At 41.9% G+C, this 144,179-nt stretch overlaps 2 protein-coding genes and 1 pseudogene across 3 annotated transcripts; 2 read left to right on the plus strand and 1 right to left on the minus strand.

Moving 5' to 3' along the window:
- Positions 1 to 17,380: 17,380 nt before the first annotated feature.
- Positions 17,381 to 67,256, minus strand: POLR3A (RNA polymerase III subunit A). Its single transcript, XM_036736135.1, has 31 exons — positions 67,048 to 67,256; positions 64,848 to 64,983; positions 63,313 to 63,450; positions 62,894 to 63,065; positions 56,053 to 56,207; positions 52,922 to 53,161; positions 52,669 to 52,831; positions 51,473 to 51,609; positions 50,546 to 50,649; positions 49,849 to 49,990; positions 48,566 to 48,706; positions 45,662 to 45,731; positions 44,970 to 45,097; positions 44,632 to 44,770; positions 43,439 to 43,603; positions 42,935 to 43,107; positions 41,758 to 41,869; positions 40,659 to 40,777; positions 39,519 to 39,656; positions 37,783 to 37,953; positions 37,220 to 37,333; positions 33,708 to 33,794; positions 33,541 to 33,623; positions 29,307 to 29,477; positions 28,263 to 28,356; positions 27,985 to 28,077; positions 23,639 to 23,803; positions 23,301 to 23,465; positions 22,279 to 22,410; positions 21,324 to 21,456; positions 17,381 to 19,312 (listed from the first exon to the last, which is right to left on the minus strand). Exons 1-31 carry the CDS (start codon positions 67,089 to 67,091, stop codon positions 19,164 to 19,166), a joined length of 4,173 nt encoding a protein of 1,390 aa, XP_036592030.1. The 5' UTR covers positions 67,092 to 67,256; the 3' UTR covers positions 17,381 to 19,163.
- LOC118828356 lies at positions 53,409 to 53,728 on the plus strand (annotated as a pseudogene).
- A 4,309-nt stretch (positions 67,257 to 71,565) lies between the features above and the next one.
- Positions 71,566 to 77,718, plus strand: RPS24 (ribosomal protein S24). Of its 2 annotated transcripts, XM_036735838.1 has the most exons (6): positions 71,566 to 71,630; positions 73,399 to 73,464; positions 73,559 to 73,768; positions 74,853 to 74,963; positions 77,145 to 77,166; positions 77,636 to 77,718. In XM_036735838.1, exons 1-5 carry the CDS (start codon positions 71,628 to 71,630, stop codon positions 77,145 to 77,147), a joined length of 393 nt encoding a protein of 130 aa, XP_036591733.1. In that variant the 5' UTR covers positions 71,566 to 71,627; the 3' UTR covers positions 77,148 to 77,166; positions 77,636 to 77,718. The 2 variants fall into 2 exon arrangements, with proteins under 2 accessions (XP_036591733.1, XP_036591732.1); XM_036735837.1 differs by lacking the exon at positions 77,145 to 77,166 and having other exon boundaries at positions 71,568 to 71,630.
- The last annotated feature ends 66,461 nt before the right edge of the window (positions 77,719 to 144,179 follow it).

The following is a 144,179-nucleotide window of genomic DNA, read 5'->3' on the forward strand; positions in this document are numbered from 1 at the left end:
TGATGTTCTGTTGAGGAAAAGGTCCTTAGGCAACAAAGTAGAAAGAACACTGGCTTTGGAGTCAAGGGACCTGGGAGGTGAGAGGAAGAAATCTATTCAGTGTTGTAACTTGGAACTTCTGTGTTTGGGGCAAATTCACTTTGAAGGCATCATAGTAGCAGCGGCAACAGCAGCACAAATGATAGTCCAATAGTAGATGCAGTTGTGCTGGGGGAAAGGGAGGCTGTTTGGTGTTCATGCCTGAAGGTGTTGGGAGATGGACAGATTAATAGATCAAGAGACTGATCAATAGATGAGACAGAGAGAGACAGAGACAGAGAGAGAGCATTTATTACTATGTGCCAGGCACTATGCTGTCTTCCTTTACCTTCTTGCTGGCATTTTTTTTTAAACCGAGGCTTGAGAACAGGGAAGTCTTCAGTCAATTTCTTAGTAATTCAGTGATATGTGCAGCAGACATACAATGGTTATGAGTCATTTCCTCTCTTTAAATACCTCCTTAATGCTTCCTGTTCTCCCATTCTCCCCAGTTTTATCCCTGGCATCTCAGCATAAAGTACGTGGTCTGTGCCTGAGGTGACTGGCCATGTATCCAAAAGACAAGGTAGAGCGGAGAGGGAGGGAGAGAAATGCTTAAATGCAGAGAAAAAGCATTAAGATCCTGTGGGCTGTGCTGGCCTACTCTGATTTATGCCTTCATCTCTTTGACCTCATTGTATTTATTCCAGCATTTTATTCAATGAGCCCTGGAGGACAACATTTCATTTGTCGGAGAAGATTAAGGAGAGCAGGGAAAACAATCACCTGAATCTCTCTCTTAAAACCTCAGACACAAGACAGCACAACACACCAACACTTGACCTTGAGGGCTTGGGCAGTTGCCTAAGTGGTGGCACATTAGGGAGGCTGAGAAGGCTCCCCTAGCCAAAGAAAATCTCCCCAATACCCCCTCTCTTCTTTCCTTGGAAAAGCTGGGGATGATAGGTAAAGAAAATGATAGATAATAGCAATGCAATCTTTGGTCTTTATGCTGATTTTTTTTTAAGTTATAGGGAAGATATTGTGTGGGAATGGGGATAGTATATAAAGTAATGACTGTCAAAAAAAAAGAAATGTCAACAATTGACTTAAATTTGAAGTGGGGAGGAAGAGAAGGAAGGAAGGAAGGAAGGAGATGTAATAGTAATTAAGGTGGGACTTTTTGCTATTGACCTTTAATGATTCTGGCCTTCGTTTGAATGGGCCAGACAAAGTGGGATGTTTTTGTGTTTCTCAGCACTGAGACAATTGGGAGCCATTGATTTGTATCTGATGTGATATTGGGGGTGAGGTCAGGGCCCTCCTGCCCTGAATAGGATATATAAGTGCAAAGGTTAGCGTTCTCGCTCTGAGCTCTGAGCCACAGCAGGAGTGGTATGTGACTCTGGGTCAGCCGTTCTAATGAGCACCCCACCTGTACACCCAGATGTTGATAACTACGAATTGTATTTGGTCTGTAATTCAGGGTGCTGGCTTTTTCCCCTGAACTAGGTGGATGTTATTTGTATGCTGGATTAAAGTAAGATTGTTAACCCCTTAACATTGCTTTCCTTAAGTAAAGCAGATCAAAAGCACCTGTGTTGACAGCTTTCTGGGTGCTGGTTGTTGGTGGATCTTACACCCCCGCAGAAGCTGCTAGCTGGATTGTTGATACAGGAGGGAGGGAGGGAAAGAAGGAAGGAAGGAAGGAGAGGAAGGAAGGAAGGAAGGAAGGAAAGACTTTTTTCTATTGCCTTGATGGTCAAGAAATCATAGAAACCTCCCTCTGCCCCAGCCTGTCACAAGTGGGCAACGGTAGAGTGGTATGGTGGGAAGGGCATTGGTTCTGGACCCAGAGGACCTGGGTCCAAATCCTGTCACTGACACAGTCTGTGTAGTCTTAGACAACTCACTTTCCTCATCTCTAAAATAAGGAGGTTAGACTAGATGACCGCTGAGGTCTATGAACCTTTTCACTGTCCAAGGACAGGAAGCTCACTGCTTCTATGCCATTTGAGGCCACTTCAGTAGTGGCCAGGTTTGACATAAAGAGCCAGTAAAATGCAGCTTCAGAGAAGCCACATGGACTATAGAGGAGGCTTCATGGAGTCGGTACTCTCAAAATTTACTTTTCAGTTTGAGGACTGGCTCATTTCCATTCTATCTTATCACCCAGTGTTTTCACGTTGCCCACTGGGCATCCAGGGTCCCATCCTTCCCCCCACTGCAATGTCCTACCTTGGTCTAATTTGTCCATGGATCACCCTTGCTCTGGATTCTGGTTAACCACGCCTCCCTCACAAAGGCACAAAGATACACTTGTACCCCCACCCAACTATCCATTCACTGGCACATTCCAGTCTCTTTCATGTTTCCTATTCCTTGGTCCTCTCCATCTGGCCTCTCCCTCATCCATCATCGTTACTTATGAGCGCAGTGCCCAGAACAGTCTGTGCCTAGGTTAGGTGTCCTTGGTGGCTGACAGAATGACCAAGGAGACAGCAATTCTCTTGAGCAGCTTTTGTCTCTCCATTGGTAGCTGGGTAACTTCAATGACACTTTCAAAGGGACAGGAAGGCTGTGAAACACCTTTGTAAACTTCCATAAAGGCCCTTTTACTTAAAATTCTACATCCCAGTTTTCATTCCTGCTTGATTCCATAACAAAATCTAATTTTATCTTCTTGTTTAAATTGCCGACTAACTATATTAATTGTCTTACATATTTTAATATGTTTTTATTTCTATATTTTGGCTTTATGTCATCTAAATTCCCCCCTTTTCCTTACCTTATCCAGAGAGTTATCCTATACAACAAAGAATTTTTTTTAAAGATTAAAAAAGAGAAAAAATAGCAAGACCAATAGAAAAAAAATCTGAAAATATATATAATGTTCCATACCCATGGACCTCCCACCTCTTCAAAGCAGGCAGGGGAAGCATCATCTCATATGTCTTTTCTAAGGCCATGCTTATTATTCTTTGCAATTTGGCAACATTCACTTTCAATTTTTTTACATTAACATGTCCTTGTGTATATTGGGGTTTTTTTTTGACTCTGCTTTCTTTACTCTGCATCCATTCATGGAAGTCTTCTTTGTATTCATCATATTCAGTGTGTCTCACAGCACAGTAATGCTTTCTTCCATTCACATCCTGCAATTAATTTAGCCATTCCCCAATCTAAGGGCATCTACTTTGTTTCCAATTCTTTGCTATTACAAAAAGTGCTGCTACGCATATTTTGGTGAAAATGGAGCCCAGCTTCTTTTCAATGACCTCCATGTAGTATATGCCTACTAACAGAATCTCCAGGCCAAAGGGACAGTTTAGTAACTTCATTTGCGTAATTCCAAATTGCTTTCCCAAATGGCGGTAGGAATTCGCAGCTCAACCAACAATGCACCACTGTGCCTGTCTTCTTCTAACTCCTCTCACATTGGCTATTCCCATCTTTTGTCAACATTGCAAATTTGCTGGGGATGAGGTGAAACCTCAAGATTGTTTCAATTTTCATTTCTCTTATTATTGGTGTTCTGGAACATTCCTTCATGGGTAATAGCCCTCATATTTTTAATGGATCAATTATGATTGATTGATCACTCACCAATTATTCACAACCTGTTGTCAGAGGAAACACAGGCTAATGGATAACTGGGTTTAGAATGAGGAAAATCTGGGTTTGATTCCTGCCCAAGATTCAAATCGTGTGACCCTGGGGAAGTCATTTAATTTATCTAAATTTTCATTTCCTCATTTACAAAACAGGAATAATAATATTACTTCCCTCATGGGATTTCTGTGAGGGACAAATAAGATAATGCACGTAAGAATGTGCAAATCTTAAAGCTGTTATAGAAATGTCAGTTATTATTATTTCTCCCCCCCCCAAAAAAAATCTCTATATCCTTTTTATTTGAGGTAATTGGGGTTAAGTGCCATGCCCAGGGTCACATGGCTAGTAAGTATCTGAGGTCAGATTTGAACTCAGGTCCTTTTGACTCCAGGGCCAGTGCTCTGATGACATGTATGTAACCCTAGTCACAAAGGATATTGGTATCAGGCTCTCTCCTCCCTTGTTGGTTAAGATCGATGTGCTACACCTGCATGAGGGGTAGGGCAGAAAAAAGGAGATGGGGAGAGAGAAGAGATCTCCAGTCTCTTCATGCTCTAGAGTCTCTTCAGATCTCTTTGGGCTTCAGGTGCTTCTGGCTTCCACGATGAACAATTCCAACCTCACTTCAGGTTGCTGAAGGAAAAGACTGGGAAGAAGCTGAAATGAGAGGAGCTGGCAGCCTCCATTGTGTCTCTGTCCTCCCCTTGCTACACTAGAGACTTTGGGGATCTTCCCCTTGGGTAAGATCTGGGATTCTCTGTTGGTTGAGCTAAGTTAATTACCTCACTCCTAACAGAATAGCTCCTTCACTCTGTATTGTGTCTCATATGTATTCTCCAGTGCATACCTTCTCTGATTTCTGTTTCACTAGGATTGGGACAAATGGGTTTTCTTTGCTCTTTTCTACATTTGTTCATTGTGGACCTGGTATTTAGTGGGAAAGGAGACGGGCCTTGGATATAAAGCTTAGGGTCCTGCTCCCCTCAATTAATGAAACATAATCAGAAGTTAGATTGAACCTGAAAACCATAACCTCTAGACTAATCAGGGAACAGATAGATATAATCCTACCCCTGTAGTCCTTCTTTCTCAAGAAAGCAAATCCCTAAGCTTCTGGCCCCAATCTTCTGCTTCTCTCCTAAAAGAAAATAAAATCTCCTTGGAGAAGAGGAGGGGAAGAAGAGACTAAAGATATCTATTTTGCCTTCCTTCAATGATACCCAAAGGGTTCGTGTGGGGGATAGCCCTTGCTACCAAAATGTGTATATGTAAGGGCAAGCAAAGTGGGACTTTTTGTTGTCTTTTGTTTTGGAGTGCTTCTCAGCAGTGAGGCAATCAAGTGCCTTTGATTGAATCTTGCCTTTGTTTGTAGGAAGGCCCACACCCTTTTGCTAGCTAGGTCATGAGAGGTATGAAACCCTCAAGAGGTGTGAAGCACTCTGACCCTGAAGAAGTGTATATATATTCTGAGGTTAGCATTTTGTTTAGGGGTTCACTCATTGGAAGAGTGTTGGTGTGGAGATTCTGGGTAGTGATCAAAGAGTACCCCGCTCCCCTGGCTTTGAAAACCCAGATGTTGGTGCTTCTCTCTCTGGGAACCAGGTATATATAGCTTTGGTCAGACAGCTAGAGCCTGTCTGTTGATTTGTGTTATTTGCTCTGTTTATATTTTTTCTGCTTGTAATTTCAGTTTGCATTTTCTCTGAAGTTCAGGGTGCTGGATTTTTTCCCCTGAACTAAGTGAATGATATATGTATGTTTAATTAAAGTGAGATTATAAACCCCTTAAAGTTGCTTTCCTTAGAAAAGCAGATCAAAGAACCTATGCTAGCAGCCTTTCTGTGTTCTGGTGTTATTGGTCTTACCACAGTAGCGGCAAGTAGCATTGTTGTTAGAGTATATTATATTACATTGCCTATATTATAATAAATACAGATTGTGTGTACATGTGTGTGTACATGCATGTATGTGTGTGCATGTGAATATATGTAACCAATGGTTAACCTGTGGCTGACCAGCCATCACTCTCCTGTACCTAGTTATGGAGGTGCCTAGTTATGATGTGAAAGACACCACCCTGCCTATAACATGTCAGAATAGGGAAAAACGTGTGTATAAAGTGATGTTTTTTCATTAAAAGAAATCTCATCCCAGAACCTCCACACTCCAAGGTTCCTGCATGATTCCATTGCTTAGTGTTTGCTTCTGTTCCTCTCCTCCCATAAAATCACAGAATCCTAGAATTGAAAATGGCTTTTGAAGTCATTTAATCTAATTCTTCCCTATGTGCAAAAGCCTCCTTCTAAATCTCTACCAATTGATTACCCGTCCTCTTCTGGGGGAGAGGACTCCTCACTTTACCTCAACTCACTTGGAGAATTCTATGTTCATATCCTTTGGCTATGGATTTATTGGGCTTACATATTTATGGGCTTACATATTTATGTGAGTTGTCTATATGCTGGGGTGTCGTGAGGCTCAGATGAGAACCTTAAAGCACTAGAGAATAACAGTCATTAGTATTAGCTTACTGTCCCCAGGCCTTCGGTCTGGTGATGGCTTCATTCCCTGAACCCCCTCCTACATTCCCCTTAAGCTCAAGCCACATTTATACAATAATACAGGGATATGCTGCTAAAGGTTTAAAAAAAAGGATGCATGTACACTTTTAAGTGTAATCTGCATTATTAACACTTTCTTAAGTCTGGACAATTGATAAGGCAATAAATCTCTCCCTGGTTTGTAATGCATTTCTAATTCCTGAAGTGTAACTGCTCATACTGAAAATATAATGATTGGCTCTTGGTTAAAGTTGGCTCCAGCACACCTGTGTGTGTGTACACACACACACACACACACGCGCGCGCGCGCACACACACACACACTTATGTATGTGTATATATGCATGTATAAATCTCATACATTAGATCCTTGTCAGATATATTTGACACAACGATTTTTTTCCCAGTCAACTGCTTCCCTTCTTAGCCTAGATGTTTTAATGTTATTCATTATAGTTAAAATCTTCTGTGTAAGTTGTCTCCCCCATTAGAATGTGAAATGCTTCTGAATGGTGACTCTATCTGCTTTTCTATTTTCTTCTCTGTGGTTTATCGCAATACTTTGCATATAGTAAGTGCTTCATAAATGCTTTTCCATTCATTCATTCACTGTTTTCCTAAAAAGCATTCCTTGATCAGCAAGTCTCAACTCCTTAAAAATGTGCTTTCTATAGTTTTGGGGCAGCAATAACCTGATACTGAATTTCTTTCTTTTTTTTTAAAAAAAATATATATACATATATATATTTTATTAAATATTTCCAAATTACATGTAAATTTTTTAAAATCACTTAAAAAAATTTTTAGTTCCAGATTCTCTCCCTTCTTCCCTTCTTTCCTTGAGAAGGCAAGCAATTTGATATCAATCATACATGTGAAGTCAAGCAAAGTGTATTTCCATATTAGCCATGTTACAAAAGAAAACACAGACAAAAAAATAAAGCAAGAAAAAGAAAGTTTTAAAAAGTATGCTTCAATCTGCATTCAGAGTTCATCAGTTCTTTCTCCAGAGATAAATAACATTTTTCATTATGGGTCCTTTGGAATTGTCTTGGATCACTGTCTTCTTCAGAGTAGCTAAGGCATCCACAGTCGATCATCACACAGTGTTGCTGTTACTGGGTACAATGTTCTCTCCTTGTTCTGCTCACCTCACTTTGCATCAGTTCATTTAAGTCCTTCCAGGTTTTTCTGAAACCATCCTGCTCATTATCTGATCCTGAATTCCATGAATCCACCTGTTCTAGAAATATATCCACTTGGATCAATAATTTATTCTGTATTTTTTTGTTGACATACCATTGTTTGAGTATGCCAAACTGTTTCTCATGTAGTCAATCAATAAGCATTTATTAAGCACCTACTATGTTCCAGCATTACTGTATACTGAATAGATGCTTAAGAAGCATTTGTTGGCTAGTAGAGATAATGCTGAAATTACAGATTTTTACCTGTATTTACATTTCTTTATTGAAAAGCACTGAGCTGAGTTAAAAGAATTGCGTTTTAAATCTGGCTGTGCAACTAACTGCCAGTGTGACTTTGGTAAAGTCATTTAAACCTCTCTGGGCCTCAATTTTCTCCTTTGGAAAATGGGTGAGGGCTAGGAAGCCCAAACTCAACCTCCAGGGAGGGGCCCAAACTTGGGCTTCCCTTCCCCTCCCCCACTTCTCTTCTAGAAAGTTCAAAACTGGGAAAACATGGAAAGGGACTTTTTATTTTAGGAAATAAGCAGTGCCTTTGCACCTGTTGATTTACATTACTACTAGTAGGTGCATAATAAATGCTGAATGAATCCCTGTGTTGGAGTCTTTTGGCCACCTGGACTAGCCTGGCTCTTCAGAGCTGGTCCACCTCTTGATACAGTAGATAAGAGGACTGTAGAAATATCTTCTTATTTGATCCTTACAACAACCCTGGGAGGTAGGTGCTATGTTATTCCCATTTTACAGATGACTAAGGCAAAGGGAGGTTTAAGTGACTTGCCCAGTGTCACAGGGGATTTGAACTCAGGTCTTCCTGACTCCAGGCCCCATGCTCTAATCACTGAGCCACCTGACAGATTCAGGATCCAAGGAGATTCCAACAGACTATTAACTAGAAGACAAATGTAATCAGACAAAATTTGATAGAAATAAATGTAAATTCTTACACTTAGGTTAAAAAAAAAAGCAACATCCCAAGTACAAGCTAAGGAGGTGGGGTGGGCAATGTGGTAACTAGATAAAATTTCATCTGGAAAAAAAGAAATCATGATTTGGGAGTTTTAGCGGATTGCAAATTCGATGAGTCAATAGTGTAGGTGTTTTGTTTTATGATTTCGTCAGTGTGAGGGGACTCCCACATTGGAAATTCCTTCCACTGATTCAGAGGAGCAATTCTTAGGCAACTGATAGTATTAGAGAGGTAAGGGGAGGTAGGGGGAGAGGCACTGAGGAGTTGCTCAGTCTCTTCAGTGTTTTGAGGTTTTCTTGGCAGAGATACTGGAGTGATTTGTCATTTCCTTCTCCAACTACTTTCCAGATGAGGGAACTGAGGTAAACAGGCTTAAATGACATGTCCAGGGTCACACTGCTAGTAAGTGTCTGAGGTTGGATTTGAACTCACAAAGATGAGGCCCAGCACTCTATCTAATACTGCATATAGCTGCCCTTTGAAGGAAGGACTATCTTTTTTCTTTCTTTGTTTACCCAGAGCTTAGCACAGTGCCAAGAATACAGGAGGTGTCTAATAAATGTTTATTGACTGATTAGAAGTGGCAGTTTGATACAGAACCTAACTGAAGACCTACCTGTTCCCCTATAAGTCAAATGGACTCACTGGTGGAATAGAAGAGTAACAAGGGGTTTACCAAATTTGGCCTACACAGAGGTCAAAAGCAGACGTCACCTTCTGGTTATATGTGCTTTTATGACTATTAGTGTGAAAGGTCAGGGCTAATATCCATCTTATAGTTCAACTGCGTGATTCATATCGGTTGACTCCATCCATACAGTGGCCACACCTAGTGTGATCAGATCTTCTTAAGTCTCTCTTGTTTTCAGCTGCCCTTCATTTTTGCTCCTACATGTATAACTGTAAGAGATAACTTTTGCTGCATATAGAATTAAGAGGTCAGTCTCTGGCCAGGAAACTTACTAATGGTAAGCCCCCTAAACCTCGGCCACAAAATGCCTGGTAACCCCAGGCAGAAATGCAACCAATAAACTATGATTGTAGGACTAGGAGAGGAGGGTCAAAGAAAGAATTAACTGAAAATACAAATGGCTCAGTTCTATAGTGTCTACATTAAAGCTCACGTCCCACTGTTAGTGGTCTAGAGCATCTGGATCATAATCCAGGGCAAGGGCATTTACAGAAGGATTGTGTGTGGGTGTGGCAGCCCCTGTTACACAATCTCAGGGTTCTTAGACATTCTGTTGTCTAATCTCTGGTAATCAGAGCAACCCCTGATTTGCCGGACTGAGACACTTCCTATGGACCTGGATGTGTACTTTGGATGCTTACTGAGCAACATTTCTGGGATGGCACAGAAACTCCTGATTGGTCCCCAGTGACTGGGGTGGGGGTTGCAGGAAAGATGATTGGCAGCTGAGAACAAGATGGATTCTTGTGTTCTTATGTGCACCTTCAAGGAAAGTGTCTCAGTCTGGAAAAGCAGGGACTTCCATGATGCCCTCTGCTACAAAAAGAAAAATAAATCTGTATGGAGGCAAATTTCCTTCCCCATGCTCTGCCCCCCTAGAGTGGATCTGTGCGGAGGGCAGCAAGAGAGTCAGGTCAAAAAGAAGGGAAGGGTTTTGAAAGCTGGGGACAAAAGAGATGGAAGGATGGGGTGAATGAAGTAGACCAGAAAACAGTGCTGGGAAAATGAAACCCAGTGGTGGGAGCAGAAATGAGATGACATGATTTCACATGTATAATTGATATCACATTTCTTGCCTTCTCAATGGTTGGGGGAAGGGGTGGGTGTGAGGGAGAGGCTTTGGAACTCAAAAATTTTTTTAAAAGTATGTTAAAAATAAATAATAAATTTTAAAAAGAAAGAAATGAGATGACAAACACCAGACATGTTTCTGCAAAAGTGCTTTCTGCACTCTGAATAATAATAAAATAATAATATCTAGTGTTTATAGCACCTTAAGGTTTAAGGTTTCTTATTTTATCTTATTTTATCCTCATGATAAACCCTGGGATATTATTCCCCATTTTACAGATGAGGCCACTAGAAGTTAAATGATTTGCCCACGATGACATAGCTAGTTAAGTGTATGAGGCTGAATTTGAGCTTAGGTCTTCCTGACTCCAGGCCCAGCACTCTATCCACTGTGCCTTCTGCACACCAAAACCAAAAGTAATGTCAAGACACTATTAGAGCACTCCTTCAGCTGACAGCTCTAAAGCTAGGCCCTCTCTGTAGCCCAGAGGTCATCACCCACAACTCCCCATGGCCCAATCCCAGGCAAGAGAGCCTGGACAAGATCAGTGAGGACAGCTTTGGGTTCCAATGGCCTCAGTTCCTTATCTTCAAGAGCTCAGGGGTCCAAACGCCTCAAGCATCCTGGGAAAGAGACTTCTTGCAACAGCGGATTTTTAGAAGTAAGCCGGGAGCTGTGAGGTCACAGCTGAGCAGAGCTCAGAGCTGACAGTGATCCAAGACAGAGCACTGACTGTTTCTCTTTCTCCTGGGCTAACGAGCAAACGACCTTGCTGAGGCCTGTGGACCGTGACCCAGCTCAGAAGAGAACAGGCTGGGAAAGGGTTCTAAAAGGTGACTGAGGCTAATTCCCCTAGCCTAGATAATTGTTGAGTTTCTGCCCTGAGCTTAGCTCGTAGAGAGGCCTCCAGATTCCTTCAAGAGAGCATCCTCAAAGGGATGTTTGATAAAACTTACAGAACCTCAGAGAGAACTATATAGGGGGGACTGAGTGTGTATGATAACTCTTAAACAAAAACCAGTGATATGAAAGTCAGATCACCTAGCCCACGCACATCACTTCATAGGTAAATTGAGGCCAATAAAAGTTAACTGCCTTGCTTGAGGTCCCGTCAACCTCAGACCTCCAAACTTCTGAAGCCCCTCAACCTGTGGAGCTGATCTTGATTCTCCTCTGGCTCCTCCACCCTCCTGGTTTCCTTATTTCTTCTTTTCCCTCCCACATGCAGGAAGTTCAGCCACAGAGGCTTCAGGGGCCTCTCTTCCTATTCATCCTGCTCCTTCCCAAAATCTCAGCCTACCTGGAAATGATTTCCCAGACAGGGTTTCTAAGGCGTCTCCATGGTGATGCTTTACACTGTGGTCTCCATGGCAACATGGTAGGTCTCCACGGAGACCCAAGTGATTTTTTTTCAGAGACCCTTAAATAAATAAGTCACCCTGTGATAATATGTCCTACAGATACTTGGCTTCCCTGGTCTTGTATTCAGGAGGCTGGACTGAAGCCTGTGGTCCTGCTCTCCCTTTGGGAGGAAGAACTGGGAGGGAGAGGTAGACCGAGTGGTAATTTCAGTCTTGCCACCTCAATGTAGCTGTACCGAGAGGCCTTGTTTTGGGCAATGTCAGAATTGGGTCTTTTTTATTGTCCCAACTTGAGATTTCTTGGGTATAGGGGACTCTCATCAAGGAAACCTCTTCTGCCAATGTGGAGCAGCAGCTGTTTTGAAATTTATAGCTTTAGTTGCTTGGAAGACTGATGGCTTTGTGATTTCCCCAGGGTCATACAGCCAGTATGTCAGAGGTATGATTTGAACTCAGGTCTTCCTGGGTTCCTGACTCCAAGGCTAGCCCTCTAAACCACCAAACCACTTTCCTTTTTTATGAAGGGGAAGGGGTAGGGGAAACACTGTGCGACTGGATATTGGCCGACAAAGAGGAAATGGATGAACTGGGAAAAATCTGGTGCAACATAGTCCTGGATTTGAACCCTGAAGACTTCAGTTCGAGCTGACCTGCCACTTACTCACTTAGACCTCAGGCTTCTCTGTAAAATGTGGGCTGGAAAGTCTCTGAGCTCTAACATTCTGTGATTGTGGGTCATTGCCCTAATCCACCTGTAGATTTACCAGAGATGGCAGGAGTTTAGGATGCTGCGTAATCCAAGGCTCTCATTTCACAGATGAGAAAACCGAGGCTCAGAGGGATGATATAGTCTCTCCCACAATAGCTCAAACCAGGCCGCACAATGAGTTAGGGGCAGGGCAGGGACTAGAAGCCAGATTTATGAGTCCTAGGCAAGTGTAGTTCTCTCTGCTATGTTATTAAATACTAGCAGAGCTCTATGAAGCCGCAGGTACACTGTACTGGGTATGAAAGCCCATTATGGAACCTAGAGCTTCGAATGTCCTCTCTTGAAATGCATCCTCCCAGGGGGCAAAATGTCATTAGATTGTCGCAGCCATTAACACCCTAGAGTCGATGAATTTATCAGATACTTTCTCTTTAGTGTCGTGGTACTGAGAGGTGCACTGTGGAATGAGGGCTGTTAAGAACCATTCACCTGGGACCCTGGGGATTAAGAACCATTCACCTGTGCAGGGGATTAGGCTGCAGTCACAAAAGGACCCCCAGCTTTGATTTTCTGCATATGGACTTTTAAAACTAGCCTTACATTAAAAAGCTTCTCTGGGTGGTTTTCTTTCATCCAGGGTCCTACTTTAGGGAAGACAGATAAACTTGAATACCAGAGTAAGTAATGATGTATATAGCACCTACTGTGTGCCAGGCGCTATGTTAAGTACATTAAAAATATCTCATTTGATCATCACAACAACGCTGGGAGGTAGGCGCTATTATCATCCTCATTGTACAGTTGAGGAACCCGGGGCACAGAGATTAAGTGACTTGCCCATGGTCACACAGCTAGTTAATGTCTGAGGCAGGCTTTAAACTCAGGTCTTCCTGACTCCAGGCCTGATGCTCTGGCCACTGCATAACAAATTAAGAAGCTAAGTCTGCAAAAACTCCAAACCCAGCAAAGAGCATTCTTAACCATTATAATTCTAATAAATTAAAAAAAAATCTGTGGATTATCCAGGCCACCGGCCCCTTTCATTGGTGCAGATAATTCAGGAAATTCTCAGAGAAGGGAGACTAGTACTAGCAAAGGCATACTTCATCCTCTAAGAGTGTTAATGATCTTTAGAACAATTTGCTAACTAAGGGATTCTACTTACTCCTCCCCTGCTACACGCACAAAAACATACATCCAGAAGACAGGTGCAAAAGCACAGTTGGGGCCCACTGAAGATTCTCTGCCCGCCCCCCCCAAAGTGAAACCAGCAAGGTAAACAAACCTTCATCTTGCCATTCAAGACCCTCTACAATCTGGCTCCAGTTTCCACTCACTCGACCTTTATTTCCTTCTCTAACTCAAACGGTTTCAACCCATTCATTCAGTCTCCTCTTCTCACCAGCCTTTCTTTTCCTACCCATCCTACTTCCTTTCACCTTTCTCCTCCCCAATGCCTTAGCCCCTCCTCACTATCTATTCAAATCCCACCCACCCAATTCATCTCTGTGAAACCTAGGGTAAGGGACCTTCTCCCTTTTAAGGCCAAGTCCCGCTCTGAAACCCCGCCGACCAGCAGCATCATCAGTGATCTTGGAATTCCACATCTCATAACACTTGTATATAATTACACATGTATGAAAGGTTAGATGATATAGGAAATGTCTACTAGGCTTCAGTGCCAGATTGAATAGAGTCCAGGTGTGGGAACCCCAGTCTACCTCCTTGTATCTCCGAGCCACTAGGAAAGGCCTCGGCTCTTATCAAATACTCTAAGTAAATACTTCATGGTTTCATGGGGTCTTGCAGTCAGGCACCACCAATAAATGCTTACTATGAATTACAGAATTTACCTTAAGTAACAGATGTGGGGACACACAAGAGGACATTCCTTATCTCAGAATCTCTGGATTACTGTCCTTTACAACCCCTTTCTCCTGTTCTAAAACCCAGAGCAATCTGCTTCCTATCAAGGAATGAGACACGTCCAGTGCAGGACTTTATTTTTGCTTAGCTATGCATAGTCCTTACAAGGACTGTTCTCCCCCAATGTGGAGGTTGGAGGAGGGGAAAATCTATTTTTGTTAATTGAATATAAAAGGGCGGCCCATGATTGTTCTTCCCTTCGGTTTTTAGGAGTACTAAAGAGCTACCAAAAATGGGAGACACTCGTAAATAAAAGTGATCTTCATGAAATGCCAAGTTCAATCAGAAATGAATCAATGGAGACAAAGAAACAAACCCTGAAATAGAAGCGAAGGACTGTAATTTTAACTCTGACAATTTATATTCAAAGATTCTACATGATCCCTCCCCAGTCCCAACCCCCAAGAGCTTTATTAAGCAGTAGGGCATAACTGAAAACAAATAACTACTTTTAATTTCACTCGCACAAAAGGATACTGAAAGGGCAAAGGATTGAATAAAGAATCATTTCTCAAGGATAAATACGCTTTAATGGGTGAGATGGAATTTAGAAGCATTTTTTCCCTTCAAATAATTCCAGAAATTTTAAACTCACCATTTGGCCTCCAGTTTGGAATACATGAAATATAATATACATATTTAATTTTGACCTAAGGCTGCACAAAAGCAAATGTTCCAGTCGATTTCCACCAGTCACATCTGGGAGAAAACAAAAAACCTATGTACACATAGAAGCTCCCTTGTGGCACTTCGCAATTTGATCCACCTGTGATTTCAGGATAGGTAGACAGTGTTGTAAGGTTTTCTGGTGGCTGTTTTGGCCAGTAGTTTGGGACAATTTTAGATGAAGGAATCCAAGTATCTGCCCGTAATCTCTGAGCCTGTGTCCATTAGTTACTCAGAATTTTTGATACTCGCTTGACAGATGAGGAAAATTGAGGACTGCAGACTAAACTCAATGACCTTCCCAAGGCCACACATCTGGAGGCGGTGTGGGCAATGACTTTCACCCCTTTTCAAACCAGGGGTTTCAACTGTTAAATTCAGGGTGGTGCTCTGGGGCAAGAAAGGGAGAGGAAGTCAGGGCTAGCAACACTGTGGTAGCTGCCAGTATGGAGTCAGGTCCTGTCATATTCCCTAATTCCCAGTCTTCTGATCAGAGCTGATTAGAAGCTACCTGCCATTCTGTCCCTGCTTTCTAGTTCCTATTTTGTGTTCAAGCATGTAAATAAGAGTAATTTTCTGAATTCTGAGAGTTCCATATTATATATTGGTTTCTATCACTGTCTGAAGACTATATTAATTGATCACAATTCTAGTGGTCTTACAGCTTTCAATGCTGAGTACAGAATCTAAAATACCTACTTGATTTACACTGTAAAGTCACTTTATTATTCACAGCCAACACATCACTGGAAATATCTCATTCTACAGCAGAAACATGAAAAGAGGGGGTTGACTTTTCAGTCCCAGTGTTTACGTCCACCTTTTGCCACTTCTGTGGGTAACTGCAGTACCCTGGCCTTAAAGGTCTCCCACCAAAGAAGGGGAACAGGGATAGTTCATTCTGAGGGTGTCATTTTCGTTTCCATCATTAATCTTCATAGGAAGTATACATTTAACTTAGAAACTAGAAGCATTTTCTGCCCCAACTGGTTGACTCAGAGCATTGTCAGCAGAACAGATGATTCGGATCTTTACGGCTAGTTTTTGCCATCAAGAGGAACAAAATAATCGTTCCTCCACTTTTAAGTTGTAAGTCATAGAAATACAACTAATGGGCATGCTTTACTTTCTTGAGAACAGGGTTGCTCAACAGGTATGGGTCACTCCCAACCTTCACTTGGTTGATCTCTGAGTTGAACTAACACTTGGTTAATGTTGTCAGAATTCACAAGGCCAGCCGAGTTGAATGTAAAAAGAATTCACATTGGACCACCATCCCTTATGTTTCTTAGAAAGTTCAAAAGATTCAATGGCAGGTGTGGGAAAGCTATACTTTGTAGTACAAATTTTAATCTGACCATCACTTTGACAAGAAAAATCATCTCAACTCATGCCAGGATTTTATAATTAAATTTTTTTTAGCTGCATGTTGGAAGAGCTAGCTGGGCACGTTCAAGTTTAAAATAATTACATGAGTCCCAAGAACCAGCATGGTACAGTAGAAAGAACACCAGAGTTAAAGGGCCTGACTTTAGATCCTGGTGCAATCACTTACTTCCTGTGACCTTGTACCTGTTACGCAGCCTCTGTAGACCTCAGTTTCTCACTTGCAAAGTAAGGCTGGACTACAGGATTTCTACTATCTATTCCTTCCACCTATCAAATCTGCAATTCTATAATTCCTACTAAGCCCTCCTTAATGCTTCCCACGACACCCCCCACACAACACACTAAAGTTTGGGCATTGAATCTTACAATTCTGAGGGCCCTCCCTAGATATTCCCTCCACCTTCTGTCCTGCATTTTTTTTTTACCTAGCCACAACGAACATGACCTTTAAGTCCATAACACCTCACTTAACATCGAAATGAAGGAACAGGACAGTCCAAACCAGATCATTCCAGAAGCAGGTCTCAGCCCCTTCCCCCTCACATATGCCCTCTAGCACAGGCCAAAACTCTGGTTTGGATGTGGCTTCCAGGATGGTCCTGAGGCCCAGTCACTAGAAAGGCCTGGAGCCTTGGGGCCTATTTCTGGGGTATGGGACATAGCCCTTCAGGGATGAACAAAGGAGGGGCCCTGCACAGAAGGTTCCAGGGAGGGAGGGGCTGGGCTGCTGCTGTCTTTATTTTTCATTTCTTCTCTCTGGCTCTTGGCCAGTCTTAATGAGCAAATTCTGTACAAAGAACACATTGTCTCCTGGAGCAAAATCCAGGCTCCTCTCTTGATGGCGGGCTACTTACCCTTCTTTCATACATTGCACAAAACCCCTTCAAAAGCCCTGAAAACTCCACTAGCAATTACGCAGTTATTGTGCAGCAATCTGAGCAGATGATTAAGAATGGGTTTTCCTGCGGTACCCTGCTGCTTCATTTGTACAAAGACCTGACGTGTACTTCTTGTAACAGTACATTTACACATGCCCCCACCCCCTCTATGAGAAGCCTGATGCTGCCAAGAGTGGCGTGTCACCACCCCCTTCCCTCCCCTCTCTTGGTGTGCTCTTCCCCTTCCCACCCCCCCACCCCCCCCACCTCTCAAAGACAAGATCAGTTCTCTCACAAAAGATCACAGGATTCAGAGCTTAAATAAATATCTAGTTTAGTCCCTTGCTTTTAGAGGTGAGGAAACAAAGGCCGAAAGAAACGATGCGATTCACTCAAGGTTACGGAGGCAAAGCCAGAATTTGAAGCCAGATCTCGACTCCAAAGCCAAGGCTTTCCACCCCCCCCCCAACAAGGAGGCATATGTGTATGTAAGTGTGTACATCCATCCATCCAACCACTGCTTTTTGGTCATGCAGACTGGTGATTTTATCAGTGTGAGGAACTACTGACATGGCAGCTCCTTCTCCCAATGCAGATTTGGCAATTCTTTCATAATTTACAATCATAGCCAGTTGCCTGGGGACATTGGGAAGTTAAATGATACGTCCTTTGTCATAGGCAAGACTTAGATCCAGGTCTTTCTGACACCAAACATTCCTTGTTCCCACTAAGCAACACTGTTTATACATTCATGGGCCTATGTGTACATACATGCACATGTCTATCTCCATGGTGAGAAATACACATATGCACATACTTCACTATTTAAACACTTAATTTAATCTAGAATATTAGTAAGCTTGGTAAAACTAGCCATTTTTATAAGAAGAAATGAAATTTTCTTTCTAAGAAAAAGCCATTGTCTCCTCTCTGAGTTTCCCTCCTTCCCCATACCATTATCTTTGGGACAAACTTCCCAACTGCCAGCTGCAGGCCTTTCCTTTACAATGGCTCATCTTGGTTGGATTAAAGTCTTCCCTCTTGCCTTCCTGGCTTGTGAAAGGAAAGCTAGAACACAGCTCAGAAAGCAGGAAAGCCGGCAGTGGGACTGCTTCCCAATTGTGCTCTACCTTCCTCTGTCCTTGGTTCACAAAAGGTCCCAATAAAAGGTCTAGTCTCTATCTTCCCAGGCCCTGAATTCTGGAAGGACCTTGCTTAGAATCTGAAGAGCCATTAGGCTTCAAGGAGAGCACGAATGCTGCCACTTAAAATGCCTTGTGGCTGAGGCAAAGGAAAGTGAGAGTGGGGGGAAGAGAGGCCTAGGTTCTGTCGGGTGGCGAGAAGTTCCCAAGAGGGACCACAGGCTCCACAGAACCCAAGCTCTGTTACAAAGCCTCCACTGCAGCTTCTCTTTAACCAGTTTTTCCAGTGCTACTTCCATGCTGGTGTTGTAGTTCCTTGTGCTCAAAACCAAACAAAAACATCAAACCCTCTAAACCAAATAAATAACAGTACTCATTTTTACCCAAGTATATCGCAGCAGGAAATCCCTGCATCCAAAGACAAACAGAAGGCTGGAGATGGGTCCTTCCTACAGGGGCTGAATTGCTACCTGATACCGGTGGCACCAGCAGGAAGATACTTTAAGCCACCAAAGCAGATAAGAAAAAACTACTGATGTCATTAGGGCAGGGGTTGCCATGAAGAGACCCTAGCGGCATGTTTAACAGGAGTCCTCAAACAAGACTTTACAGATTTTATGACAAGTGTCTACTAGAATCAGGATGGGAAGGAGCTAGGTGTTGAGATGTCCGTGTAAAGAAGCCTCAAAATAGGACATTCTTCAGAGCAGCACATTTCTGGGTCATTAGTCCCGGAAAATGTTGGCATGTTTCACATCCCCCAGATGGTCTCCCGAAATCCAGTGTATCAGGTGCTGCTCCTCGGAGCATGCATCCTGTGAATGCCGGCACCAGGCAGCTCTTCGCTTGGCTCTGGGGAGGACAACAGCAACAGCCCCCAAGTCCCCTCCTTTCTAGATAGACTGGCATGGAAAGGTAGCTCCGGATCAGGACTGTCTCTGCTCCACTCTCCGACATGTGCTATGTGACAAGCGGAATGTGAAATTCATTTGTATCAAAGATGAGGGGCCTTTTGGGAGGGTGTGGGTCCCTGTCAGCTTTATGTAGCAGCTTGAAGAGACCGGTTCCAATGTTCATTGGGATTCCCATGATAATGCACTCAGAAACACCTGAAATAAGCAAGGGTGGAGGTTAAAAGCTTTTCGAAGATACGTTTTCAATTACGGATCTAACCCCTTATAGGTCATATCCTAGAAGGAATTTTGAAGTAAACTAAGCTCTATGAAAACAGCTTTTACCCAAAATCAGGATTCTAGTCACAAGAGGATGTTACATCTGGAAGGGGCCTCAGAAATCACCACATACAGCCCCTTTAGAAAGCTGAAGCCCAGAGTGTCCCAAGGTCACCCGACATGCCACTGATAGAGCTGGGACTAGGACAGACATCTTTTGTTCTCTGTCCAGTGCTCTCAAAAATGGAATGGAAGCAAGGACCAGTTTCATCTGTGACCCAGTGAGTAGTCACTGGGATGCTTTAACAGGGTTGAAAACCAAGGAAGAGAACCAAGAAGTGCTTCTTCTTTCCCCAAGCAGAATCAGTCTCTTGTAATGCCCCTTGGAGGGCATCCACACTGTGTTCCTGCTCTGGTATAGAAAAACTACACTTATTACATTCTTACTTCAAGATGTGCCTGGGCTGAAATGACTGTGGAAGGCTTTGGGGTCAGTCTGGTTCTGCCCCACAAACTTGGCTATTTGCTGGCAACTGAGAAAGACCAGAAAGTTCTGCTCTTCCGTCTGTGTCCAAATTAGATGGTACCTTGAGGGGCAGCCAGACCAATGGCAATCAGCGGGCTCTTGCCTTTGAGATCATTAAATTGAGTCAGTAAAAATATCTTATAAATGCTTTTGGAAGACAATGTGCTTATAGTACATTGCTGTTTTAACCAGGACCTTTTGATCGAAGTAAACACCCAGGGCTCTTGAAGCATATGGACTCTGGACCCACTGGGCCCTGCTTCTTAGTTAGTAAGTGCACAATGCCTTAGGACAAGCCCAATGGGCACTTTCCTAATTAAAGTTGTGCACAGGAACAGGCTCTGGTACCTGGGAGCCACGTGACCCTTGGCAAATCAGTTAATCTCTCTAAGACTGTAAATTGCAAAGCAACTGCCAATAAGCATTGATAAAGGCGTTCTTCATACACCAAAGAAATGACAAAGAAATGGCCCACAAAAAAATAAAGAGTTGGTTTATATGTTATCATTTTTAATACCAAATCCTCTACTTGGGGAAAATATTTGACCATTCTGTCTCAGTTCTGTCATTTTAAAACGGTGACTACTTGTTACTTAGCTATTTTACTGACAGCAATATTATTTAGACAAACAGCTATTACAAGGAAAGGAATATAATATTACTTTGACTTAATGCTTTTTGGTTTATTTAAAAAACAAACAAAAAACCAATTCCCCAAACCTCACTAGACAGATGTGCCAAAGGGTCCTCTCTTGGTCTCTCTCACTTTTCTTTTCCTCACAATTTCCTCCCAAAGTGATGTCTCTGAAGAGTCACACTGTTAGTCCAGTATGACTGTTCTGGGTCATAATTTTAAGTTATAAAAGTTTCTATAAATCTACTGCCTGATTTCTTCTCAGTCTGGCCTCATTCTTTTAAAGCACAGACTCTAAGAACTTTTCAATAAATAATTTTTTAATAGCTCTTCTTGTTCACCTTTCATGACCCAGAGGACCATAGCATACCAATACTGTCCATGGCGTTTTCTTAGCAAAGATGCTGGAGTGGCTGGCCATTTCATTCTCCAGTGGATTAAAGTAAACAGAGGTTTAACAGTTTTGTCCAGGGTCACATAGCAAGTAAGCGCCTGAGGCCGGATTTGAACTCAGGCCTTTCTTACTGCAAGCCCCAGCACTCTATCTGCTACATAAGCTAGCTGCCTCCTTCAAAAGCTCTACTTACCTTCAAAGACAAAAGCGTAGAGGTGAGGAACCAATTAGGCTTTGGGGGCCCAAAAGACTAACCAACTCTAATTTTATGGTCTGTGGCTCTGATCTTTTAACAATTTCTCCCCTGGGTTTATGAGGCAACTGAAAAGTACTGGTTGACGTGGAGAATATTAGAAAAGAAAGCACCTGACAGCAGCGCTTCTTAAACACCTACCACACACAGAATCCTTCTGCCCAAAGTAGGCCGCATCAAAGAGATGGTCGGCAGTCTTTTCAAAGGAAGCCAGCATCAGCACGCTTTCCTTCATTTTGGCCAGGCCAAACCTAGTAATGCCCAGAACTTCACCCTATAGGACAGGAGATGGGAATCAGAGCTCTAGGATTTTCAATCCACATACAAACACTTAATGACAAACCATCTCTTCATTACTTGCTCCAATAAAACAAGACAAAACTGGAGCAACTTGGAAACAAATTTACAGTTTGGCATAGGGTATCTTTTTCTACTAGATGTCAGTCTAAAGTTTCTAATGTGAACAGAAAAGTTTCTTAATGACAGAGACCAGTGGCTGGGAGCGTTCATTTGCCTAGCTGAAATGAAACACGGGCCAAGTTCTGCACACGGGCAGAGTCAGGATCAAATTTTCAAGGCAGAATCTTCTGCAAAGACCATGTTAAAGACCAGGCCTGCACCTCCCTGTGAAGCAGCCAGAGGGCATCTTGTTTTAAAGGTGAAAGGAAAAGTGTGACTATCAGTAAACCCTATAACCTCTACACCATTCATAAAACGCAGGGGGAGCCAGCGTTCCAGCATCATTTAAATCATCTTAGTTCAATATGAGCACATGATACACCCAAGGCCTCTGCTTGAGGCTCAGGATACAAAGGTGAAAAACAATCTGGTTTCTGTCCTCAAGATTATAGTAGACTATCAGAAAAAGCACGTTGTGTCCTACCATTTCTACAGCTCATTCTTCCTCTGGAGCAGTAAAACTGTATTAACATAAGGAAGAAACAAGACTTGAGATGTGCCAATGAAGGTGATCTTTGGTTTCCAGGTTGATGTGCCACCACATTCTCAACAGTGGTCCACAGGGTGATCTGTGAAACCCCTACAAGGCCTCTGTCAATTGGAGAAGGCAGCAGGCCAAAAGGACTTTCTTACAAACCTTGTATGTCATGAGATCTGAAAGCAGCATGACGTGTCTCCTGTCAATGCTCATGCCATGGTTGACCATGGTGTACTGGATCTCATTAATAATGGTGGACCGTGCAGCTTCGATGCCCAGGGTTTTCTCTACCTAAGAAAGGTCAAAGATGAAGAAAGTCGTGAGCCCATTTCTATATGACCGTACTTCTGAAACAGAATCTTGGAGCTGGGAGGGAGCTTAGCGGTCACCTAGTCCAACTCTTTCCAAAAGCATGCTTCACCTCGACAATGAGGATGACAAGCTCAGGGAAGAGGTTTTACCTAAATATTCGTCATGACAGGAACTCACACCCTCACACAGTCTTGCAGGTTCTACTGACTCAACACTAAGCAGAGGCCTGCCTTTCTGTCATTTCTGCTCATTCTGGGTCTGGCTCAGCCTTCTGAGGCCTAGCAGAAGTGTAACACCTCTTTCACATGACAACCATTCAAATACTTGAAGATGCCTTCTAATGCCTCCAGCTAAGGCTTTCATGTATCCTATAGCCAACTAGTCTCAATTTATTAAAATGATCTTCATGACTGGGCTTCTAATGCCTTGTACCACTGTTTGTCCTCCATGAACAAGTCTAGCTTGCCAATGCCCCTTCCTAAACATGAGCTCTAAATCCTAAGATTCTTTGTGGCAACCAGGCTAAATGATCTGGCCAAATTGTGGCCCAATTTAAAAATAAATACTGTGTCCTTTGATTGGTGGCCTAATTCCAGTAAGTATTAATCATCAGTGAAGACAGCACAGACACTAGCATGTGGAAGATTACAGACAAGGGCGACCATGAAGACGGGATATGAGTGGCTGGGGACAGCACCTACATGGCTGAGCTCACAGATGCTGCAAGGTACTGAAGAAGCACACATGGCAGAGCAAAGAAGGCTGAGATGAAGACTGGTGGGCTCCTGTGAATGGCATGTGCAGGGCACCCTCTGATGGAGGCTAGCGGGGCAGCTACTGCATGCTGAGGAGTCAGAAGCCGCATGTACCTCATATGTGTTATTGGAAGTCGTCTTGGTGCCCTGGACGCCGTGAGTCGCCATGACAGCCCTGAGGTTGTCGCCTTCCACCAGCAGCTTGTACTTCTCCTTTCCACTCTGCTCATCAATATGTATCACGGCTCTTGCCACCTCTGGGATACCTTGTACCACAACCTGCATGCAGACAGAACAGAGGGGCTGAGACCCTTTTCAGGCTTCCGGCTCTAAAATGTACCTTGCAGAGAGAACAATTTGGGCCCTTACCCAGGGAATCCTGTGTGCTCCTTCTACATAACAACAACTGGGACGCTGCAGGGCAGGGGAAGGGCTTGGTGCTGGGCTCTCACCTTTGGGAGGTCTTCTTTGAGAAACTGCAGCACATAGTACATGGAGCTCTTGCTGTTTTCTCGTGGGGTAACACAGAGCACGGCCTCCCCGTGAACAGCCACGTCTCCAGGCTTTACTCGAAGCTTTGAGGTGCAGATGGAGTAACGCACAGTTTCAGCATTCACCTAAGACACAAAGCACAAGAGCTCAATGACAACAGGGTTCTAACAGCATCCTGCACACACACCAGGAGGAGCAGCTGCAGCTTTGGCAAATGGGTCTATTGCTTCAGCTCATCCATCCTGTTCTAGTCAATAAAATGATCAGCGCTAATTGCTGGCCTAAGACTGAGAAATCCCCAAACCTCAAGAGGTCAACCTCTTCCCTCTCACGTGGCGTGCCTCAGAGCTGCCAAGCATCACACTGTCAAACTGGCCTTTACTTCCTCTCCCTACCCTGTCTGGTAAAAGAACCACAGGGCAAACAGAAAGAGAAATAAAGAAGCGAAGGACCTGGATAATTCACAGATTGGATAACTGGCTCCTGTAATGCTCAATAATCATTTATTAAACATCTGCTACCTAATGGGGTATGGCAGATTGAGGGATGGCCCCAAGCCAAGAAGTCTGGGGGCTTCAGGTCCCACTCAGATGCGAGGGCTGTGACCTTGGGCCGCCCTCTTTGCGCTCTGGGGAGCAGGGAGCCTTGCAGTAGCAAGAAGATGTCTCTCTTCGTACTGAAACCCAGGTCTAGTCTCTGTCCCTGTTCCTGGCAAGGCTCTATGTCATGTACTGGGAACAGGAAGACAAAAACAAGACTGTCTCTGGCCTCAAGAAGCTTATGTTCTCTGGCCAAGAGACAATATCTATGCAAGCAAGTGACACACCAGGATAATTAAGGAGGGAGACAGCATGAACACCTGGGGAGGTGACAAGTAAGCTGAGCCCAAAAGAAAAGAGACAAGGTTTTTGAGCCCAGAGCCCAGAGGCAGGAGATAGCTAGCAGTTTGCTGTGGCCCGAATACAGACTTGAAGGGGCGAAGGAGGAAATGAGGCTGCAGAATGCTTACATTTCAAGGCAAGGAGCTGGTACTTCATTCTACAGACAGTGGGGGCCTGCTCAGTTTCTGAGGAGGGGAGTCACAGGGCGAGCCTTGGTCTGAACCAGAAAAGGCAAAGACTAGAATGACAGCAATTCTGAGGCTACTGCAGCAGCTGAGGACCTGAGCTAAGGCTGTGGCTATCCAAGTGCAGAGAAGATGGATGGATATGGGAGATGCTTGGGAGGCAGAGGACTGACAGTGGAATGAGCAAGGCAAAGGACTGAAGGACAGCTGTAAGGTTGCAAACCTGGGTGATGGGGAGGATGGGATGATCTGAACAGAGAGAGGTGGAATGTACAGGAGATGGTTTATGAGAAAAGGTAAGTGCCCCAATTCTCTCTCTCCTCCAGGCCACCCTCTACACTGACCTTGAGGGCAGAGAGGATCCTAACAGTCTCCTACTCGACAGATGCCAGCAGCTCCCCATGGCCCCCAGGATAAACTCTGTACTCCTCTGTCAGGCCTTTCCAGCCTCAACAGACACTACACTGTCCCACCTGGCCCAGTTGGCCTTCTCCCTGCTCCTCACACCAGCACTAGCCTCCTGGCTGAATCCTCTACTCAGAATGGATCTATTCCTCACCTCAGCATCTCTTCCTTTCAGATGAAGCTCAGGCACCACGCTTCTTCCTCAACTCCCCACCTGTAGTGCCCTTCCTCCCTAACTTTGGTCTTTGTATCAGCACAATGCCTGGTTATTATCATTAATAAAAGCTTGTGGATTAATTTTAGACAAATTGAGTCTAAATGGCTATGGGACATGCAGGATAAGACAACACCAAGCAGCTGGTCTATGAAAGGAATTCTAGAGAGATATTAAGGCCAGAAGCCATCTGCATAGACATCACACCTGAATGAATCCAAGGGAATCAAGGAGATCTCCAAAAGAGGAGGTTATAAAGACAGAAAAGGCCCCAGATTGGAGCCCAGAGTCACACCCCCACAAAGGGAAGTAAATGAGGAGACGGTGATTTAACAAAGGATACTGAGAGGCAACATTCAGGAAGAGAGGTAGAGAAGTGGGAGAAGACAGTGTAATGGAAGCCAAGGAAAAAAAATGTCCAAGAAGACTGGCCAACAGAATCCGAAAGCAGCGAGATCAAGGAGGATGAGGACTGAAAAGAGGCCACCAGGATGGGCTGTTAAGAGACTGGTGGTAACCCTGGGCAGGAGAGGAGCAGTATGGGGAAGGGTGGGAAGGGAGGAAGGGAAGGCAGCAAGGACAGGTCCTTCCTTTCCAGTGGTTTTTCAGTGAAAAGGAAAATGTTAGATGAAAGCCTGAAGAGGTTGCAAGGCCAAGTGAAGATTTAAGGAGAGAGGAGACCTGAGTGTTTGTGAGTAGTAGGGAAAAGGCAAGAGTGGGAAATGGTGAGCAGGTCAAACTTCTGGAGAAGACAAGAGAGAGGAGCTGTAAGCAGTGGAAGGGAAGGAAAAGGAGCATTTCTTCTTTCCTCAGAGTCAGAAGCAAAGAAAGGGTGAGTAAAGATACAGAAGGATTTTTCAGAGTCTTCTTATGGAAGAAGACTTTTCTTTATTTTTTACAGTGAAGCAGGAAATCTGCTAAGAGAGGGAGGGTAAGGGAGGTATTGGGAGGTTCAGAAAAGGTATGGAACAGCTACTGAGGGAGGAGACAAAGTTAATCGATGAAAACTAGAAGTTTCCCACATGGCAGTGAGGGGTCATCTGAAATGAGATGACATGAATTTGTAATGTCAGCAGGGTGATGTGACCTCCTCCACTGGGGACTGGCAAACAGGGTGTGAAGAATGATAGGTCAAGCAGACAAATAGTTCAAGAGAAAAGAACTATACACAGGTGATCTGGAAAACTCTGGAGTCAAAATAGTGAAAAAAGGAAACAGGCTTGAGCAGAGCAGAAGTAAATACTGGGAGAACAGGAGGAGATGGAGAAACTGAGGTTGTAGCAAGGATCAGGTTTAGGAGCAAAGAGTCAGGAGGCAGGAGATAAAGGATATAATATCCCGATAAAGAACTGTTTTTGTTAAGTAAATCTTTCACACATAATTTAATATTGTTGAGAAAAAATACTGTTAAAATATCAATGTTCTCCCCAAATGGGATGGGAAAGTGGTACAGTGAGAAGAATCCTGGCATTAGGTCAAGGGACCTGGGTTTGAATGCCTCCCTTGACACTTACAACCTGTGTGACCTTAAGGTAGTCACCTCCTCTAAGTTTCTTCATTGTGAAATCTCCATTTTGTGTCAGAGTAGGTAACTTTTAAGGTCCCTCTTCTAGCTCTGATTCTATGAGATAAATCACAGAATGGAATTTCAGAGCTCAAAACTATGGCAGAGCAAAAATTAGTGGTGAAGGCCAAGACAGAAGCTATGACCAGTCCTGTGGGTGAATGAGTTAGAGGGATGTGCAGGTCACAATGAACAGGCTTGAAGCTAAAGTAAGAGGTTATCCTAAGAAAATAAAAAGCTCACAGGTACATAGTATGAGTCAGGCAGTCTAAGAAATATCATGTCTATTTCACAGATGAAGAAGCAAAAGCTCTGACTTGCCCTGGGACACATGACTAGAAAATCTAAGGGAGGGACGAGAAGGAGAGAGAAAGAAGAGGGAGGGAGGAAACAAGGACTTATTAGGTGCCTCCTACGTGCCAGGTACTATGCTTAGTGCTTTACAGATATTATCTCATTCGATCCTTGCAACAAGCCTGGGAGGTTGTGTTGTTATATGATTATCCCCTTTCACAGTGTAGGAAACTGAGGCAAACTGAGATTTAGTGGCTTGCCTGGAGTCACACAGGTATTAAGTGTGCAGACGCTAGCCTCAGGGCTAGATCTGAACTTAGGTCTTCCTGAGTCCAGACCCAGTGCTCTACCTACTGTGCCACCTAGCTGTCTCTCAGACAGGGCTTCAACTTGAGGGTCTTGATTCCGAGTCCAGGGTACTATCTTCTCATTCCCTTTCACCCACCTTCCCTTCTAGCCAATGTGGCCTATTCTTTGACTGCATTCTCAGTGCCCGAAGGCCCCCCAGGCCTAGAGCACATGCTCTCCTCCGCCTTGCCTCACAGAGCTTTGCTTCCTTAAGGGCTCACATCAGGGTGGCCTCCTTCGCCAGGTCGGGGCCCCCCAGTGCTGGCACTCTCTCCTTCCTGAAATGTATTGCACTTTCTTGAGCATAGGCTGTGAACAGAACCTCCTGAGGGACTGCCTGGTGTTTGCCCTAGAACCCCGATCCTTCCTGGGCAGGGAACCTTTTAACTCCTGAGTTCTGTGAGGAAAGGCTTACCTCTAGTCTCAGAAGTCTAATGCGTTCCAATGAGAGCTTGACGAGAATAAAACAATCATCAGGGAGAAAGACCTCTTCGATGTACTCAGAAATCTGCAGCACCAAAAGAGCGCAACGTTAGCACAGCCTGTCACTCCTCTACCTACAAGAGGTCATTTATAAGCCAGCTTTGCTGCTTTTTAAGGCAGCGCATGAGGGTGAGAGCACTAACTGCAGAGGCTCCCAGGCTCCCTGCTAACAGCAGAAATGCATCAGCACGACAGAGAATTTCTTCTTACCTCTCCCAAGAGAGTTTTCTCAATTCGCCCTTTCACGAGACGGGCATAGTCGGCGTCATCATCCTTGTCTAGCTGGGCCGTGATAATCGGAGTGCTATGGAAGTGCAGAAAAACATCATTTGATGTTAGGAGCGAGCTGGTTTTGTTTTCTACGCCTGCTATTTTAAAGGGCAGAGTGTGCCTGAGTCTCTGGAAGTCAAACTAGGTAAGGACAAATGGAAAGCTGTGAGCCCCCCTTCACAGCACAGAGGCCTAGTGCTCAGACAGGACTCCATCAGGAACTGCATGGTGCTGGGGTGAAGACACACAGGTGTCAGTCTCTGTGATTCTTTCCCACCTCTCACATGGCTGGAGGTCTTGGGGAATCCCTGTTCTGAGGCACAAGTGCCAGCATACAGTGCTCCCTTCTGCGGAATTTGCTCCCTTTTCACCAAGTGGGTGTTAGGTGAAGCAAAATCGAAAGGCTTGTTCTGGAAACAGAGGCCCCTTTGAGCAGCACTCCTTGGGTGGCTACCATGTTTTTTCTACTGTATTGTGACACCGCTGGCAACTGGCAGATGATCACAAGGTTACAGATTTAAAGAGGCCTTAGGGATGGTGGAGTGCAACCTGTTCATTTTACAGATGAAATAACTGAGGCCCATGAGGTTCAGTGACTTGACCAAGGTCACAGATGGCAAGTGTCTGAGGAAGGATTAGAAGCCAGACCTACTCCCAGACCACGAATGAAGGTGGCAGCCTGGACCCTGCTACGGTCAAGCCAGAAGACACATATTGGGAAGCTAGGTGTGTCTGCAAGGCCCGTGTGACATGCAGGCACTCCCTGGTGCCACCTCTAGTGGAAGACAGGCCTTCTGGGGGTCTGGCAGTCCCCTGACAGACCAGGAGAGGTGGTGATGTCCCCTCCAGAGGTATCATTTATTCACATTCTCTTGGTTTCTCGCGTATGTAGTTTTATGAAAACTGGGAATGAGGGCACATAAATTCATAATCTCCAGCTGAATAAGACTGTCTATGTGTGAAGAATAAAAGCAAGCGTAGCACCTGATGGCCTTGGAGGCATTGATAATTTCTTTGATGCGGGGCACACCCAGAGTGATGTTCATGGAAGCAACACCTGCAAAGTGGAAGGTCTTTAGCGTCATCTGTGTGCCAGGCTCGCCAATGCTCTGAGCACAGAGCGCACCCACTGCAGAACCAGGCTCCATCTGTGCCCTGAGGAAAAGAGGTGATTCAAAAACTGAAATGCCATTCCAGAAAAGAACAGGCAGCTCAAAGGCCTCCTGGGAGAGAGGCCCTGCTATATTCTAAGGATGCACAGATTTGTATCTAAGAGTCAGGAAGGAGATGGCACTGGGCCAGGGGTACTGCTGTGGAGGATGAGGCTGCACATATGTAGACTTATCATGTGAAGAGACACTGAAATAACAGAACAGCACACTGAGAGGCATCTTTCTTACACTGGTCCTGAAACTAAATCAGATGCACACCATAATCTATGGGACAATCTATGGGAACATGAGCCTAGGTCAAGGGCACTGTGGGAGTAGCTTCCAGTGCAAAAACATCCACTGATGACAAATCATTTTGGGAAAGTTTTTGTAGAGTAGAGCATGAGTCTATCTCTGTCTCTACAGTGTGGAAAGGAACCACAAACCACAAAAAGGGAGGTAGATATCTACCTACCTATTCCCTGGGGAATGGCTGAACAAACTGTGGTAAAGGAATGAAAGGAAATCATGAAATACTCTCATGCTATAAAAATTGGCAGACATGAGGAATTCTGAAAAAAAAAAAGGAAGTTATGTATGAACTGACACAAGGTGAAAAAATAAGAACCAGGAGAATGATATACACCATGAATATAATGATACAAATGAAAACCGAAAAATGATGCTCAACTTGAAGGAGATACAAGGACTAATCTTGGCTGCAGAGAATAGATGATGAAATATATTTCCATCCTCTCAGTTGAGCTATGGAGGTCTACAGGTACAGAATGATGTATGTGCTATTAGACATGATAACTTTCTTAGTCAGCTTTGCTTAACTTTTTTTTTGGGGGGTGGTGGTGGTGGTGGTGGTGTGCAAAGGCAGTCTGGCATGGGGAGGGAGGGAGTGGCATGTTAGAAAATGGCTGTGATGTTTAAAATAGGAATCATTAAACATTTTAAAGAGACCAAATCAAATGACACTAATCTTCATGATAACCTGATGTTTATTTTTTAAAATTCCAATTTGTAATCTGGTCCTCTGAAATTGTGGTTAGTCCTAAGAATCAGAGTTCTTAAGTCTTACAAGGTTGTTTGCCTTTACAGTATCACTGCTGATGTATAAATTATTCTTCTGGTTCTTCTCACTTTACTCTGCATCAGTTCATGTGTGGCTTCCAAAGTTTCTCCAAAACCATATTATTCTTAATTTCTTATAGCACAATAGCATTCCACTACATTCATATGGCATAATGTGTTCAGCTGTTTCCCAGTTGATGGGCAACTCCTTAGTTTCACAGAGATTACAAAAGGTTGTGATATAAATATTTTTGTGCACATAAAATATCCTTGATTTTTAAATAATTTCTATTGATACATTTTGTTTCGGCATGTCATAGGTATTGCCTGTGTACTACCACTAAATCACCTATTCCACAAAAGATACGAATTACATTATCTTTCACCTCTAAATATCCCACTTATGGAGAAGCCTAATGAAGCCTCAAGATTATGATTAAGATACTGGACAACAGTGTCAGAATTTAAAAAGACCCTGGGAAGTAAGGATGAAGGGCTCAACCTAATAATATGAAATTTAATAGGGAAAATTTTAAGTACTATGCTTGGGTTCAAATAATTAATTTCATAAGTACAAAATGGGATAGGCAATGATTAGATATCTCAACTGGAAATAAAAAAGATCTTGTGAGTTTTGTGGACTTAGAACTAGATGTAAATCAACGGTATTTTACAGCAGTCAAAAAAGTTAATGTGACTTAAGCTAATAGTCAGGGTACAAATGTCCAGAATGAGTGAGGTGACTCTGTTTCATTTTCTCTACCCTGCTCAGTCAGTCAATCAATCAATCAGGATGCATTTAGTAAAAATTTATTATGCCAGGCACTGTGTTAGGGCCTGGTGATATTAACATAAAGAATGAAAAATATCCCTACTTTTACACCCTAATAGAGGTGACAAGTACATATAGAAACATACTATATAAATATAAACACAAATACATGAAAAGCAGTTAAATTCCAAATAGTTTGGGAGGATATATGAGCTGCATCTTACAGGAAGAGAGAGAGAGATAAAGGGAGAATGAGGTCCACCCAGGGGGATGGCCAGGGCAAGGGTGTGGTCAGTACATGTAGTATCATGCATAAGGAAAAGAAAGGTGGCCAGTTTGGCTGGAATGAAGAATGCAGGAAAGGGAGTAAATGTCTAATGAAACTGAAAATACAGATAGGGGTCGTGTTGTATAGGGATTTAAAAGGTAAATAGAAAAATGGAGGCGGAGGGTGAATAGCTGCAGTTGGGAGGTATGGTTTAGATCAGAGGGGGCGAATATGCATCCTGAACTAGACTAAAATATAGTTCCTTCTAATTTTAATGTGTTGAACTGTTTTTTTTTAAAAGAAATATATAAACATGGATAGTTTTCCAAGTCCCTCTGCGGCCCACAGAGGTCCCTAGCTCCAGGGTAGCAGCTCCATTTCTAGCTGAGCTCAACATCCCTGGCCTAGATGGTGATCTAGCTGAAGGTAGGAAGGGAACCAGAAAAGAGGAGTGTCTTGCAAACCCAGGGAGGGAAGAGTACGTAGGTTGACAGGGTGGTCAGTAGTGTCCGATGCAACAGAGAGTGTGAGAAGGATGAGGACGGAGAAAAGACCACTGCCTTTGGCAATTAAGACATGAACGATAGCTCAGAGAAGGCACATTCAGATGAGCGGTGGAGTGGAAGCCAGATCCCATCTGGGCCATCACATTCAGTTCTTGCTGCAACCTTTGAGGAAAGACAATGCTAAGCTGAAGGGCACCCAAAGGAAGCTGATCAGGCTGGCAAAAGGAATGTTGATATTATCCCATATCTGGCAAATAATCAATCAGCAAAGTGCTGATTATTATGTGCTCACTAGGTGCCTGGCACTGCGCTGAGAACTGGGGATATTAAAAAAAACCCAAAAAACAATTTCTCCTGTAAAGAAGAAGACATTTATGTTAATGAGGGAGACAACATATACAGATCAGACGATCCGAGAGAAATGTGGTGGGGAGGGTGGTGGAGAAAGGGGAAGAGAAGTGGCTGAGTTTTAAAGGAAGCTAGAGATTCAAAGAGTTGGAGACTGGGAGGGCAAGCACTCAGACTTCAGGATGCCAGGAGGAGAGCCAGAAGGCCCACACTGCCAGGTTATAGCATGTGTGGAGGGGAGAATATAAGACTAGAACAGAGCAAGAACCAGGTTGTGAGCAGCTTAACTGGTTGAAGAGAGAAAGAGAGAGAGTGAGAACGTGCGCATGTGTGGTGACCCTAGAAAAGAGAGGTGGGGGGCGAGGAGGGGGTTTGCACACATGAGAGCTGTCTTCAGCACTTCAAAAGGCTGTCATGTGCAGGGCTCAGACCACTTGTTCTTTGCTGAACTCTGCACAATGTTGGGGAGTCCTGGGGGCTGACTTGGCTTCATGTACTGAAAAGCTTCTCAAGAGTTCCAGCTGCACAGGAGTGGAATGGGCTTCCTGGGGGGAAAAGTCTAGCCTTTAACCGGGGGGTCAACAGTTTTAATGTGTTGCTGCCTTCACTGAGTTACCAGTCATGTCTTAACTGCCAAAGGTGGTGGTCTTTTCTCTGTCCTCATCCTTCTCACTCTGTTCCATTGGGCACTGCTGATCACCCTCTCAACCTACATACTTCTTCCTCCCTGGGTTTTCAGGACACCCCTCTCTTCTGATTCCCTTCCTGCCTTTGGCTAGAAATGGGGGCTGCTACCCTGTACCTAGGGACCCCTGTGGGCTATACATGTTTATATATCACATACACATTTTATATATTTCTTTTTTTATTAATACATCAACACATCAAAATCTTACTGGAGACACTGCAGAATATTCTCAGCCAAGTACAACTGGACTAAATGGCCTCTGAGGTAGGGCCCTTCTCTCAACTCTGAGACTGTGTCGATCAACAGTGACAAAGCATTTCATATTGGCAAGAAAAACTTATCAATGGACATTAAGACGCTACTAAATTAATCCTCTCCAATGTCGCGACAGCCCCATCAGCCTACCTCATATACTTGTCCCGGCAGGTCTCAAGAAACTTCTCTATCTGGGTGGGAGTGACTCGATCCAGCTGGTACAGCACACGCGGCTGAGAGCACAAATGGAGAGAAGGGTTAGGAACAGGAGCAGCGCGCTTCACAGCGATCTACCGCGCTGCCTGACAGGGCATTACCTCTGTCGTTCCGTTGTCGTTGATGCCGTATTTATCTCTAGTTTTCTTGATCTTCTCAGAAACAACCTTGATAAATTTTTTTATTTCCTGAAAAATCAGAATAAAATGGTGTGAATAACACCTATCAATAACATGTTTTCCACCAATCTGGAAAACTTTTATTTCAATTTCACTCTGATTATGAGGGGCCACCCCAACCTAGTCCTTCTGCAGTTTTCTGTTGTGCAGAGGGGATCCTGGGGTCTCAGAGGGTACACTAGAGGAGCAACAGCTTTGTCAGGTGCCATCGAGGCAGAAAAGCTGCACAGACGGAGGACCAAATGACCTCAGCTTGGAAAGCCTCATCAGTACATAAACTACAAGGTGACTGAGGAGTTGTGATCTGCCCTGGTAGTAGGAGTGACCACAATTCACTTAAAAACCACAGATCCTTAAAGTAGGTCATGTTAATCAAAAAAATTTCTTTTTCTTTTTTTTAAAAGAAAATCAGGGCAGCTAGGTAGCACAGTGAGTGGAGAACTGGCCCTGGAATCAGAAGGACCTGAGTTCAAATTTGGCCTCAGACACTTGACACACTTACTAGCTGTGTGACATTGGGCAAGTCACTTAACCCCAATTGCCCTGCCTTCCCCCCTCCAAAAAACAAAAAAAACAAGAACAAAAAAAAAAAAAAAAAGAAAATCTATCAACTGAAAACCAGTACTGGACTGTTTTGTGAGCACAATGTCTCACACGGTGTAGGAGCTTAATAAGTGCTTGTTGAAATGACTGCCATGTTGCTTTAAACATGTATCTTCTAAGAACTACATCAACAACTTCTTCCATGTCATGATAGTAGAGACCACTATGGCTGTGCTGCTAGAAATGTCACTTTTCTTCAAAAAAAAAAAAAAAATTACACACACACACATTTTGTTAAATATTTCCCAATTCTATTTAAAATTTTTAAACATTTATTTTAAAAAATGTTGAGTTCTAAATTCTCTCCTTGCCTTCTGCCGTTCTTCTACCCCTTGAGAAGTATGATACTGATCAAGTGAAGTCACGCAAAACATAAGAGATGTCATTTTTCAGATAGTTTGGAAATCTGCCCTAGGAGAAAGAAGGTTAAAGCTCCACAACTGTCACCATCTTTTCTGCTTTCTTACAAGTGTAGTACGCAGGCTGGGTTCAGTAGGGGCAATGTTCTGAGCAGAAATTTAACTGCGTGGAAGAACAAACTAAACTATCTGTCCTGTTAACTTTAACATTCTAATATATCTTGTAAGATGAAAAATAGTAATTTCACATGATATCTATGATGGTTATTACCTCCTGCATTTGTCATTAGGGGCTGGCTTTATTAAAAGTCAATTTAAATGTCACAAACCTAAAGCGAGCCTCATACCAACTTCCTCTGCAGGGTTGCAATGCATAAGGTACGGCCCTACCTTTAAGAAAGGCATTATTTTCTTTGAACCCCATGCATCACTCAACTCCACAAACAACTCAGAACTGTAGAGAGGCTCCTATTAACTGACATTAAAGCAAACATCTTTAAAGTTAGTGCACTTGCTAACCAGAATAAAATTTCAGAAGGACAAAAAATATTTAAGCTTTTATTCTTGGACTAGGCTTAATTATTCTAACTGGACTACAAACTGGGATGAGGTAAACATCTGGCTTCTCTTCACATTCAACAGGCTTTTCTCCAGTGATGTCATCAGGAAGCTGTGTTACTGATGACCTTTCAACTGCCCCTCCCCCTGGGGTGACCCTTGCACCAAGTTCCTTTGTAAGATAGGAGGGGACTTTCCCACATCGGTATCCTGAAAGGCTCTCTAGGTTCCAAATGACAGCTGTGTGCCCATGGTTATTCTACCTGTTGGGGGTTAGGGGAGGCTGGAAACAAGAGGCAAGGTAAAATGGAGTACGTCCTATTTCACCCATAAAGAACCAGAGCACAGCTGCTGCACTTTCAATATACAGGGCTTCGACAATAGAAATTGTCTTTCAGTGGCTCCGAGTGAACAAGTCACCAGGAACAAATTCCTCTAGAGAAAGGAGTTTGGGATCTGTGTAGTGGAACCAGAAATAAGCTAGTAGGGGTAGCTAAATCAGCCACACGACATGGAGGCGACCAGCCTGGCTACATAAACCACCTACATAGGTGTCATTGTCACTAGGTTCATCCCCGCAGCCCGCAGCTCTGCCACGCTCAAGGCTGCTGACCATACCACTGCAGGAGTACTTGCTAATACTGGACAGGACTGCAAAACTCCTTGTCACATGGGGAAGAAGTGACCTGACCAGGAAGTCTTGGAAACAAGCAACTCAACATAAGTTTTTAATAGATAATCTCAACTACCCTTTCCAAAAATGAAAAGGCAGCCAAGATGAAAGGGCAAGACAAGTAAGTCAAATTTCCCAGAATCCAAAGCATGAAAAACAGTAGTGAAATCAAGCAAATCTCAAATTCTTGTAAATAACTATAGCTCCCAAGCTGGTACAGTTATGTGCACAAGCCACAAAGCATGCTAATGGCATTACCTCACTTGTGCTTCATAACCTGTCTAGATAAATGTCTTCAAGGACAAACAGAAGAAAGTAAATAGAAAGATGAGAGAAACTAACATGTGACGGTGTAACTACAGTTTGCAAGTCTGAACTAGATCCACTGGAAGAGGCTAGGAAGTGCTCCTGGTTTGACATGCCTTAAAAGTTCACGAAGTCTCCTTTCTCCCTCCACCCTACAACTCTTCAGTGAAATCAAAAAGTGAGTGTGGTCTTAACCAAAACACTGTCCATTAAGATTTCCTACTCTGTGTGCATTCTTAATTTATAGAGGGCTGTGATGTTTTTTAGCTATGTACCTCTATACCTTGGACACCAATTTGCCTGCTGGTTACATGTTGTTATTTGAGCTGCACATGACGTAAGAAGAAAAGCTCTTTACAAGAAGATCCATGTTACCTTATGCCCTGGAGCACATTATCAATGTGATAAGAATAGAAAGAGGTGATGAGGGCAGGTCAGTAAAATTCAGCCTTTCTTCATTTTGGATAGCTCAGAGGGCACTTCAAACTAACATCTCCCTGTGTATAGGTGGGACCTGGAGAAATGAGGCTACCCGACGTTACGAATACGTAACATTGCCACAAAGACAGTCATCCCATAAGAGGGGCCTAGAAATTATTTTGGATGCAGAATCCCTAAAAGGAAAAGGAAAGCAGGAGGGAAGATTCAAGGGGTTTTAAAAATCATTTAATTTTACTTGCAGCATTTTTCTCCATTCAGTAAATGAAATAGCACAAGGGCACCTACAGCTCAAGTGAAAGGCGTTCACAAAAAAAGCAAGAGATAAATAATTCATGTTGGGCAAAAAAATGCCCAGGTTAAAAACACATTCATGAATATTTGACAAAAGAACATCACATTAAAAAAAAATACCACAAATCTACTGATTAGTTAGTTCTCAAACAAAAACTTTCTGAATGACAATCATGTTTGGGGAACCCCAGCATCACATTTACCTGAAGAAAGCTGTCCTGGCAGCAGAGGAATTCATTTCTCTTCATGATTGACTCAGTCGTAAGCACCAACTCATTTTTACTGAGGGCTGGCTCACTCTGGCATGGGAAGACTGCCTCAATATTAAAATGGAAGAAGACAGGAGTAGCATTAAATGAAAGAAAATTTCGTAAAGAAACTTTTGTAAAGAAACAAGAAAATTAGCCAGCCAGCATATACAGATCTCAAAGTTCAGTAGCCCATCATTTTGTTTAAACCAGCTACTTCCCCAATCCTAAACACACTCAAAAAGAAAATCAGACTATTTTTTGGCTACTGACTTTCTATAAAAATTATCCATGGTTCTAAGCAAGAGCTTAGTGTAGTATTGAACATGGATAAAATTTCTGGTTTTCACAAAATCTAAATTCATGCCCCAGGAGAGGGCAACAGAAAACTGTCAAAGGATGAAGTAGAAGGCTAGGGTCTTCCCCCAGCTGCTGTTTGCTGTAAGTCAGCACCTGCATGTTAAAGCTGCTCTCTTTTAACCCTCATCTCCCAATCCAGAAGACATGTTAAATCTTACTTTGATGTTATCAAGCACTCTTTTGAACTCCAAGGGCTCATCTTTTCCCTCCATGGCTGCAGGATCCAAGCCATCACCACCATAAATAAACTGGATAATATCACCAGTCGAGCTTCGGACAGTAAGGTCATATTGTGAGCAAAGATCTTCAAGAGATTTCACAAGCCTTCTCTAAGGAAAGGATGAAGAAGAAACAAAATCAGGGTTGCTGTGAAAGGAATATGTGTTCATAAAGTGAATTTATTCCAACTTTAACAATGTTCCAATCACATAACACTCACAGGATAAATAAGCCGTCCTAGTCAAATCCATCAAAAACATTCCCCAACGCCCCCAAATTAGAGCAAAAATAAAAAAGTTCTCATGACAGATGTGCTGGGATTTCAGACACACTACAATCTACAGTATTCTCTGTATTTGCGAAGGTGTGCAGAGGTGACACGCTTCATTCAGAACACACAACTATTTAAATCCAGTGTTCTGAGCCAGCTCTAATTTTGTCTTCATTTTCCTAGGGTTTACCTTAATGTACTGGCTTTGCATTTAAAAAAAGAAATTTGGGCCAGACTTCCTGTAGGCTCCTATGTGCACTACTGGGGACAGAGAGAAAAGGAGAGCAGAGATAGCCTTGTATTTGGATAAGTATGTAGCAACTCTTTCCAGAAAACTTCAGAATAAAAAAAATACCTCGCATTAGAACTCATGTGTTGTGTAACAACACATGGTTTTGGGAATTTTATCTTTTCCACATCAAAAACGTAAAGATAAAAAAAGCAAAAACATATTAAAGCAACAGTGGTAAACACATTTCACAGCCCCTCAGAGTTCTGTCAAACCCGACTTGCATCAAAACAAGAAAACAATTTCTTGTTAGAAAACCATTTTTAGTGGCATGGCCAAACACTGGAATATGACTGTGCAGCAAGAAACGAGAAATGCAATCAACGCATGGGAAACAATTGTAACAGGAAGCACCGCAACAAAGCACACTGGAACAGAGCGACAAGCAATGACAACAACCAAGCTCCGTCCCCAGGAGAAGCCACAAGAAGGACTTGCTTCTGGTCTTCTTTGCAGAGGTGGAGGGCTGTGGAGGTGGAATACTGCATACTATGTCAGACCCTTTCAAGGTAGGTCAGTTTTTCTGAACTGCTTTTTTGTCTCCACCTCTAACCCTCTCCCACCTTAAATTCTTTGTTATAAAGGGGAGGAGGTCAGGGTGCGAGGATACTCTGAAATGTCAGCAAAAGATATCCATGTGAACACACAAATTCAGGGGACCAGGATTTACGGTTATGGCTCTCTTGGTACATACGTAAAGCTCAGGTTCTGCCTTGGTATTCCAGGCCCCCTAGTCAGCTCTCTCGTTAGGATACACAACCTGGGCTGCACAGCTCTCCAGTCCTCCCAGGAGAAGTCTATCACTCTGCAATGGTACACATTCTAGAGAGGGCCACACAGCCTACAGCCCAATCTGCTCCCTTAATTCCTGTGCAGAGGATGGCCTGAGAGGAGAAGGATCTGCCTGCAGCTGGCCATGTGCTGGATCTGCTGTCAGGACCCTGGTCTGCCTGAAATGTTTGCATCGTGCTTCATCGGATCAGTCTGGACCGAAGAGTTGGAATTAAGAGTACCTACCCTGCTAACATATTTTCTTTTTAAGCCAAGACTGGATAAATCAGAGCACATATGTAAAAGATGTAAACGTGTGAGGGGCTTGCACTTCCTCCTATTACCTGCATATATCCTGTCTCAGCTGTCTTGACAGCCGTATCAACCAGTCCTTCCCGGCCAGCCATTGTATGGAAGAAAAACTCCGTCGGTGTCAAACCAGAATAAAAGCTATTAGCAACAAAACCTTTGGCAGCTGGAAGCTATAAAGAAGAGAAAAATAAAGAAAAATACAGAATTCTGGAGTTGGAAGAGACCTTCAATAGGTTTCTTCCCACCCAAGTGATGGGTCAAGGGCCTGATTTGTCATCAGAGTCCTGTATTCTAATTGCCTCTGCCAGTCCTTCCTTATCTGGTTAAGGGTGATGGAACAGATAGTCTTGCAAGGCCCAATCCAGCTCCAACTCCTAGGAACTCTCTCCTTCTGCAGATGAGGAAACTGAGGCTCAGAAGTACACTGACTTACCCAAGACTAGAACTCAGGTCCCCTGATTCTCAGCCACACTCAGTCACCTCTCCTTCCAAAGCTCATAATTGTAAAATACATCTAAAATATTTATTTCCTTCCCCTCCCCCCGACATAATGAGGATTCAAGACAACATATACATTGCCTACTGATCCCCAAGTCTCAGGTTTTATTTATACTTCTTCCTTAAAGATGAAATAATCTTGCTTGGGCCTGGTTAGAATGAGTTATGCTAAGCTACATGTCACACAGCAGTGAGCATACAGCTGTGATGGTCACTACAACAATGGTCACCTAAGCATCTTTAAAGTATTAAAGGAACTGCTCAACATTGATCTAAGGCGCATTGGAGACCTGAGCAGCTCCACCTTCTCTGGGTGATACTTTCAGTCCTAACACTTATATTTGAGCACATGAAAAAAACCCCAAGCACAAACACAGGTGGCATTTATAATACATACATTTCACTAGACCTAAAGCAGCTTCAGTTTAATTCCTCTGATTTGGGTCGAGTCATTTTTTCTTCTACAGTAAAGCCATGATACTCAGAGGAACGCAGCTCAGTTGCGTGTGACCAACTCTAACGAATCCTCAGCTACATGTTCAGTGGTGGGTCAAACTGTGAACCTTCAAACACTATTCACTAATATCATATTGAAGCCCTGTCCCCTTAAATTCCACAGACCTCAATCGAGGCTCCTGAGTCTAAGATCTTGAATATGCTCTCATCACACTTACCTTTGAATGCTTCTCAAAGTGAGGTAAGGATCTGTTCTCAAAACCATCCGGCACTCGAGAGCCACTGATAGCTTGCTGTCCCACACAAGCAATCATCTGGGATATATTAATGAAAGAACCTAGAGAAACACATCAGGAATTCAATATGAAAGCTAGATCATCTCTGATAACAAAAGAGATTTTAACTCTGTATGTATTTTCTTTTTAAGCCAAGACTGGATAAATCAGAGCCTCTTAACACTTAACACTTAAATCAGTGTTAAGACACAGCAGCAACTCAAAAAGCTATCAAACAGTTCCTACCCCTTCACGTAGTGACACTGCTACTTGATCTTATACTAAAAAAAATCAAAGAAAGGGAAAAAGGACTCAGTATAAAAATATTTATAAGCAGTTCTTTGTGGTGGCAAAAAAATCAGAAACAGAGAGGGTGTCCATTATTTGGAGAATGGCTGAACAAGCTAAGGTATATAATTATGATGGAATCCTATCATGCTACAAATGATGAAGGGGATGGTTTCAGAGAAACCTGGGAAGAATTGTATGAGCTGATGCAAATGGAAGAGGGCAGAATCAGAGAACAATTTATACAGTAACGGTAATAATGAAAATATAATCAACTCTGAGCAGCGCAATGAGCAACCATAATTCCAAAGGCCTCATCATGAAACAAGCTATCCACCTCCAGCTGATGGGTCAGAAGGAAGACTGAGGCATATTTTCTTCTCTTTCTTTTATAGGGACACGGCTAATGCAGGAATTTGTTTTACATGACCACACATTTATAATGGGCTTTGTTTTTCTTGCCTTCTCAATAGGTAGGGGAGAGGAAGGAGGAGAGCGAGAGAATTCAGAATAGAAAATAAAATTAATTTAAGACAAACCTGTACGTTTCTGAGCAAAATTTTGTTCAAAGAGACTTCTCTAACACTTAGAACTACAGTAATATTCAGATAGTATAAGTTCCTTAAGAGTAAAGCAGCTAATGTTCCCCCACCCCATTCTTAAAAAACTAATGACTTATTGTTAGTATGGTACTAAATCTCCTTTTAGGAAAGCTGGGAATCCCTTGAAGAAGCTCTTTTCCTGGCAGACTTACCTTTAGATCCGCAAAGAGCCATGATAAGGGGGCTGTTGCTCTTATCCAGCTCTCGGAGGCAAGCACTGCCAGCGTGGTCTCGGATCACAGAGAGCTCCTTAAGGATCAACGCCTAGGATTCCCATAGAAAGACAAGACAAAGGAGTCTGAGTAGAGTTATCAGCCAGGAGTATGACAAATCCTGCAACTGACCTTTACAGAAACTAAATTGGAACACTGAATTACCTATTGTTTTTAATCCAGCTTTTCATACAAGTCCCAGACAACCTTAAAAAAGACCTGAAGGCTACCTGGTAGATCAATCTGACTCAGAAATGGACAACTCAGCTGAGTTAGTCAGGGTTTGTGATTCTGAGAAATTTCTCCACAATGGAGGCCATCAAGTGCTTTTGTAGTATAGGATATTGTCCAAAATAAAATAGAGGGAGAGAGAGAGGGAGGGAGACAGAGAAAGATAGAGAAAGAGGGGAAGGAGAGAGACGAGGGGGGAGGGAAAAGGAAAGAGAAGGTGAAAGAGCTCAGAGAGAAAACAAGAGAGAGAGGAGAGAGAAAAAGAGAGTGAGCAAAAGCTATTTTTCGAGTTAGGCTGCTGATCTTGGCTCCTTAGAGACCATGTCATCAGAATATTAACATCTGACAATTATTCTGGTAATACCAATGAAGTCTGCATCAAATCTAGGGAGTAGCAGGCAATATGATTATGAAAGAAACTGCCCATTTAAAAAGCAGGTAGTGTCAGCTTCTACTCTAACAGTGATGATGTGTTGATGTGTCCAAGGTGAAGATGGACATAAATACTAAGAAACAACTGTAGAATGGGCCCAAAATGCTCAGATGAAACAAGAGCAACCCCAAGCGGCCAAATGAACAAATGGCTAGGGTTTCTTGACCTTGAATGTTAGAGCCAGAAGAAAAATAATCCTAACTTAGAAATAATTTAGTCCTTATTGTCCACATCAAGAAAGTAAGATCTCTAACTGTTAATGTGACTCGCCCAAGGTTACGACAGGTAGCAGGAGTCAGGACTAGAATTCGGGTCTAGTGACCACCCAAGCTCGGGGCTTCTTTAGTTGTACTGTGATGTCTCCTCACAATCACTAATCCCAAAGAACTCCCTTTTGGCAGCTGAGGCCTACACTGCACCAAACAAAAGCAGAGACAAATCGGAGGCTCTCACCTCTAAGGTCTCCTCCGCGGTACAGCCAGGTTGCTGCTGCAGTTTGCCTGTGTTCAAGGCTTCAATATATTCATCACATTTTTTGTAGCCGGCATTCAGTAATTCGTACTTGGCCTTGAGCAGTCCCTGGCCTGGCGTGACATCGCCGATCCCAATGGAGAAGCCTCGGTTAGCTGCAGTGCAGAAAAGAAGGTAAAGACACCATGGATCTTATTTAGCGAAATACTACGCAGATGTAAATGTGCAGAATTTTTTTAGAAATAAATTTTTAAAAAAAGTAAATACAAATTTACAGAGAAATAGGTTAATGTTCAGCAGATTCTAGCAACAGACATGAATAGTTTATCCAAATATAAGTTCACTTTTGAAGAAAGCAACATGCTAAAATAGTGAGAACAGCAGTTTTCCATTTAGCACTTTATTTAGCCTTCCAGCGTGAAGGTATAGTGTGTGAATTATTTGTTATTCACATTGATTTACCTACAGGGACCCTGAAGTACTCACACAGATAAACAGGTGCCAGCCTGGCGAGTCGTGACATTGCATCAGCAGCCTCAATCTGCCCCCAATCTCTCAACAAAATGTAAAAGATGTTGTTCTTGGATCCGGATCCTAAAGTTCCTTTGTCCATGCTGCCACTCATTAATTCGCTGTTCTGGATGGTCACATCTACAAGCACAAAGGTTAGCAATGAAGGCCCCCTGTGCACAGTCAGGAGCGCCTATCATGACACAGGTAGCATGTCTACATGTCTAAGGCTAAAGTAGTGAGTAAAGACCAGAGGGTTCTCCTCAAAGGTGGTCTTTCTGGAGAGGGAGGAAAGAAGAGGACTTCAGTGTTCCAACCAGTTTATTTAAATTGAAAACTAACAGCAGTTCAACCACCCATACCCAGAAAGCAGGACAAACAGATAAGGAAAAAGCCAAACGTTCTCAAAACCACACAGTCAAGGAGGGACAACAACAGTGAGAAAGGCCAGGAGCCTTCATGATAACTGTTACTTCAGAGCTGGGGGAGGGGAAGCATCTGACTCTGAGACAATCTTTCAAGGACTTGAAATTCAAACCCTTGGCCACAGAAGTCACTCAAATGTGAATGCTTTCCTGGGTAAGGCGACATAGAATGGTGGGATTTAGAGTGAGAGATCTCATCTAACCCTGCGTCTGACAGATGAAGGAAATGACTTCCAGAGACACAGGTCGTACATGTAGTAAGTAGACTATAAACCCACGGTTCCTTCTCCTCCTGTTTTTTAATGAGTAATGAGTGCCAATAATATGTCTGGACTTTTTAAGGCTTGCAACTTACTTTCGTCTTAACTGAAACCCACGAAAGCCATGAGAATACACACCCATGGCCACAGCCACAGCCACACATACCCACATATACTATGGTGTCTGGGTCAATTTCAGACTTTCGTGGACAGGCATTAAGGAGTTGTTGATGTTTACGACAACTATACATTTAGTGAAAAATACATTAACTGTGAGCTGTCATTCTGTAGTCTTCTTCAAGATAAATACTTGCAGTATTGTAGTCTAACAGCAGGGATGAAAGAAAAACACAGACCTTGTCTAAAGGCTCAGGGAAACGTTCAAATATTTCCTTTTCAACCTCATTTTTTAAAATGAAGGACCATCAACCTTTTCCCCTCCCTAGTCTGTGCACACTAAAGAGCAAGCTTGGGCCTAACTCACAGGAGTCATTAACACAGAGGTCCTCCCCACGGCCACAGTACTGCTTGCCCTTCGTTCGAAGATTGGCTCTCACGGGATTCTCATCACTGGGCTGAAGGATGAGGCTGAAGACTTGTTTTCCAGTCCACAGGGTAACGGGCTGAAAGTGGACAATATCATGATAAAGCACCAGCCAGCTAAGAGTTGTCAAGTAAAAAAAATCACAAACTTATTACACCAGCCAAGTTGGCTTCAAGTTCAAATACCTATATGCCTGGCTACAGAGGTAATTTACAGGCTTTTAGGCCACACACAGTCCAACAATAAACACATACGAGTCAACGATTATAAAAACTAACCTTTAGGATTGTTGGAGGTGGAAGGCGAACTTTAATTTTCTCATCCTTGCCAACTAGAATGGAAGCAATGATCTGACAAGCTTTAGCTCGATCAAAGAAAGTATCTTTAAGAGTAAGAAGGTAGGCACCTAGAAGTTTTAAAGTATAAAGAATAGTAGTTAGTGGAAAATATACACTGACCACATCTTAAGATAAATCTTAGAAGTCACTAAAAAATATCATAGGCATTTGTACTGATAAACCAACTAATTAAAACAGCCAACATTTATGTAGTGCTTTACATTTTGCAAAGTACTTTTCTAATAAGTGAAGAAAAACAAATTCAAAACCTTTAGCAAAGGTTGTTTATGGATATACTTAAAAACCATAACCACCACAGAGACCCTCAGCCAACCAGGAGCCACAAGGCCTGAGTTCTAGCACCAAGTCACCCATTATCTAGTTTTGCGACACTGGGCAAAATCACTTTCTCTCTACTGACCAGTTTCCTTGTCTGCAAAACGAGGGAGTGGGAATAGATAATCTGCATGATTTATTTTAGCTCTAACATTTGATAGTTCAATGAACCTATGTTCAAAATACACTGTGATGATTATTTTGAAAACACTTTTTACAAAAACAAATCACTTGAATACTTTATTATATCCACCAGCTCCCCCCCCCCCCACTTTCCCAATGTGTGTGTGACACACCTGTCAAGAAATCTTGAATAGCAGCAATCAGTGGTTCCCCATTTCTTGGCGTTACCAGGTTTGCTTTTGTCTAAAAGAGAAAAAGATCAAATGCATCACAATTCACCTGTTAGAATCATTCGCAACAATTTCTCAAAAGGGTTACAGAAGTAATGCTTCCTTTTTTTCATATTGCATAATTACTTTTCGTTACCTATTCCTCAGTAACCATTCCAAAAAATCAATTCTTTAAATGATGACAAAGTGTTGGTTTCTTAAAGTCCAAACAATGCTACTGTTCTATTTTAAAGCATCACTCAGACATATCTGTAGAACTTCTCTTTGGGTAATAGGGCACTCCTCTTCTAACTAATAAGATTTAATTGTTTCAGATGGATACTCTCAGCCCTTACTTTTGAAGCAAAAGAACACACAACAATTGTGTTCTCTAGTCTCTATTTTTTGAGCCTGGGACTCCTCGTCTTGCCTAGGCTGGCAGAACATCAGCCACTCATAGGCATGATCCCACCACTGATCAGTAGAGAAGTTTTGACCTGCTCCATTTTTCCTAGTACAGCTCTCCATAAGAAGCCTAGCAGCCTTCCCTTGCTTTGGGGGGCTCCCCATATTTGTGCTAGACTTAGGGTGGATGCCTGATTGGTTTGTAGCCCAATTGCAGCTTGGGATTGCCAAGTTTCACTGATCTGCCAGCCCTCCCAGTAGCAGGGATTACAAGACTGTACCATCCTACTCAGCCTCTCCAGCCTCTATACATGAAACTCTACCTGACTGATCTTGGCCAACGGCTATCATGAGGAAAGAAAGAAGCTGGTTCCCCAGGGATCATGGGCTTTTTAAGCAGTTATCTGCAGGAAGAACCCAGGTTCAATGTCACTTCAATGTGGTGGGAGGAAGATAATGATCTTGGGCCTCCAACCCCAACAATAATGGCTCAGCAGTTCCTAGGCCAGGGCTGTCCAAAATATGGCCTGCAGGCTGCATGCGGCCCGCAGTGCCTGTGGGTTTCAATTCTCATGAGCGAAAAAATAAAATAATAATTTGCATGGAATGTGTATTAGATTTTTAAAATTCCATCACTAATAAATAATCTCATTGATGTTAATTTTCTCTGGTGTTTTTAAGCAGTATTACGGACGGAACATATCACATGGATTTTTCAATCGATTTGTGGGATGTGTTCTGTCTATACGATGCAGACTAGTCAGTATGCACCAACCTTTATACTGTTGTGTTGTTGCTTTGTTGCTTTGCGTTTGCTTTCGCACTTCGCACCTTTGCCTGTCGTACTGATGATGCGCGTTCCCCCACTCTGTATTAGCGTACTGTATTTTTTATTCTGGGTGTGGCCCTCGAATGATTATTTTAATGTGGCCCTAAGATAACCTAAGGTTGGAAAGCCCTGTGCTAGGTGGTTTATGACAAGGCTTCAGGAAAAAAAACACTGTGGCACTTCACCAAAAAAGAAAAAAATACTCCTATCTGCAGCACTCTTAGCAAGGAATACTCCTGTTACAAAGGCAGGAAGTCTATTAGTTACTGGAGTTGCTTAGAATCTACATTACATCCCCTATTGGAAAAGTACAGTAAATGGCCAGTTTTCTAAACATGTAACACATATCTAGCTCACTTGTCTCAAGATCCCTTTGCTCATAACCTTCATTAGGGTTGGGTGTAAGGACACAGCCAAGAACTCCAAAAGGGAATGCAAAGGTATGATGTATTTTTAATCATTGAAAAGCCTCTAAGGCCTTCACTTAAGAGTCCATTTACCTTCATTTTAGGCACAAAAGTCTAACAAGCTTGATGATCTGGTTTCCCAAATCACAGTGCACGAGAAGCAGCCAATTAGAAGTGTGCTATGTCTGTGGGTGGGCAAGGGCAGCTGAAGCCTCAGAACATGACAGAGGGTAAGGAGGGATTGCTGTTAAAGGCAAGTACATAGAGTAACAAGCAGCAGATAAGGGCGGAGAAAACAGGTAACATTATAAAATACAGGCAGAAGAACAAAATACCCTAATACCTGGGAGTCATTTTGTGAAGGGGTGAAAAAGCCTATATACATTAACAGCTTCTGAGGACATCACTGGATAATAAATAATGCTTAGTGGTTAAAATAATCATCAAGAAAAGGTTTTATCATAGTCAGTAGATGCTCTTTTAGAAGGCAGAGAAGGGTAGAAAGTATTTTAGAATTAGGTCTAGCCATTCAAATAAAACAAGACTGGAGCTTAAAAGGATATATTTAAGTTACATGGAAAGTTCATTTATGTGGAACCTCTTACTTCCTGATGATACTGATTAAATGAGGACATACAATGATGAGAGACAGTGAGCCTGGCCTGGCAGATAAAGAGGCAGTATCAGGGAGGAAGATGTGGGTTCCAATTCCATCTGACACATATCCTCTCTGTGACCCTGGGCAAGTAACTTAACCTCTTAAGAGTCCCAGGCAACTTTCTTAAGACTGTAAGCTGATGACTACACAGGGAGAGGGAATTTTCTCACCGGGAATCCCTTATCTCAATGAAATCACAGATGTAAACAGCATCAGAGAACAATCTGGTTTTTGTAACTGTTGCTGTGGTTTTGCTGTATTTTCTCTAAGGAACCATTTGCAATGATCGCGGGAGGGGAGGAGCGGGGAGAAGGCAGGAATGTTGTTTCTTATAACCATCCAAATCCTACTAACACCCAAGCGTGGAACATGTTTTACAATTAAAATCACCAACCAACTTTACACAGTGAAAACAAACGCCAAATGATAGCTAAACTAGGCAGAGAAACCACATGGCTCGCTGGACTCATGTCTATTCCTAAGGAAACCTCTAAGGAGTCCATGCACAAAAGCCGTGGTCTTCCAGGTATGATGCACTGCTTCTGGACAAACGCTGACATCCCACTTACCCCCATCAGAACAAGAGCCTCTGCCTTAGCTTCTTCAGTCTGAGGAAGATGAAGGTTCATTTCATCTCCATCAAAATCAGCATTATAGGGCGTACATACACATTCATTAAATCTGAAGGTCCGGTGGGGTTTTACTCTTGCCTACAAAAAAGAAAGCAGGTTTTGTGTGAATGGCATTTTTCTTTTGGACTAAGCCAATTCAATTTAAAATGGTTCCCTTGAAAATGGGATGCTTTGGCTCTTAGAAATGGATTTCTTGTTATTCTATTAAGTCACAGATGTTATTTATGTCACATTTTCCTTCACAGGTTAAAAGAGTTTAGAACTGGAAGGTTCCTTGAAGACCACAAAGTCCAACTCCACTACTTTACTGATGAGGAGAAAAAGGGTCACTCAAAGTGCGTGAACTGCTCACATGTGAAGTAAGTAGCAAAACTCAGGTCTTCCTATTCCAAATCCAGCATCCTTCCACTAAACCACAAGTCCCAGTAGCAATTTTCAAGGAAATCTATTAGATTCAACTCTACTGTGAATCTGTCACTATTTGGTATGAGACCTGAAATATTCATTTTTTAAAAATGTGAAAAAACCAAACCAGAGCCTCCCACTCCATCAACTGAATCTTAATCCTACATAGATCTTAAAACCTTTTTTTTCTTATTTAGCACAAAGTGATGTATTCACCTTTAATGAACTTGATTCAAGAAAAGCTGCTCACACAACCCTTTACAAATCATGTGAACATTATAATGAATTCGTAAGTTTAACTTCTTCAAATACAGAAGACTTTCTGAATATTTTATGAATTAAAGTTGCAGTTCTCTTACACTTGAAATATTAAAAAAAATTACCACTGTCATTGTGAAGCCAATTATAAAATAAACAAAGGAGCCAATGTTTCAGTTAAAGGAGTACTAAAAAGATAAATCATTTCAAGAACCATGGCTTCTTAGCTTATTAAATAATTTCAAGAAGTAAAATGAATTTTCTGCTATTTCATTACATAGAGAGTTTGATGTCCTTTGGTCCATGAGATTATTCCAATGACTTTTTTTCAAGCAGTCTCTCTGTATTTGTTGTCTTAAGATAACACTGTGTCATCAAGATTCACAGCACTGAAGACAAACTGAAGTTTTAGAAAACCAAAAGGGTAAGGGAAAAGTTTGGAAAATGTGTCGAGATTATTATGTCAACTGTAGAAGCCAAGAATTTGAGGTTCTGTGCTGCAGTATATTTACAAGAGGGCTTTCATTGAACAGAAAATAGAGTCATTCTATACTCACTAAGTGAGCCATGATGCTCAATTTGTGCAGCGAGGGCTGTCGATTGAATAACACCACATCACCATCTATGAGATGTCTCTCTACGATGTCACCATACTTGAGTTCTTGGGCCATCTTCTCCCGATTTCCATACTTCAGAAACCTTATGACAAAAGTCATGATTTCTGAGGAAGAAGTTCAAAAACTTTTCCTCCCAAAAACAAAGCTTAAGAGCTATTCATAGCAGCCTATCTCATCCATGACTTTATTCACATATGGTGTCTCTCAAGAGGGAAAAGAACAATTAACCTGGAGTTCATCTTCTTTGGAAAATATAAGCAACTGAAACATGCCCTAATTGTGTAGAGTTCAAAAGGCTTACCTTTTCTATACTAGTTAATACACTATTATATTTTCACTGTTTGAATTAGAAGAAAAAATTTACTATTGAATAGCTGATCTATCGATATGCATTTAAGAGTCAAACAAAGATAGTAAATGATAAATCTTTTGTTACAGGGCAAATAAAGTACCAACAATATCACATTCCAATATTTAAAAATTCTTAAGCTCAAATACAGCACAAATTTCATGTAGTCAAATGAGGAAATGGAAAATTCCAAATTCTGAAATTAAGTTCTGTGGCTGAACCTTCTAACACTTTAGTTATAGAACTTAAGCCATCAGGAGGCAGATAAATCTAGTCAAAAGACAGTACCTTTTCATTTGCATGTGCCGTTGCTGAATGAAATTGGCTCCTGGGTGAATTTCAGGACCATTTCTAACGAGTTTCCTCATAAAATTGATGTTTGCTTTATTTACCTGTAACACCAACATGAAAAAAATAATGAGAAATCCTTTTTAACAAATGGTCTGATTTTCATGTTTCTGTCGATTCAGCTACTAATTTTTATGTTTTTTATACTAAACAATAATCAGAAAAGAGAACACCCCAGGCAGTTCACCACCCAAACTCCTTGAAAAGTGGGCCAAGACATCGAGTGAAAAGTTTATTGTGTATTTGTTATTAAAATGTGGTACATACATGATTCCAGCATCACAAGTCCTTTTTTTTTTTGCTTGACACGTAGAATAGTATTAAAAAAAACCACAGCAGTTTTAATGGAGAAACTAAATGATACAGACTCTTAGTTGGCACTTTTCAAACATGTCTCTGACCTAGCCTTAATTATGAATCACCAGGAAGGAAGTGGATTATTATTTTCCCAGTATTATTCCAGAAATATGTCTAGATCACTAGTTAAAATTCCCCTTACAACCATAAAATACAGAATATACATTTCCCTGGGGCAGTTAGGTGGCCCAGTGGATAGAATGTCAGATCTAGAGCCAGGAAGACTCATCTTCCTGAGTTCAAATATGACCTCAGACACTTACTAGCTATGTGACCCTGGGCAATTCACTGAACCCTGTTTGCCTCACTTTTCTTGTCTGTAAAATGGGTTGGAGGAAGAAATGGCAAAGCACTCCAGTATCTTTGCCAAGAAAACCCCAAATGGCATGACAAAGAGTCAGACACGACTAAAACAACTGACAACAACAAAATACATTCCTCTTGAGTCAAACACAATGGATGACCTTTTAAAAGGAAAACAAGAGAAGCAAGTAGTTTGACAGTGCTCACCTTCTCAGGGAAGGTTAATATTTTGGCCACATGAACTGGTACAGCCACTTCATCTATTCGGAGATTGGGGTCAGGTGAGATGACCGTCCTGCCAGAAAAGTCTACCCTTTTTCCAGAGAGATTTCCTCTAAAGCGACCTTAAGAAATAAAAATAAAGGCAGGGCTTAAGCTCTTTTTCCCAAGTAACTATAATGACTACTTGGTGTCCAACCCAGCTCTTGTGGAAATGGCAAAAGCAATTTAATGAAGGACTAAGAACACCCTCCTGGCTCCCATCCTCACCCAAGGGACTTTCCCACCATTTCTCCAACAGCTTTCTCTCCCTGAAGACACCTCTGCCCTCGATGGCAGAGTCCTTGGCCTGGACTGTGCTCAAGCAGGGTCACTTTTCTTCCAGCTCCCCTCCTGTCTCTCTGGATTCTACCACCAGTTCCCCCGCCACTGGGGCCCTGCGCAGGTACCTATCATGCTACCCTCTCTAGTTTCTGGCTCCCTTTGAGGTGATACCTTCCCCCATTTGAATACAGGGTCCCTGAAGGTAGGGATTATCTTTTTCGTTTGGGTTGAAATGCCCTGCCCTCAGCCTGGTGCCTGGCATATAGTAAGCTCTTAATATTGTTAAGGATGTTAAAGGGTCCTCTGAACTGGTCTTTTTGAGTTGCCATATTTTTCAGAAACACTGGACCCAGAGCCTACAGGAGGCCCTGAGAGTGTCGAGGACAAAGCCTACCCGCGCCCTGCCCCGCCCCCAACTGACATAATTTGTTGCTTGCAACCTAAGCTGGATTCTCTGTGCGTCCTAGGGAGGCAAGACAGGTGCCAGCCAGTCTGTGCCAGGCTGGGAAAAATGCTTGTACAGCTGGGGTCCTTTGCAGGTAAGTGGACCCTCCTATCTTCATAGTCTAGCAGTTCCCAAAGGAAAAAAAACTGCAGCCTGCTGCCTGCTCCTCCCTGGGAAGGGATTATTGCATCTTTCCCCTCCATCGCCACACCCCTTCCTGTTTTCTCCTCCTCTTTTGGTAGTACTGTCATAGATACGCAAACTTCTGCAATAACTGAACTCTTTGGGTTCCACAAGCATGTTCATTTCTTTTGTAATAAACCTTGCTTTCACATAAAGTCTCCTGACGTGATTTCCTGCTCACAATATATGCATCTTACTGAACTGAGAAAGAGGAGAAAAAAATCAGACCTACCTTGTTTTCCTTTCAACCGCTGAACAAAACCTCTGGTCCATTTCTTAGGCGCCATATTGAGGGGTATACCTGAGAGTTCGCTGTTGATGTAGAGGGCACACTGGAGCTGCAGAAAATCCCAATCTTCCATGATCATCTGTGTTTTGGCGCCTGATATCCGATGCTGAAACCCAGAACAGCACAAGCAAAAGTACATTGGTTTCCAGTTTTACAAACATGTTCTAATCCTCCCAGATCATTCTGCAGCACTAACCTTTTTGATAACATCATTAAGGAAGATGATTTCTGTCAGTTTCATGGTCAAGTCATCTTCATTTGTGCCAGACTTCAGATCGCTCACAACAGAGGGCCTGATACACAAAGGAGGTACCAAAAGGCGAGTGAGAATCAAGTCGGAGGGCTTCCCTGCTTCTGGGTTCATTAGAAGGAGAGGGATATCTTCAGCCGGGATTCTTTTAAATAAGTTCAGGACCACCAAGGGATTCAAATTTTCCTACAAAAGAAAAACGATCATGGGTAGATCAGAAGTACCTACATCAATATGCCACAGCCTTGTCTCGACTCTCTACTTCTGCATCTGTATCTCCTATCAGTTATTTGGAGAAAAAAAAAAGCAAGAAACTAGATGTGAGTTTCCCTACTCAGAAAGTACTAAGTTACAAATTACAATCAATTTTTCAGTAAAGCAGTGAGAATTTACTTTAAGAGTCCAACAGCTGAGCCTGTGTGCAGTGGCCGTGATGGCAGTGGAGCTCAGCACAGTATCTCATACCATGTTGTTGGTACAACCTACCAAGAGGCCAGAAGGCTGAACTTATGCTGACTATGAATCGGTGAATGAATACATGGAAGGAGTACATCTTTAGAGAATGAATCCCAACAGCCCCTCCATCACATACGGCATCAGTTGGTTGTTTGATTTTATTGATGATCTGGCAGATCTTAGCGCTGCCTTGGGTACCGAGCGGACGCTCACACATATCAGCCCTACAACAAAGATTGGATCAAAGGGAAGATCTAAGTGCTTCTCCATTGGCAGGCCCAACAAGCCGGTAAATAATTCAAGTGGCAGTCTTGGGGGCATGGGGGAGGACTTGGAAGACAGATGTGTCCAGCGTGCTGTAGTAGGAGCTTTGTATTATAGAAGTCCTGCTTCCATTTTGTTACAATCTAGCCAAGGTCAAATGTATTAGAAGATTTTTGTCTTGTTCAATCTGAAGCCCCTGTCCCTCCCTACCTTCTTTTTTTTTTTTTTTACTAAGAAGTAGCTGAAAATTTCTCTTTGGTCAGTTAGCACTTGGTTACAGTTCTTTCAGCTGTTCATATCTGCCTATAATGTTCACTGTACTCACCCTTCTGCGTGAGGGTTTTCCAGAATTTAGTTAGGTCCTCAAAACTCAAAGGCTTAGTAGAGAATACAATAAATGCTCTTGAGTTAATTAAAAAAAAAAGAGTCCAACAGCTACATAAATAACCATGTGGCCACAGTCTCAGAAGCGCAGGCTTGGTTAGCTTTTAAGAAACATCTCAGACTATGAAAAATATTCTACTCTTATCTGGTTTTCTGTAAATACGTGACTGAGGGAGAAGGTATTTGCTATAAGTGAACTTCAGGGTCTTGGCCTAATGATGTGGAAATATTTACTGAGTGTTTACTAGAAATAGAACCATAGACATGGTTCAGGGAGAAAGAATCAAAAGAAGCAGAAATGTCCCAGCGAAGGGCACAATCCAGTGAAACAGACCATATACTTGTACATTTAAGATTTGAACATAATGTTTAGAAAAATGAAGAATTAAGACCAATAAAAATTAGGGAAGGATTGTAGGTTTCAAGACACACCTAAATGTTTATTGGATTAATTTAATTGGCATTAGAGTAATAATGATACCTTTGTATGGTACATTTCTTCAAGTAGTTCAAAGTTTTGTATCAGGCTTAATCTTTTCAATCTTTTAGTATGAAGAAAACAGTTATTTAATGAACTCGGGAAGTACTGTTGCTCAATGCTACCTACAATGTCATCAATCACAAACCTGTGGTGAAACAATACCCCTCCCACAGAATCCTTTAAGCAGGGCAAGACAAACAAGAAATGCTCAAATCCATCTATTACAAGCATTTATGCAGACCCTGGTATATACCTGGGGCTGTGCCAGCTGCCAGAGGGCATGTGGCAAGAACAGAAGATCCAGCCTCTGCCTTCCAAAAGTTTTCAATCTGGTCAAAAAGCCATGACTAAAGGATAGGCAGGAATCTGCCTGTCAATGAGAAGGAAAGCAGGCATTTCAGGCCAGAAGGCACAAGTCTTTGTTTAAGCAAAGACAGAAAAGGGAGAATTGGTATAGTGAGTGAGAGAGATTGTGAGGAGGCTAGCTTGACTGGAAGGAGGGTTTGTGTTCAGAATAAGAGGATATAAGGACATGAGGGGAGGGCTAGATTATGGAGAATCTTGAAAGGGCAGGGGTTTAGACTTGCTGCATTAGACAACAGAGACCAAAGCACAGGAGTCACAAAATCAATGGGCTGTTTTGGGAAAATTTATTGGACAAAGAAAGAAGTGAGGCCTGAGATAATTTTGGAAGGGACAAGTGAACGTGGGTTTGGATCCCAGGCCTGCTGCTTACCCATTCTGGAACCTGGCAGACAGGAGGTAATTTAGGAAAGTCCCTCTGCTGCTCTGGGCCACAACTTCTTCATGTAAAAATTAGAAGAACAGGCTAGATGTTCTCTAGTGTCCTTTCCAGTTCTAAAGGTGTGTAAAAAGAGTCTATTTAGCCCAGAGCTCTTGTATACCCACTCTCAGGGATGGTATGAGGCAACAACAAAGCACTTTCCTGCTCTACAGTAAAGCTAGAGAGCTTTACATGAGGGAACCTTATTTTTTACTGTTAAAACTAGCAAATCATGTGCCCTGAGGTTGGTGAGTTATAGCCATCTTGTTCAGCATTCCTACCTAAAAGGAACAGAAAATAAAGTAGGTGAAAGCAGAACATATCATAGGGCAATTCACTAGAAGGTCCAGATTGGGACTGTATCTGTTTGGGAATTCCCTATGTGGAAAGTTCCTCCAGTGATATGATCAGCAACTCATAGTCTTCAAAAACCTTGCCCTGGGCACTGTGAGGTGAGGGGACTCTCTGAGGGTCACAGAGACTGAATCTCAGGCAGGACTGAAGGCCTCCTGACTCCCAAGGCCTAGTCTCTATCCTCCACAGCACCCTAGTCTCTACTAATTATACTAAATACACTGGTCACAGAACAAACTCATTCTGTTGATCTTACTCGCCACCTGGGTGTCAGCAAGTAAGACTCTGGGATCAGGCAGATGCTCTGGATGATCACAACCAAAGGGATAGTGCCACATGCATTCTCAGGCTCACCTGGGCTCTTCCTAGGAGGGGCTCTACTTCTTTGTTATATTCAATGGCAGTTTCAAATGACTGAAGGAAATTAGACACAACAGGATCCACTACTTTTTTATTGGTCTTGTACTTCTCGTGAATTATCTTCAACAAGCCACACTTCTTCACAGTACCTACAAGATGAATTTTGGTTTTTAAAACTATCATGTTATCCTTTTCTGGCTGACTTAACAAGAGTAATACAAAGGAATATATAAAAATATCAATGTTTTGATTACCAAAGGTATTATACTAAAGGCTATACTTAAAAACAGAGAAACCTTCCATGATACATAATGAATCTGAGTGGTTATCATACCAATTTGGGGCAGCAAGGTGATGCAATGGATAGAGCACCGAACCTAGGATCAGGAAGACTTGTCTTCTGGAGTTCAAACCTGGGCTTAGACACTTACTAGCTGTGTGACCCCGGGCTAGTCACTTAACCTTGTTTGCCTCACTTTTCTCGTCTGTAAAATGAGGAGGAGAAGGAAATGGCAAACCACTCCAGCGTCTTTGCCAAGAAAACCCTAAATGGGGTCATGAAGAGTTAGACATGCTTGAAACAACTGAATGACATACTAATTCAGATAACACAATTTCACCATAGGTGACAAAAAGGGAGCCTTCAGGAAAATACATTTAGCACCTGCATTCATATATAGATTTGCTTACTGTTCTCATATTCTTCATCCAAATTAGTCATCAATATAAATCAGGTAACCAGAAAGCTTGGGAAGCTAAAAACTCCCAACTCTAAACCCCACTGCAAAGATTAAGCCAGTACAGATTAGAACAGAAAGAATAGAATCTTGGAGTTCAAAGTGACTAAGGAGGCCATCCCTGAATCCTGATTGTCTCTTCTGCCACCGCTTGGGAACACCTACACTGAAGTGTTCATTATCAAGGCCATTTATTCCTTTTTTCAGAGAGCTCTAATTCAGTAAAGGTTCTTCCTTTTACTCAGCCAAAATCTACTTTCTTGTAACTTTTGCTTGTGGGTCCTACTAGATCTCTACAGAATAAGTCTAATCCATCTTGTGGCTAACACCCCTTTCAAATATTTGAGCACATGTGCTTCCCCTCCCCCCACTCCAATTTCAATCTCCAGGTTAAACAAACATCCCTATTCAGTTCTAATGTTATTCATATGACGTCATCCTGGGCATTTTAAAATTCCACGCAGGACTCATGTCCTGACAAGACAAAGAACAGTGGGACTGTTGCCTCCCCTTTTCTGGGACACTATACTTTTTGATCCATTTATCAACACACTTGGTATGGTAATTCAACTAACTCAAATCCCCCCAATTGCACTATTAACAATGTAAATTTCTCAACATCATGAGAAACTTTTGTTACATTACTGAAATGAAGTCTTTTTAAATTATTTTTTATTCTGACCTTGAACCAAAAGGGAGCATTTCCACATGTACAGAACACAAAATGATCGTATATGAAGGCATAGATATCCATTTCATATCACTTGCTTTATTAAAATATATGTATATGTGTGTATAAATGTAAAATAAATTTCACACATTACTTTCAAAACACTTGCTTGTCTGTGCTTCCTTCTGAATTCCCTCTGCTTCTCTCCTAGGCCCCTTCTTTTTTGGCGTCGTGACTGCTAATCATTCCCTTTCCCACAACCCTCCAACTAAACAGTCTGACAAATAACCATCCTCAAGCAAAACTAATCCACCCAATGGCTGTGTCCAAAAATGTTGTCTCTTTTTCCAGCCTGAGTCTATCTCTTCTCTGTGGGGGTATCACATGCTTCATAATGAAATCTCTGGAGACACAATTGGTCAGAGTTTTTAAGACTTTTGGAGTTGTTTGAAATACAGTCTTCATCAACAGAAAATTTACCATCATGCCAGAGAGCAGACACTGGGATCCTGGCTGATTCTAGAGGAAGTTTCCCTGTAAGCTCATCATGATCTTTGGGGAATGTTCCAACCACACCGAATACTCCTCTGCCCACCCCAACAGGCCCCACAGGCTCACGCCTTTGTTTTCTGTCTGACCCCCAAGCCTGGAATGCTCTCCCTTCCTCTCCTGACCAGCTATATTATTACCTGTTTTAAAAAAAAGAAAAAAAAAACCAACCCAACCTGGAATGTGTCCTCCCCCCAGGTGGAGAAAGATGCTGGTTCTTGAGACTTTACCCAGTGCCTTTTTCATAATGAATGCACTCATCATGTAACAGAGTACTATAGCTGCCCATTAATGACAACCCCCTCCTCAGTGGTAAACTTTTTAAGGTGTGGACTACATCTAATCTAAAAATTCTATTTCCCAGCTAGCAGCCCAGTACAATGCACACAGGAAGCAGCAGGAGATGTAATGAACAGAGGTCCAGGCCTGGAGCCAGGACGACCTGGGTTCAAATCCTACCTCAGCTGCTTCCTAGCAGTGTGACCTTGGGCAAGTCACTTAACTGCTTTGTGCCTCAGTTTTCTCATCTGTAAAGGGGGATCATAACAGCACCTACTTACCAAGGCTACTGTGAGGATCAAAAGAGTTAACACATGTAAAGAGCTTGGCAAACCGGAAAGTGCTACATAAATGCTAGTTAGCCAGCAGTGACTTCATCACCATCACTATCATCATCATTAATGGTCTATTTCTGAAGAAGGCTGTGTGTCCAAAGAGGGTAGAAAACAGGACTTGGGCTGAATGGCAGTGAGGAAATTCTTCAGGTGATCTGGAGGGCTCAGGGCTTTTAAAGGGACTCACAGGATTAAAAATGGGCAAGAATCATTAGAAGATCCTTGGTAAAGGTGAAGGAAATGATGGGAGCTAAGGGGAAGGGACCAGGAGGGCTAGGCCCAAAGGAGAGGGGAGGCAGTTATCACTGGCAGACCAAGGTAGAAGATGCTTCCCCCAGGGTGAAGGCATCCACGGGCTTCACTCCTGAGTAGTCTTGGGATTCTCTGACAGTGATAAGGGAGCCCAGGAAGGATCTTGAAATGGTGGGGAGCAAGTATGCAGCACTGACATTTCTACCAGGACTGGAATGACTGCCAACCAACCTTCCTGAAGAGAATCTAAAGGGACAGGAAGAGCATCTCTCCCCATCTGAGGTCACCAGCAGAAGGAGAGGCCATGCTTTGGGAGGGTGGGGGATGGAGAGGCAGAAGAGGTACCTTTAAAAGTAGTGTGGAAATGTCATTCAGGGTCATCAAAAGAATGGAAGGTCATCGGCACACTTGGAGCTCCAAATACACCTGAGGTTGTTACTCCTGAAGAGGAAGCCCCTTCAGATACAGAGAGGAAGCAGGGTGCCCTGTGCGGAAGGGTTGGGCAGTTGAGAGATCACTGAGGGGAGCCGGTCACTCCTGGTGAGGGGCACTGAGGCAGCTGCTGGTCATCTCTCCAGGGAAGAGGAGCAGAGCACTGCCTGAGGTCTGTCCACTTGGGCAGCTATTGCTTCCCTTCTGATACTGCTGGAAGAAACCTAGAGGGCACCATCAAAGATGAGGCTAGGGAAAAGAGGCAATGGTGGTGGTTTCATGAAGGCAAGGGATGAACAGGAGAAAGGCAGATCCAGGAAACAAACGTTTGGTGAAGAAGATGGCCCCTTGACAGGAGGGGACCATGATTTCTGTGTAACAGATTAAAAGTGGAATAACAGACTTCAGGGCCAGGGATGTACTGTACCTAACTAACAAAGGCTGGTAAAGAGATATTTGCTAGGGTCATGAAGGAAAGGAGAACTAATTGAAGCAATGACTATTTTCAGGAAAGTTGGAGATATAAAATTTATCTGTTTTTCTGTATGTTACCAACAAAACCCAGCAGAAAGGGACAGAAAGAGAAATTCCACTTAAAATAATTGCAGAATGTATAAAATACTTGAGATTCTACCTGCTAGGACACACTGAAACCAAATGAATAGAACAACAGAACACTCTTTATAGAAAGACCAAATGAACTGAAGAAATATTAATTGCTCACAATTAGGCTGAGCTAATGTAATAAAAATGATAATACAACCTAAAGTACTTTACTTGTTTAGAGCCAAACCAATCAAACTACCAAATGAGTACATGATAAAGCTAGGAAAAAAATATACAAAGTTCATCTGGAGGAACAAAAGGTCAAGAATCTGAAGGGTAATGATGAAAAAAAAAATAGGAAGGATGGGGACCTAGCAGTTCCAGATCTTAAACCAAATTACAAAGCAGTAATAATGGAAAAAAATTTGGTGCTGATTAAGAAATAGGGTTGACCAGGGGAACAGATTAGGTACACAGCATGGAAATAAGTGAACAAAGATTATTATCTGATAAAAAGACAAACTATGAGTGTAAGAAATCACTGACAAAACTGCTGGGAAAATGTGAAAGCAGCCTGGCAGAAACAAGGTACAGACCAACGTGTACTTTCTACCAAAATAAAATGGATCCAACTGGAGAAATGACTTGGGGTGGGGAGGGGGTGGTGGTGGTAGTGGATTTTAAACAAGTTAGAGGCACAAGGAAGGGAAGGCCTTTTAAATTTTTGGACAGGAAAAGTTCATGACCAAAAAAGGGACAGAGAGGACCCTAAAAGACAAAATCAAGAATTTTAATTACATAAAATTTAAAAATCTTTGCAAAAATACAACAAATGCAGCTAAAGTTAGATGGGAAAGTTAACTAGGGGAAATTACAGCAAGTTTCTCCAGTAAAGGTCTCATTCTAAGATATATAAGTAACTGGTACAAATTTCTAAGAAATCATTTGTCAATTGATAAATGGTCACAGGATACAAACAGGCAGTTTTCTAAAGATGTCCAAGCTATCTATAGCCAAATAATGAAAAAAAAAGCTCCAAATGACTAATACTTAGAGAAATGTAAATTAAAGCAACCAAGGGGTCCACCTGGCACCCATCAGGTAGGCAAACATGACAAACAAGGAAAATGACAGATGGTGGAGGGGCCTGCCGTGGAGCTGTGACCTGGGCCAGCCATTCTAGAGAGGATTCTGGAATGATCCCCCAAATCTATCACACCACCCTTACCCTTTGACTTGGCAATGTTACTACTAGATCTATCTCCAAAATAGATCAAAGAAAGAAGAAAAGGACCCATAAGTGCAACTGTGAAGGTACCCACCAATAGGGGAATGGATGAACAAGTTGTGGAATATGAAAATATAGTATTTGGTCATGAAATACTATCATCCTATAAGAAATGATGAAGGGACCAGTTTCAGAGAAAACTGGGAAGACTCAGATGAACTGATACAGTGTGAGGTGAGGCAGAACCAGAACAATGCATACAAAACAGTAACGCTGTAAAGACAAACAACCTGGAAAGACTGAAGGACTCTGATCAATGCAACACAACCACAATTCTAGAGAATGAAACATGCTACCCACTTCATTACACAGAGGTGACGGACTAAGGCACAGATGAAGGCATATTTTTTGGACATGGCCAACGTGAACGTGTGTTTTGCTTAACTACGCATATTTGTTACAAGATTTTGCTTTCCTTTTTTCAGTTGAGTGAGAACGTAGGAGGAAAAGTTTTAATTGAAAAAAGGAATGGAAGAACAGCACCCACATATATCCACCACTCTCGAAATCAGTGTAGCTACCTTTTAAGAAGAAAAGCTGGAGAGTTAGGCTAGATGCACTTACACTGATTCAGAACTAGTTCGATGGCTAGACTGAAAGAGTGGTTTACTGTAAATCTGGAAGGTCTCTAGTACATAGAACTCTGTACAATAGCCCTATGCTTTTGAATATTTTTTATTAAAGACTTGACTAACATCATAGATGGCATAACAATCAATTCTGCTGAAGACAGCAAGCTGGTAGAGAAAGCCAAGAAAATGGATGAGAGTCAGGATTTAACAAGACTTCCATAGGCTAGAGCCCAGGATTGAAGGTAGCAACATAAAACTGAATAAGGATAAATGCTAAGTTTCAAACTTGGGTTCAAAAAGTCTTACTTCACAAATTAAGGGAGAAAGCTGAAGGAGGCATATTAGAACACAGTTTGCCTGGGAAGGCTCTGGGGGTTTAATGAACTGCAAGCTTCTTGTCAATCAACAGTGTGTTATGGCAATCAAAAAACCTCCTGTGATTCTGGGGTGCATTAAGAGAAATGAAGGTTCCCAGAATAAGAAGGTGATATCCCCTCTCTAGCCTGGTGAAAGGAGCCTAGGAGTTGGAGGATTACTTCTAGGTGCCAGACAAAGAAAGACTGTGATAAAGGGTAGGCTGTTCTGGAGGCCAACCAGAATGGTGCCAAAGCAGAAGCATCCAAAGTTGAGGGAATTTCTTTCATCAGAGGATGGCATGACCGTGCTGCAGCGAGGATTCTTTTGCAGAGATGGCCTGGACCAGATGGCAGACAAGGCCCTCCAAACTGAGATCCTGGGACACAGTTTGTGATAGTCTCTTGTGCTATTCTATCGGCTGATATTGAAACTTTCCCTGTTCCATCTCTAACTCAGCTGCTAGGGCCATGTTCCTCTCCCCACAGACCTTAGGAATGCCTGACAGAGGGGATAATTTGACGGCAGCACCTCCCCTCCCCTCCACCTGCCTGCCAACTAGGCCAGAAACCTGTGCTTTCAGCACCCCCACCACTCTCCGGGGAGTGATCATCAGACTTGGGGGAAGTCAAAAATAGGTCTTCTTCAGGAAGATGGTGGGGAATTCCGCTATCTCCTCTAGGTCAATTAAGCTCTCAATCAGGATTTGGTTTCTTGAAATTAAGGCTTGGTTTTTATCTAAAGAAAGCAATCCTTAAATACAAAATGTTATGACTCTAAGCAAGAAGAGGCACAACTGGTAATCAACACAGAGCACTTACCATTAAAAGCTCCACAATGATGACAAGTATTTTTTTTCTTGCATTTGTCAGAGATTTTCTTTTTGAGCCCTCTTTTCTGTAGATAAGTGAGACCAGGCCTTTTTAGGTAATCCAAAAATTGTTTCCTTTCCTCCTGGGACAGCATAATGTGGCAGCAAGTTTTACAGATCATCTTTTAAAAAATTAAGACAAAAGTAAATTTATGTAAAGAAAAAAGAAATGTAATTTCCCCAAAGATAAAATTATCTTTATATAATAATTTCTATCAGATCATATTAGTATAAAACATAAAAATATATAATACATAGTTCAAAACTTATCTAGTCATTCTCTCCAGGAGATACTTTTTCACTCAATAACACTTCTAGAATTTACATCCCAGAGACCTTTGCCACAGAAAATAATGTTCATCAATTCACCTGTAGAACACCTATGACAGCTTTGAAATATCCCACATGAAAACATGGCAATTCCAAGTCAATGTATCCATAATGTCCCAAACATTCTGCTAAATTCTTCCCACAGGTTTCACAAGGACGATCCTTCTCACTTGTACCCTTTGAATAAAAACAGATACGCATGAACCAACAGTGATGAGTGAAAAATAAACATGGTACAGATCTCATGTCGGTCAACGTTATAATCAAAATACCCATTTTCCTTTTCCAGTCCTGGCTGGACACTCTGTCCTCCCTTGCCCAAGGGAGCCCAGAGTCTCTGCTCTGACCCTTAAACTGCTCCTTCCTCATCAGTGAGGCAGGCTGGCCCCCTCAGGCTGCACAGCCCATGAGGCAGACACCCCCTTGACCTTGAGGACTCCTGGGCCCTGCCATATGTCTTGTCATACCATTTGAACCTCCTTTACATTTGCCTTCCAAATTTTTCTATACGAACTGTCTTTCCTTATTAGAATGTGAGCTCTTTAAGAACAGAGGCTGACTTCTTTTTCTGTATGCAGAGAAAGTGCTTGGGATATAGGATTTAGTAAATATTTTTTCATTCATCCAATTTACATGTTCAGTGCTATGCTAAGTGTTATGAGAGATACAATACTCACCAGCAAGAACTACCACAGAATATCAAAGTATCATTCATATTTATTTAGTGCTTGAAACTGTGCAAAGCCTAAAGGAAACATGATTTCTAATTATTCAGAGCCTAACGTCTTTGATGTCTGCTCTACCTCAATTTAATGGAAAAGCCATGGAAGTTATGGCAGTCAGTCACATGGTGATACTTCTGCACCCCATCTGAAGTGAGTGTAAGCTCACTTAAAATTTCTGCGTTTGCAGTGTGATGGCCCCATGGGGGTCTACAGGGCCCCTCTGCATATTAAGTAAAATTTATGTGTGTGGGATTTGGAGATAAAGGGAGGGAGGGAGAACTGCTGTTTGAGAAAGTCCGATTTTTATGTCCAAGAAAGGAAAAGGAAGGAAGCAGCCTCAGGAAAATCAGCAACAGTGGTTACTGGATTTCAAAGAGAAATTCACTTAGGAGTTAGAGACCATCAGTCAGCAAGCACAGCTCCAAAATGGGTTCAAATTTAGATTATGATGAAGCAAAGTTTACAGACTGATAGGAACACAATACAGCACAATTTCAAGAAGGGAATCCACCAAAGGTTCAAGGAAGGCAGTTGGCTGAGACAAACTAATAAGGTCTTAGTAATGAATCAGTGGGACCAACACACCACCTGTGAAACAAGGTGATAGGAAATATTTTGAATTGGGAAATTCCTAGAGGATGGTCTGATGGTGGAGTTCTCAACCACACACTGAACGGACAGAAGTCCACACCACAAGTGTCATTCTCAGAAGGGAAACTGAACACTTTCACCATTTTTCACAAGCAAATTGGGTCTCAGAGGACAAGCAAAGGGGTGTGTGTGTGTGTGCGTGCGGGTACGTTTGTATATATGTGCGGGGGACTTGGGGGGGCGGGAAGAGTGTCTTACCATCCTATGATCAAGAACTCCATAAAGCAGGGGAGAGTGGTGATTGTCCTGACTATATAAGTTCTTACTAACAACCTGGATGTGAGCCTGCTGGCGCATTTCTTCAGGTGACTTCATTCCAAAACAGATATGGCTTCTAAAATAGAAAGGAGGTAAGAAATTATATTAGAATCAGTTGCCAAAGAAAACTCAGCCATGCTTTATTGGGATTGAATGTTCAAATTCCTTTTGGTTCCGAAGACTTAAAAAAAAAAGTGAAATGACAATTATATTTTCAATGTGATAGACACTAATAAAACACTTATCTACATAATTCTCTCACGAGAAACAAATGCTACTGAAAAATGATTCTTGATCAAGGCAACTGACTCATATGGTTAAAGCAAGCCCCAATGAATGCCTGGAAACAGATGTGAACAGTGAGATGATGGGACTTTATGAAAGCCTTAGTTCAATAGTGCAATCTACAACCGTTAATGGTGTGGCAGCTGTCTTATTAAACAAACAACTTTTTGTAATACCTTAAATCATATTTATCACCTTGATGGTGAAAAGATTCCCACAAACATTTGGCCCTGAGGGCCAGGTACCAGGAGCTGTGATGGGCACTTTGTGTCTGAGGCATTCCCTTCCTCACATTCTGCGTCTGAGCCAAGCAGGACCGGTAGTCTTTAGGTGGCCCTCCTGTCCCTGGGCCCACAGCTCCCCATTGCTTCCAGTCCTCCAGCTCCTTCCAGGAGGGAGGCGCTGAGGGGCTCACCCTGCTCCCCAGCCTCTGCGTCCTCTCCACTGGATCTCTCCTAGCTCTCATGGTCTAGCCCCTATCTGGCTTACTTGTATAGACACGAAGGACTGCACTTCCTCCTAAATCCAAGGTTCTTGGAGCCTGGGCCTGTCCTAGAATCAGAGGATCACAGAGATCTGGAAGCAGACTTGGGAAGGGTCCAACTGTGCCTCATTTTACAGTTGAGGAAAGGAGGGTAAGTGACTTAGCCAAGGTCACACAGTGGCGAAGAAAGGACTAGAGTCCAGTTCTTCGGGCACGCTGCCTCCCCATCACCTTTTCTACTCCTCTACTCCCAGTTCCCAGCACAGGGCTTAAATACAGTAGGGGCTTAATAAATGCCCCTCCCAATCACCGGGCCCCAGCAGCACCTGACAGCGACCTAACCAACAATCATTTATTAGGCGCTATGCCGGGCTCTGGGGGCGCCAGGACAGAAGGGGTCCCTGGCTCCCTTGATCCTGAACGCGGCCATCGGGCAGGGAGACCTCGGCACTCCCGGGGCTCCCTAGCGCCCGGCCCCACTCCAGCCCTCTAACCGGCCGATGCTGCGCAGGGACCCCGGCCAGTCCCCTCCCCCACGCCTCCCCTGTGACCACAGGCCCTCCTTCGGGGCGTCATTTCCCAGGGATCCCCGTATCTGTCCATCTGCGGGCTATCGGTCTTTCGCCTCTTTCTGTATCCCCAGCGCGGAGGCTGCGCCAGGAACACATTTGGTACTTAATAAATGCTTGCTGACCCGAAGCTGAGACCTCGTATTTAAAAATTAAAGCGCTTCGGTTTCCTCTCTAATGCTCCGTATTCTAGACGTTTTATTCTATGCACCTGAAGCCAGGCTCCGGAAAAGCGCCTCCCCCCCTTTCCCCCCCCATGGGGTGTGGACCGTCTGGGCCCGCGCTATACACTCGGGAATAAACAAAACCAGCCTTAAATACCCGTCCCCAGGATCCGCCCCACACTGCAGGCGCCTAATAAACGTGGAATGTTGACTGACAACAGCCCTGAGGCCTTGGGTGCTACTGTTACTATCGTGCCCATTTTACAGTAGAGGAAACTGAGGCACAGGGGTCCTGCCCAGGGTCCCTGCGGGTCTGAGGCAGAATTCGAACTCCATGCACCCTCCCCCCCAGCCGCTGAGAGAACTGGACGACAGTTCTCAGAGCAAGGGGGAGGGACGGATGACAACACGTCCACGCTGGAGAGTACTTCCTCTGGGTCTCAGTTTCCCTAGTCTGTGAAATGGGCATAACGCCACCCGACCGGGCGTGTAGCTCGCTGGATAGGGGTGAGGAAAGTGCTTCGGAGCCCAGAAAGCGACACAGAAAACGGGGTGCTCCCTAACGACGAGCCTCTAGGCGCCCCCGCCCCCATCCCATGACCTCTGACCCCCACGTCCCCCCACCCCCGTCTTCTCACATTTTCTTGGCCACGTCCGTCTCGCGGAACTGCTCCTTCACCATGGCTGTGGCTGCTGGACGGCTGCTCCCGGAGACTTCTGGGGCCGGAGCCGGGGCCGCGGCTGGGGACGCGGGGAGAGGGCGGGTCGGCAGCACGCGGGCACCCGGCTCAGCCTCGCTCGCGCCGTCGCCGCGGGCCCAACTCGGCTTCCGTAGCGACGGCCTGACGGCCACTTCCTCTTCCGGCGGCCGAGCAAGAAGAGAGGCGCGGGCGCGAGGGGCACCGCCGTCGCTCACTCTCCTCTACACCGCCACCTGGTGGCGCCTCCGGGGAAGCGCAGCGGCGGCGCTCCGTAGTTCTCCAGGAAACCCCTCCCGCAGGCTCCTCCGGCTGCACCTGGCGTCCGAGTGCAGCCGTGCTAAGAGGGGACATGTCCTCCCTGAATGATGGCTAGGAGGAGAGGTCCGGAAGCAGCACCGATGGCGTTGAGGGTGCTGCCCCTTTCAGGGCTCCTGTGCCTGTTGGTAGCACTTGGTTAGATATCACTCTGGAGGTTCAGTGCTTCAGACCCAGACAATATAGCGGACTCATCAAGGCTGATTTAACACTTTGTGCATTATCTCTTTGATACATGTGGCCCAATGATTGATCATGACTGATTGATCCTGCTGATGAAACAGATTAGAGAAGGGGCCTGTTGCCAGCCTGGAGTGAGCCAGGAAAAGGCTGAGATGGGATTCAGACCTAGATTTTTCTGATGCCAAGTCCAACCCTCTTTCCACCACATCATTGTCTTCCTGTGCCATATTACTGTCTAGAATAAATGTTTGAGAAGACAGAAGACATGAAGACCAAACTCCATTCGGATAAATCAGGATTCAGGGAGACTGGAATCTGAATTAGAATGAAAGGTTTTCATTAGCATCCTCATCATGCAAACGAAGGGTTTCTGGATAGCTTTTCAACTAACATGTCTCAGTTCCAGACAGAGAGGCCGAGGGAATGTGGGATGATTCATGTACAACTCAACTAGGGAAGGTTTACGAAGCAAATTTTAAAAGATGGATTTTAATGGGACTCTTTTTGTTTAGCTGGCTGTTTCTTAAACTACCCCCGCCCCAGTTCTGGGTGAGTTTTGAGGGCAGAGCCACAGCTAGAGTGAGGGCCACCCACCTGTGCTGAACAGAGGGCGCAGGATAACCAAGAGCAGTGAAGTCTGAACTAGGAGACGGACTTGCTGTTCTTTTCACATTCACTGGTATATGTAATTCGATTCAATTCAGTTCAGTTTATTCAATAAAGATAGGTCCGGAGATATAAGGTCAGAAAATGAAACAGTTTTTACCCTCAAGGAGTTAACACAATCCAATCCAATTAATTCAATAAAAATTTATTAAGCGCCTACTCTGTGCCAGGCACTGTACTAAGTGCCGGGGATACAAAGAGAGGCAAAAGACAGTCCTTGCCCTCAAGGAGCGTAATGTGTTCTAACTCCACTAAGGGATGGCAGGGGAACAAAGATAAGTAAATACAAAGTAAGTCCTTCAGAGTCCTTCAATCTCTCTAAGCCTCAGTATCCTAATCTATAAAATGGGGAAAATAATCCTTACAGGTTTTTTTTTAAAGTAAAAGTACTATGAAATGTGAACTATGATGAAGAAGAATCAATAATAATAACATTTATATAATGTTTTTGAATTTAAAAAACACCTTTCCATATCATTTGAACCTCACATCAAGTCAGAAGAAATATGAGTCCCGTTTCACAGATGAAGAAACTGTCTTAATAAATGTCCTTGATAAATGTTCTAATTATGCTTTTTTTTTTTTTACTTTTCCTAGGCTTTGATTTCCCAATCAGTGAGAGCAGGGGGGATAGATCATCACAATAACAACAATAATTAGCATTTATGTAAGTGCTTTAAGGTTTGCAAAGGACATTACAAGTTATCTCACTTGAACCCAAGAAGTAGGTGCTATTATTCTATTCTATTATTATTATATTATTATATATTATATTATATTATATTATATTATATTATATTATATATTATATATATATATATTATATTCTATTATATACAGATGAGGAAATTGAGACAGAGGTGAAGTGACTTGCCCAGAGTCACACAGCCATTTAAGTGCTCCATCCACCACACTGTCTCACTGCCTCTAATCACCTTGATATTCATGGTGCAAAATAATGCACAAATGTTGGTCCAAGTGCTCTAAATCTTGCAATCCTAAAGGCTCTAATTGACTTATTCTGTCTCTAATGGAATTAGAGTCAGAAGACCAGAATTTAAATTCCAAGTCTGCTACTTAGGTAAGTTAAGTAACCTCATTGGGTCCCTGTATGTCACAACTCCATTTACCCAGGTACATAACAAGGATGCTATCAGCAGCTCCTACTTCTTAGGACTGTTTTGAGGAAAGTGCTTTGTAAACCTCAAAATACCATATTAAAAAAGCAAGAAAAATAAAGTGAAAAAAGTATGCTTCAACATGTACTCAGAGTCCATCAGTTCTTTCTCTGGAGGTGGACAACATTTTTCATCATGGCTCCTCTTGAATCATCGTTTTGATCAGAGCGGCTAAGTCTTTCACAGTTGATTATTGTTACAATATTTCTGTTACTGTGACCAATGTTGTCCTGGTTCTGCTTATTTTACTTTGTATCAGGTCATATATGTCTTGCCAGGTTTTTCTGAAATCATCCTGTTTATCTTTTCTGGAAGCACAGTAGTATTCCATCACAATCACATAACACAACTTGTTCAGCTATTCCCCTGTTGATGGGCATCCCCTCAATTTCAATTTTCACCAACACAAAAAAAGCTACTATAAATATTTTGGTACAAATGGGGCCTTTTCCTTTTTCCACAGTGTCTGTTTCAAACCTTTTTTGTCCCCTTTTCTTTAGACACGAATTTCATCAATTCCAACTCCACCCTCATTCCTCCACATTCACGTTGCCTTTTATGTTTCATTTTACTTTATATTTTGATGAACCAGAATTTATTTTCTCCTTTTAACTCAAAAGAAAAAAAAAGAAAAGTAAAATCCTTATAACAAAGATGTACAGTCAAGCAAAACAAATCCCCATATTGTCCACGTCCAAAAATGTAAGGCTCCTGCCATGTTTTTAAATTTGATTTATACATATTAGCAGAACTAATAATCTTCCTCTAAAAACAGAACTGAACTTTCTGAACTTCTGAACTCCCCTATTTCTGTTGAACACACTGTCATCCCTCTAGTCACCCACATTTTCAACCTCAATCTGACTCTTCTCTCTCCTGCATCCTACCTACCCACCCAATGAGTGGCCAAATCTTGTTCATTCCACCTCCACGTCACCTCTAGCATCCATCCTCTTATATCCACTCCAATGGTCTCCACTTCAGTTCAGCACCTCTTCACTTTTCACCTGACCTATTGAAATAGCCTCCTAATTGGTCTTTCTGTCTCCTGTTTCTCTCCTTTCCAATCCATCCTCCACACAAAGCTGCCAGTGATCTTCCCAAAAGCCCAGTTCTGAACATGTCATTTCTCTGTACAATAAATGAGTGACTCCCTATTACTTCTGGGATCAAATGGGTTTGACATTCTCATGCTTTGCTCCACTCTACACCCTTTAAAATCCAGCTACAGTAGCTTACTTGAACTCTTTGTGTCCCATCTTTGTACTTTTGCATTGGCTGTGCCCCATGCCTGGAATGCCCTCTCCCTTTTCACTCTGCCTCCTAGTCTTCCTGAGTTAAGACCCATCTCGGATCCCCCCTCTGTTGCAGGCTTTCCCTGGTCCCCCCAGCTGCTTTCTGACATTACCTACCATCTCTTGCATAAATCTTGGATGTAGCCAGTTATTTTCATGCTTGCCTTCCTCATTAGAATGCAAGCTTCTTGAGGGCAGGGACTACGTTTTTGCCTTTCTTTGAATTATTGGGGTATGTATAGCAGGCTGTCTGGCTATTATTTAATAATAAACTCTCAATGAATGCTTTTTGACTGTTGAATGACTGGCATTGACTCCACTCTACATTTTAAGGCTCTTTGTATGTTAATCCCCCTCTACCAGTAGTTTTATTTAAACTGCACTTTGTGCATTGATGGAGGGAGTTTCTCCATCCGGGAGTGCCCTATTCCATGCATATCAATCCCAAGCTCCGTCCCTATCCATCATGTAAATGACACACAAGAACATACTAATGTGCAGGAGCTGGAGAAGGTCACATGGGTAGGTACAAAGAAACCTGAGCTCTCGGGGGATAAAGGAGGCGGAGCCTTTGGCATTTTCAGTCAGGCAATGCCCTGGGCAGCTTTGGCAATTGGGAACCTCGCCTTCCCCCGGCTCCATAAAGGTAGGAAGTCTTCCCTTAGCTTGGCTACAGAACTATAAAGGAAGCCGCCCTCATTGGGGTTCAAAAAAAAAAAAAGGAGATGGAGGCCTTTTTCAATCAGGCAGTCTTCTCGGTAGCTCCCAAGGTCTAAGGCCCTCCCCTTCCGCTTGGGTCCTTGAGCGAGCTCTGATATGATTGGCTGTTACCTCTAGCGGCCCTTTCCCTCTCCTGCTGCTCGAGGAGCCGGCCGCCACCATGGTGAGTCTTCCTGGGGTCTAGACGCCATCCGTCTCGCATCTGTGCCATCCTTCGGCTCGGCTCTCGACTCTTCTCTCAGCCCGTCTCCTGGAGGCCTCTTGTCCGCTCCGATGTTGAAACTAGCCGGGAACCGCGCTCCAAGAGCGGCGAGTTGTGGGCAGAAGGGGCACGGGGCCGGGCCGGGCTGGTTTGGGGCCTAGGGAGCGGGAGGGAAGGGATGGGGTGGGTAAGGGAGGCCGGGGCTGCGGCCTAGTCCGTGGATGGTGCGCTGCCGTCTCCCTGAGCCTCGGCTGTCTTGTCTGTGAAATGACGCAGTCCCGTCCTTCACGGAGGTGGGTGGGGTAAATCCACGATAAAGGAGCTGCCAACTAGAACCGTGTTTAATTAGGGGATACGTTAGAGGCACCCTCCCCCATCCCCCGGCAGGTGACGGAGCCTGGCGTTGTCCTCGTCCAAAGCGGGGGAATCCACGTGTGTCCAGGCTTTCTGTGCATTTGCAGTCCCGACATTAGGTTCCCTTATCTTTTTCCCTTGCGTGACCCATTGCGAGGCCCCGTTTTCCCCGGGTACCTGTGGTTGTAGAGAAGTATTAAAGTGTAGAGGAAACCTAGCCATGGGGAGGTGGAGATCCCCAGCACAAACCTTTTAAGGTTCCGCATACAATCCCAAGTAGGGTTCCTTTTGTGGTTTTTTGTTTGTCTTCTATTTTTTTTTTTTTGCCCAAAATGAGGAAATTTGAGGATGAGGGAGGTTTGGCCCTAAGTTAGAGGTTTAACAGAATCACAGAATTTAAAATTTGGAAGGGACCCCAGGAGACACAGGAGCACGAACCGATCGTTATTCTGTTTATTATTACTCTATTTAAATAGACTGTAAACGTTTTTCACTTTTGTATCCTTAGTGCCTAGCATAGAGCCATGGAGGTAAGTTGCACTAAGCCATGAAATCTGTTGGCTAGACATTTTGCACTTATTTTAAATTGTGCTGTTTAGAATAGTGTTTGGGAGTCTGTCTTAATCTGGCGAAACTAGCCTGCTTTGATTTATTAGTTTCTGCTACTGTACTGAGGTACAATACCAGGTGATTTTTTTCTTTCTTCTTCGTTAATTTTTACTGCTGTCTTTTTGTTTTTAAGTTACCTATATTCCCACCTGTATCCCTCTTTCTCTCCTTCCTAGAAAGGTAGCCCTTATAAAAGAACTAAAAAAAACCACTACTGACAGATTAATGACTTAGGATGATATCGAATTTGATAAATTTCCCAAAAGTCTTGAATGGGAGAAGCTTATGGGTGCAAGGTGGAAAGCCACGCAATTTTAAGATCATGAAACACCATTGCAAAGGCCCTGTGTGGAAAGTAGGACCCGAGATGATGCGGCAGCTTGAGTTGAACTGTGAGACTGAGCACACAGGTTGTAGCTCTCTGATGATGCCTTTGTAATGATACTTTTAGTTCAGTTTCCAGTTAGACTAAGAACTGTTGTATGTATGAATAGAAAATGATTCATATTTTTTTAATTTGGTCTGTGATTTTGATGTTGGAAACTCCCAGTGAGGAATCTTCCTATGTCCACGTAGATCTTGCCTTTGTAGTCTTAGAGTTAGTTGTTTGAGGCCCTGGGAGGTTAACTGACTTAACCTGCATCACACAGCTAGCTAGCATGTATGTGTGTCAGGCTGCACTTGAACTTAGGGTCTTCTTGACTTTGAAATCTTTATTATGCCAGGCTGCCTTCCTTAATTTTTCTTAATTTTTTTAAATTTGCAGAATGACACTGTAACCATCAGAACCAGGAAGTTCATGACAAACAGACTTCTTCAGCGTAAACAGATGGTAAGATCAGTCAGGTTTCCTTTTTTTTAACCTTAATTTCTTGTGCTGTACTTTATAATATGAATACAAAATTAAAAATACACTCTTATTTTAGGTTATAGATGTCCTTCATCCTGGAAAGGCCACAGTGCCCAAGACTGAAATTCGAGAAAAACTGGCCAAGATGTACAAGACCACTCCAGACGTCATTTTTGTCTTTGGATTCAGAACCCATTTTGGTGGTGGCAAAACAACAGGCTTTGGCATGATTTATGATTCCCTTGACTATGCAAAGAAAAATGAACCAAAGCACAGACTTGCAAGGGTAGGTATCTTGTGATTGATTATTGATGCAATGGAGCAGCACATAAGAATTTGAACTGTATAAAGAAATGGCCTTTCTGGTGAAGGCAAGCTCCTGTAGGCACAAGTGATTCCATTTCATCTGTCTTCTACAGTAGATTGTCCCTTCTGTCATCCCTGCTTACTACTCACTAATCTTTAATCTTTTCTTGTCTATTGGCTGCTTCCTTTCTGCCCACAAATATGCCTGTGTCTTCCCTACCTTCAAACACCCCTCCCCCCTCCCCCGACATATCTTGCTGTCTTCCTTCTCAGGGCTGAACTAGAAGGCTGTCCACAGTTACAGTCAGTGCCTCCTTCCTTTGTTGTCTCAGCTCTGTAGACTGGCTTCCCACACTCTTTCAACTAAAAATGTTCTACCAAAGTTCCTTTCTCCCAACTGCATTTTCACTGTGCCTGGAATTCCTCATTTGTGTCTTCTGGTCTTCAAGTCTTGCTCACTTAAAATCCTCCCTTCTGCAAGAAGCCCCTTGATGCCGGTGTCTGAGGTCACCGCTTGTTTACCCTCTGCATATTTTCTCTGCACATGGTTTGCATGCTTGTTTTTTCCCCCTCACCTGGGTTCCTTTAGGGCAAGGCCTTTCTTTGTATAGTACCTGCATTAATGCTTATTGACTAACTGGGGCTCATCCTCTTGAGAATTTTGCCAGCCAGGAGACACTGTGAAGATAATTTTGAGATGAATGAAATGGCAGGTGGTGAAACAAGAGAGTAGGTTTAGTCCCTCAAGGAAGATGATGAGGTTTTCAAGCAAAATTTCATGCCTTTGCATAGAAGATTGGGATGTCTTGCTTTTACTTCAAGGGTTCTCAGCTTTCTGATTTTAATGGAAGTACTGGCCTATAGGATGTTCATGCATTCCTTCCACTAAGGTTAAGCACAGTAGAGTGTTCAAGGCCCTGTGGGCCTGGGGCTGGGCCCTAGCTGTGGGTGAGATGGGATCAGAGCACCTTTAAGGAGCTTGCTGTGTAGTAATAGATAGGGGAGAGTATTGGCATTATGGGGTGGCACATTCATTTGAGTATTTAATCTTTTCCCCCTTTTAGCATGGCCTGTATGAGAAGAAAAAGACATCAAGAAAGCAGCGAAAGGAACGCAAGAACAGAATGAAGAAAGTCAGGGGTACTGCAAAGGCAAATGTTGGTGCTGGCAAAAAGGTATGTTGAGGGAAGAACCTCAATGTAAATAAATGCAATATAAAATTGATTTTATAGAAGGGAAGGGTTTTTTCATTGAATAACCTTTCTTAATATTTTCCCCTTACTTTTTCTGGATAACAGAAGGTAACATTTTTAAGAAGCTATACAGTAGAATGCCTTTTGGTAGTTTAGCTTTGCCACTTTATGACTTGGTAGTTTGGGTTCTACGTTGGTTCACTTATACTGATCCTAGCTTCTTCTAATTGGAGTCGAAAAGTCCCCTTTCATTTAGGTTCTGTTTATTCATTCATCATGGGCAAGCAGCACATGTTCTCTAGAACTTAATCAGATCTTTAAAACAGCTGCCTGCCCAAGGAACAATATATTTGAATCAGCGTTGGGCATACCTCCCTAGTGGGCTGGAGAAGTTTCCTTGTATTAAGTTTGCTGTGTTACTTTCCAGTTCCCCATGAATCATGTTGCTGGTAGCTTTATAATAGCATTGTGCTAAGCAGCTTAAGAGTCTGAATGACATTAAGGTGGTGGGTTGTTAAATGGTTAAACAAGTGCTTCTGCCACATTTACTTGTAACCTTTTCTTTTGCCTTCCATACTTTCTTGGATTTCTTGTTCATCAGAAATGAAGTGTCTAGCAGGTACTGAGTTTGAACACAGCGTGATGATTGTACAGACTGCATCACACTCACGTTTTGTTTCTGCTTTGCATGTCTGCTTTGGACTTTGGAGTTGTATGGTATTCTGTGGTGCAGAATATCATGCTTAGACAGTGTAAGACCAAAGAAGTAGAAACTGATTATCTTCCTGAAATGCATGTTATATTGCGGATTACCCAGGGGTGGTGCCTCAAAATAAGAAAGATGTTTACCTTGCACTTGGGGAAATGTGTTGAGGAAAAATGTCCATTTAATTATTTGTTAGTTTTAAGTGGCCCACTACAAAGGAAATGTATAGTGACCACTTTGAGTTACTTTCCAAATGGAAACTTAATTTTTTTTTGTATTACACCAACATTTCTCACCTGTTCTAATTAGTTTCTAGTCTTTTGTGAAAAGAACACTATAGTAAATATGGGTTGTTTTTTTTTTAAGTTGATCAGAAATGTTCTGATTTCAGTATAAATTGGAGTTTGACAAATATTTTTTGCAGCCTTAGGCATTGATAAAATTAAAAATCGTGTGAATTCATCCTTTTACATTTAAAATGCCTTTTTGATGCTTATTCAAAATAAGCATTTGTGAATTATGGGTTCCCAGTGTTTCATTTGTTTCTTCAAAGCTGTCAAAAGTTGGTCCAACAGGGTCCAGGAATGAAAAAAGATTAAGTCACAATTTGCTCTTTGAGATAAGATTGAAAGACATTTAACATTGATTTCTCTTTCCCATTCAGATTTTTAGCTTTTTGAGTCTTAATTGCTGACATTTTGTCAGAGAGAGTACATGATGTTAAGTGATAGCCTCTATGTATGCTATCAATGTCAAATTGTCCATTTGTCTGCATTTCTGAAAAGTCAGAATGATAAATTATAAGATCAGGTACAACTAGTAATGTTAACAATTGTGTGGGCACTCAGTATAAAAGACTGTTGGAAGCACCTGTACCAATTGTTCTTTTCAGCCACTTGTCAAGAGTAGTTGTAAGTTTTAACTTCAGCAGCTAAATTCTGATTCCGCTGTTTTCTTCCTTTAGGTATATCAGTTAGAATCCTTTGAAAGACAATTGATTGCATGAAAATTTAAATTTAACTCCAAGTTCAGTGTTGTATAATTTATCATGCTGTTCCTCGAGTCAGTTTATATTGTTGATTATAGAAGGTTGCTTTGACTATTTGGACTTGGTCTATCTAAACCAGGAGTGGATTTAGCAGTCCAGATTGTCACAGTTCATTACACATAGGTGTAATGGATGAGCTTTTCATTTTAAGATTATCAGTCGCTAGTCACCCTGTTTTCTTTGAATCCAGTAGTGATTGGGGCTTCTTTCCACGAGTGGTAAGATTAAAATCATTGTGTCAAGATAAGTACTTAACTGTTACTTGAGTACTACTCTATGAAAAGCTAAAGAAAACTATAAGGTATTTGATTGCATGAACTTAACATGCATTTTACCTTTGGAGTTTGAAAGTAACTATTAATGACACTTTTTTCCTTTATCTTTCTCCCTCCTGCTGCCACTGATTCAGTGAGCTGGAGATTTCATAACAGGTAGTATAATTCAAGCTTTTTGTTTAGATGAGTAGTCTTTTTAGTTACTGATATGCCAGTTTAGAGAAGCATGTACCTTAGGAAGTCGATGTAGAAATGTTCTATAAAGAGCCCTGATGGCATCTTAATATCCAAAATTGAACCTTTAACTGATTATATAAACCATAGACTGGAACTTACTAAAATTAACATTCAATTAACTCTTGTTTTGCTGTTACATTGAACATTGACCAAAATAACCCAGTTCTTGATTTACTAATAATTTTTTTCTTTTTTTTTAAATTTACTTTTTAGTTTCACTTCCATAAGATTTTGAGTTCTAAATTTTCTCCCCCACCTTCCCAAGACTGAGCAATTTGATACATCCTCTACATATGCATAATACATATTTTTGCATGGATATTTGATTTGTTAATTGCCAGCTTGGAATCTTAGTAACTGACTTTAGTATATTTTATTTTATTTGCAGAAGGATTAAAAGGCACTATGGATGACGTTTATCCGTGAAGATAATTTTTCATCAGAACATAAATAAACTATATAAAAACTTCATAAGCCTTCAGTTGATTTTGTGTATATAATAGCTTGAAATTAGATAGAATCTGGGTTTGCTGGGTGGTGTAGTGGATAGAGCATTGGGCTTGGAATTAGCAAGACAACTTCCTGAGTTCAAATCTGGCCTCAGACACTAACTATATGACCCTAGGCAAGTCATTTAATTCTGTCAGCCTCAGTTTCCTCATCTGTAAGATGAGCTGGAGTAGGAAATGGCAGGCACTCCAGTATCTTTGCCAAGAAGGCCCCCCTCCCAAAAAGGGGTGGCGAAGAGTTGGACACGACTGAAATGGCTAAGCAACAGGGTAGAATCTGTTACCTATTTAACACAAGTTTTGATATGCTAACCTATGTGTGTATCAACTCAAAATTAACTTTTGAAATAGCACATGAATTGATTTACAAAGGTGCCCCCCTACCCTTTCTATTCAGTAAGTGACATATCTGTAAAAACAGGCACTACTTTTGGTTTATGTCCAGAATGGTGTATTTCTAGAGATGCCCAATTGATGCCAACTATTAGAACACTAAAACCAGTGATGTTTTTTCAGTCTGTTCTCACAAGGTGATACTGCAGTGTGAACATTTAATTGTATTTTTATGGATCAAGTGTTTACTGTGTCCCAAGCACAATATACATATACAAATATAAAAGGGATAGAAATATGAAAGCAAGCAGCCAGGCATTTTAAAACCTTGCCTGCTAGGTACCAGGAGATCCAACTACAAAGAAAGAAACAATCCCTTCTAATAATAGAGCTTACTTTCTAATGGAGACAAACACACATATGGCCAGGGGAGAGTCACTTTGGACTAGAAAATTATTGGGATGATGAGGGGTGTGGTACGGAGAATAGATGCATATATCCCATCTGGCAACCATGACAGTTGATGTGATTGAAGGAATAAGGAAGAGGCAGGGTGGTTTAGCAGGTAGCTGGAGAGGAAGGAGTGAAGGTAGGAAACAGCATAGCCTGGGGGGGGGTCCCAAAACAGCTGTTCAGAAAGGGGTCCCAGGTAGGGAAGCAGGTACTCTTCAGCTGGTTGGCACCCGTACATATCTCTAAAGTAGCAGGAGGGATGTTGTCTTAGCTTTAACTCGAGCCAGCATGATCCGGGGGAGAAAATAACTTTTTTCAAAAAGTGCTGGTGTTACATAGTGTTGACTCATTGATTTTTTTTTTTCTCAGAACCCAGTTTTCCTGCCTTTCAAATAAGTACTTAATTTTGAATTTCAATTCTAGCCCAATTTTTAAGTGGGAAAACATTTAATTTGTTTGAACATGTTGGCTTTTCAAGTCTTCTAGATAATATCCTTTCCCCAGCTTCTCTTCAATGTGGTAGAAATTTATAATATATTAGCCTCAGTTATGATTTGGGACAGTTTTATTAAAAAGGCCTTAGCCAGTTATAAATCACTGAATATATTGTGTACTTAGATTCTTTAAAGAAAAAAAGTTAACAATATTTGGTCCCTGCCCTGAGGTGGGGGTGGCATAAAATAGTGGATGGTCAGCAAATGTAAGTGGCTGGTGTGTGTAAATGGGTCCTAAAAATGATAAAACTGATTAAAAAATAGAAATAGTACTTGCCCTTAAGGAGCTTATATTTTACTAGAGACATAGTTCAGAGGTTACATTATGTTTAGTATTCTGCTTTTTGTTTTTAAAATACGTTAGAAATCTTGTGCTCTAAAATGGTATTTTAGCTTTATGGGAAATTTGCGTATATAGAAAGTTTTCCTCCTGTAATTAAAAACTATCCATCAATTCACAGCATCCTTATTTTAAGCTTAGATTTCCTCAAGACTCAGACAAAATTACACAAAATAAAGATCATTTGGAATCTTGGGTTCTGACTCCATCTAATAAAACTACCATCACATGAGACAAGTACTTGTAAGATCATAGGATTTGATTTCAAGGTCTTCTAGAATCCTATAGCATAAATGCCTAGTGGCAGTAATCCAGCATTCTTTGTTGTAACAGTTTGATGGAGATACTTGTGGAGGTTGCTGAAAGCCAGGTCTTTAAGTCTATGGCTGTTTCTTAAAAATATCATCTTCCCTTTCTACCTACCTTTTTGTCTTTCTCCATTAGAGTGTAAACTTCTTGAAGGCAAAAGATATCAGTCTATGTTTTTCCAGCAGTGTTTAAATACGTTGACTTTTAAAAAAGCATATTTGATAATTTTGACATATAAAACGCATAACTACCATGAGTTCACCTAAGTTGAGACTGAAACTTAAAAAAACAAATCACTGGAGGATAAAAAAATAAGTATTACAAGAAAGAGAAATAGGGTCTGGCAATTCACGGGGAGAATGAGAAGCAGAGCCCAGATTCCTTTGACCATTGTTACTGTCCTTCCTCTTCCTTGGGTAATGGCTTCAAGTTTTCCTTACCTGTAATACCAATTGTACGTAATACATAATTTCTTAGTAGGACTTTTTAAAGATTCAGAAATATACAAAGCAAGGTTGTAGCAGAAGTTTGAATTTCCTAACCTTTAGTCAGGTAGTTGTCTGGGACCATTGATTGAATCAACGCTAGACACCATAAAAAGCATTAGTTTAATTTGAGCCTGGAATACTTTGACCAACTTGTTAACTTTTAGCTAAGTGTTGCCTCATACTCTTTTTTTTTTTTTTTATGGACTGGAGTTAGTGTTAGCAGCATGAGCAGTTGTGACTAGACCGCACTGGCCAGTGCTGGCTGACATCTCTTGGTTATAGCAAACATTGAATAGGTAGTGGGGAAAAGACATTCTGGGAAGGAGAAACTGTACCTTCCAAAGATCTATATATTCAAACTATTAGAAAAGTGTAAAAAATGTTAGCCCTCCTAGTTTTAATTTTTCTACAAAAAAACCTGATTTTCATCTGGAATATGAAGGAAAAACAAGCAAAACCAGTTACTAATGTAACAGGTTATACAAATCCAGATATTTTATAATTTCAATAAGCTAAGTTACTGGAAGTCTAGAGTTTTGTGTTCAGTCCTAGTCACCACATTTTAGGAAGTTTATTGATAAATTCGAGTCACCAGAACATTGAACCACCCTCACGATCATACATGCTCCTAATAAGAATAAAATGTGTCCTTAAAAAGCCATTATTAGCCCATGGAAATGAAAACCCTTGGCACCTTTTTCATTAGTCATTGGTAAAGACTAGCTTCCTCGACCTCTTATTATAATGAACGCTAAAGGGATTTTGGTTATAAGCTGGGAAATTAGGAATAAAATGGTGACAAAACCCTTGATAGTTGACAGATGACAACCGATGACAACTTTGAGGCCTAGAGTAGCTGTTCCTCCAGATTTGCCTATTAAAATCTGGTAAATGATTTTGAAAAAAAAAAACTGGAGATGATTCTGGGTGAAGAATTGGAAAGTTGGGTACACAAAATTATGGATTTTCAGATAAAAGTTTGAATTACACTTAAATCTTAAACATTTATTAAGCAGCTACTGAGGACATGACATTGTCTTGTACATTAAGCCATGAAGAATGCAGCTGGCCTCATCTGTTTATTATATGTTAATTAAAAGTATCTGACTGTTTCATCTGTTATGGTAGGCATTAATAGTCAACAGCATAATACCATGGCATAGTATATTTAGAATGTGTATGATCATAAAAGGTGATGGCTTGAGTGCTCCAACTGGTAACTGAAGGGAGAGAATAGTGTAAAGTGAAAAAAAAGAAGGGGGAATCTTAAATCCTGACTACAGCCACTTAATCGGTGGGCATTCTTGGGCAAGTTATGTTCTCTCTCATAGTCTCAGTTTCCTCTTCTAAAAATGAGGGGTTTGAACTAGTTGATCTATATATGAGGTCTCTTTTACCTGTGAACTTTGACTGTTAAATGAAGTAGATCTTCTGAGGGGTAATGAGACCATATGGTTAAGAATCACAAGATGAGAACCATGGTCAGAATGTTTATGTTGAAAAAAATTATAAATTAATCCATTAAAGACACCAAGTCTTAATCAAACATTTATTGAATAATCCAACAAAATTTATGTTGCCACTTTTTGGGGGGAGGGGGTGAGGATCTTTGTTTATCATTTGTCTTCAAAATCTCTGAAATAGTTTTGGCAGGGTAGGGAAAGGCACAAGAGCTTCATCAAGGATGCAGAAGGTGTTTAAAAGAAATTTTGGATCAGCACTAGATACAATAAAAAGAATTCCTTTAATCTTAACTCCGAGGCAAGCTTTGGCTTCTGTTAGTTTTCCTTAGCTTCCTGGGATGGCTTATTGCTTTCTTATGGCCTGAAAGAACTCATCAGCAGTAATAGTTAAAGCCTTGTTGAGGACAGGCTGCAACTCTTTTAGTCCATGGTAAACACTGGCTAGTTTGGATTGGTATTACGGAAGGGGCACTTTCAGTTAAGGGAAACTGTGTATATGAAAGCTGGGAGGTGAGAAAGTGCATAGGATGATCCCACAAAGATATTAGAGGGAAAGCAGATATCGCAGTTATCTGGAACAGGAAATCTGTTATGCAGGCAGGTGATAATTCAGACCCTTCTTAAAACAGCCTGCGTACCACGACATAGAGATGCCAAACGCTTCATAACTTACACCTGGGTGCCCCAGCTTCTAGCAAATACACTCCTGGGAGAGAAATTTCATTTCAATTATGTATTTCAGGTAGTACCATGGGATCATAGACTAACTCCGTTATTTTACAGGTGTGGAAACCCAGAGAAGTGGGTTATACTGGTTTACAGCTTTAAGTGGCAAAGCTGGGATTCAAATTCAGGTCCTTTGATTCCAAATCTAACATTCTTTCCACTGTGTTAATTAATACATATTAAGGTGTTTATTGAGATTGCCTTTAAAAGTACACAGATCCGTCTTTTCATCTGGACTCTTAAAATAGAAAAAAACATCATGAGTTCACCTTAGTTAATAATAGGAATAATAATTGGCCCTTACACAGCCATTTAAGGTTTGATTTGAGGCTGCATTTTTTAAAAAATGACCAACCCTATGAGGGATACAAAAGAAATGTTATTATAAGAAATTATGAAAAATAAGCATTATTATAAGGAAATGTTATTATAAGTGGTGTGGCTAGTTTATCAGGTGATGGGGTTTGGTGTCAAGAAGATCTGGCTCTAAATTCTCTTTCGGACTTAAGCTCTGTGAAGAAGGGCAAGTCCGTTTACTGTCTCGAAGCTTTGGCTTTACTATACTAAATTGCCTGTTGTGATCTGTTGGTGAGGGAAGTTCCCACACTATAGAAACCAGGGATCCTGGAAAAATTATAGTTTGAGCATCATCATAGCAAAGTCTGGAATAAGTGGAGAAGCTATAAGTGTTCAGTGTGGGGAACGATTATTCTGCAACAGACTTCACTGGACTGAGGTGTTTAGGAATATCTTTGTGGATATGTGGGACTTGATCTGGGCCTTGAATGACAGGAAGAAGGCTTCAGAGAAGAGGGAGGGCATTGCAATGGAAGAATGATGTGAGGGAAAGTATGGAGGACTGTCTTAGGCTGAGGACTGTTCCAGCCCTTAGTACAAGTTGCTGGTAAATAGTAGGCGCTTAATAAATGTTTATTGACTCAGATTCTGGAGGTAGCAAAGTACAATTCGTATTCCAGTAACAGTGAATAGGCATGTATGGCTATAGGTAAAGGCAGAATCTTGCATCCCCTTAGCATCTTGGACTGCAAGAGGGAATTTGTGATTCACCAGGAAAAGGAAATGCAAAGTTTTTTTTTTAATAGTAAAAACTAGAGCTATCACTAGAGGGTAGTGTGAACAAAGAAATGAAGGAAAGCTGCAGGCTTGTTCAAGGTCCTGCCATTATGGATATGTGAGGGAGGCTGATGATAGATCATCTGAGGAGACAGTCCTTTCTTCTAAAGATTTAACCAGGTCTGGTGGTTTGTTTACAAGGGTTCATCTTGCTAAGAAAATCTGCGTACACGGTTATAAGGACCACTTCCAGGAAATCTTTTGGGCATGGGTAAACATGCCTGACCATGCCTTTTGAAATCACTATAGATCACACCACATGCAAGTTGTTTTTTCTGTATCTTCCCAGCTCTGATCCATACTACTCCCCTTCACATACTCTAAATTCCAACCTCATTAGATTATTTTATTTTCCCTTTATACCCCTTGAACTTGCCCCATGGCCTTGCCTTTGCCTTTGATTTTATTGTTGCACATAGTAGCACCTCCCCCAAACTATTGAATTCCTACCTATTCTACACTCCCCTTAACTCCCTTGCTCAAATGCCTTCAGTGACTTTCTTATTTCTTGGCTGGTATTTCGTCTGACACCTCCCTTTCCAGCCCCGTTTCTACCTACTTTATTTTACAAGCTCTGTGTTCTAGCAAAAAATGGGCCATTAGCTGTTCTCCTAACTTGATCCTCCCTGACCTGCATTCTTACAGAACACCCCTTGCCTGGAATATGTTTCCTCGCTGCCCATCATAATCCTTGGGCTCCTTCAATGCTTGAATGAGGTTCCACTTCCTCCATGAGGCCTTCCCTGACTTCCTCCCTTCCTAACTCCTTTCTCAACTGTTACTGCTCTCCTGTCTCAATTTTCCTTGTGTTATATTTATGTGTGTTTATTTAATCAGTTGATTATCAAGGATTTTTATTGTCAACTATTTGCCAGGCACTGAGGTTGCATGTACAAAGAATGTAATGATCCCTACTTGTAAAGAACTTACATTCCTAATGTAGGAGACAAGAAACACAGTGTGTGTGTGTGTGTGTGTGTGTGTGTGTGTGTGACAAATATATTGTATATATGTATGTACTACACACTATGCACATACAATGTTTCTTGTCTATGTGTTTATGTAGACAAGAAATACATTGTGTATGTATGTATATATGAAATACATTGTATATGTGTATGTACATATGTACAGTGTACTTCCCTACATATAACACATAGACAAGAAATACATGATGCATAATGTATTTCTTGTCAATATGTACAGCATAAATGTAAAATGAATAAATACAAATACGTACAAAGTAGTTAAGTACAAGGTATTGAAAGGGCACTCCAGTTGAGGGGTCAGGATGGTGAGCAGAATTTTGAAGGAGACAAGAGATTCTAAGCTAAGGTGGGTGAGCATTAGAGGCATGAGGGACAGCCAAGGGAAAGGTAGAGTTTGGGGAGACAGTGTGTGGTGTGTATGAGGAACAGCAAGAAGGCCACCATGGTGGGATTGGAAAGCACTATATAGATTGGAAAGACCATCCTGTAGCCAGTCAGGGGGGAAGCCAAGACCGGAACCTCAGTCCCTTGTCTTTTCTCCAGGGTTAATTTCACTCAATCGCACTGCCTTGTTCTTTTTGGCTTATCTACCTTGGAAAGAAGCACAAAAAAAGCATCCCACCTGGGTTTCTCCACTTGCAAAGCCTTTGACACGAGCTAACCACAGGACGGCAGAAGAGCCTTTTGTGTTTCTTTTGAAAAGTACTCAGGATGCAGGAGGAGCCTGAGCTGTGCTGCATGACATCAATCTCGTAGATTCTTTTAAGGAGGCGTTTCCAAGGGACTCGGTGCAAAGGCAGCAGAGAAGGTGGAACCTTTCCAACAGCATTAAACGCGACATCCAGCTATTTAGCTGCCCAGGATTTACATCTATGGATCTGTACTCTGCATTGCCAAGAAGGGAGAAAGATTTACATCCTCCTTCTCTTCTCTGCTGGATTTTTTTTTTCCTCCTCCTGGGACTGCCTTAGAGAAAGGTAGTGTGTGCTCATTCATCCGAGGATTGGTGCCCCCAGCCTCTCTGCAACTGCTCCCCAGCTCCTGGGACCACACTGCATCAGTAATACGTCTTTAATTCTACTGCCCTGTGGAAATCAAGTTCTCGAAGATTTAATTCAGTTCAAATCAATAAATATTAGATACTCAATCTGTTCGGAACACTGTGTTAGGCACTGGGTGAAGTACAGTTTAGACAAGGCATGGTATCTGACCTCATGGTGCTTTACAGTTTAGTGGGGGGAATATGACACATATATAAATAAATACAAGGCAGTGATACATTCTAAATAAATGCATAAATCATGCTAAATGAGGTGTCTATGGGGAGAGGACATAGGTGGAGAGAGGCATATGGGTAATGGAGTATGAAGGGAAGGGGAAGGATTAGAAATGACCATTGATATAGGAGTTAAATGTGACCTTAGAGACCACCATCCAGCTCCCTCATTATATAGGTGAGAAAACAGGCCCCAGGAGGTTAAGTGACTTGCCCAAGGTAACTCAGTAAGTGGCAGAGATTTGTGGGATTTGAGCTTTTTTTAAGCTGTCTGCTTATGCAGAGGGAGGTAAAATTTGAGTTGGGCCTTAAAGGATGGGCAGGTGGAGGTTGAGAGAATGGATGTTAAGACATGGCATCATGTGAACAGAGACAGGAAAATGCGGATTCTGTATATGGAATAGCAAATAGTCCAGTTAAGGCAGAGAATAGAATACATGAAGGGGAGGAGTATGAGATAAGGTTAGAAAGGAAGAGGGATGTGAGATTCTGGAAGGCAGAATACCTGGCAGAAGAGTTTGAACTTCATTTGATGGAAAGTCGAGAGCCCCTGGATTGGGCATAGGGAGCTACTGGATTTTTGAGCAGAGAAAGGACATGATCAGATTTATGAATTAAGAAAGCTAAGCCTGGTAGTGCCACAAAGGTGTCTGGAGAACGGAAAGAATGAAGAGAGGAACAGCCATTAAGGTTTGGGTCTCTCATCACCTCTCTCAGGCTACTGCAATAACCTCCTAATTGTTCTTATTATCTTAAGTCACTCCTCACTGCAATCTAGCCTCCACACACCTGCTAAAGTGATTCCCTCTACATGCAGATCTGACCATGTCACCCCCCTACCCAGTAACTCCCTATTGTCTCTAGGATGGAATAGAAATTCCTCTGGTTTTTAAAGCCTTTCAAAAGCTGGCCCCAACTTCTTGCTACAATGTCATTCTACATTACTTCTCTTCCCATAACCTAGCTTGACTCGACTTCCCCTTGCTCCTCACACATGGCATCCACTTCTTGTCTTCGTGCTTTTATACGGGCCATCCCAAATGGCTAGAGGGAGTGCATTCCCTCCTCATGTATATATATGTATATATGCATATATATATATTTATACATACCCCCCATATATATATACCTTATATAAACCTATACTGTATATACACAATATATACATATACATACAATATGTACACACATACATACATATACACACATACATATATATGCCTTATAGCACCCTCTACATAAAGCCTTTCCTGAAGCCTCTCACCTGCTGTTTCCCATCTCCATTTACTTTCTCTTTTTTCTGTGTGTATATATATATATATATATATATATATGTACACACACATTTATTTATCTCTATATCTCAGTATCTGTCTGTCTATCTATCTGTCTCTACATGTAGTCTCCTCTAATAGTATACAAGTTCCTTGAGAGATGGAATGGTTTTACTATTTGCCATTGTACCCCCAAGATCTAGCATAGTGCCATGTAGATTGCAGATGCTTATTAAATGTTTGTTAATTGATTAATGTTATTGCAGAGCTTTGTAATAGTTAAAAAATAAGGTAAGATGAAGCACAACATTTTTGAGTACGATCAATTTATTGGTAAAGTGTGAATCTACCAATACATGGGATGTCAGCTCCCCCAGTAATCTAAGAACCCAAATGAGGGGAACAGCTTTCTTTCATAGGTTGTGGAGAGTACAGAACAAAGAACAGAATCAGGTAGGTGACATCACAGAGCTGAAGACAACATGATGGATTATATAGCTGAGGCATGGGGAGCAATATGATTGGTTGGAAGTTTGGTAATGAGGGGCTAGCAATGACACCCTCCTTTCCCCTGTGACCAGGAAGTGTTTATTGTTTGAATCTACCTGTGAGATAGTGGTCCTGACTTTTTGGACAGCAAATTCGACATCCTTGAAGGATAGCTTGGTGGTATAAAGATATTAGACCAGACTCCCTGGTGTCTACACGTCCCCCAAGGTGAGCCAAATTCCTTGAGGCAAGAATAGAACAGTGATTAGCAAGAAAACAGGATTTCTGGACTTAACTTATTGCAGACCAATTGAATCATGCGCTAAGTTCAGAGAGAACCATGACTTAAGCAATTACAGGACAAAAGCAGTCACGGAACAAAACCAATCAACTAAAATAGTATCAATAAGGAAGTGATGCAGAATCAATCTTGATCATTTCAGCTTCAAGCGGATAGTAATAAGGACCTGTTCATGGGTGGTAACTACGGGATCAGGGACGAGGAAAAGATGCACCCAGTGTTGTAGAAGTGGAATTGACAGAGCATGGTCACTGCTTGGGTATGACTGTGGGAGAGGAAGAAGAGACAAAGATAACAGAGTCAAGACCCAAAGGGGTTGTGGCAGGCAGCTTGTGGTACAGGGGACAGAAAGTTGAGTCTGGAGTCAGGAAGACCTGAGTTCAAATCTGGCTTCAGAAACTTATTAGCCGTGTGACCCTGGGTAAGTCATTTAACCTCTGTTCTCAGTTTCCTTAACTGTAAAAAGGGAATAACACTACAGGGTTGTAAAGAGTAAGTGACGTAATATTGTTTTAGTGATTAGAACAGTGATTAGAACAGTATCTGGCACACAGTAGGCACTTTTTTTTTTTAAAATTTTTTTTTAAAATTTTTTTTTTTGCAGGGGGGAAGGCAGGGCAATTGGGGTTAAGTGACTTGCCCAAGGTCACACAGCTAGTGAATGTGTCAAGTGTCTGAGGCCGGATTTGAACTCAGGTACTCCTGACTCCAGGGCCGGTGCTCTACTCACTGCGCCACCTAGCTGCCCCACAGTAGGCACTTTAATAGAGATTTGTTGTCTCCCCCCAGAGCCCCCTGCTCCATGCTAAAGCTTTGCTCTGAATCTAATAAGATGATATTCAATAGGAATAAGTGTAATGTCTTACATTTGGGTAGAAGAAAATCAATTCCACCAGAAAAAAAGAGGAGGTCTGGATAGACATGGGTTTTTTTTTTAAAGGATCTGATGGTTTTAGTGAACTGAAAACTCAGAATGAGTCAGCACAGTCATAGGACAGCCAAAAGGACTAGTGTGACCTTGGCTGCATTAGGAGAGGTCTGGCTTCCAGGAGTATGGATATGATGATGCCACTATCCTCTACCCTTGTCCAAATTTCAGCTGGAGTGCTGTGTTCAGTTTCAGGCACCGTGGTTTAAGGACATTAGTAAGCTAGAGAGTGTCTAGAGGAAGGCAGCCAGGATGGTGAGTTCATGACATGGGGATTAGGTAAAGGAGTTGACATGATTACCCTGGGGAAAAGAAGACTCAGGGGGAACAGGATGGCTATGTATGTGTTCGAACTTTAGAAGTCTTATCATGTAGAAAAGAGATTGGTCTTGTTCTGCTTGGCTCCAGAAGGCACAAGCAGCAGCAATGCGTGGAAGGTGCAAAGAGATGTATTTAGGAAGAACTTCCAGTAGTTAATTAGAGCTGTGGAAAAATGGAATGAGCTGCCTTGGTAGGTGGCAGGTTCCCCTTTCTTGGAGGGCTTCAAGCAGAGACAGAATGGTCACCTGTCAGGGATGTTTTCCTGGGAATTCATTTTGGGTGCAGGTTGGATTCTCTAGTTGCTGAGCTCCCTTCCAACTCTCCAGCTCTGTGACCCTCTGATTCTGGGTTTTGGATATGAGAGGCCGGGTGAAGAACAAAAGCATGGTGTGAATTTGAGATGGTGGTAAGGCACTGAGATGGTGGTAGGATCTCGAGCCGGAGACATTCTTGTCATGGAGTGGGAGCTGGAGTGAGACTTGATGAAGAAGGAGGTTCCCAAGGGAGTTAATGTAGGATGAGGAGAGAAGTCCAAGGACCCAACCTGGACAAATAACCAAAGACCAACATGAGGATCTGGGAAGAAGGAAGAAGAAAGGGAGCTTTTAGAGAGGTAGGAGGAGAAACAGGGGAGGGTTGTGTTTCTGAACCTAGGAGAGGCTCTCCAGAAGGAGGGGGTACACTGTAGAGAGGTGAGGGAAAGTGAGGACTCAAAAAATAGTCACTGGATTCAGAGATTAAGGGGTCATTGGTGACCTCTGAAATAGCAAATCCAGTAGATTGGCAGGGATGGAAGCCAGATGGAAAGGGGTTTAGGAAAGGGCAGATGGTGGGAGAAGTTGGAGGCAGGTGGGGTGGGCAACTGTTTAAGAAGTTTGACTAGGATCAGGACAAAGGAGATGGGACAATAACTGTATAGATAAAGGTCAAAAGGAGGATTTTTTTTAGGTTTGGGTAGATGAACATATCTCAAGGTATAAATGAATGAATGAATGAATGAATGAAAGAGCATTTATTAGGCATTTACTATGTGCCAAGCACTGTGCTAAGTACAAGGGATATACATATGAGGCATCAAGGTGATACAATGTGCTGGGCCTGGAGTTAGAGAGAACTGAGTTCAGACTAACCTTAGATATTTACTAGCTATGTGTCCCTGGGGAAGCCACTCAACCTCTGTTTGCCTCGATTTCCCCAACCGTTAAATGGGCATAATGATAACACATCATAGGGTTGTGAAGATAGAATGACAATATTTGTACAGAGCTTTGTGAACTTTAAAGTACTATATAGATACTAGCTATATTATTAGATAGAAAAGTGAGATAGTTCCTGCTCTCATGAATCTCGCTCTAATTATAGAAGACAACACATATGGTAGAAAGAGTTCTGTTTTTGGAGTCAGTGGAACTTGGTTCAAATCCCAAGTTTGACACTTATCATCTCTGTGATTTCAGGCAAATCCTTTAGCTTACCCAGGCCTCAGTTCCTCATCTGTAAAATGAATGGTTGGACTAAATGAACTCTGAAATCCCTTGCAACTCTTGATCTTTGATCTCCGATTCTGCTGTAGGGCAGATGGAAAGGCCTGGCGGTCCTTAGGGTACATCAGCTGTAATGTGTTGTGGTCTGAAGGGTGTGGTGGTGGAGCATATGGTAAGGTTTGGTGGGCCTTCATCTCATCAGAAGGATTTTAAGTTGTTGACTGCCTGCCCGGCAAAGCAATGCAAACAGCTCTAGGAGGAAGCAGCTCTAGTAAGGTCTACAGGGACCCCAGGGGCCTGGTCCATTGCCTTTGGCAGGAGAAGAGTGGGCTTGAGGATCAGAGTGCAATGTAGGCTCTGGATTTCCTCCTGAGAAGGTGGGGTGAGGGTGGGGGGTCAGTGTTTAGTCAGGAAGGGGAAAAGGGAAGGGTACATTGGCAAGTAGGTGGGAAGGGAAGGTATGCTTTGGGTGGGTAGCTGAGAAGATGCAAGAGAGAGGAGGAGATTGAAGATGCATGACAGAGACGGAAAGATTGTTGGAGCGAGGTCTTTGGAAGAGGACAAACAAAATAGGATCAAGGGTATAGGAAGAGGGATTATTAGTCTTATTGAGGAATAGATATGCCTGGTCCTCTAAGGCAGGAGGGAAAGAGGACAGTCTGTTTCATGATACTGAGAAACTTTGAGGAGTGTGAGTTGAAGGGATTTCTGTCATATAGCAGGTCTTCTTCACTTCTGTCGTGGAGGTCTACTTCACTGAGAAGGCAAAGGCTGTTATCTTCCTGTGTGTGTATTTACATGTGGTAAATGAGCTAGGGAACCAAAAAGAGGAGAGTAGGATTGTTGAGAGCATTGGGTACCCAGATGTGTTCATGCGCCATCAGTTTGTGAGTCAAATCAGCTTACTCATTTATAATGGGCTGCAGCCTGCTCACATCCACCATGTAACTTTCCATTATCCTTTGGGCTATGCTCAACTTCCACTCTTTGGAGTTCCTCTGCTTGAAGCCATAAAATTTCAGAATAATGGTGTTCAAAAAGCTGGACTTTTGCTTCAGGCAAAAACTTGGAGGTCATTAAAGCACTCTGCAATCTCCCGAAGGCAGTCCAGCCCACTCTCCACCTACTGTGGACTTCAGAATCCAGCTCATTGTCCATCTTTTAGTATCTGCTCACACTGCTGCAGAAGGAGTGATGTGAGGAAAATTAATGTTCAACTGTATTATTTATTACCAATATTTCCATGTGAATCTATCTTTTTCCTCAGACCCCTAATCCCTGGAGGTCAGGCATTTTCTGAATGGTGTAACTGAGTAAGAAAATTAGTTCCAGCCACCAAGTCATCTACCTAGAAAGGGACCCTGTCTTTTGTTTACCCTATAAACAGAAGCGGGGGTGTATGGGTGTTCAAGGAGGAGTAGCACCTCCAGTGTGAGGGCTTGTTGAGCCCTTTTCAGGGTTCCCCATCCACTTTTAGCATCCACCTGGCACTCTGCTGTCACCCGTGGCTCCAAGAAGCTGTAGCATGAGCAGGGCTAAATCAGGTTAAGGGTAACCCAGGGTCCACAAACCCATCAGTGAGTTAAGGGGTTATCTACCTCAAGCATGTGAAGATTCTTCCCCTGGCAGACTTGGTAGATAAGAACAATTTGTTTCAACGGCCATGAAGTAGGCACAGTGGAGCTCTTAGAGCTTGGTCAGATATCAAAGAAGCCAGGCTCATCCTCTGCATCCCTGGCCATCAACAGTCATCTTGACTTTTGTCTTCCCACTGGTCTTAAATGACTCTGGAAGAGAGAGTGAGGCTGTTGACTTTGTGCAACGATGCCTCATTTATACCCGATTCATCCACGAGTCAAGACATCACCTTGTGATGTCACTGATCCTTTTGAAAATAAAGGACAAACAACAATAAACAGAAGCCAGCCTGAGCTAGGTTCTCCCCCAGGGACGTCTTCCTTTGTCTTTGGTTTTCTCTTTGTCAAAATTTGGGGTGACTTGGCCTAAAAAAAGGAAAACCAAGCCAGTAAAAAGCCTAGTTGAGATGGCTTGTTTTTCTAACCAAGGCTGCTCTCATGGAGCAACTGGCGTTGTTTGGATGTTAGAAAGCGGTGTCATCAGCCACATCTGAAAGCCAGCCCCTTTTCCCAGCTGGAGATTGATTCTGAGGATTAGTTCTACCCACTAATGATGGAGTAATAGAGAGGAACTCAGAACTATTAACTCAACTTCTCAATAAAATGTCTACCAATAAGGATTGCCTTACGTTTACCAGGGCATGTCTGAATGATGTACTTTTAGGCCTATCAGAAGGAAGACACACCTAGGTATAAGAGGTGCTGTCAGCCCTCAGTCTGGGTCTTTGGCACAAATGGAGGCTAGCTGGAAGACCCTTTTATTATTACCAGGCTGCAGTCCCCTGCTAATGAAGGTTATCTTGCTTGTAGAATTGCCTCAGTCTGCCCTTTGTTAAATTCTGGCTGCTACAAATATAAGGCATGTCATCAGGGAAATGTATAACTGGAAACAAATATGGGCTAGTCATGCAGGGGGAATGAGGAGTAACTGATGGGCAGGCCGCATGTTCTTTTGGAATCCATATAATATCAAGAGAACTAACCTAATATCCCTTTCATATTGACTGAACCCCCTGTGGCAGATTCATGTGAAGATATGGAGGAGAAGTTGCAGGATGGGCAGGCTTAGGTGGGTTTTGATTTGAATCATTGAAAGGAACACAAACGTGAGATCATAGAGCCATTGGAAGGTATTAGAAACCCGTTTAATTTGGGTCCTTTCCCCCCAGTGATGCCATCAATGTTTTGTAGCCTGGGAGCAGGATGATTGGAGCTACTACCTGTTATATAAGGAGGTCCCAAAAACCTTAGTGAAGTTTTAAACTTTAGTAACAGCTCAGGGAAGGGCTACTAGCATATTGGCTTATGAAGTCAATTATTAAAGTAGCAGAGAGTAAGGTATTGATAGGGATACTGTAGTATTGGCTTATGAAATCAATTTGTTAAAGTTGCCGAGTTTGGAGATAGGGTTGAATGCTGGGGGAAGTGATGCCAGAGTAGGGGATGTAAACTGGGAGAATAGGAAGGAGGTTGGGGGATTAGAGATTATACTCAGGGGAACATGAAGGTTGAGTTTGAATGAGAAAGAGGGAGAGGAGATTGGGATCAGAGAATAGATTTGGAAATTCGGAAATTCGGAGGTACGATTCTTTGAAATCATAGAGTCATAACCTTTGTTTTACAGATATGGAAACTGAGGCCCAGAGGAGATGAGTAGCTTACCTAATGTCACAAAGGTCTAAGGTATGACCGAGCCAATGGGTGACTGAAATCCTGTTGATAAAAAGGTCACTGGGGATGAAGAGCTTGAGAAGTTGGGTGACTTGTCACATATATAGTTAGTGGTGAAAAAGGAATGAAAACCCTGGCTTCCTGCCACCTGGTCCATCATTTTTTTACATGAAATAAAAATAATGGCCCCCAGTACCAATTTTTTGCATTGTTAGTATTATCGCTGCTGCTGCGGCTACTTCACATTTAAATTGGGCCGTAGTTAATTTTCTATTTTTTTGGTCTTTTTTTTTTTTTTTGGAGGGGAGAAGGTAAGGCAATTGGGGTTAAGTGACTTGCTTAAAGTCACACAGCTAGGAAGTGTGGCAAGTGTCTGAGGCTCGATTTGAACTCAGGTCCTCCTGACTCCAGGGCCAGTACCCTACTCACTGCACCACCTAGCTGCTCCTGTAGTTAATTTTTTAGCCAGCGACCCATTAAACAACTCATATGTATATACTGTTTTAAGGTTTATTTAAACATTAATAACGATATAAGCTAGCACTTCTATAATGTTTTAAGGTTTGCAAAACACTTTACATATGGTAACTTATTTGAACTTCAGAACAACTCTGTGAGGTAGATTTAATTTAATAAATGAGGAAACTAAAGCACAGAGAGGTTAAGTCAAGGAACATTTAAAATATTTTTAACATGAGTTAAATTATTTTTTGCATTTTTATTTAAAGTTTTGAGTTCCAAATTCTATCCTTCTCTTTCCTGCCCCCTTCCTTAGATGATAAGCAAGCAGATATAGGTTATACATGTGCAATTATGTAAAACATTTCCATATTTATCAATGTATACAAGAAGATTTGAATAAAAGAAAAAAAAGAAAGAAAGAAAGTGAAAAGTAGCATGCTTCAGTCTGTGTTCAGTCAATGTCAGCTCTTTCTCTGGATGTGGATAGCATGCTTCGTCATTAGTCCTTTGGGGTTGTCTTGGATCATTGAAGATAGCAGTCATTCACAGTTCTTCATCAAACAATATTGCTGTTACTGTGTATAATGTTCTCCTGGTTCTGCTCCCTTCACTTTGTTTCAGTTCATGTAAGTCTTTCCAGATTTTTCTGAAATCATCCTGCTTGTCATTTCTTATAGCACAATAATATTCCATTTCAATCATGTACCACAGCTTGTTTAGCCATTCTCCAACTGATGGGCATCCCTTTGATTTCTAATTCTTAGCCACCACAAAAAGAGCTGCTAAATTTTTTTTTTGTAGGAATAGGTCCTTTCCCCCCTTTTTGGATGTCTTTGGGATATTAGCAGTGGTATTGTTGGATCAAAGGGTATACACAGTTTCATAGCTTTTTGGTCATAGTTCCAAATTGCTTTCCTGAATGGTTGGGTCAGTTCACAACTCCACCAACAATGCATTAGTGTCCCATTTTCCCCACATCCCCTCTAACATCCAACATTTCCATTTTTTGTCTTATTAGTCAATCTGATAGGTGTAAGGTGGTACCTCAGATTTGTTTTAATTTACATTTCTCTGATCAATAGTAATTTAGAGCATTTTTTTCAAATGACTATAGATAGCTTTGATTTCTTTGTCTGAAAACTGGCTGTTCATTTCCTTTGACCATTTATCAATTGGGAATGATTTGTATTTTTATAAATTTGACAGTTCTCTATATATTTGAGAAATGTGGCCTTTATCAGAGATATTTTTAACATTAGTTTTTTTTATTTTTTTTAACATTAGTTTTTTTAAAAAAGTTTTGAGTTCCAAAATTTCTCCCTCCCTTTAGCCATTCCTCCATCCACTAAGAAGGCAAGCAATATGATACCCATTATACTTGTGAAGTCACATCAAACATATTTCCATATTAGACATGTTGCAAAAAAGCAAGAAAAATAAAGAGAAAAAATAGGCTTTAATCTGCACTCAGAGTTCATCAGTTCTCTCTTTGAATGTGGATAACATTTTTCACCATGATTCTTAATAAACACTTATTAAGCACCTACTGTGTGTCAGGTACTGTGCCTGGTTCAGTGACTTGCCCAGTGTCTTGGAGCTGGTAAGAATCTGAGGTGAGTTAAACTTGAGTCTTTCTGATTCAAAGTCCAGGGCTCTAAAGCCCTGTCCAGTCTTACTGACTCACTGATAAGAGTATTAGGTGAGCCTGAAGGTTCTGGCGTCTCATTAAACTTCTCTGGCAATCTGTATCTTGAAGTTCCCATCCAAAAGACGTCTCTTTTTCCTCAAATGTCCTTAAGGAGCATTGTCTGGATCCCTCTCTTTGCTCTGATTGTCTTCTACTTTACACAGCGCTGCTTTGTGTATATGTGTGTACATTCTTGGGTAGATTGCAGGTTCCTTGGAGGCAGAGACTGTGTCACTTTTCATTTTTGTATCTCCCCCAGTGACTTGCTCATGACTGGCACTTAATAAGCTTTTGCTGCATTGAATTAGATTGCCATTTGTTTGTGCTCTCCAGGCAGATCAGGGAGAATGCTCCTCCACCTCCCCTTCATGGCTGACCCAGCAACTCACATTGGCTCAAACTGATCTGAGAAATGAACCAAGAGTTGACATTGGAAATGGCTGAGTCTCAAGTTTCTCATAAAGGTTTTGATGAAACCAACCCACAGTTGCCAGGGTGCTAGCTTTGGTCTAGTGTTTCCTGGGGTCCCAAAAGAAAAAGTACCAGGTGGGAAGGGAATAGTTCACTGTCCCTGACTCCTCTCAAGCTTCATTCCTCCTCCTTTTCTGCTTACTTCTTCCTTGTATCCTGAACTGGGTCAGTTCTGTCTTTTGAGGACACCATCTCTCTCTCTCGTTCTCCTGGTTTAGGTGTTGAAAAGCTTGCTCACTGATTCATTCGCTTTAATCTATCCATCCATTTATATACCTACCTAGCTATCTATATCTATCTATCTATCTATCTATCTATCTATCTATCTATCTATCTATCTATCTATCTATCAATCTCTGTATCTATCTCTGTATCTATGTATGTACGTATGGATCTATCTATCATTTATCTATTATCTTTTATTTATTTGAGAAAATAGTTCCTCGTGAAAGCTTCCAACCTCATCTAAAGGGAAACAAAATGAAATAGAAATGAGATAAGCCATTTGTGCCCTATAAACTCATCCATATTCTTGTAGAGACAGCTCCATGGTTCAGTGACTACAGCACCAGGACTTGGACTCAAGAAGACCTGAATTTGAATCCTGCCTCAGACATTTGACCCTGGGCAAGTCACTGAACTTCTCTGGGCTTCATTTTCCTCATTTGTGAAATGAGGGAAACCACAGTATCTACCTCCCAAGGTTATTGTGAGGGGCAGATGAGTCAAAATAAGTAAAGTGCTTTGTAAACCTTTAAGCACCCTAAAAACCTTTTATCACTGTTTGCAAGTGACTCTAGTAGCAAAGAACTGGAAAAGGGGTGGGTGCCCCTTGATTGGGCTAGGTTCTTATGGCTCAACAAACTGCAGTACAAGAATGTATTGGAATATTATTGTGCAGCAAAAAATGATGAAAATGAGTTCAGAGAGATATGGGAAGTACTTGTTTGTATTGTTTCAGAGTGTAGGAGATGGGGGAAGAATAGTATAAATTATGATTATAATAATATAAATAAAAAGAAAACCCAAAGGAAGCAAAGCTTGCAATTATTAACCATTCTTGGTCCCAGTAAAGAGGTAATGGAGTCATACATCTCTCCTTTTGGCATAGAGGTGGTGATGGAAGGATGCAGAATGTCGCATGCATTGTCAGAAGGGGTTGCTCTCTCTGTTTCCAGTTGTTTCTGTTTAACTATTTCTTTGTTACAAGGGAGGATTCAGTTCTGTCACTGTGTGTGAAAAGATATCCAGAAATGACTGGTGTAAAACCAAAAGTCATTTAAAAAAGCCTATCCTTCCCCGCCCCCCCAAAAGAGGAAACCCAGACTGGTTTGGCCAATGAAGTGTTAATGGTGACATTTCCCACCTCCACCCTGCTCCCCTGTTTTTCACCCTTTGGTTATGTACCGTACTTGTAGCTTTGTACTTACGGCCTGTACTTGTAGCTTTCCTGAAAGGCACTAGGTCTTGCTTCCACTCACGGTTTATGAAAACTCTTGAAAAGGAAGAATCAAACCTATTCAGCTTTCTTGCTTACTTGGATTTTTCCTTCTATATTTCAGCCCAAGGTCCCAGAAAAAGCAGGTAGAGCTTGGGTGGATAGAAAGCAGGATACTGTAGTGGACAGAATGTCAGCTGTGGAGTTAGGGGATTAGAAAAGTGGGTGTTTATCTGCTGTTTGAAGTTTTATAAAGCATTTTGCATCATCACCACCGTCATCATTGCCAATGCATATATAAGGGTATTCTGGTAAATGTTTAACAACCAGATTTCTAGAAAAAAATATAGGTCCAGCATGCTGAATTTTGAACACTTCTCCATCACTTTCTTAAGTCTAGACAATCAACAAAACAATAAATTAAGTCTTGATTGGCAGCATTTGCTGGTTTCTGAGGTGTAAATGCTTCTACTAAAAATTTAACAATCAGCTCCCTACCGGAGCTGGCTCCAGCACACTTCTGCTTATTTAGCACTTAGAGTTTTTAAAACTCTCACAGGCAGTATCTCATCTGAGTCGCACAGCAACCTTGTGAGGTAGGTACGATAGGTATTACTATTTGTGATTTATATATGAGGGAAACGGAGGCTCATAGAGGTTGGAACCTGCCTGTAATCAAAAAGCTGGTGTCAGTCAAAGCCAAGTTTTGTGACTCCAAGTCCAGTGTTCGTTCTATTATATCAGTAAAATAAGGGGTTAGGCAAGATGAGGTCGTAGGTTCCTTCTCGAGATAAATTCTATGATACTTGAGAAGTGAAAGCTCAGAATGGGGAGGGGGCAAAGCTGGACACACAGAACCCTTGCTTCTTGAGGTTTCACACAGAGATGCTCCTGACAGAGTCATCGTACATCCAAGGTAAGCCTGGACTGGGGACTATGTCCTGGATTCTGAAATGGTAGTTATGGAGTCCTGCTATGAAGCCTCTGTTTAATAGGGGGTCCCTGCTAAAAGCAGTGATGATAGAAGCTAGCCCTATAAGCCCAGATCTGTCATGTCTCACTGATTCCAAGAGCTAAATTTGGAATTTAATAACAACACTTTGGATTTATGTAACCCATTTCCTCTGAGGCACTTCATCTGTTATCCCATTAATTCTCACAATGGTCTCTGTGTGGCTGGAGAAGGAGGGAGGGAGTAACCTCTCTGGACCTGTTTCTCCATCCTGAAGGTGAAAGTATGTTCCTGGGCAATTCGGGAGGGTCAGGCCCCTAGGCAGAGTTCCCAGGATAGCAAGATGGGGCTGTTTCCTTCCCTTTAAAATGACATTTTGCACCAAATCACTGGACAGATAGTTGACCTGCTTCTTAGAGAAATCCCTTTCAGCATAGCAGGTTGACGGTAAAGCTAAGGCTGGCTCCTGGCTGCTTCCTCATCGCACCAGCACTCACTCCTCTTTAATCTTTTATCTGAGTGATGCTTGGCTACCTCCCTTGGGATTTTCCCTCCCATTCTCCCTGAGCCATTCTTTTAAAGTTGGTACTTAGAGGGTTTATGCTGTGTCTTGTTGGTCAAGTCATTCGTAAGACCACAAAAGAAAGTTGGGATGCGCAATTTTGCTGGGATTTGATTTACCAGCACCCTCCACTTGAAGCTGGTGTAACAATCACATGTTCAGAAGTCCACTGAAAAATAGGATTCTTCTTGAGAAAACTGTAATATTTAAAGAATGAGACTCTCGGGCTCCTGAGATCTCTGATACAGTGTGTCTGATAGAGCAGTAAAGGACTTGGAAGGTATCACAGAGGCGGGTGTCACTGACATGACAGAGGATCATCCTCACTGGCTCTTTGGTATGTTTTCTACCTAAGACTACAAGCTCAAAACAATACTTTTGTTCTGCCTAGGGATTTATTCAATATGGGGAATTAGAAAGCTCTCCCGGTTACTAGAAGCCTCTCGGCTCTGTCAAAAAGAGTAAGCCCAATTTTCTTGCTCTCATTTCTTCGAAAACACACAGCTTGACCACAGTAGGATGGGCCAGGCTAACAACACCAGCCCACAAGCCTGGGCTTTCTCTGCTTTCCTCTGTCACTTATGGGCAGTTTCAGAGTTTTAGCCTAACCCATCCTCTTGTCCTCTACTGACAATCCCTCTCCTCTCAGTAGTAGCTTTCCATGGAAGTGATTAAGACTACTTTAGAAGCAGTATCTATGGAGGAAAGAAAAGTCATTTCTGTAAATTGATAGGTTTTAAGAAGGAAAGCTATTTATCTAGATTTGGTGTCTGCATTCGATCTGATCTATATTGCACCACTGATGGCCCAGATGGCTCCAGAGGAGAAAGTAAGGCTGGTGACTTTGCACAGCCCACCCTTACTTAAATCTAATTTACTTGCATGTCATGTCATCAACTTCCTGATGTCATGGTCCTCTTCGAGAATGAAGGACAAACAACGGTAGCTTTTCATGGAAGTGACTAGGGGCAGGAGAATCAGGATCCATCCATGGAGGGAAAAAAGTCATTTTTGTAAATTTATAGGTTTTAAGAAGGAAAGATATTTATTTAGATTTGGTGGTATGATAGTTGTTATCTTGAGGGATGGCCTATAGAAGAAGGAGTAGGCTTGTTTTACTTGGCACCAGAAGGGAAATTGTAGGAAAAAACAGATTAGGCTGGGTGTATGGGAGCACTTCCTAATGGTTAGAGCTGACCCAAAGTAGAATGGATTGCTTCAAGAGCTAGGAGGTGGGGTGCCCTATTGCTGGTGTCAAAACTGTACTTGTCAGGGATGCCATTGAGGAAATTCCTCCTTGAGTATAAGACAATCTTTCTAGCTGGTCTTTGATGTCACTTTTAATTCTGAGATTAAATAAAAGTCAAAGTTTTGCCAATCCTAGTTTTAGATCCTGAAAAGGAACTTTGAAGCCATGATGTTTAACCCCTTCATTTTACAGACGAGCAAACTGAGGCATAGAAAAGTTAATTGACTTGTCCAGGGTCACAGCAGCTAATAAATGACTGAGACAGAGTTTGAACTCAGGTCTCCCGGATTCTAGGTTCACCTGGTGCTCTACATACTCTACCATCTAGGTGCCTTAGTCATCTATTCCACCCCTCTTATATGACAGATGAGGAAACCAAGGTCCAGAAAAATGATTTGCCCAAGGTCACATGACTAGTAAATGTCAGAAGCAGAATTTGAATCCAGATCTTTTGATTTCCAACCCAGGACTTTCAATCACCCCTCACTGTCTCAGATCGGCACTAGAGGTTAGAACCAGGAGCCTCGGTTGGACTTTCATTTATATGGGAAAAGAGAAGGTGCCAAGGGTTTCCCAGCTCTAAGACTCCAAGTTCTTTATGTCTTACCTATGCTTATATGCTATAGTTGCAGTCGATCTCTTTATGTTCTACATGAAGTCTGAATGACAGAAGGTTAACTCTCCTGTGTCATCTCAGTGGCTGAGAACTTGACATTAATGAGGTCATTGGTTCACTGCTCTTACCAACCAGATCTGGATTCCCCAGTCATCCCCTGCACCCCTAACCCCTTCCAGCTGTCCAGTAAAGGCATGCTATCGGTCACAAAGGGGAGCCAGAGGAGGAGGGCATAGATGGGTCAATGCAAATCCATCTCGACTGTTGGAAAAAAACATCTCAAGCTCATGCCCTACTGATGGTGGGTCGTGGCATCACTGCCGGATAGGAAATTCAGGAGGAAGACAGATGGCTAATTTAAAGACCTTTGCATAAGTTGGAAGCAAGTTTAACTCCTCTGCACTGAGGCTGGAAATCCATTAATGCATGGCCAGCCCACCTGGTTCCTTGTACTACTCTCTCCTGCAGAAATTGGTCCAGCTGTACTATTGAGACTCTGATGATAAGAGAGGTCAGGGCCATGAGCAAGCTGAGAGCTGAATAAAGGAAGCTGGATTTCTTTTTTCTCTTCTTCTTCTTTTTCATGTGTGTTGTAGATGAAAGAACAATGGTTGTGGAGTTAGGAGACTTGGGTTTAGGTCTTGACTAGATCACTTTCCAGCTGTGTGACCTTAGGCAAGTTACTTATGTCTCTAATCTCTGTTTCCTTATCTATAAAACGGGAATTATAATATCTGGCCTAACTACCTCACAAGATTGTTTTGTTTAAAATTCAAATAGAGATGCGAGCCACTAAGGATTTCTGTAGGCTCATATTGACTTAGAAAGCCACATGGCCATGGTTGTGTGTTTGACATCTCTGCTGTAGAGGATGGGGACTGAACCTGTGATGTCATGGATATAGGGAACTCCCAGGTGAGGAAATTCCCTCTATCAGTGCAGGTCAGTATCTTATTTGCAACTTAAAGTCTTAGAGAATTGCCTAGAGTAGCAGTTCTCAAAGTGTGGTCTATTTTCATAATGCTAAGACATTATTTGCCTATTAAAATACCCCTCCCTTTTTCAACTATGTATCTGAATGAGGCTGGATTTTTTTTTCACATACTTCAACCAAAACAGCACGTCACAACAGACTGAATGCAAAAGTCTACCTAAGAATCCAGCTGTTTTCTATTAAGCCAGACGTTAAAGAAATTAGCAAAAATATGTAAAACAATGTCACTTTTCTTACTGAGCTTTTTTGTTTTGGAAATATAGTTACTATTCATAAAAATATCTTATTTATGTTAACATGTAGTAGGTTTATTATTGTTATTTTAAAATGAATTAACAAATAACTATTTAAAATTGTATTAGTTTTAAACTCTGATATGGTAAATATTGATAGATGTAACCCACATAAATGAAAGCTCTTTTGAAGTCCTCAATACTTTTTAAGAGTGAAATAGGAAATAGTTGAAAGAGAAAATGCATTAGAATGAAGATGGATTGAGGAAGACTTACTGTAGAAGATGGGATTTTAGTTGGGACTTGAAGCCAGGAAAGACAGGAGGAAGAAATGAAGAGGGAGAGCACTGGATGGAATGTCTTCAGTAAGGAGATCAGTGTCACTGGATTGAAGAATAAGGGAATAAGGTGTAAGAACACCGGAACGATAGATGGCTAGGTTATGAAGGGCTTTGAATGCCAAACAGAATACTTTGTATTTGCTCCTGGAAGCAATAGGGAGTCATCAGAGTTTACTGAGTGGGGCATGGAGATGGAGGTGGGGGTTGACATGATCAGAACTGCATTTTGGTGGCTAAATGGAGGATGAATTGGAGTGGGGAGAGCTTCGAGTCAGGTAGATACACCAATAGGCATGAGGCGACGAGGTTGTATGCTTAGAGTGGTGGCATTGCTAGAGGAAAGAAGGGGGAATATATAACAGGTGTTGCAAAGGTGATGTCAGTGACCTTTGGTAATAGATTGGAAATGGGAGGGGAGAGATAGTGAGGAGTGGAGGATGACACCTAGCTTGGGAGCCTGAGGGACTGGGACAATGGTGTTGCCCTTGATAGTAATATGGAAATTGGATAGCGAAGGGTTTAGAGGGAAAGATAATGAGTTCTGTTTTGGACATGTTGAGTTTAAGGTGCATATTGGACATTCAATTTAAGATATTTGGAAGGTAGTTGGGGATGTGAGATTGTAGGTCAGAAGAGAGATCAAGATAGGTAGATTTGAGAAGGATCACCATAGAGATGGTAACCAAATCCATGGGAGCTGATGCAATCACCAAGTGAAGTGATATAGAGGGACAAGTGAACAGGGCCCAGGACAGAACCCTGTGACATACCTACAGTTAAAGGGCATGATTTGGCTGAGGATCCAGAGGAGGAGATTGAGAACCAGGAGAGGATAGTGTCCCAAAAACCTAGAGAGAAGAGAATGCTCAAAAGCTTCAACTACCTAGCAAACTCTCAATTGTTTTTTTTTCCCATTCTACTCTCTTCACCTTCCAATCCACCCATTATATTATTGATGGAGATGCCTTTCAATTGAATAAATATGATCATATCACTCTTCTTAAATTTCTTCAATGACTTCCAATGAGTACAGAATAAAATAAATCTCCTCTCTGATATTCAAGGCTCTCCACAATCTGATATCACCTTAATTTTCTACTATTTCCCATTATCCCATTCCTTTTGGGGACTCTGTCCTCTAGCCAAATTGGGCTACTCACAATTCCTAGCACTTTGCCTTTATTTACATAGTTTCTTTTTTTTTTTCCAGAGCGGGGGAAGGCAGGGCAATTGGGGTTAAGTGACTTGCCCAAGGTCACACAGCTAGTAAATGTGTCAAGTGTCTGAGGATGGATTTGAACTCAGGTCCTCCTGACTCCAGGGCCAATGCTCTACTCACTGTGCCACCTAGCTGCCCCACATAGTTTCTTTATATTTAAAATCCCTCCTCCCTGTTTCTGCACTTTTAAACCTTTATGAATTTGTTCAGGATGCCCATTTTTGATTGCCCACCCTTTTCTATTCCATTGTTGAATTTCTGTCCAGTTCCAAAGTACCTCCCTTGATCCCCCTCCCCCCCAGCTGGTGATGATTTTTATCTTTTCACATAACTCTTGTTTTGCATCTCTCTAATGAGCACATTTACTTTTAACCACCAGCAGGCATCGTTGGTCAAGCTCTGGATCCTATTTCTTAATGAGGGCTAAGGGTTGGCAATCCCACATTCATTCCTACAGTTATTTTCTCTACCCAATAGAAGAGGGAACTCAAGAATTAACCAGTGAGTTGTCTGAGCCACTTTCAGAGACCCATGTACCTGTGCTATTTCTTTTTTGAGGAGTCATGCTTGTCTCATCAGTTTATGGGTGGGATATGTGTGGATTTTATCCAATTTGACTTTTATGGTTCATACTGATACTTGGGTGTTGGGTGATTGGTCATTTTTAGTCATGTTCAACTCTGTGTGATCCATTTGGGGTTTTCTTGGTAAAGATACTAGAGTGGTTTGCTATTTTCTTCTCTAGGTCATTTTACAGATGAGGAAACTGAGGCAAACAGGGTTAAGTGACTTGCCTAGGGTCACACAGACAGTAAGGGTCTGAGGCCAGATTTGAACTTAGGAAGAGGCATCTTCCTGACTACAGGCCCAGCCCTCTATCTACTGCATTACCTAGCTGCCCTTGTACCACCTAACTGCCCTAGGGGGTGATGGTGGTCCTTGTAAAACAAAAACAAATAAACAAATCTAATGCCTTCTTCCCTTCCTGGTTGCATTTCAGTGGATTTCAATCTCCTAAGCATGACTTAATGGAGTCAATCTCACAAGCTTGGTTTGTAGACCAAAGGAAGTAATGTATAAAAAGCATTTTGCAAACTATATTACAAACAATTGCAAAGTGGCTTAATTGCAGTTTTAAAACTTTTAACCATAGAAGCACAAATAACAAATCAAATGCATTCAAAGTTACTATATAGGCTACACGTCCATGGCTCATTCCGATTCCCAGCAGCCCAGACCCTTTGTGGTCTTCAGGAAAGTCTATCCAGAACGTCAGAAATATAGTTTGGTGCTGAGATTCAAACCTCCCTACTTGCAGAGAAGTCCAGAAAAAAGCTTGGAGTTTAAAAGACGCAGTTCAATCTTCCAGACCACATGAGCAATAAGAGGTCAGACTAGACATTTTCTCCTATCCCCACAACCTCTCAAACATCTCCAAAACAGACATTATGCACCAAAGATAAAGCAACCTCAGGGACTCCATGGTCTAGAACACCCAGAATTCAAAAGAAGGTTAAAAGAAAAACAGACAGAAACCAAGAACATCATGATGGTCATTGGCCCTGAGAGGTGACTCAGCGCCCCTCCCCCAAATCCCCTACTACTGGCAGTGAGGCTGCCTTAGCAGTCCCAAGAACAAGACATAGGCTCACAACAAAAGCCACCCCTATACCCTGGTCCCACCTCCCTCTTTCCAGTGCTATGTCACTATCCCAGGGCCTGGATCCATGCTGCAGAAGTTTGTTTGGGCCTCAACAGCCAGCTTGGTCACAGCCCTTCAGGAGCAAAAGACTTCCGGGGGTGGCAACCCAGAAGCACTCCACTGCAAAGCTCTGAACTGTGTGTGCTGGAGAAAACACATTCTGAACTAGCAGTGTTGGGTCAGACAACCGAGGAACAGAGGGAGTGGGACAGGTCACCAGGATGGGACAGTGTGTGTGTGTGTGTGTGTGTGTGTGTGTGTGTGTGTGTGTGTGTGTTTATGACTTGGGAGGAGGCTGAGAAGCTTTGAGGTCCAGCTCCAAAAGGAAACCACAACCAGAAGGGAGGAAGTCAGGAAGTAAATGATAAGGAAAATAAAGAGAAAAAGGCTGAACATACCAGGAAGAAGAAAATTCAAAGATTTTGAACATAGACAGATAGATCAACAGGAAAAACAAAGGAAACAGAACCTCCAGGTCTAGTAAATGAGTTCAGGCATCTAAGAGTAAATACTGCAAAATTAAAAAAAATGACCTAACACCTTGTGAGATAAAACCTTTAGAATTTGAGAAAATGAACCACCACATGCTGTTCCTGAGTAGTTTAAAAGAGAAACCAAAATTATGAGAGCAGAATTTTTGTCCTGCATAGCAAAAATAATGAACAGAATAGAAAAACTTGAATCTGTATTAGCAAGTCTCACTAAAGAATCAAAAGAGAAAACAACAGAATGGAGATGCAAATACATGGAAGTAAAGGACAATCTAGAAGAAAAGAAGTAAAAAACAAGAACATGAAAAGAAAATGTGCTTACTATGCAAGCAAAACATATTGAACTTGAAGACAGGATGCACAGAGACAACTTAAGAATCATAGGTCTCTCAGAAGAATACGGCTGGTCAAAAAAAATCTCAAGACCATAATGAAGGAAATAATAGAAGAGAACAGCCTAGAACTTCTAAACATAGACAGTGAAATTCTAAAGAAAGAATTCACAGATCACCTCCAGAAAAAAAAAACCCAAGGCAGCAAATTCCAAAACACATAATGGTTACATTTGACATTTCAATTTAGAACCAACAAGTTCTGTAAGCCATTAGGAGGAGAAAGACATTCAAATAAAAAGGAAAAGACATTAGAAAAACATAACAGTATTCTGTGCCCACTAGAAAAAGGAGGTGGGAATGGAATGATGTATTGGAACTCAGGATGAAGCCCAGGTGACCCATTCTGCAAATGTGAGCTTAACCATACAGCACGAAAGATGGACGTTCAATGATAAAGAAGAGTCTGAAACAGTTTAAGAATGAAAACCAGAATTGGAGAGATTATTTGCCACTCCAAACAGCAGAAAAGCCGGAGGCGTGAACCAGTGCAGTAGACAAGGACAGCAACAGCAACAGAGTGACAACAAAGAGACCAGTGAGAGACTTCTTTCTAAATATACCCAAAGAGATGGGGGTGAAGATGAAAATCTGGTGGAGGTAACCATAAAGAGGTAGGGAGGGGCATTATGGACAGAACCTGGTGACACTCTTCCTACAATGGATCCTTCCTACAGGTGGATTCTTCTTTTTTGGGACTACATTACAATGTGGGAGAGTACATAAAGGGTATATAAAGGGGCAGAAGGGAACAGGAGGATAGAGAACAGTGAATGATGCACTGGGGTCAAGTCCTAGTAATTAGGGTAAATTGATCTCTGTTGTCTCGGAAAGAGAAGAATCTACTGAGGAATGGGTAAAGAGGGGAGGGGGAAAGATTGAAAAGGGGAGGAAAAGAAGGAGGCCTTATTTTGGAGATGAGAGCGGGTTCCATTGATGAATGTGCTTATGAGTGAAGAGAGATGGTTAGTGAAGGCAGATAGGACCTTACATTGGATGAGGTCTGGGGGAATTTGGTGTCTTGAAAAATCTACTTGTCCTGGGGAAGGGAAATTGAAAACCCTGGGGCAATTGACACCTGGAGAAGTGGGAGAGCGTGAAGATAAGGTGGAGATTTCCAGGCAAATGTAAGAAAAAAGGTCAGTAATAGATGGTGTAGATCAGTGGTCTGCTGTATAATTAGGGGGCAGTATTCTTTCTGACACCAGCAATAACAGGCCTTGTTCTATGAGTGAGGGGAAAAGGGGGACCCATAGGGCAAGCCCTACGAGGCAGTGGCAGAAAGCACTAAGAGCGAATGAATACCTTGGAAGCTTTGATTGCATGAAGAATACAAAGAAGGGAGACACTGAATAATTACAGGGATCATGAGCGAGAGAATGAGGGGCCGCAATAAACAGAAAGATGGATAATGAAGAGAGAGAAAGAAAGCCTTTTTGGAAAGGGACACAAAGGATTAGCTGAAGGAGAGAAGGGGGAATATAAAATTAAAAGAGAGGATAATGGATGAGGGGAAAAGAACCAGTGGGAACAGGACCCCTTAAAAAAAGACTAAAGTAAAGTAACTGAAGGAACATAATACTGTGTTCATGGCAGAAGAGGTAATTTGAAATTTAAAACCTTCTGACCAGACAACATTAATGCATTTAAGATAAGAATGGAAATCAAATGCAGAAAAAGTATCAAATTCTCTGACAAGGGCTTGGTATCCAGGCAATATAAATAATAAACAAACAAGTGTGTGTGTGTGTGTGTGTGTGTGTGTGTGAGTGTGTATATGTGTGTGTGTAATAGGCAGTCCTCAATAGGTAAGTGTCAAAGGATATGAACAGTTTTCAAAAGAACTGCAAAGTATTCACAACCACATGAAAAAATGCTCCGAATCACAAATAAAAAGAGAAATGCAAATTAAAATAGCCCTGAGGCTTTACATCATACCCTGAAAATTGGCAAAAAATGACAAAAAATGGTAACCGTCAACGTTGGAGGGACTGTGGAAAGATAGGTACACTAATACATTGTTAGTGGAGCTGTTAAATGGTACAACCATTTTGGAAAGCAATTTGGAATTATGCAGCTAAAGTGACTAAAATGTCCATACCCTTTGAACCAGAAATTCCATTACTGAGCTTATACCCCAAAGAAACCATTGATAAGAAAAAAAGTACCCATATACTCCAAAATCACTTGTGATAGCTAAAAAATAGAAAACAAAGTATATCCCATTGATTTGGGAATAGCTAAATAAATTGTGGTATATGAAAGTAATGGACTATTACTGTACTGTATGAAAGGATACATGTGATGAATACAGAGAAGCGTGGAAAGATCTAGATGAACTGATGCATAGTGAAGTTAGCAGAGCCAAGAAAACAATATACACAGTAACTATGATGATGTACATGGAAAGAACAACTACACACCAAAAAAAAAATCGAAAGTAAACGTAACAAAATTAAAAAGGTAAAGTGGGACTTAAATTAAGAGATAGGAGGAGACATCTCAACCTATCCCTCTTGTGTGGGTGGGAGGTTCGAGGCTGCCACATGTTACACAGTTTTAGACTTTTTCAATGTAGTGATTAGTCATGCTGATATTTTTTCCTCTCTCCCCCCCACCCAAAATATGATTTTATATGGGTTACCTTCCTGGGAAGGGTGGAAGATGGATACATGGAATACTATGGAGACATAGGAAACAGAAAATATCAATAAAATGTTGTTTAGAAAAACAGTTAGAGTGCTTGGAGTCAAACCTCAGACTCATCTGACCTCACATGATCTAGCAGGCCCTCCTTCAAGGCTTTGAGCAGATCAGTGTCCAGTTAGGGGAACTTGGGACGTTTCTCCTCCTCTTCCTCCTCCTCCTCCTCCTCTTCTTCTTCTCCTCCTCCTCCTCCTCCTCCTCCTCCTTCTCTTCCTTCTTCTTCTTCTTCTTCTTCTTCTTCTTCTTCGCCTCTTCTTCTTCTTCTTCTTCTTCTTCGCCTCCTTCTTCTTCTTCTTCTTCTTCTTCTTCTTCGCCTCCTTCTTCTTCTTCTTCTTCTTCGCCTCCTTCTTCTTCTTCTTCTTCTTCTCCTCCCCCTCCTCCTCCCCCTCCTCCTCCCCCTCCTTCTTTTCTTTATGCCTAAGCAGGTGCATATAATCTTGCCCTCTGGCTGCTTCCTCAAGCAGCTGCCTTACTGGCTGGGTCATAGGAGAGACCTTATTTGCTGTTTGATTATTGCTCACTTTTCATGACTATTCAGTGGATCTAGCTTCCAGGGCAGTTCTGGTGTGGGGAGAGGTTCCTCAGTTGGCTTGCCATTTTTCTCTCTTCTCCTTGAACAAACTCACATTCTGGCCACATTCTAGGTCACTTCCACCCCAGGTTCTTTAACTCTTTCCCTCTCATAAAATTCCCCCCTGTGGAGACTTTCATCCCCATGGCTACCCTCCCGCACCTCCAAAAGCCTCTCATTCATTCCCTGTGCTACTGCATCCTTGGGAAGCTTTCTATGTAGAATTGACCTGTGACATAGCACAATAGCCGGGAGCAAGCTGTTATAAGCAAAGCAAAACTACATAGTTTGCTACACAATATTAAGAATGAGAATTATTTGTGTTGTCTCATCCCTGCACCAGAGAGAGTGTGTGTAAACTCCCTCTAGACAGTGACTGTCACTTATCAAAACCATGTATCTGTTCCAATGTTTTGCGTAATATTCTTCGCACAGTAGATGTGCTATCATTTTTTTCCCCCAGTGGAAGTGAATGGTGGAAGTGAATCCTGTGTTGGACTTTGAAGAAAGAGAAGACTTTCAACAGATAGAGATGAAGAAGGTGTAGATTATGAACCAGTAAGAATATAGGGAAATGGAAGAATCCAAGATAAGCCTGGAAACAGGAAAGCAGTCTAGTTTGGTTGAACCTATAATGTGAGAAGCAGTGTGAAATAAGGTTGGAAATTATGATTGGAGCTGATCTGTGGAGGACCTTAAATGCTAGTCTGAGGAATTTGTATTTTATTCTATAGACAATAGGGAACTATTAAAGGCTTTTTCTTTCTTTTTTAAAGCAGAAGAGTGATATATTCCGTCTTTTATCTTAGAAAGATTTTTTTGGGGGCAGCTGTGTGAAGTGTGAGCCAAATTAATACAAGATGTGATAGCCCAGGCAAGATGTGATGAGAGGCTGAGTTAGGATGGTGGCAATATTTGTGGAGAGGAGGGGATGGTATCCGGAGATACTGGGAGCTAGAACTGATAGGGCATGCTGACTGATTGCATTTGCAGGATGAGGTGGAAGGGAGAGTAAAAGATCACTGATATTTTGAGCCTTCATGACCAAGAACATGGTAACCCAACAAAAATAGAGAAATTGGGAAGAGGAGCAGATTTAGCTGGGATGGGGAGAGGTGGATAATGAATACACTTTTAGAAATGTTGAGTTTATGGTGCCTGTAAGACATTACATCCCCCTCAAGGGGACTTGAGCACAGAGCAAAGATTAGGGTTTGATATATAGAATTGGAAGTCTCAAGATCATACAGATGATAATGGAAGCCATGGAAATGGATTAGATTGCCAAGGCAGAGTGTAGAAGGGGTAAGCAAAGGCCCAAATGACAAAGCCTTAGGGGACACATGCTTAAGGGGTAAGAGGAGGAAGATGAAACTGTGAAGGTGTTTCAGAAGGAGTGGTCAGACTCTTTCCTACTGTAGTAGGAAGAGAAGCAGGAGGGAACAGGGGTCCCAGAAGCCAGCAGGGTATCTGGAAGGAAGGCATGATCAACAATGTCAAATACTTCTGAGAGACCAAGGAGGATGAGGAGTGAGAAAGGGGGATCATTACATTTATCTGTAAAAAAATCATTGGTGGTTTGGAGTAATTTTAGTAGTGATAAGAAAAGAAGCAAGAAAGCAAAGGATTGAAGTGAGAGTATTTGGTGAGGAAGAAGAAGGAATGAGGCTTGACTGCTCTTTCCAGAAACTTAGTATATATACATGCTCTTTGCTCCTGACTCAGAGCTGCATTGACCCCAAAACACACCTACATGCCCACATTCTCAAACACAGAGCTAATACTCGAACTAGTAAAAGCTGCAACTGGAGATAATTCATTTGTGGGGTGGGGCAGCAGCATGCCATATAAAAGACCACCCTATCCTGAATGTAGTTGCATAGTTAGAGAGAGCTCAGCATTCTCCATAGGGAGGAAGCATGGATGTGAGCTCTGGGAAGGAAGCATACACTGTCTCTCCCCCCACCCCCATTATTTAGCACAGTGCCTGGCACATAGTAAGTGCTCAATAAATACTTTTTGATTGATTAATGTCTGTGCCCTGGGACAAAACCCCATTCACCACTGGCTAGTTATGGTTATGTACATAGCTATGTACATACCTATATCCTTCTGCAGGTGTACGGTTACCCACACATAGAATGATGTGCAAACCTTTGCACACACAGGAATGCCTGAGCAGGCTGAGGGAGTGCCAGTCAAGCCTGGCATGGTTTTTGCAAGGCAGCCACAAAGCCAGTAGAGGAGTGTAAAGTCCTATATATACACTATATGCTTATAAAGCACCCAAGTAAAAAAGAAGAAAATGCACAGGGGAAAATAGAATTCCATCCCAATTCCTCTAATCAAACATCAACAGAAGAGGGGCAGTGTCCTCATCTATCCCTTAATAAAGACTTAATTCGCTTCTCCCTGTCCCTCAGTGATTGATGGGAATTTAGTTTACATTTCTGAAAATGTGGTCCAAAGTACTTTTGGTTTGAAGTATGGCCCAGCCTGTGGGGACAGACCAGCCGGGCGGCAGGGACCAGGGATGGCAGTGGGCTGTCCCTAAAGAAGAGCATACTTCATTTGTAATGAACATTATGTCTAGAGAAGCTAATGGCCCAACCTCCTATTCAGTTTATGTAAAATAAAACATGCCATATGTTGCTGCTTTCAGAGTTTTGGTGTTTAAATTAAATGTTGTTTAATGAATATTCAAGCCCATTTGCTCAAAAGTTGTGTTCAATGTGTCTCTTTCTTCCCTCCCCCTTCTTTCTTGCAGCTCCCCTCCCCCTTCCAGTACCTAGGGTATTAAGCCATTAAAGCAGGGTGTTAAGAACCAGGCATCTGTCTTCTAACTGAAAGTTGGATATTAAAATGCTGGAGCAGATGACAGCATAAATAAAGACATACAGTGAGAGGATCCATCTGATTATTTTTTTGTTTGGTAATTAAGACTGACTTAAGTTCTACCTTATTGAGAAGTAGGGAGAGGAAATGGAGGGATTTCTTCACTCCTGCACTAGTGGAGATGGAATCCACTCCCAAGGTCAGCTTTATGCAGGGTCAGAGTAGATGCTGCCTAGATGCTGTGATTTGGAGGGCAGTGGGAAGGCCTGGCCATCTCCCCTATTATACATCCCCCCCCACCCCATAGAGATTGTGTTTATGCCTACAGTTTTAATTCTTATCTCTATACACTTGACTTTGATCTGCCGTATCTTCTTCAGCTCTCACCTTCTCTTCCCAACCTATTATCCTGAATTTCCAGCTGACTTTTGGACAGCTCCACCTGGACTTCCTCACTGAGACTACAGCTGAATTCATCATAGGATTCCCGGAGTCAGGTTCCCCTCCCATTGTCTTCATTTTGGCCAGTGGCATTGCCATTTTGCCGGTCACTCAGGTGCAGAGTCTTAGTATCTTTGATTGGGTGTGTGTATGTGTGACGGTGGGAGGGGACCAGGAAGAGGTAGTAGTCACTAAGTCCTGTTGATTCTTCCATCACAAAATCTCATACATCTCTTCCTCCCTTAATGTGGCCCTGGTTCATGCCCTTATCACCATGGGAAGTGACATGACTGAGTGCAGAGAAAGAGGAACCCAAGTCTGAATCTCAGCTCTGCCACTCACCATCTGTAAGACTGTGGCTAACTCCTAACTTCAGATTTCTCAACTAAAAAATGAGAATTGGATTAGATGACCCAAAGTCCCTTCCAGCTCTATAATTCTCTGACATACATTGAGGCGAGCAAGGCACCTCCCTCACCAACACATTATCTTCATGTGGCCAGAATACTCTAAAACCATTGCTTTTGCTTCGATCCCTACTTCTTCTCTATTTCTGGTCAGGGTCCCACCAGACTTCAAGGCAATGAAGTTCACATCTGTCTCCATGGCGAATTAGTTGCCAAGTTTTTTTCTATAACATTTTCCATATCTCCCCTCTCTTCCCACTTAGAAGGATGCACTAGTTCAGGTCTTCATTCTCATTAGACCACTGCAATAGCTTCCTCACTGGTCTCCCAGTTTCGGATCTCTTCTTTTCCCAATTAATTTTCCATACAGCTGCCAAAATACTCTTCCTAAGTATGTTTTGCATGATTTCATCTATATAATGGGTATTTCTAACTTTTTCAATGGGTGGAGAGAGGGAGAGGATTTGGAACTGAAAAAAATGCTTTCTAAAGCACAGTAAGACCCACATCATTCTCTTGCTTGAGGATTTTTCAATAGTTCTTATTGTGTCTAGGATAAAATGACAAAGGGGTAGGTAAGAATTGAGACAAAAAATGGCCCCCATAATGTCATTTTTTCTCTTTGGGAAGAAAGGATGAACAACAAAAACAAGGTTGAAATGTAAACTTAGCTTGGCATTTAAAGCCTTTCCTGGTCTGGTTCCTCTCCTACCTTTCCAGCCTCTTTTCCCATTGCTCCCCTTCAACCCACTCTTTGTCCTGGCCAAACCCAATTTACTTATAATTTCCCTAACCCAGTAGGCTTGCTCCTGTCTGTGGATCGGGCATAGCAATTCTCACCTGCCTGGGATGCAGTCCTTGCCTTACTTTGGCTTCTCAGAATCCCTCACTCCTTTCAAGGCTCATGAACCATCTTCTATAGGAATAAACATTATAGTTGACATTTAGACAGCTTTACCTCAGTTATCTCATTGAGTCTTTACAACAACCCTGCGAGGTAGATAAAGTTATTCCTTATTTTACAAATGGGGAAACTGAGGCTGAGAGAAGTTAAGTCACACAGCTTAAAAAATATCTGAGGCAGGATTCAAATTCAGGTCTTCCTAACTTCAAGCGCAGCCCTCTAACCATTGTGCTTCCCATCTGTCTTTCTTGATCCCCTTACTGCTTTCTCTCTTCTCCTTAACCTCCTAATCCTTTTTTCTCCTCCTCTTCTTCCTCCTCCTCCTCTTCCTCTTCCTCCTCCAGTTTTCGTGTATGTGCATATTTTTACACGATGTGTAAGTGTAGAATGTAAGGGCAGAGGCTACTTTGCATTTTGTTTTGGTATCTCCCCCATCCCCCACAGCACACACTAAGTGCTTAGCAAATGATCCTCAAATTATATTGGCTTGATTGTATTACTTCTCATTTCAAAATCCTTTGTGGCGAATTCCTTAGGATGGCATTCAAGGCTATCCACCACTTTGTTCCAGCTTCTCCCCTATTCGAATCCTCCATCTCTAATCTGATGCATCTGTTTCCTGAAAGTATTTTGCATGTGCAAGGCTATTTCTGGGCCAGCTGAGTTTCTCCAGCAGAGGCTCTGTCAGTGATGAGGTCAGTTTCAAGGACATCCCACTATCAATGACTTTCATGGAGATCTTCTGGGGCAGATGTTTAACCTCAGGCTGCTAGGGGTCCCTGTTCTCAGGCCCATTCTTCTAGTCAGCAGGTATGTACTCAGAGAATTAAAATCCACCTTAATAGGAGCTAGAGAAGAACATTTTGAGGAGCAAAAGTCCTCTAAGAAAAGTTACATACTCCAAATGAGTCTTCACTGGGTTCTGTTTTGCCTTTCTGTGCCAGTTATCATGGCTCATGAAAAAAGTAGAAGATTCCATTTTTGACTTCAGGGATCTCACGGTATAGTTGAGGAAGACGAGACTAACATACATTTTATGAACTACACATTTGAGCACTTAACTATGGGCTGTCATATTGTTTTCTAATTGATTCATAAGCACTTTATGAATTTCAAAGTCAGGGTAGAGTGATCAAGGAAAGCTTCATGGACTAGGTGGGCCTTGAGCTTGACCATGGGGGATGGTATCCCTAAAAGCAAGAAGCAATGGTACCATGGTGTATTATGGGCTTACCTCCCATTGCTGTGGGTTGAACCAGATTAAAGTGTAATTGGGAAACATTTAACAAAATCAATAAAAATACAATAAAATATAGATAACATTATGATTTAAAATCACATTAATAGGGCAGCTAGGTGGCACAGTGAGTAGAGTGCCAGCCCTGGAGTCAGGAGGACCTGAGTTCAAATCTAGCCTCAGACTAGCTGTGTGACCTTGGGCAAGTCACTTAACCCCAATTGCCCTGCCTTCCCCCCTCTAAAAAAACCAAAAAAACCCCAAATCAACTTAATACATGACCCCCGGGATCCTTATAAACTGATGAACTGGTTCCTTTTCTATTTGAGTTGGACACCATTGGTGCAATGGAAGGAGCAATGACCCATGTTTCTATTTTGGCCCTTCTGATATTTTGCTGTGTGACTTTGGACAAATCACTTAACCTCTCACCTTTTTTAATCTATATGAGTGGTTTGGATTAGATGGTGTTTAAGGGTCTTTCTAGCTTTATGATTCTGTAACTAATTCGATCTAACTAATCCATCAGTGCAGCTGCATGACCAACGACTACCTTCCAACCCTTCTTTCTCAGGAAGGGCCGTCCTCTAGCTTGGTGGTTAGAAGTATCTGGGAGGAATAACAATTGGCATTGGGAAATGTCTCAAGGATGCCCTTGACTTTTAAACTCCAGGGGAGTTGACAGTAGGAGGTAAGACAATTTCCCCAACCCAGCTTGACATAGTCCTTTGATAAAACCAGCCTGAGGAGATGGTGATGATTGGGGTGTAAGGGTGGAGGAGGGAGCTGAGAGAAGGTGCAGGTTCATCGGCAGGCCCAAGGACAGGCTTGGCACAGGTTGATTCATTAGTTGCATTTCCTCAAAGCCTTCTCAGTTAACAACCACCTTGATCCCAGGTAGGATTGGTTTGGTATGCCTGTCTGCACTGGGCCATCAAACCTGTTGTCAGTAGCTCTATGTGAATTTATAAGGACATATGTGTGTGTAATGGGCATGTGACTAACTTGCTCCCTGCATCCTGGATCTTTTACCTGATTTAAGGGGTACATGGAGGCAGGCCCCCTTGCTCCAAATCTCTTCCTCACTAACTTTCTGAGATACCTGAAACTCAACCATTAGAAATTAATTCCTTCCCCTGCCAGAGTATCAGATAAATTCATTTTGCTCTAGGAATCAATAGGTGGAGTTCCTTGAAGGCAGGTACTATCTTGCTTTCTTATATTTGTATCTTCAGCACTTAGCCCAGAGTCCAGCATATAATAAACATTTAACGCCCATCCACATTCTGCAGAAGACGGGGCTCACCAAGGTAGGAGCTACACTGCCTAGAAACCCTAAATTCTTTCTTTCTCCTTGTTTGTCAGGGTGCCCAGCCATTGTAGTGCCATCAGTCTGGAGGGCTAAACAGATCCTTGGGGAAGGTGCAGGCACACTAGAGAGGAACAGAGAGTTATCTTACCATTTTGGGGTTCAAGCATGAGTCGTTTGTGTTTGTTGTTGGTGGATTAGATAAAACTTAATGTTTTGTTAGCCCGGGTGCTTTCCCGGTCTCTGTAGACATGAACCTAATTCTGATGTTCCCAGGATAGATCTTTGGTGGTGGTGGTGGTGGGTGGGGTGGAGAGAAAAATGAGTCTGAATCTGACATTATCAGGGACAACCTTAGGTGGGAGCATGAGTCACTGAGCTGTTCAAAAATGGAATGCGCTATGTCATTGGATGGCAAAGTGCCCCAAATTGGAGGTGTTCAAATGGAGGTGCTGTTGAGGAGATTCCTGCGTGGAGGACGAGGTTGAATTAGATCATTTCTCAGGTTCTTTCCGGCACCAAAATTCTATAATTCTCTTCTTCTAGTTCTCATAACAGGAGCAGGGAAGCTGAGCTGTGTTGTTCTGTATTCCAGGCAGATCTCTTCTCTGTCTTCCTCCTTCATTTAAATGACTAGAATGTTTACCTCCTCCTCCCCTTAAATGATGCAACTATTTCTTTTTCCTCCTTTGCCCCCAGCACCTATCACGGCATAGGTGCTATAAAGATGAAACCAGGAGGCTGCTTCATATGTGAGTGCCACATGGCTTGTCTTATCCGGGTCCCTCTGCTCTGCAGATCAGTTCCATTTTTGCCTGAGAGAACTGACAATGAATTCTTAAGAAAGGTCAAATAGAGAGCAGCAGAAATAGCAGATTTACTTTTAAAAAAAAGAAAGAAAGAAAGCAAGACAACAAACTGCTGGTGTGTATCTGTGTGTGTGTGACACACTGTGAGAGTTAGAGATAACAGAACACTTCCACTGCAGTGATTCTAATAGCCAATTAAGAGTCATGGTCTTGCAGGCTTCCCTATCACAACATCGCACTGTGCTCTGCCACTGAGACATCAATGAATGCCCTCTCTTCCCTCAGAGAAGGAAAACTGAAACCACCGTGATCTTGAGGATGCGAGGAGAATTCAAGCTAGCAACCATGTTTGGGAGTTAATTATGAAGAGGTAGAAAATAGCCTAGCTTCTCTGGGCTCTCTTTCCTTCCCATTTCAGAAAGACAAAGAGGTCAGGCTACCACATACGTGGATAACCCATGGGTGACCCAGACTCTGGGGTAACCCATGGGTGACCCAGACTCTGGGGTTACATGGATGGAGTTCAAGTTTCAGTCGTGATCTCCCCAAATCACTTCATTTTTAGCCTGTTATGCCCCCACCTGGAGTTTACTCTGGGAGAATCCCCGAATATGTGTCTGAGTATCTCAGCAGATGTGGGCAAGGGTCCTCAAATTCTATATAAGCACTCAGGGTAACAGAGGCATATGCTAGGTAATGGACAGCCTTATTTTTTCTTCCCATGAAAAAAAATTTAGAACTCAAAATGGACTCTAGGAGCTCCATTCACAAATGTAGAATTCACACAATTGACTCATGACAGCCCAAAACAATCAAAGCAAAATTTTCCTTCCTCTTAATTCCCATTGTCCCTAGGGTCCTAAAGTCCCCCAGACTCATGATGTCAATCTGAGTTTATACTTCCTTTTAAAGAGAACCCCTAAACGCTCCAATGAATCCCACCTTCATTCCAGACACTCATGGAACCATACAGTTTTATGGTTCTACCTCTGTGAAGGAAAGCTCATATGGGACTCAGACTTATGCCATTTGAATGGGTCATGATCATATCAGATTGCCAAGTCTCCAAATAATGGCATTAGTTCCTTCCTGTATTTCCAGATTGGGGGTCATGTGCTTGATTTTTTTTCTCCTCATAAGGATGGTGTTAACTAAGGGAGTCCCTCTTCTTTTATAGAAGGCTGGCTTCTGGAATACTTAGACTTGGATTTCTAGAGAAGCAAACCCTTCACAGAGGAACTCTCAAGCTGGGGTTTGGTATCTCTCACCATCTATATCACATGGCTCCTCTTGGCACAGCCACACTATGACAGAGAATATTAAGGTCCAGAGGAGGGCGATAAGTTACCCAGGGTCACTCAGACAGCAAGTGGAAGAGCCAGAATTTGAACCCATGTAGTCTGAATCTACAAGTCAGTATCTTTTCTACTCTTCCATGGTATTTTTTGCTTCAGTTGTTCATGGTCTTTCTCAGAGCACTATCTTTTATGCTAGAGGTAATGTGTGAACTCCATGAAGCCATGGGATGTGTCTTACTTTCTTCCTCATTAATTGACTCTTCACCAAGGAGGTGTCTAGGAAATATTGATTTGAATAGAAAAGGGATTGGTCAGTGTAAAATAGAAGGTAAACAATGCTAAAGGGAGGCTGGAGAGCCTCCATCTTTTCTCTGCTATTGTTGGGAAGGCATCTGAACCCAGCTACAGAGAGACAGATAGGCAGACAGAAGCTTTATACCTGAGCCAGATCCTATTTTAATGCTTGGGGGAAGGAGTTTCAGAAGGTGGAAAGAAGTGTAGACAAAAGAACTAGCTAGCAGGGCTTTTCACCCTTCCTTTCCTGTCAATTTAACTGTATTCCTTGTTAAGATACTTACCTCAATAGGTAGGCAGACAAAGCCTAGAGTGTGATTCAGGGTCCCTAAAAGCTGTCTGGCTCGATATCTTTCTCATTAGGTTGCCCTGATGCCTGAAATTCTTATGTTAGTCACTCCTTTGGGTTGAGATATTATCATCCTTGCAAAACATTTATATTTGAGCAGAGTTCTTCCAGAGACGATGCCCTAAACCAAAGGTATTAATGGTAGCACATAGGCTAGTTAACACGATAACATGCATTCATTTATCACATTAGCCTGTTGTCATGGAATCACAGAATGTTAGAGCTGGGAAGAGCATTAAAGGCTTTGTCGAGGCATCTTTTCTCCAATTGGAAAGTGGGATGTTCCTTTTGCAATACCTTAAGGATGATTTTGTTGGTTGTATGCCTTCTCATTGCAATAAATAAATAAGCATTTATGAAGTGCCTACTAGGTACCAGGTGCTGTCCATGCAAAGGTAAAGATGAAATGGTTCCTTCTGTCAAGAATCTTAAATTCTATGAGGAGAAACAAAATGTATACATATAAATACTGGGTGTACCAAAAGTCTTAGTGCAGTTGTAAGCTTTAAAAGCTATAATATATTATTATTAATATAATATACAATATATGATAATATAATAGCTGTTAAAGCTTAAGATTATCCCAAGACTTTTGGGACACTCTTGATATACCAAATATATATGCGTATATATTTATGATAATTTTGGAATGTAGTCCATAGTAGCTGTGAGATCAGGAAAGACCTTATGTAAGAAGTGGTACATGAAACGTGTTTGAAAGGGGACTAGGTATTCTTTTTAAAAAATTTATTTTGTTAAATATTTCCCAGTTACATCAAAAATTTTAACATTCATTTTTAAAAATTTTGAGGTCCAAGTTCTCTCCCTTCCTCTTGCCTTCCCCAGCCCCCTTCCCCACACATTGAGAAGGCAAATCATATATCAGTTACAAATGTGATGTCATATAAAACATGTTTCTGTATTAGCCATGTTGCAAAAGGGAGAAAAACACACAAAAAAGCAAGAAAAATAAAATGAAAAAATTCTGCTTCAGTCTGTACTCAGAGTTCATCAGTTCTCTCTGGAGGTCGATAGCATTTTCATCAAGAGTTCTTTGGAATGGTCTTGGGTCGTTGTCTTTTACAGTTGACCGTTGTACAGCATTGCTGTTACTGTGTGTGACGTTCTCCTTGTTCTTCTAATTTCACTTTGCATTGGTTCGTATAGAATTTTGCAGGTTTTTCTGAGACCATTCTGCTCATTTCTTATAGTATTCCATCACAATCGTATGCCACAACTTGTTGGGCATCCCCTCCATTTCCAATTCTTTGCCACCACAAAAATTGTGGCTATAAATATTTTTTGTACAAATAGCCCCTTTCCCTTTTTTAGCTAGGGGTTCTAAAAGACAGGAGAGGAGAGAGTATATTCTACATATGGGGGACAACTCATGGTCACCATAGCTGAGGTGTTAGAGGCAGAACATTTCAAACCAGAATTTTTCTTATATCCAAATGCTTCATTTCCCGCCCCCCCCCCATTATGCTAGATTGCAGTTAGGTGGTGCAGTGGGTAAGAGTGTTGGAATTGGATTAAAATCTCACTTCAGACATATTTAGCTGTGCGACTGAGCAAATCTCCTGTTGCTGTTTTCTGCCTCAGTTTCCTCATCTATAAAATAGGGGTTATAATGGCAGAGTTTGTTATGAAGATCAAACGAGAAGATATACAGTGCTTTGTAAGCCTTAAAATACTACACAAATGCTGACAATTATTTTTAGCTCTATTCAGTGCTAGAATCTGGTTTCCTACCTTTTACTCTCACTACTCTCTCTACTCTTTTCTCTATGTCGGGTTCATTTTATCTTTTCCGGTTTTGGGGTCCTCAAACGTCAGAGGAGGAAGTGAAGTGGAGAGCTGGGGAACCTTTAGAGCTTTGCCTTGTTTCGACATTATAGGAGACTGTGGATACTTTGGAAACCCCTCCCTACCCTGACTGGGCAAGCCTACCTGGAGACTTGGTTAATTTCTCCTGGAATATCCCCTGTCTTCCCTTGCAGACTCTCCCCACCCCACTTGGAGAGAGTGCCCAGGAAAAGGACTTGCCCCAGATGAGCAATCCAAGCCAAGTGGCAGTCTTTTCCTGATTTATCATGCTGTTCATTAATTCATATATAAAATGCAATTTAGACTCAGGCTCAGGAGCCCTCACTCCCTGACACTTTTTTTGCACATTTGATAAATGATTCCACTGGAAGTGGCTTGAAGGGCATCTGCAGTAAATTGTGCTGAGGTCTATTTTTCAAAACATTTTTACACTTTCAGAGCCAAGGGGAGGCTATCTTCTCTTAGATAAGAGGAAGTGAGAAAGTTTATAGCACTTACATGCTAGGTTCTGAATTCACTGGGAGGGAGAGGGAGGAACCCATTCATAGAACAAATATAACGAATATAATATCTCACAATTTTTACAGCTTTTCCAGGTTTACAAAGCTCTTTCCTCACAACAAACCTGTGATCTTGGAAGGATGGGTTATGTTCATCCCTATTATACATGTGACCCTGGGTCCAGACCCTCCTCCTCTACTAAGAGGCTTTGGCATTGGATTTACAATGACTCATGCTTGACCTGAGCAGGGGCTGACTCTAACAAGGTGTCAACTTTTTCTCTCTCTGGTTCATTGCCCCCACCCTGGAACAGATATATATTCACCTCAGTGGATCTCCTAATCAGCTTACCAGGTCCAGATCTCCTGGCCATTGTCAGCTCACCAGGTCCAGATGTCCTGGAAAGTGTCAGCTCACCAGATCCAGACGTCCTGGTCAGTGTTGGTTTGCCAAGTTCAGATTTCCTGGTCAGTATCAGCTTACTAGGTCCAGATCTCTTGGTCAGTCAGATCGAGGCTCAGACTTTCTTTTGTTCTGATGCAGGGTCTTCCTAAAGGTGGTACTTTTCTTTCAGAAGTGGTTCTGTAGTGGAAATCACCTAATTCTAGTCATCTGACACTTCACTTTTGACTTTCGAACTCAAGAGGTGGCTGCCAAGGTTGTATATGACCATTTCTCAGGATTGTTGGTCCATGACCTATGCTCAGTGAGGAAAAAAGAAAGGCAGAAGAAGGTAGCCAGGGGTTCAGGCTTTCCCAAGCAAGCATGTTTTTGCTATTATGTGCTCATAGCCACCAATGCTTTGGGAATGGGGAGAGAGATTTCCTCTCCCTTCTAACCTTACTGAAAGACAACGAAGAGCAAATTGGAGTTCCTGCAGAGAAGGGTCTCAAAGAAATGTACTTTGGGATAGAGCCTCACTCTTGTATACTACCAGGGGTAGTGATTTCTGAGAAAGAGGTCATTTCCCTTATATTCAATAGCCATTTATCTTTGATAAAACTTCATTTGACACAACCCTAGTCAATGGGAACTAATCAGGAAATATTATGTCATTTTATCGAGATACACATCCTGCTCCTTGTGAAGTGTCCCATTTTTAGCAAACCAGAGATTCTCTTGATCCTTCCCACTAGATACAGATGAGAAAATTGAGTCTCAGAGACTTGTTCATCATGGTCGTCCCAGCAGGACTTTGATTTTAACACTGGTTTCCTGACTCCAAAGGCCAATCTGTATTCCTCCTATACTGTTATCTAGAATGAGAGAATGCTTGAGTCTCAGTTCTTTCAACTGTCAAATGAGAGATTGGGTTACACATGCCCTGAAATCTCTTCCACCTTCGTGGGATGAAGTTAATAAAAGGAAGTGGATAGAGTAGAATCAGAAATCCTGGGCTGAATTCTTTGTTAGACACTTATGTGATCTTGGGCAAATTGCTCCAAGCCTCAGGCGCCTTGTTGATAAATGGGTATAAAAATATTTTTAATACCTACCTCAAAGGGGAGTTGTGAAAAAAGTGTTTTTCAAATCTTAAGGCCCCAAAAAACTAGGAGACAGTTATTTTGTTTGTTTTTTTTTAGTTTTTTTTTGAAGGGGCAATTGGGGTTAAGTGACTTGCTCAAGGTCACACAGCTAGTAAGTGTGTCAAGTGTCTGAGGCTGGATTTACACTCAGGTCCTCCTGACTCCAGGACCAGTGCTCTACTCACTGCGCCAACTAGCTGCCCTGAGATGGCTATTTTTTAAAATTAAAAAGTCACATAGCTCAAACAAGGACTGGAATTCAGGTCTTAGGAGTGCCAAGCCAGGACTCTTTCTCCTACATTCTCCTGCCTTCCTATGAAAGCAGCCACATTAAGTAGTAGACTGGTAAACCTGGAAGGACCTTAGAGGTCATCTACTCCAGCCCTGTTATTTCACGGAGGAGAGCTTAGTTAAGTGAATTGCCCAAGGTCACATAAGTAATGAAAGCAGATCAGGATTCAAACCAATCAGTCAATAAACATTTATTAAGTGCCTTCTATGCACCAGACTCCGTACTAAAGTCTTTTGACTCCAAATCCAACATTTTTCCCACTGAATTTTGCTGCGTTTTGATAGTGTTGTAAGGTTTTTCAAGTTGGGAAATCATGCAGGCCAAATTGATTCTTGACTCAAAAGTTTTTTAATTTAAAACTGTCATTTTTATTTACTTTGTTCATTTTTATATTACCTTTATTTTGAAAATAACCTTCTCTCCTACCAACTCCTCTGCCTTCCATTAGAATCCTTTAAAAAGGGGAAAAAAGGCAATTCAGCAAGAGCAACCAAAACTTTGTCTGTAACTGACAGATTCTACAATACTCCATACCCAAAGGGACAGAGGCTTAGATTTGTGATTTCATTGCTGTAGGAAATTCCCAGAAGAGGAAAATCCCTCTCTTAATGCAGGTTGGCACCTTCTCTTCAAGGCATAGTCTTTGAGAGCTGCCTAGAGCCCTGAGAACTTAAGTGATTTGCTCAGAGTGACACAGTCGATATGGATTAGACAAGGCTCTTGAACTCCAGCCTTGTTGGCTTGGAGGCCATCTCTCTGTTCATTACACCATGCTGTCAGTCCAGACACATACATATACAATATTCCCCGGCCTTTGCTCTTGTTGTTGTCCATCCTTTGTCCTCAAAGAGGACCAATGACTTCACAAGGATGATGTCTTGACTTGCATGGGAATTGGATTTAAGTGAGGCAGAATCGCACAAAGTCATCAGCCTTGCTCTCTCCTCCAGAGTCATTGGAGTCAAGTGGCAAGGCAAAAGTCCAGATAACTGGTGGTGGCCCAGGATGCAGTGAATGACCTTGACCTTCCTAAACTAAGGTTTTTCTTAGGTCTCTGGCCTTTGCAAAGAAGGGAGGGAGGTACATTTTCTTAACTCTTTTTTCAGGGCCAAGCCTGGTCAGCATAATTACATGATGTTTAGAGAAAGCCCCATATTTTTAACAATAATATTCCAGTAATCATGTGTAGATAGCTGTGAAATACAGAATATCTACCCTCCTAAGAATCAAAACTGCATGTACCCCAAGGGTAATGGAAAGAGATGTTGCGTATGAGGTAATGATGATATGCATTAACATCAGCAGGAGGAATATTTGATCAGAAAAGGACTTTGATAGGTCATACAGGAGGAGAGAGGGAGGACAGATGAATGGTCCATGTGCTGCAATATGGTGCCCATGTGTGGTACAGTAGAGAGAGTTTTGGACTTGAAGTTAGGAGAACTGGATTCAAATCCCAACCCAGACACTTTTGAGTTGTGGGATTATAGACAAATCACTTCTCCACTCATGTCTCGCTTCTTCTATGAGTGGAATGAATAATACTTATAGTACCTTAAATTCTTTTAAATCTTAAAGAACTCTACAAATGTGAGTTATAATTATTAGTGGGAGACCTACAGGATGTTGTGCGGATCCTTTGCAAAGGATGTGGACAGTAATCGCATGGGATAAGAAGGCAGGAATGGATGGCAACCTGTACTAATGGAGGAAATAGCCTTGCTGATGAGATCATGAATTTATTGAAGTATTGAAGAATATTTGATGGAAGACCTTTCCTGATCTCCTCTATTATTAGCAATCTCTCTATTTTGAACTTGCTTTTTTTTTAAAAAAAAGTTATTTTGTATATTGTTTCCTTTTTGACTTTGACACTGTATTCCTAGTGTGGTACCTGGGATATACACACATTTGATAAATGTTTGTTAAACCAAATTGAAGATTTACAAAGCTCTTTTTTTATTTAATAGTAGTGGTAATAATAATAGAAAGCATTTACATATTGCTTTGAGATTTGCAAGCACTTTACATATATTATCTCATTTAACTCTCACAGCAACTCCAGGAGGTAGGTGTTATTATGATCCTCATTTTTCAGTTGAGGAAACTGAGGCAGATAGAAGTAAAGGGACTCGTCTAGGGTCATGTAGCTGTACAGTAAGCGTCTGAGGCCAGATCTGAACTCAGGTCTTCCTGACTCCTGACCTGTGCTCTATCCACTGAGCCACTCAGGAAGTGGCTAGTAGTTCAAATTTATAGTGAAGGTTCTGGGTCCTTACTCTCCCAGATCAAGGATGGTTACATTTCCTGCTTAGGGTTCTAGGCATAGCCTTGAAGAATGGTTGTGCCTCTTGTCTAATATTATTGGCTAGGGCCCCTGTTCCAGGATAGTCCCCACATTGTTAACTGCCAGTGACTAATGCCCCAGTTCCATTTAACCAGTTAACATCAATAGCTTTTACAAAGGAATATTTATTTAGAAGATGTAGCCAGAACAGAAGTACAAACATCACTCTCTCTCCTCCAACACACGTACATTTTGGGAGGTGGGGGACCTAGACCACCTTGGTTCCTGGGGAGAATGGGCTCAAACTTAATGCAGTTTTTACATAGCTTTGGTCCCACTAAGTTCATGCTCAAATGCAGCAATGTCCCTGAATGAGTCCTTAGCTCAACTGTGGAAGGCTTGAATCTTGAAATTCAAGGTCCTCAACTTAGAATCTTGATGATGGACTGCAAAACCTGGCATGAACTGGATCCTTTGATCCTTTGCATCAGGGTTGATAGCACTTCCAATAGCTCATATTGCAACCCATCCATACCTTTTTATCTTATGCAAATTTTATCTATATCCTCCAATAAATACTCCATAGGGGATCCACCCAGTGTGCTCATCCCTTTTCCATTAAGATTTCTTGACACTGCATGGATCTTTGGAGCACACTGGCTATCTATTTCTTATCTCTTCCTCTCTCCATGACTGGTCTACCTCCTTTTCCTTTTTTATTACTGATGCTATCCTTTTATCTCCCATTCCGTTCTTGGGTGGTAAAGTGTTACAGCCTGCTCATGCCTACCACATGCCTACCCCATTGCCCTCTGGGTTGCCAAGAAGTATATAATGTGCTTGAATTTCACTACTGACCCCTGCCTGAGTTGTCTCAGGAGGTTGACATGAAAGAATAACAGTTTAGTAAGGTACCATGGTGAGAACTAATAAAAGATTAAACCTTCAAACTGCATTGGCCAGGGAAATGAGAAGGGACCAAAGATAACTCTGACTACCCTATTCCCTGCTTTTTCCTCCCTCTCTCTACCCAGCCCTTTCTGTAATCCCAGAATTAGCTGGAACGTTAATGGAGAAGTACTAGCATGGCTTCAAACAAAGCAAGGTCACCTTCTCCTGGTCTCCCCACAGCACTCCCCACAGCCTTGAATGATCATGGATCTTCCCACCCCATGCCTTGAACCCCTGGAGGATGAGATAATTTTTCATTTTGCCTAGCACAGTGCTGCGTACAAAGAGATAGGGAGTGGACCTATGATTTCATGGGCATAGGGAATTTCTAGTTCCCTGTACCCATGCAGGTTAGTACCTTCTCTGTTACTTACACAGCCTTAGATGCCTAGAGCATTGAGTGATTAAATGACTTGCCTAGGTTTACACAACTAGTATGTATCAGAAGTGGGACTTGAACCCAGGTCTTCCTGACTTCGAGGAGAGCCACTACCCTAAGTTGCCTTGGACATGGCAGGTACTTAATAAATTTTTTTTGGTTGGATTAAATTAGACTATATTCTATCCAATGACATTCTTCCGATGAGGAATTCCAAAGAGCAATGAGAGTAGAGGATGTTCTCAAAGAATTGTATGATTAGAAGAGAAGATGAGTTGGTTTCATGGGAAGGACAAGGGATAACAAGTAGACTTTGGTTGCCCTTCTCTGGGTCTGGAATTTGAAGAGAGGTCGTGTTGTCGCTGGAATGTCAGACCAGGTAGGAGTCAGGACACCCAGGGTCTGGTATTGCCTCTGCCTTGGGTCACCTGGGACATGTTACAGTGGATAGAGGTTACAGAAAGGCAACTTCAAGAGCCATGGTAGGACAGACTTTCTAATAATTAGAGCTTTCCTGAAGTGGGGTGGGCAGCCTCAGCAGGTGCCTGTAGGTCCCCTATCACTTCAAATCTTGAACAAATGCCCAGTGGCTGGGGAAGTTCTAAATGTTGTGAAGGCAATTCTTGAGCAAGTAGGGGTTGAGTGGGTTAGCCAGCCCCTGAAGTCCTCCCAATGTTGAGTTTCTGTGACTGTTTCATTTTCCTCTGTCTCGAAGGAAGCAAGGCATAATAGATAAAGTACCACACTTGGAGTGACAAAGACCTGGGTTCAGATACTTGATAGATGTGCAATCCTGGCCAAACTACTTTAACTTCACTGTGCCTCAATTTCCTTATCTGAAAAATGGGGATAATCATAGCACTTACCTCCCAGGGTTGTTGTGAAGCTCAAATGAGACACCTAGGCAAAGCACTTTGCAGACCCCAAAGCTGCCATATAAATATGAACTGCCATTATTCTGATCCAACCTCTTCTTTCTCCAGATGAGAAACTAAGATCTCCCATTCTCTAATTTTGGAAATCTAGGATGAGAATGGCCCTGGCTCTCTTTCCACATCATTCCTTTTTTTCTTGGTGACCCTACATGCTCCTTTCTTCCGTGGTCCCCAGCACGTTCAATGGTTCAACATGGAGTCACAGAAAAATCATCACAGCAGGTTAAGTCATACCAGCTTTTAAGCTCCCATAACAATACACTCATTCTTTTTCTTTCTTTCTTTCTTCCCTTCTTTTTTAACCGCCGAGGAAGCGGCTATCAAAATATTAAAACCAATTGCCGCTTTCTTTCAGATGACCGTGTGTGTGAGATGTAGCTTTCAAATGAATTAAAATAATCTGTTAATTCCCTCCCAGCTCCATTCTCTGAGGTGGTTCAGATTTATACAATATTTCTGAAAGCTCTTTTCATAAGGCATATGCACTTAGAGCATTAATGAAGTCAGGCGGGTTCTGCTGGTCTCATTTCAGGGAGCTAATTGTTAAGTGTTTTGCATACTTACAATTGAACTAAATTATTCCATGCCTAGCTGGTTTCAGGAAGTGTTAATTATATTTCAGTAAGGGAAAATCAAGGCTGAAAAATCATCCACTTAGACCTTATCTATTTATGAACATCATATTCTAAAGATCTCAAACATATTTTAACGGCATGTGAATATTTAGATTAATATTTCTGAGTAAAAGAAACCTTTATTCCCTCCTTGAATGGGCTCTCAGGGCCTTCCTTCATGATTGATTCACTCTCTAAGGAGCCGATGTGGTAGAGGCAGAGCTTTGTTTGGGTGGGGCCCCAAATCCCTGTGCCCAGTGTTAAAAGAAGCATTAGCTCATTTCATCTCTCCCCCCAGCCTTCTGTAGATGATATTAACTAATTAATTTGCAGGTCCAGCAAAGAACAGACCCCTCCTCTGGGAAGCACTTCCTGGAGATCTGTTTCCTTTGGACTGGAGTTTTCACTTGGTGCCTTGGAGAGGAGGAATAGCCCCATAGAGAAGTTTGCTTCTAGGGTCCCATCTTGGAATATCCAGGATTTCAAGAAGAGGGTTGGAAAATGGGAAGGGGGAGAGAAGGTTCTAAGGCATCTCACAAAGTCAGATGTCTCCCCATCCCTCCCTTTTACCTTTCTTACAAATCTCTATTCCTTCTTAGTGATTCAGAAAACTGCTATCAGCTCCTGGGAGGATGTGAATTGTGTTTCTTTTAGGCCTGTGCCTTTATTTTTCTTCCATTCTATGCCTGGTTTCTGATAGGCAGTTATGCTTATTTTCCTGGTAAGCTCCTTGAGGGCAGGGACTGTCTTATTTATGTCTATGTGTCCCCAACACTTAGCTCAGTTCCCTGCATACGGTAGGTGCTTCATAAATGCTTGTTTGTTGACTGATGGTAAAAAACAAGGGGTCATTTCACAAGTGCAAGTTAAAGAGTAGGGGACAATTAAATGCACAAATTGCCTATTTCTGTCAGTCAATAAACATTTATGGAGTGCTTACTATATGCCAGGCACTGTGCTAAGCCCTGTAGAGGTAATCAATTCATCAGTATTTATGGAGCACCCTAGGTGCAAGACACTGGCTGGATTTTAAGGAAGATACCAAGGTAAGACATGATCCCTACAAACAAGATGAGTACAACCTAGAGGAGGAGTTGGGGCATATATGAAAAGGTCCCTCTCGAACAATGTACAACGCTAGATGCCATCTAGAGATATGCGAGCCTAATGGGATGGATTTCTCAGAGATGGCCTCAGAATCAACAAGAGCTGGATTTAAGCTTTGCCTTTGAATCATCCTGTCTCGGCAGTCCCAAGTAAGTCACACAAGCTTTCAGTGCCCCAGGTTGTTTTCTGAGATTATAAATTGCAGAACGGTTCAGGCATCTTGAATCTAGACCAGATAAGGAACTTAGAAGCCAACTGATCTAACTTCCACATTTTTACAAAGGAAGAAAATGACTCCCACAGAGGTAGAGTGGCTTCTCAGTAAATATCAGAGGTGGGTTTTACTCTTAAATCCTCAGATTCCAGAGCTACCCCTATTTCTCCAGTGCCATGCCTCCTAGTTGCCAATCAGCATTGGGAGAGTGATTTCCATCAGTGGGAGTTCCCTACACCTGTGGTGTCAAACTCGAATAGAAATGGGGGTCATTAAACCATAGGTAAGGATCCCTGAGGGTTGACTATTTACTTAAAAACCCACACACATTGACATTCTCTATGTTTTATTGTATCTTTATTTATTTCCCAATTATATTGTAATCTGGTTCTAGTCCTCTGCCATACACCAGTGAAATCATGAGTCTGGACTCCCCCCACCACCCAAAATGTGCTGAGTGGAACAGCTAATAAATACTATAGAAGTTAGTCACTGTGGGGAGGTGTGGTCAGGGAAGCCCACTTGGAGGAAATTGGTCTTGAGCTCCGCCTCCAAAGATGGATAGGATTCAGATGGAGTGAGAGGGGGGACAGAGGAAGTATAATGAAGTAGATGGGATGCTGGGATTGGAATGAGGAAATTGGTGTTTGAATCTTGGCTCCAGGTGAAGAGCTTTGAGACCATTGCCAAGTTTCATCGGGTCTCAATTTTCTTTCTCCTAAAATGGGACTCATAATGCTCGCTGGTGGGAAAGTGCTTCATAAAACTTAAGGCCCTGTCTATATGTGACTTGCTTTTATTCTAGGCAAGGAAGGAATAGTTCTCAAGATAGAGAGCTTCTGATTGAATCCAATTGAACAAAAATACATTAAGCATCCACTCTGAGCAAGGCAGGGTTAGGTACTGGGATGCAAAGATAGAGTAGCTGGGGATGGGTAGGAAGTACAGCCTGTTAACATGGCAATTTGAGGAAGGGGGGAGCACTGACAACTAGAGGAACAGGGAGAATTTGTCATAGGAGAAGGCAACATGACCAGAACATTAAGGAAGCTAGGAATTCTAAGAGTTGGAGGTGAGATCAGAGTCCCTTCCAGGAATGGAGGGTCAGCCAGTGGAAAGGCTGGAGGTGGGAGATGACATGCTAATCAGTCTGGTTGAAGAGAGTGAAGGGGGCTGGGGAAGGACACAAAAGGAATCTGGAAATATAGGCAGGTGCCATGTTTCCCTTCCTCTCACCTGATTTAATTCCAGTAAAAAGCAGGAAGGAGGTAATTCAGAGAGAAGTTTTCCTCCTCTTCTTGCCTCCCTTTGCCATCCCATAGGCCTACTCCTAATTGGCCCCAGCTTTCTCCTGCTCTTTCCTTTCTCCTGGAAGCCGTGAATGTTGATAGAGCCGGTTCTGATCCCCTTCACTGCATCACTATACACTCACATAAATTCATGTGGCAGTTTAGAGCCAATTAAAATTTATAAGCCACAGGTAGTGAGTGAAATTCCAAGGATTAATTTGCTCACTGGAGTATTAATCTGTGTAATGTAGTAGGTTATCCTTCAGTAAACTCAGTGAGATGGAGATGGGGAGATACATTTGCTTGCATGCTTTACTGTAAATGCTATAATTAGTCCCACTGGGCCAGTGGGTTGAGTGGCTTCAGCCAGAGCCCAATGAAGGCTGTGTCTGAACCTGTGAAAAACACATGGCATCAGCAACTTGGCTGTCCAGCCAGAATACCGGCTACCAACAAGCCTGCCTTCCCCTCTGGTTCTGAAGATCAGAGGAGAAAAGACCACTCTGGAAACCCCTGTTTTTGTCACAGGGCTGCCACCTTTCTCCTCTCACTCCATCACACCCCCTTTTCCTTCTCCCTCTTTGCCTCATCCCATCTCCCATCTCTTTGTATTTCCCTGAGGGTACAGGAAAGCAAGGTGCTGGTAACATAGCCAGTCTATCCAGCTTGCTGCTTCCCAGGCCTTCTTAATTAGAAGGCTTCCCAATTAGGAGGGTGAGTGAATCAACATTACTGTTAATAACAAGGCAGCACCCTCCTGCCCATCCCAGTCTCTCCTTCCCACCCCCTCCATTTGCCAGGAGTTGACTTAATAGAAGTAAAAAGGATGTTTCCCTCTGAATCCCCAAAAGAAGAGTGGCTGCTTTTAGCCTGTGACATCCCCAGTGCTAGAATGACCCAGTGCTAAGGAGATGGGAGCCCAGCATTTTACTCCTGGCTCTGTTTCTTACTGTGGAAGCCTAGATTGTATGACCATACCAATAAGCATTTATTAAGTGTTTATTATGTTTCTGGGGATGGGAAAACAAAGCCTATAGTCAAACAGTCCCTCCCCTCAAAGAGCTTAATTTTATTGAGGGGGGGGAGGCAAAACATACATATATTTTTATATAACATACGATAATATAATGTATAATAATAGAGATATTTATCACATATAATAAATTATCATATTTATTACACATTTAACATAATTATAGATTATGTTGTATAACATAAAGTTGCATTATTATATATGATTAATATACTATAATCAAATATAGCACAGAAAGGCTCTTTGACTCACTCCCCCAACCCACACTTGAACTGGAAGACTGAATCGTTGGAGTAAGAGTTTCCTTCTTAAGTGTTTCAAGGTTTTAAGGGTATCCTCAAGGAACTGGAGTGAATCTTCTAATACTGTCACTCTTGAGTCCCCATCCAATTCATCCCCCCCAAGTACTGATTGACCAGTTAATATCTCCTCAATACCACTGGCACAATTGGCACCCCAATATCAACTTCCCCACTGATATATTCTCCAAATCATGGATAAGCAGTTAATATGATGACAACAGCAATAATAATAGCTAGCATTTATATTGCCCTTAAAGGTTTGTAAAGTGCTTTACAAACGTCATCTTGTTTTATCCTCCTAACAACCCTTGGAGGTGTTATAATTATGTTCATTTTACAAGTGAGGAAATTAGGGCTGAGAGAGTCTAAGTAACTTTAGCTTTTATAAAGGATAAACTTTTACAAAGGATATTTGCTAGAAGAGAGAGCCAGGCCTGAGGTGCAAAGCAATCTCCCCCAAGACAGAGTATACTTTCTTCTCTTCATCTTGGTCCCTGGGGAGAGTGGGCTCAAACCTCCTGGGAGCCGATCATGGTGGCTCATGCCTATAACCTTTGCTGTTGGAGGAGGTCGAAGGGGGTGGATTTCTCACTTCAGGAGTTTTGTGCTGCAGTAGGACTAATGATTATTCAGATGTTCATATTACATCTGGCTCTAATATAGTGAATTCCCGGAATGAGGAATCACTAGGTTGCTGAAGGAGGGGTGAGCCAGCCCATGTTGGAAACAGAGCAGGGCAAAGCTTCCATGCTGACCAGCAGTGCGGTCAGGCCCGTGAGTCGCTACTGACTTCTAGCTTGGGCAAGATAAAAAGAAAAACAAAACAAAAAAAATAAAGTGCTTTATTACAAAGCATTCCTACCCACCAAGTTTGCTTCTGGGTGCAGGATATGTTGTCTTAGCTGCCAAGGTTATTCCTCAGGGCTGTGTTGGTTTATCAGGTTTGGCCACTGTGGCTGCAGCAGACTGCTGTGGACTCCTGTCACTGGCTCTCTGGTGGCTCTTCCTACCATTATCAGCCTTCAAGATCATTCTGTCCCTGAAACTCATTTACCTAGGATGGGAAAAGATGAGTACAACAGGGCCATGCCATGCATTCCAGACCACAAGGTGACCGGGTAAGAGAGAGGGGGCCTGAGGTCCCTGTCTCTCACCTGGAGGCCCACAGAGGTTCTTCTTCCTCCTCACTTGAAAATCACTAGGGAAGAGAGAAACTCACACTCAGTTTTGACTCAGAACCAATTAAAAAGATCTTTCATTACCATGAAGTAAGTAGATAGGAAATGGTCAAAGAAGATCTGTGCATACTCTGAAGAAGAGAATAGGCCTCTTTATTACACATTATCATGACTTTCTTAATTTTAAAATTATTAAAAAAATCAATTTTATTTTATTTTCAGTACCAATTTTTTTTGCTTCCCTCTCCCCTTCTCTCACTCTCTGTGAAGGCAAGAAAGACAAAACTCATTACAAATACAGTTATTCCTTCCATATCGTGACTTTTCCCATTGTAGTTTTGATATAGCACAGGTCAGCATAGGAAATTAAATGGAAATTTTTTGGGAGTTTTGTGGAAGTTGCAAATGACACAGAAAAAGTTGTTTTTCATGCAATGTTTTTACTTAACATTGACCTGCATATAGCATATGACCAAATACTTAACCCAAATTTTACAATAATGTACTGTAAATACCCCAGAAAAGAAAAAGAAAAAATCAGACTTCTCTGGTATGAAGGGAGTGGTAAAAAATTTTATGTGGATTTTCCAGATTGCAAGGGCACTGAGTCTCTAACCCCTCCAATTATGGAAGCAATAACTGGGTGTATAGTTATGTCAAACAAATTTCTGCATTAACCATGACAGAAAAAAAAGAAAGAAGAAGAAAGAAGGAAGAAAATATATTTCAATCTGCACTAGCTCTCTCCGTAAAGGTGGGTAGTGTTCATTATGAATTCTTAGGAGCTGTGGTTGGTCATTGTGTTGATCAGAAAGAACTGCTAAGTCTTTTAAAGTTGGTAATCTCCTCAACATTACTGGTGTTGTGTAATTTGTTCTCCTGGTTCTTCTCACTTCACTTTGTGTCAATTCATATAAGTCTTCCCAAGTTTTTCTGAAACCATCCCCTTCATCATTTTTATAGCACAGTAGTATTCATGTATTGTAGTAATTTCAGCCATTCCCCAATTAATGAGCATCTCTTCAGTTTCCACTTTTTTTTCCCACCACAAAAAGAGCTACTACAACTTTTTCTACATATGGATCTTTTTCCTCTTTCTTTGATCTCTTTGGAGTATAAAGCTAGTAGTGGTATCATTGAGTCAAAGGGTCAAACTATGCATAGTTTAATAGGTTTTTGGCCAGAGTTCCAAATTACTTTCCAGAAATGATTGACCTAGTTTACAACTTTACCAGCAGTGCTTTAGTGTACCTGTTTCCTCACATTTCTTCCAGCATTTATCATTTCCTTTTTTTGTCATCTTAGCCAAAATGATGGGTAGGAAATGGTACTTCAGAGTTGTTTTAATTTGCATTTTTCTAATTATGAATGATTCAGAACATTTTTTTCATATGGCTATTGATAGCTTGGATGTTTTCCTCTAATACTTGTCCTGGATCATTGTATTGATTCCATGGATATTCTTGACCTTTTGTTTCTTCAGATGAATTTTATTATTCTTTTTTTCTAGCTCTATAGAGTAATTCTTTTGTGGTTTGATTGGTATGGCATTAAATAAGTAATTAATTTAGGTAGTGTTGTCATTTTTATTATGTTGGCTTGGCCCACGTATGAACGAGTAATATTTCTCCAGTTATTTAGATCTATCTTTTTTTGTGTAATACTGACCATCCTGGCCCTAACCACCTGAAGGCCAGAAAGGTCAAATTTTGTTCTTCACCAAAGGTTCTCCATTACCCTTAAAAGGGTATATCTTGGCTCTCTGCAAACGACTCCAGACCCCACCAATGTTATTCTCTCAATTACAGAGGGTGGTCCTCTGAACCTCAGTTCCATTTATCCACTGAAAGTCACATTAACTTTGACAAAGGAGTATTTATTTCAAAAGGCATAATCGCAAATATGTAAATTTACTCCCCTGACACATGGGAGGCAAAATTCCCTTTTCCCCTCGTACCACCTCAGGCTCAGGGGAGGTTCTTAACTTAGCTGGGTTACCACAGAGCACAGTCTAAGTCCAAAACTCCCTTTAAACTTTTTTTTGAAGGTAGAAGTAAACCATTTATTCAGACACCAGAGGACTAGATCCCATAACCAATACACCCAATCCATCACAGCAGCAAAGAATTCGATACACAATATCATGGTAGACAACCACTCCATCCCACAACTTTCCGCCCCCTGCTGGGGCCTTCCCACAGATGCACTCACAGCCACCACATCTGCTCTCTCCCTCAGGTCTATCTCAACTGCTCTCTAAGCATTTCCTGTGACACAACTTCCTTTTCCTGTCAGGAAGCTCCTCCCACCACATGTGACTTAGGCTTCCTATGATGTAAGCAGGTCACATGGCCTATTAATAGGTGGGAAAAATCTTCAAATCTAAATTGCCATTACAGGGGGGCAACTCCCCTTACATCTCAATGGGGCCAATCAAGACAGGCACAACTTGTGCATTCTCCTAAATCCCCTCAAGCCTCGATGGGGGCCAGTTGAGGCAAACACAGATTCCCCCCAAGCTTTAATGGGTGCTGATCAAGGCACACAGCATACTAGCTTGTGCATTTCAACCCTAAAGGTTCCCTACTCACTGACCAGCGCCCACCTGCTTTATACTTATACTCTACCCCTCCAGGGTCCTGACCTTTACAATCTAAACAGGCCACACCTAGCCCTTACAATCTACATGGTGGAGATGTTTTGAACCATAGCACTCATATCTAACACCTAGGAACAAGAGATTGTTGTGGCTGTGGATCGTGGAATACCAAACTCCTAAAAATGCTAACAAAAATCCACTTTGCTTGCGCTGGACCTGAGGTCATCTATTTCAATGTCTTCATTTTACAGAAGTGTAACTGAGGCTCAGGGAGAAATTATACACCCAAGTTAAGTGTATCTGATAGCACAATCCAACGATTTTTCACTGTTGTTGCAAAACTCCCTTTAAACTTGATTCCCAGGTACTCTGGCTTCTCAAGACTTCCATGCTGGACTGGCTATTGTGCCAACCTGCCTGCAGTCTTAACTCAAGGTCATCATGACTAGAACTCCCTGGTTCCATGGAGTTAGCTTCCAGGCCCTGAGACCGAGGAGGACAAAGAATGCAGAGCAGAAACAAATACTGCTCTGGGGCCAATTTTTTGCAGCTGAGGCAAAAGTTGTTATTTTGCCTCCTTGGTTCTAGAAAAGGACCAATGACATCAGGAGGGTGATGTCTTTACTTGCAAATGAATTGAATTTAAGTGAGGCAGGGCTGTGTAGTCATTAGCCTCACTCTCTCCTCTGGATTCATCTGAGTCCAATGGTAATACATAGGTCAGGACAACTAGAGATGGCCCCTGATGCAGTGGGAGACCTGGGCCTTCTTAAGCTAAGGTCTTTCCTAGGCCTCAGTTTGTCTGAGGCAACACCAATTTAGTAATTTAAGGCTAGGTAAGAAATGAGGCAAGAGAGGGCCTAGTTTGCTTAGTCAAAAAAAAAAAATAAGCTGAGGTCTTTCCTAGGTCTTAGCTTGTCTGAGGCAACACCCATTTAGTGATTTAAGGCTAGATAAGAAATGAGGCAAGAGAGGGCCTCATTTGCTTAGTCAAAAAAAAAATCAGTGTGGGAGAAGACGACCCTCATTGTTTCTGGCCAGAACAGAAACAATTGCTATTTACACTCACTCTGAGCCATCAAAACCCAAACAATGAGTAAGTGAGGCATGGGTTATTTAAGTATTCTATTTCCTGTTGTGCTAAGCTGGGCAAATTAAATTTTTGTAAATATTTATGCATTTCAATTAAAATGTTAGTTTTATTGTCATACAGTTAGGCAAAAAAAAAAACTCCTAATAATTGCTTTTATCTCTTCTTCATTAGTTGTGAATTCACCTTTACCTTTTGGTAATTTGGCAGCTAGATGGCATGATGGATAGAGTTCTGGGCTTGAAGTTCAAATCCAGCCTCAGAGGCTTACTAGCTGTATGCTCTGGGTAAATCACTTAACCCTGTTTGCCTCAGTTTTTTCATTTGTAAAATGAGTTGGAGAAGGAAATGGCAAACCTCTCCAGTATCTTTGCCAAGAAAACCCCAAATAGGGTCACAAAGAGTCAATCATGACTGAACAACAACAGTAACAACAATTTGGTTTTCTTCTTTCCTTCTTTCTTTCTTTCTCTCTTTCTTTCTTCCTTTCTTTTTTTCTTTCTTTCTTTTTCATATTAAATTAGCCAGTGGTTTATGCATTTTATTATTTTCTTTAACCAGCTCCTACTTTTATTTACTAGTTCATTTTTTTAAAATTCATTTTTATTAATCTCTCCTTTGATCTTCAGGGTTTCTAATTTTGGTGTTTAATTGGGGGCTTTTAATTCTTTAACTTTCTAGCTTTTTTTTTTTTTTTAGCTTCATGGCCAATTCATTGATCTGTTCTTTCTCTCTTTTATGTAGATGTAAGCATTTAGAGATATACGTTTCCCCCTAACCATTGGCTGCATACCACAAATTTTGGTATATTGTTTTATTGTCATCATCACCTTTAATGAAATTGTTTCTATGATTTGTTCTTTGACCCCACCTATTCATTAGGATTAAATTGTTTAGTTTTTAACCATGCTTTAAAGGTCCTTTATTGCATGTAATTTTTATTGCATTATGGCCAGAAAAAGATGTATTTAACATTTCTGCCTTTCTGCATTTGTTTGTGAGGTTTTTATGCCCTAATACATGGTCACCCTTTTTTTTTGAATGTGCCATGCACAACTGCATCATAAATTTCTAAAAGGAGGCGCATAATGCTTCCGTGTAGATTGATACCAAGCAGAGCATTTAAAGCAGATTTTAAAGACTGGTCTCCCATTGGCCCATACCTCCATAACACAAGGTAGTTTTGGAGAAGGCCCTACTGATACCTTGGAGCATCAGCAAGGTTTCATGTAGAAGTTGGAGCTTGGGCTGAGAAGGAAATGAGAGGTTTTTGTCTTTGTTGTTTTTGTGGGTTTTTTTTTTGAATGGGAGAAGGCAGGGCAACTGGGGTTAAGTGAGTTGCCCAAGGTCATGCAGCTAGTAAAGGTGTCAAGTGTCTGAGGCTGGATTTGAACTCAGAGAAATGAGAGGTTAAGGTGAGGAATGAGTATGTTATAGTCAAAGGATGTAGCCCCACAAAGGCCTGGAGAGAGAAGATAGAGTATTGAGTATGAGAAGCAGTGAGAAGGCTAGTTTGACTGGATTATAGAGTGTGATGGATAGTAATGTGTAATAAGGTAAGTTAGATCTGAATTGTGAACAAGAGCATGCCAGTAAATGTTTAGCATCTGGCCATCCAAAAAAGTTTTTTATTTTAAATTTTAATTATTTTATTTTAAATTAAATATAATTTTTAACGTTAATTATTTATTTTAAATTTAATTTTTTTTAAAATTTATTCTGCATTGCAACATTTTCTCCATCATTTTCTTAATTCTAGACAATCAACAAAACAATAAATCAAGCCCTGATTTTGCTGACTTCTGAGGGGTAAATGCTCACATTGAAAATTTAACAGCTTGCTCTCTCTGGTTCTTAGCTCCAGAACATCTCTGATTGTGATAGACTTTTAGTGGTATAGGAATATTTAGATGAATATTTCAAAGACCTTGGGGGCCTCAGTTTCTTCATCTGTGAAATGGGGATAATAAAAACTCCTCTTGAAAGAGCTCTTGACTTTTAGTCAAAAGACTAGGGCAGTAGTCCTGGCTTTGCCACTAGCTATGTTATCCTTGGGACAAGTACACCGATCTCTCTAAGCTTGTAAAATGAAGGAGTTAGACTAGTTAATTCCCAAGGCCTCTAACATTATCTGGAATATCATCAGGATAAGATAACGGTCAAGACAAATCCTTATATTGTCAAAACACTGTTCTTGTTAGCACCATATTTTTAACTTTTTCAAAGAGCAAAGATCTGGGTCTCAAGTCCTTTTATCCTTTAGAAATGACTAGAGTGAGTCAGGAGAACTAGGTCAGAGCTTTACGGGGGTAAAGGTTATTCCAGGGTTAAAAAAAATCTATGTCATTAGCTTAAAACTTGATAGAACCACCATGACTGGAAGGAATCTTAGAGATCTATCTAGTGCTGGAATCTACCAACGATTGATTTCTATGTTGATTCAATGATCAACCTCACTTTCTGCTCAGACCCATTTCCCTTTCCATGACTTGCCTGTGTTCCCAGTAGAGAGGGCAGCATCATTGTTCATTTTTATTTTATAAATTAAAATTATTTTTTCAACAAACAAAAATTGATTTTCTCTCTCTTTCCACACTGGAAAAAACAAACAAACGAACAAACAAACAACGCCCCTCCCCGCTGCAAATCCCCTGTGACAAATATACATAGTCAAGCAAAACAAATTCCAGCTTTGGTTATGTTTTTTTTTTAAAGGCTTATTCTGCCCCTTGAGTCTACCATGTCTCCTTCAGAAAGAGGAGTAGCTTCATTGTTGTTCTTTTGGAAACATGGTTGGTCACTCTGTGGACTGGAATTCTTAAGTCTTTGAAAATTGTTTGTTCTTTTTGTGTTGTTCTTATTGAATAAATTGTTCTTGCTGTTCTGTTCACTTCGCTCTGTAACAGCTCATGCCAGGCTCCCCAGGTTTGGTGAAACTATTCCTTTCATCATGGGTTATTATACAATAGTATTCCATTCCATTGATATACCATGACTTTTTCATCCATTCTCTAATTGATGGGAAGTTTCCATTTGTTTGTTACTACACAATGAGCTGCTATAAATATTTTTGTACCTATGGGTCCTTTCCCCATTTCTTTGATCTCTTTGGGGTATAGGCTTAGTAGTGGTATTGCTAGGTCAAAGGATACGTGCAGTTTAATGACTTTTTGGGCATAGTTCCAAATTGCTTTCCAGAATAGCTATACTAATTCATAGCTCCATGAAAAGTGCATTAATGTGCCTGTTTTCCTGCAGCTCCTCCAACATTTGTCATTTTCTTTTTTTGTCAACTCTGCTGATCTGGTGCGTGTGAGGTAGTTTAATTTGAAGAGTTACTTTAATTTTCATTTTTCTAATTATTAGGCATTTGGAACTTTTTTCACATTACTTAGATTACTTTCTTTGAAAACTTCGTAGCTGGGTGTGATGGCACAAGCTGTGATCCTTGCTATAAGAAAGTGGGAGACTGGTAGATGGCTTGAGCTTTGGAATTCTAGTTTGCATTGAACTGGACTTGTCCATGCTGTTTGTATATAGTGAGTCCCTTGGGAGTAAGGATCACCAGGCTGCTTAAGGAGGGGCAAGCAAACTGGCCAGGTCAGAAATGGAGGTGTTCAAAACTCCTATGCTGATCGTTAATGGTATCAAGCTGAGTGACCTCTACACTTCCAGCCTGGGTGAGATAGAGAGACTTAGCCTTAAGACAACATAAGAATAAATATGAATCCGTTTCTCTATATATCTTGAAAATGAGGTCTTTATGAGAGAATTTCACTGCAAAGATTCACCCTCTCCACCCAGTTACCTGTTTCCATTTTAATTTTAACTACATTGGTTTTGGTCGTGCAAAACCTTTTTAATTGTATGTAGTCAAAATTGTCCATTTTATCTTCTGTGACCCTCTCTATCCCTCATCTAGTCATGAACTGTTTCCTTAGCCATAGATCTTAAAGGTAATTGCTTCCTTGCTCCTCTAATTTATTTATGATGTCATGCTTTATGTCTAAGTCTTGTACCCATTTAGAGCTTATCCTGATATACAGTGTGAGATCTTGGTCTATGCTTTAATTTCTGGAGGATAGCAGAATTATAAAGAAGGCCAAGTTGGTCTTTGATTCATCCTCAAAACCTGAGGCCTGTCCTGTGTAGTACACTGTCTTCTTTTCATGGCCTGTTTTGCTTTGGCTGTTTAGGATTTCTTTCTGCCATGATCCTCTGAAATGACTCCTTCCCTGTTTTATTTTGTTTCAGCCTTTTTGTCACTTTGGAAAACACAGCCTGGTTCAAGGACCTTATATATTTAAGTAATCTGTGCTAATGGGAGGGAGTCAGCCTTCTCAGGGTCCTCTTTCTCTTTCTAGGGAAACAAAATTCAGTAGTTGGCATCTTCAAAGTCAAGGAGTCAAGATCTCTCTCTAAAAGAAGGTAGCCATGCAGCTCCTGCTTCTGTCTTCCAGAGATAGGAGTCTTACTAACTCATGAGCTAGACTGGTTAATCCATTGTTGAAAACCTTGAATTGTTAAAAAAGTTCCTCTTTATAACAAATTACATTTATATGATTCTTTATGTATGTTGCTGAGATTAAGCTGAAACGTACTACTCTGTCATTTCTGCCCACTGGCCCTCATGACATATTTTTAGGGTCCATTGCTATTCCGGTCACTGTCCTCTGGCTATAGCTTATTTATTAATGTTCCTCTTAGAGTGAAGCACCCAGAATTGTAGTTTTCCAACTGTGGGCTGAGAACATGTGTTTTATTAATGACTTTCTGGAGACAGGGTGTTCATCTTTAAAAACATTTGTTTTATTGATATCTTTTGTTTTTATATCATATTAATTTATATCGATTACATATTTATATATAATCACATACATATAAATTAATGTTGTATAGTATATAATGATATGTAAATTGATGTGATGTATATACATACACACACATATAAACATACTGGATTAGCCACTAATAGGTCTCAGTCCAAGCCTCACTTGCTCATTGTTTGGGTTTTGATGGCTCAGAGTGAGTGTAACTAGCAATTATTTCTTCTCTGGCTAGAAACTCTGAAGGTCTTCGTCTCCCAGATTAATTCTTTTAAGAAGGCAAACTAGGCCATCTTTGACCTCAATTCTTACCTAGCCTTAAATCACTAAATGGGTGTTGCCTCAGACAAACTTAGATCTGGGAAAGACTTTAGCTTAAAAAGGCCAAGGTCTCCCACTGCATCTGCAGCCATTGCCAGTCATCTTGACCTATGTCTTGTCACTGGAATCAGATGACTCTGGAGGAGAAAGTGAGGCTGATGACTTTGCACAGTCTTACCTCACTTAAATCCAAGTCACTTGCAAGTCAAGACATTACCCTCTTGATGCCATTGGTCCTCTTGGAGAATGAAGGATAAACAACAACAATATACACATACATTTTCCATCCCATTCTGAGAGAGCCATTCCTTGTAACAAAGAACAAGAAGGAAAGTGAGATGGGGGAGAAAAAAAAAGCATTTTGGTACAAGTAACCAACCCGTTAGAGTCTTATAGGCTCTATAATACTCCACACCCACAGTTCCCCACCTCTGCAAAGGAGGGAGTTACCTTTTCTCTTGTCTCCCTTAGGGCCAAGTTTTGTGTAAGCACTTTGGAAAATAGAATTACTACAATTTTAGAGATGGAGACATTTAAGCCCAGAGGGTTGGAAGGCATTTGTTTTTGCTCTCAGTTGGCAGTTGAGCTGAGATTAGGACCCTGGCCTTCTGAACCTTGGTTTAATGTTATGATCCCCTTACAAACCTGTCAGAGCAGGACATAGTACTTAGCATCATTATTTACTTCAAGCATTAGTGAAATAACTAGAAATACACAGCTCTGGGGTTTCTCTAACTCCTCTAACTTCCTGGCTTCATTGTCTATCCCAATTGCCTACCCCAGGGGCTCAGTCCAATATGGACACTTGTTCCATGTCCAACAATCAGCTGACCTTCATCCCTTGGCTGGAAATTAAAATCTGCAAACTGTTTCTTTGTTGATTGGGGTTGGGGTGGGGTGAGCAGCTACTACTGTTAGCAAGCTGTGCCCTGGTCAGCAAGAGCATGTTGTCTGGGCTGGAAAATTCAATTACTTATGGAATAATGAGGCTTAATCTCTATTAATGAGGAGGCAGAGGAACAAGTGGTGACTGGCGCTGATGGTCAGGGGCTTCGTCTGAGGGGCCTTACCAG

This window comes from Trichosurus vulpecula, chromosome 8, assembly GCF_011100635.1.
Source record: "Trichosurus vulpecula isolate mTriVul1 chromosome 8, mTriVul1.pri, whole genome shotgun sequence".
Lineage (NCBI taxonomy): Eukaryota > Metazoa > Chordata > Mammalia > Diprotodontia > Phalangeridae > Trichosurus > Trichosurus vulpecula.

Bases quoted from the DNA above. Each gene is read 5' to 3' on its own strand.
- RPS24 (XM_036735837.1), top strand. The intron at 73,465-73,558 runs GTAAGATCAGTC...CTCTTATTTTAG, and splicing joins TTCTTCAGCGTAAACAGATG to GTTATAGATGTCCTTCATCC. The intron at 73,769-74,852 runs GTAGGTATCTTG...TCCCCCTTTTAG, and splicing joins CAAAGCACAGACTTGCAAGG to CATGGCCTGTATGAGAAGAA.
- POLR3A (XM_036736135.1), bottom strand. From the start codon at position 67,091: ATGGTGAAGGAGCAGTTCCGCGAGACGGACGTGGCCAAGAAAAT. The intron at 48,707-49,848 runs GTGAGTATAGAA...TCTTTTTTGTAG, and splicing joins TGAGCATCATGGCTCACTTA to GCAAGAGTAAAACCCCACCG. The intron at 45,098-45,661 runs GTGTGTCACACA...TAAAACTTCTAG, and splicing joins TATTCAAGATTTCTTGACAG to GTGCCTACCTTCTTACTCTT.